Source organism: Astyanax mexicanus, chromosome 1, assembly GCF_023375975.1.
Source record: "Astyanax mexicanus isolate ESR-SI-001 chromosome 1, AstMex3_surface, whole genome shotgun sequence".
Lineage (NCBI taxonomy): Eukaryota > Metazoa > Chordata > Actinopteri > Characiformes > Acestrorhamphidae > Astyanax > Astyanax mexicanus.
In genome coordinates, this window is record NC_064408.1 from 61,543,218 (window position 1) to 61,687,396 (window position 144,179).

Genomic DNA, 144,179 nt, shown 5'->3' on the forward strand with positions numbered 1-144,179 from the left:
AGGTCACTGAACACTAGTATCACCCCTCACAACATTACTATGATTTGAGAGCAGCATAACAGACAATTGGTTTATACTGAAAACATTGAAGTAAAGCAAGCTGACAACATTGCAACATATAGATTAGAGCAGTGAGGTTTAACCTGTGGGAGTAGATAGTTCTGCAAATGTAATTTAAAGCCCTGTCCACACGAAGACGGATGTTTTTTAAAAATGGAGGTTTTTGTCTACGTTTGGGCCTTCCGTTCACACAAAAACTGCTTCCAAGGAGGAGATTTCTGAAAATGCTGATGTCACACAGTGAGTCTGCGCTCGGGAGGGGACTCAACACCGAACTCTGGCCGTATGTTTACAGCATATTTACACCCAGCTGATCCTGCTAATGAACTAACTGCCCTCTCTGACCCAACAGCATGGAATTACCCAGAACCAGCTTTAAACGCTGTAACACGTTTTACCCGTGTAGCTGAGACGAGTTATAGTGGTGTGTTGCCTGTTCTACATGCTACTCTATCGGTATTAGCTTTAATTAATAATTATACTGATCCAACACCACCCTGGATATACTGACAGACCAGCTACACCAGGTGTCAACTTTTTTTAAAGTGTTTAATGTCTGTACTACGTATATTTGCATATCATTTTGCTAAATTCCATTTACACTTTTTACTATAATGTGCCTTTAACATGACCAAATGTAACTTTTTTCAGTATCTTTATTGTTATTATACTTATAATAAGCAACAATACAATTCTTTCAGCATACTCCAACTTAAAAACAACTTGGTTAGGGCTTAGGGTCAACTCTAGAGCAGAGAGGGTTAAAAAAAAGAGGGTTTTTAAGGTCCTACGTGTGGCAGCCTAGTAGACTCAGGTATCGAACCCACAACCTTGTAAAAAAACATAAGCCAGTCACCATGTGCCAACCAGCCAACATCTGATTATATGTTTCCCTTAAAAAACATTCATGACTTGCAGTAAGCTACTCTATAAATGATTTATAGATGTATTATCACGTTTAGAATTATCTATCTTGTTGAATATGATTAAGATCTTTGTCTGTCCTGTTTGATGAATGTGGTTCTAGTGATCTATTTGTAATTCGACTGCTGCAGTTATCTGGTAATTCAACTGTACATGTAAATATCATGCACTTGATTTCAGAGAATAAAGATTGCAGAACTGATTAAGATATTGGATAAAGAGCATGGGATCTTTAGCTTATATTAATGGCTGGATGCAAAGTAGAAAGTGCAAAAGTGTTCTCATTCTCTGATTACAAGATTGCATGTAAACGTGTTGACTGGATTATTGACAACTGCATTTTTTGGATGGCTAACTGCATGCAAACTCACTCAGTGTTTACAGCTGGCTTTTCCTAAGGCCAAAGGAAATCATTTCATATTCATATGACATTTTCTATTTAAATACTACTCAAAGTTTTAGTAAAATAGCTCAGATTGTTTAAACAATACAAATCATGTTAGATTTTATGGCTGTACCTCAAGGTTTTCTTAGGGGACTGAAAAAAATCACTGAATTACTGAAATTCACCACCAGCCAAAGTTCTCAACAGTTTACCGGGTGTGGCTTTTCTTGGCTACAAGGCTAAAGGCACCCACAGAAATCAGTTTGCAAGCTAAAAGATAAACCTTGCATGCAGGACCTTGATTTGAATAAGCTGGAACTGGACCACAGGAAGCTTTTGAGAAAAAGGAAAGCAGGCCTTTTGTTAATGAAACACTTTCGACCGATTTCCATCAAACATCAACATTTCAGCTTCCCATGAGCAGGCCGGCTGTTTACCCGAGGAGAACGGACGCTCAGAAAGTGGATGTTTTTTAGGCAGGCTCAGCTGCTTGGCCTCTCTGCTGTGTTGGAAAGCCAGCTTGAAACACGCTGGTGTCAGGCTTGCATAAGAGCACCAGGGAATTACGCACGCGAGCCCACTTGAGCTGTGTATAATAAAACGTCAGCTCCGACAGCCAGGACTTATCAAGCAGAGCCGTCTTCATTGTGGAAATCCACAAATATTTACACTGGTGTTGTTCTCTTCTCGTTTCAATGACGAAATCTTAAATGCGGAGGGACTAATATTTACATTTTCCTGTGTTTAGCTCTGCGGAATGACCTTATCACGTTTTGAGGACACTCAGATCTCCTCTAGTGAACTGAGGTAGAAACATGAAGACTCTTGGATAATAGCAGAGTAATGAACATTGCAGATGCACACACATGCAGAGTCTGTAGTGCTCTGTATCTATGACAGAGAAAAGTGAGAGTGAGAGAGAGAGATAGAGGGAGTGCAATTACAGAGAGATACTGTTTCTCCATTTAGCACTGGCCTGACCGTGTGTTTTCCAGGCCAGTCGGAGCGGCCGGTTGGCAGGAACTGGGCAGTAAACTTGATCCAGAGAGAGAGAGACTACAGGAGGGACTGAAACAGAGCTACTATTTACCTATAGATGACGATCCCCATACACTGCTAACATCTGGAATTTTAAAAACTCTTCTTCTCTATCTCTCCCAAAACACTGCTAAACACAGACAGATGAATTGCTCAAGGCATCCCAGTTTTTAAAAAAAATATGCTGACTTATAGACAGCATTAAAAAGATACACTCACCTAAGGACTCTCACAACTCAGTGTGGTAGTTCAGCCAAGACATGTTTTGGGCACAAAGTTTGCCTAGTTTTATATTGTAGGTAACCAGCAGGCTAATTAACCAGTACGCTAACTCACCACTGTGCAAACAGTTCAAGTCATCACAGACTGACAGACCTACAAGATGGGTTCAAATACTTTATGAACGACAGTGCAACATAAAACTATAACACTAAATAACAATAAATACAATAAATACAAAAGACGAGACAATTTAAAAAGACATGACAGTGCAGTACCGATAGGGTATAATAAAGTGTATATAGTTTTTATATGACAATTTTCCTTAATAAGGGAAAAAAATCCAAATCAACCTGGCCCTATGTGAGAAAGTATTTGCCCCTAAACCTCATAAATATTTGGGCCACGTTTTTTGTGGCAAACAAGTGTTGATGATAACATGCAATGAGTGTTCCACATCTCTGTGGAGGGATTTTGTTTCATTCTTCTTTACAGAATTGTTTTAATTCAGACACACACACCGGAGGATTTTCCAGCGTGAAGGTCCTGTTTAAGATCATCCACAGCATCTTAATAAGACTTTGACCAGGCCACTCCAAAGCATTCCATGGTGGACTTGCTGGTTTGCTTCAGTTCATTGTCCTGCAGCAGAACCCAAGTATGCCTGAGCTTATGGGCACGAACTGATAGATGGACATTATCCTTCGGGCTTTTCTGGTTGAGAGCAGAATTTAGGGTTACAGCAAAGCCATCAGACTCTTTAACTCCTTCCATCGGGGACGGGATGCTGCTGACGACTGAGTTTAATCCAGTCACACACCACATGGACATTATTCAACCCCTTAACTATTTATATTAACACTTCCCCAACCTCACTTACATTCAAGTACACTTTACTCATGATTGGGTATTCACATTTTCACATTCTCTTTTTAGAACTGTCTTGTAACGTATGCATATTTATATTTATATAATATTTCTATGTCACATCAGTCACTTTCGTAATCGATGTCATTGCACATTGCACTTTACTCTGTTGTGTTTTGATTTGTCTGAGTATGTTTCTTATTGTATTGTGTTGTTGCTGCTGGATGCCTAAATTTCCTTCGGGATAAATAAAGTATCTATCTATCTATCTATCTATCTATCTATCTATCTATCTATCTATCTATCTATCTAACTATCTAACTATCTATCTATCTATCTATCTATCTATCTATCTATCTATCTATCTATCTATCTATCTATCTATCTATCTATCTATCTATCTTCTCCGGATCCTGAAGTAGCAAAACAGCCCTAGACCATCACACTACCACCACCATGTTTTACATTCAGTGTGATATTCTCTTTCTGGAATGATGTACTAATTATACACCAGATGTATTACGACACACACCTTCCAAAAAGTTTGATAATCTGAAAAATGCAAATATGGTAAGCTTTGGCATACAAAATTTTTTCACTCAAAAACCAGATAAAGCTCCATTATACCACAGTTAGTTCTAACCCCGTGTCATGTGATTGGCTGAGATGCATTCTATAAGTGTCGTTATCAGCCGTTAATGCACTGTATTTGAAGCTCTCCATTTATCACTCCGCCACATACAGGTAACCTTGCAACAATGCAGCGCTCACAAACCAAACAGCGCAGCTACAAACAGAGCAGCAATAGAACTATTTTAACTCACAGTTTTTATAACCAAACAGATCATATTTTCTAATCCTCTATAACTCAAAATCTTTCAATAAACAGCAATAATGAAACTGTGGTATAATCACACTAATACAAATTGTGCCTACGACCGCAGCACAGCAGTGCCAATATTACACATTATATTACTCCCTCTCATGTATTCTGCTGTTGTCATTTCCACCACAAAATGTACAGTAGTGGAAATAACAGTTGATATTATATTTTATGATTTGATTGATACATCAATTTAGATTGTCTTCCCCCCAGTTCCCACCCACTAGCTAAAATACAGTGATGTCCTGGGAGGGTGAAGACAGGCATAAGCTTCCTCTTTGTCACATGAAGCTCCACCGGATTTTACTGGACTGCAGCCAATGCAAAAACATTGAAGAGCAGAACATGCTTAAAGAAGAACACTAATTGTCAGTCTGGTTACATAAGCTAACAAACAAAGGAGTTGGCAAGCGTCATGCTGAGGAATGAGTGAGAGAAAGCAGCCTTCCATCTGACCCTCCCAGACTTCTGAGCACAAAAGGAGCTCAAACCAGCCCCAGCACCTAGATGGTTGCATCACTCAGAGTCCACAATGCAATGTTTCCATTTCTAAATGTGGTGACTGTTTTTTTTTTTCATTTCTGAAACAGTTTTGGACACCAGGCCATGTAATCACAGGCACCCATATCAAATATCACACACCGGTATACTCACACTGCTCTTACTATCTATCTGAAGATACATAATTTCATTATTCAGCCTCCTGGACTATAATCCTATACTATAATACTATAATCAACAGCCAGAGTGTAACCATGGAGAGCACAGGCTGAATACACATTAAAGACCATATATACGGCAAAGCGCAACTAAGCATGATGCCCATACCATATGACTGTCTCCAAGTAAACGTTTTTTTGAGGACATGCTCCATTATCAGTGAAAAATGATGCTTGTTCCAGAAGTCTGGCTCATCACAACGTCTGCAAACAGAATCTGTGCAAATGTTTAGCAGAAAGAGCCTCTTCTGTGATGCTGTATGATACTAAAACTAGGGTTGGACACTATCCATTTCTTCCTACTGTCATACAGTCTTATAAAATATTACTGCAATATACGCTACTACCGGGGGGAGGAAACAGCATAAACACATCCATTCATACTGCATTATTTTAAATACAAAGTTCAGTTTGCTCATAGGGCCAGTGACTAAGAGAACACCATGTATTTTTTTAATCAGTAATTTAATACTTGTTAAACCATCAGTCTGGCAATTACACATGTTTAACTACTGCAAATGAGGACAGACCTGCTGGTTAGCTTTAGCTTGGTTAGCATAACATTCTATTCACCACCGAATTCTCCTGAAACCTACTTACAAGCATTTCCACAACAACGACTCAGATCGAGTGAATACTGTTGGATAAATAGGTGATTATGTTTCACTGATGCAGTGAGCAGCTTCTCATTTCTCATTTGAGTAGCTTCTTAACAACCATGTGGAAAGACATCCTATGGTTCTGGAAAACATGTTAATATGTTAGAAAGCGTGAAAATATTATTATGAATCAAGCAGAGAAATCTAATGTTAAGAAATCAGGTTAAGAAAATTAAAAAATGGAAGGACAGTGGAGAACATCATTTTCAAGGAAGGAATGAGGTGATCAATAATCACTTAAACATTTGGTGAAATCCAATAACAGAAAAACAACACTAGAACCAGGCATATATTTAATAGTGAAAGTAGGAGCATTTCCACACTCACAGAATGAAGGAGAATAAACAGCTTTGTAGCCTAAAGAAAAACACTTAGCTAAAGCTAAGTGAAGCTAAAAATTGGACTCTGGAGCAATGGAAGAAGATCATGTAATCTGATTAGTTCAGATTTACCCTGTTCTAGAATAATGGCGCATCAGGGTAAGAAGAGAGGGAGCTGAAGTGATGCTCCTATAATGCCTAGTGCCAGCGCTATGATGTGGGGTTTCTGCAGTTGGTCAGGTCTGGGTTCAGCAACAGTATGTGCTGAAAGAATGAGGTCAGCTGACTACCTGAACATACTGAATATAGACCAGGTTATTCCATCAATTTCATTCCAATGTTTTTTTTCTTCTCTGATGGCACAGGCATATTCCAAGATAACCATGCCAGGATTCATTGGTTTAAAAATATTGAAAGAGTGATTCAGGGAGCATAAGATTATCATTTTCACACATGGATTGTTCACCACAGTGTCCAGACCTGAACCTTACTTGTGGAAATGATACCACAGCAAATGTGTACCATAATCAAAGCTAAAGGTGGTCCAACCAATTATTAAAGTGTGCAACCTTTTTTATGGCCAAGTATTGTTGTAAAAATACAGACTACATTTTTTACAGTTCTGTAAGTTAGTTAGTTTGTGCCTAGCTCACCCCAACCAATGGGTACTCTTGGTTTATATGATATTTTTACTAGATTTGTCCTGGATGAGCCCCAGAATGAACCAGTATCAATTTATGGATAATCAATTATTATTATTAATGTTTTAATTTCTCAAATACCTGAAACATTTTTTACATAACCACATATTTAAATCTTGTTCCAGTAGTTTATTCTGATACATAAGAGTCTTAAAACATGAGTTAATCAACAATGAATAAACAAACATTGAGAAAACACTTTAAAACCCTGAATTAATTTTCTCACTGAAAGCCTGGGAAGACCCAGCATAACCCAATCCATCAAACTGGAGCACCAAAAACTGGGGCAATCCTGCCTTTCACAATTAAAAGGATGTTCTTGGATTTCTTTCTTATTATATATGAAGCCACCAGGAAATGCTGTGATATTATCAGTGGAGCTGCGGGATAATCCTGCGGAAATAAGAACTTTTATTAATTCCAGTAAGAGCCACCTACGCTCACATATTCATAAGAGAGAGGCAGAAATATCCAAGCAGCAGCAGCAGTTATGAATGCAGTTATGAATGGATTAGTGTCTTAAAATGGTGTTGGCATGAAAAATTGATTTTCTCTAAGTAATGCAGTTTAGCATTTAGCATCTCTCTCTCTCTCTCTCTCTGTAGTCTTTACCCAGACACATCCTATTGTGACAATTAATCATCCAGTTATTACATTCTTCTCAGTAAATCTCTGTCTAATTGGATAAAGTGTTCCTTCAATATCTTTCTATTCACCCCACATCCTTTCTTGTTGATTGTTCATCATACCTTGGTCAACCCACCCTCACTCATCACCACCAAGTCCATCTCTCTCCCTCTCTCTTTTTCAGGGCCACTGTCAGGAATGTGCTCCATTTCCCTAAAGGAAGTGAGGAATAGAGCCCGACCCATACCTCCCCTCCTCTCTTTTGGGCCGGGATGAACTCAAAAGCCCCACTCTGAGTCCCAGACCCCCTTCCTGAATGGGTCCCACCCTCGCCCCGCGCCGGTTCTCTTCCACACCACAGCTCCCGCTCCCAGCTGGACAGTTTCACCCCCACCACAGTGCTCCTCTTGTCCGACTAGTGGTATTTTTTCAACATACAGTACAGTATATGCAGTCTTACTGTATGCCAAATCTGTCATTTCCCTTCATACGGTGTTTCCAAACGTGCCCTCCTATGCACAGGTTCACTACAAGTAGATACACAGGCTTTCACTTTGTTCACACCTGAGGTTTGACTGTGTCAAAAGAGATTAGTGATTAGTGAAAAATGTGGAATATATTTCTTTAGGTAATTAATATTTTTTATCATGTTAAAAAATGCTAACCAAGTCACATTGTTTTATTACCATTCCTCAGTATAACCTGGATACACTGGAACAGGATGTTTTTCTTTAGGCCTGTGATTTAACACACAACAACAGCAGCTCTCATACTGTAGGAGTGAAGTGACTGTGTATACAGGAAAAAAATACCGTAAATATAAGGGTTGTTAATATATACAGGACAACTAACACACAGTACTAATTGGGACAATAAGAAGAAGAATAAACGTGTGTTTTAGCAGCATAGAATGAAAAAGTGTTAGCGATGAGCTGTACTGATAATTTGAGTGGAAGTGTCCTATATTAACATTTAAAGAATGAGGTGCAGTGAGGGTCTTTTATGATAGTTTATGATGGATGCTGGACAGGATCATTGGTCCCAGGTAAACATTTGAGTGTTCAATAATTTGGTCACTTTAAGGAAGATGCTATTGCAGAGACTGGCCTTGGTGAAACAGATGCTCCAGTACCTTTTGACAGGATGTCAGATGATGAATGAGTGATGAAGTCCACCTTATTCTGCCACACCCACTTTCAAGAGTTGGATTCTTCCGCATTTGTTTTAGAATATCCAGTCATTTCATATTAAATGTTTTTTGGTAGTGTCGTATTTAAATAAATTAAGTCTAAAGTAGCCACTGCTATGAACACTGATCATAAACCCAGCATTCCAACATGGTATTTGACCTTATTTACAGTTATGAACAGCATAGCCAACCAGCCTTCACACAAAAACATAGGAGTGCTGTGTAGAGATAGCCCACTAGCCAATGGATGTAGGACCCACAGGCTCTCTTGTCCCCTTTTCTGTCAGACTGATGAAAGTTCCTAAAGTCAGCCTTTTCCATCACCGACCACAGATCAGCTGCCCTTCATCCATCCAACATTAAAACTATAATCCCAAACCTACTGTCAAGGCAACACAGGTGTTTTTCAGAGTCAAATAATTGAAAGCTCTTGACAGTCACGTGATTAATATCCTACTTAGCATGTTTTACAGTTTTTCTCCATTGGTTTGGCTCATTTCTTGAAACTGAGATGACATTCTCAAAATAACATGGACAAATTCCCAAACTAACTTGCAGTTTCTCATAACAGAATGGCATTTCTCATTGCTTTCATCACATTTCAAATGCTTTGTACATGTCTCAAGCACTTAGTACATCTTTGCAAATGGTTTTGTACAAGTAGCCTACACTTAACACAATCATCCAACATTTAGTACATTTTCCAAAAGAATGCATCTTTTTGATCTATCTTAATTGGTTAGTTCTCAGTGTAATGGTTGTTCTCTTCAAAACATGTCAGCACAATTTCATCATATAAGTCATCATCTGCAGAATAGTCTGCTCAATTCTCAAAATGAATTAAGAAATTGTAATACAATACAGAACACATATTTTGGAACATTTCATAAATTCATTACAATCAGGTGAGTAGGTAACAGGTGAAAGCAGGTTTTGATGAAAATGAGTGTCCCACATTACAGGTGACCAATCCATCAGTTTGTTGTCTATTATTTTGAATGCTGGCATTGCTCTATATACAGTGGATATAAAAAGTCTACACACCCCTGTTCAAATGCCAGGTTTTTGTGTTGTAAAAAAAAATAAAACAAGACAAATAATTTCATAACTTTTTTCACATTTAATGTGACCTATAACCTGTACAATGCAATTGAAAAACAAACATAAATCTTTACAGCGAAAAAATATAAAAAAAAAAAACTTAAAATCACCTGGTTAAATACATATAACTAATACTTTGTTGCAACATCTTTGGCATTTATTACAGCACTCAGTCTTTTTGGGTAGGAACCTATCAGCGTGACACATCTTGATGTGGCAAAATTTGCCCACTCTTCTTTGCATAACTGCTCAAAATCTGACAAAATGTGAGGGCATCTCCTGTGCCCAGCCCTCTTCAGATTACCCCACAGATGTTCAATGGGATTCAGGTCTGGATTCAGGCTGGGCCATTCCAAAGCCTTAATCTTATACCGCTGAAGCCATTCTTTTGTTGATTTAGATGTGTCCTTTGTGTCATTGTTGTGCTGAAAGATGAAGTTCCTTTTCATCTTCAGTTTTCTACCAGAGGCCGAAGGTTTTTGCCAATACTGACTGGTATTTGGAACTGTTCAAAATTCCGTCCACCCTGAATAAAGCCCCAGTTCCAGCTGAAGAAAAACAGCCCCAAAGTATGATGCTGCCACCACCATGCTTCACTGTAGGTATGCTGTTCTTTTGGTGACGAGCAGTGTTGCTTTTGGAATTATGTCCAAAACGTTTAACCTTGGTTTCATTAAACCATAACACATTTTCCCACATGCGTTTGGTAGATATCAGATGAATTTTTGGAAAATTAAGTAGAGCTTAGATGTTTTCTGGATGTTTGTTTTGCACAGACATATGAAGAAGTCGGCAGATTGTTGTCACATGTACTACACAGCCAGTACTTGCCAGAAATTCTTGCAGCTCCTTCAGTGCTGCTGTCGGCCTCTTGGCAGCCTCCTTGACCAATTTTCTTCTTGTCTTATCATCAATTTTTGTCAAATGTCTTGTTCTTGGTAATGTCTTGTTGTGCCATGTTTTCTCCACTTGATGATGACAGTCTTCAAAGTGTTCCATGGTATATTTAATGACTTTTGTAGCCTTCACTTGACTGATATCTATGAATAATGAGATACCTCTGATGCTCTGGCATCTCTTTGTGGACCATGGCTTGTGCTGAAAGATGTGGCTACAAAAATATCAGGACAAGCCTACTAGAACAGTTAAACTTTATTTGGAGTTGATCAGAGGCACTTTAATTGTTGACAGGTGTGTGCTGACTCCAATTTAAAGTGAGTTCGAAGGTTATTGGTTAAATTTGAACACAGCAACACCCCTAGTTATAAAAGGGTGTGCACACTTATGCAACCTCAATATCTCAGTTGTTTATTTTTACTTCACCTCCCTGAAAGATTTCTGTTTGTTTTTCAATTGCATTGTACAGGTTATAGGTCACATTATAGGTAGAAATTATTTGTCTTATTGTAATTTTTTTACATCACAAAAACCTGGCATTTGAACAGGGGTGTGTAGACTTTTTCTATCCACTGTATACATCTTGGCCTGGTGCTAGTTATTTGATGCTAGTCCTGTGATTATATAACGATGATATAGTCCTGTGGCGATCAGTGTAGAGGATGGCTCAGGCATTCTTCCCACAGTGCATTGCTAAAGAACATATCAGATGCAATGTTGATGAGAATTTATGGCCAAACAGACTGCAGCGGATGGATGGCCAGGAAGGTGATGGAGAGAGGGGAGTGACACAGAGTAGTCAGAATGTTACTGTATTGCATTTGTGATGCTTGACTATTTTTTTACCTACTGTAATGTATTTTGTTTTGTTTTTGCAGGTTTTTGTAATTTGTATACATAGTATATTTGATACATTTTCCTTAGTATTTTCTTTTCTTTCTACCTACAGTAATGTGTAAAAATGTACTTGTAAATAAAAATAGTTACAATTTCCTCAGCAGAAAGAGTGCAGTGTGTGTGGTGTGAACATTGTATTCCTTTAGCTAGACCTCTGCCATAAAGACAAAACATCTAAGCATTTTGACTTGCAGTACTTACACAATGCCAAAGGGACAATGCATTTTGGGGGCACTGATGATTTGTGTGAGAAAGGAAATCAGTTTTGACACGTGGGTAAACTGTTTTTGGAGTGATATGAGCAGTGATGAGGATCCATGTAGTTTTGCTGCACCGTCCAGTTTATTTTGACAGACGGACAAAATTAATGAAAATGTGCCAAAGCAATTGAGAAGGATCTATGCCATTTTTATGGTACTGACTATTTATATGGGAGAAAGACTTCATTTTGAAGCAAGAATGAACGTTTTGGGAGACATATGACATTTTGCTGGTTATCTGAAGTGTTGTGAAGAACTGCAAGTCTGTTTGGCCAATTTACCTTTTAGTTATAGGAATGTCATCTCGGTTTCAAGAAATGAGCCAAACCAATTGAGAAAAACTGTAAAGGCCCCAAAACAAGCAAGAGCTGAAAATGGATGCAATAGAGGCTTGGAAATGCATCACCAGAGAAGATGTGCAGCACCTGGTGATGTCTATAGACAACATTACACATGCAACATACAACAACTGACTAAATATTATGAATTACACTTTATTACACTAATTAATGGAATTAACTACATGTGAAATTGAGAGATAGGGCTTGTGATCTTTCATAGCAGTAAATTATTGTTCAAGTGCTTTCAGTGGGTGGCTATGATACCAGGTGATAGGGTGATGTGATCAGATATTGACTGCTACCTAACATAATGCCATATATTATTATTGTATTATTAATGTTTTAGAAATGTTTTATGTACCTGTGGCTTTATTATACAGAAGTCTGTACAGCATGGTCATGCAATAATCTTTAAAAAATCCATCCAAACCATGCATACAGAACATTTAGCATTTTTATATTTTTAAAAGTTGAAGAAGGTGTAGAGTGCAGCTTACTGTTCTCCTTACTGCACAGCTTACCACACCTCTATTATTTTTCTGTTTAATATATCTTGTCAATGATAAACCACCTGATCTAATTAACACAGATACTATATGTAATATTTTATGTTAAGAATTTTGTATGCTGGCTAGCTGTAGGAGGCATAGGGGCATATTCTGCATGACCCTGTGGAAACTAGAATGGACCAGAGGGGCTGCAGAGGAAGCAGGAATATCTATCAGAAAACTGCACTGAAGTTTTACTGTGGAAGATAACTGAAGATAATTACTCTCTTAAATGTTTCTGGTCAGTTGATTTGCATTTGAATTTACCATTAATAAATTCAAACCAAAATTACACAGAATGTTAGAGCAGGAACACCACCAGTTAAAGCATTAAATCTTAACCTTCACATCTAGAACAGTCCCGGTGCTCTGCTGCACGTGTGAAGCCTCATGTTCATCCAAACATGACTTCACTTTAGGATGCTCTACAGTGTCCTTGTGCAAACTGCTGGACTCAGGAACTGCTCAGCCTGAATGTTCACTAATACAAAGTTTAGCAGAGTAGTCCACGACTCTTCTTCTTAGGAATGATGGGCACCTTCAGTTGAAGTCTCCTCTCTTTTTTTGACCACTGACTATCATTCTTACCCTCTGCTTTCTTTTTACAACAGTACTCTTTATGTAATCTTTATGTCATAATTCTAAACTTAAAACCAGTTTAAAGCTAAAGTTAATGTTTAAGTGCTGGACTAGTATTTGAACCTGATCACGAGTTAAATTTATTTTCAGATCTGAAGTCCAAACATTTTTGAAAACATGGTTTATTTCAGCAGGAAAGGAGCATACTCAGATGCATTAAATGCATTTTTCACTTACTAAACAAACTGGGAATCCAATAAAAAAATCTGCTTTATTCCTATTCCTTTAGAGAGGGTTCTGGTCTTAATAAAGGCAAATTGAGATACTTAGGTCTGCCAGAGTACAGAGTGTTGTGTACACTTGTGTAGACACCATAAACTGAGCACCATTGGCCAAATCAGATAAAAAAAAATAAATAATAAAAAAATGGTCTCATACGTTTGTTTTAAGTTTGACATTTTTCTGTAACAGTAAAGAAATATCTTTCTGTGCATCCCAATCACATGCTTCTGTAACATGTGTTCCATATCTGCCAAACCTTGATAATAAATGATTGTGTAAGATTGCTTATGTGTGTTTTTTGTCACTGTGTATTAAAAAGAATCATTTGCCTGACATTTGTCCATAATAGGTGGATGCTATGCTATAGCTGTTACTTATTTTCATTAACTTATAGGTACTAATGTAATATAGTAGTCAGAAAATACATCTAGTCAGTCTGGGATGTCTAGTGTATTCAGTGATGTTTTAGCTGTGCACATTATCTAAGTATCTCCAATTAAAAACGAAAAAAAAAATGTGTTAGGTCACTCTTCATTTGGAAAAGGAAATAACTGTTAATATAAATGCTTAAAAAATGAAGCACAGCTTCACATATTCCATATGATTTCTTGGATTTTTTCTTCATGTTTTACATTCATATATTCATATTTATATTTACATACATTCACATAACCAATTTTTAACATTTGAGTAAACATTATCAGCATAAATTATAGTTTAAAAAGGTTTAACTTATGAAATTTTATTAAACAGAAACAACTGTAATACATAATTTATTAACATCATATCACGTTTATAGAATCTGTTTATTTTTTTACATTTTATTAAGATCAATTTCTGTATCGCTGTAGATCAACAAGAAAAAACATTAATGAGTGTAGATGTATGAATAATTAGAACACTTGAAAAACTATATGAAAAACTAAATGAAAAAAAAAATACTAAATTAAAATACCAATATTGCATTTTCTTAAATTAATGAAATTGATTTAAACATCCACCTGAATTCCCCTCCAAATGGAAAGTGACCTAACTTTTTTGTCACTTATCACAATATATCTTCCTCCATACAGGTAACACAAATGCTTATACCTTACTTTTACTGACATTTAACCAGATGTTTCTGACAGCTGTGCCGATGCCATCTACAGCTTAAGTCCCCCACCTCACGTTCAGCAGTGAAATCCAAACCCCAGGCTGCCGAGGACAGCGATCGGGACTGGATCTCGCGGGTCAGCGTAACTGACCCTGGCAGGAGTTTATTGTGAGACAGCAAACAGAGTATCGTCTGCACAGCCTCAGCGGCATCTGGACTATTAGGTGTTGTATATTTTCTAGACTTACACACACATACACATGATGGTGAGCGAGAAGGAGACGGAGAATGTGTGTATATGTGTGTGACAAGGAGAATAGATCCAGAGAGGGTGAGGCTCTGTTCGTAACACCCGTGAGATAAAACAGTGCTGATATCTCAAATCAAGGCCAGTCTACTACAGGAGCTGCTGCAGAAGAGCCATGATTGGGAGCTGTAGACTTTGAATGTCCAATGAAAAACGAGTAGCTCCATTTTTGTCGATTTTTAGTTTACTACATAATTTGAACACACTAATTGTCCCTTACACTGTGCCAAAATTTCTCGATGAATGGACCAATAGAAATACTTCTAAATGACCTGAAATAAACTCTTTTTACATTGACTTCCATTAAAAGTTTTAAAGGTTTTTTCTCTCTCCTGTAAAAGTTGCAGTTTTAGATATGCTTGTTTTTCATTGCACAGCGATGGATATACATGTAGGGGGTTGAAATGTTTTCCAAAAAAGCCTCAAACATTTTTTTTACGTCAATATTTCTAATTAAGCTGTGGTATCCCCACCACGCAGCCCAACCAGAGAGCTGGCCTTGGAGGCCATGAAGACTTCTGGCTGAAACTGCCAGCATTTATTTATTCCTTAACCCATCCACAAATCCGTTTACACTCTGCACCCATGTGCTACTCTGCAGTCATCAGGAGACTAAATAAGCTTCTGTTCAGGATTGGGCTCTGCCATGTGGGTGGCGCTCCTCTCTAACACCTTTAAAACAAATAACACCTCACGGTGAGCCAGCTTGGATTTCACTGTGATAATCCAAAATAACTTCCAGGCTTTTATTGCTCTTCTTTATACGCATACGTGCCAGCAGGGCCTGAATGATGTTTTGTTTGCATGTTAGTATTGCAGTATGAGCAGACACAAAATGCTGCAATCTAAATCCAAATTTAGGCACATTTTAATATTACAGTTCTCCAAAGTATAGTCATTGCAACACTGTAACAGGAAAGTAATTGGTTTAAAATTGGATTTCTGCCTAAATTGGACATTTAATGTGTTCTGATCTTCATCTTAGTCACAACAATAGACAAACACAGTTTGCTTAAACTAATACCACACAAAAATTATATGTTTGCATGTTTTTTATTTAACACAACATGTTAACATTCACAGTGCAGGGTGGAAAAAGTATGTGAACCTTTGTATTTAACAACTGGTTGACCCTCCTTTGGCAGCAAAAACCTCAACCAAACGTTTCCTGTAGTTGCTATAGATCAGACCTGCACAACATTCAGGAGGAATTTTGGATCATTCCTCTTCACTAAACTGTTTCAGTTCAGTAATATTCTTGGGATATCTGGTGTGAATCGCTCTCTTGGAGTCAGCTTCTCAGTTGGGTTGAGCTCAGGACTTCCTAGAATGCATATTTTCTTCTGTTGAAGCCATTCGGTTCTATGTTTTGGGTCAGTGTCCTGTTGCATCATCCATCCTCTGTTGAGCTTCAGTTGGTGAACAGATGATCTTACGTTTTCCTGGAAAATGTCTTTGTTTACTTGGGAATTCATTTTTCAGTTGATGACAGCAATCCGTCCAGACACTGAGGCAGCAAAGCAGCCCCAAACCATGATGCTCCCTCCACCATGTTTCACAGTTGGGATGAGGTTTTGATGATGGTGTGCTGTGCCTTTATTCTCCACACATAGCGTTGTGTGTTCCTCCAAAGAACTCAATTTTGTTTTCATCTGTCCACAGTATATTTAGCCAGTAGTGCTGTGGAACATCCAGGTGCTCTTTTGTAAACTTCAAACGTGCAGCAATGTTTTGTTTGGAGAGCAGTGGCTTCCTCCATGGTGTCCTCCCATTAACTCCATTCTTGTTTAATGTTTTCCTTACTGTAGATTTGTCAAAAAAATGTTAGCATGTGCCAGAAATGTTTGTAAATCTTTAGCTCTAGGACACTCTAGGATTCTTCCTCACCTCATTGATCATTCTGTGCTGTGCTCTTGCAGTCATCTTTACAGGACGACCATGCCTAGGGAGAGCAGCAACAGTGCTGATCTTTCTCGATTTGTAGACCGTCTGTCTTACCGTGGACACATGAACATCAAGGCTTTTAGAGATACTTTTGTAACCCTTTTCAGCTTCATGCAAGTCAACAATTCTTGAACAAAGGTCTTCTGAGAGCTCTTTTGTGCGAGGCGTGATTCACATCACATGAAGTTCAGAACACATTTAAGGACCAATTTTTTTGCAGAAATTCAAATTACCCCAAATGGTTCACATACTTTTTCCTGCAACAGTATAATGAATGACCACATGCAATAAGGAACTTTACACAGATTTTAAAGTGACCATGGACTCTTTTGGGTTAAAGCAAACTTTACACCAAAGTCTTGATTTTCCATCATTTTTGTCCAAATTACATGGTGCTGTTTTTATTTAAAAACCGACGCTCTGCCGAGTAACAGCATATACACACAGTACAGTTTTGAATCATCACCTCCAGCGGCACCAGGCAGCAGCATTAGCTTAGCACAGACTAGCTATCTGCCACGACACGCTCAACCCGCAGCGCTGGCTGTTTTTTTTGTGGAAAAAAGGGAAAGAAAATCACCTCGGCCTCTGCCGTCTGAGAGCCAGAACGGTAACTTAACCAGCCAGGCTAGGCTATAAGCTAAGCTAATGCTGAGCTAAAGCAAGCTACGCTAACCTAACCACAGTCCTGCCGGCTAGCTAACCAAACACCACCCAACAAAAGGCAGAAATGCTCAAAAAATGCGCAACGTTCACCTGAAGACGACTCCACAGAGCAGGAGAGGAGAGTATTAGTGTTATTTCATGGTCCTAATTTTGATTTTAAGCTAACGTTTGTGGTGTTACTCTATATGAACCATACACTGTTTTGTAGTTAAGTTACAGTTCTGGTGGAACTCTTGTGTTCTATCGCTTAAATATCTATATATTATCTATATATAGACATCTCTGAAAATGAGGCTATACTGAGGCTAACCTTGGCCTACTGAAAAATCTACTACTCACTCCTCCCTCTGTCTCTTCTGCTCTGAGCAGCCCCTTGTGGAACATAGGTGTCCCTTACCTTCTAAAGGATGAGTCAAAGTAGGTAAGATGATATTACAAATACTCAAATGACAAAAATAAGGCATTAGCATCACAACATAGTTTATTATTAATAGGCATTAATAGTGAACTATAAACATATATTCTGTATTGTGCAGCTCTGCACGCCGGGCTCCAGTAAAGTGTACGAGGTGGAAATTGAAACATCTGCAACACCTTTCTCGAGCCTCGCCATGGTCTCCATAACAAACACTCCTTCTTACTCTTACTAGCACCCATTCATTCCTGGCCTTCGTCCTGAAGGTTGGCCATGCCAGCTTTTTCTCTCTTTCTCTCCTTCCACGGCCAAACATGACCGCAGGACTAGCAGGCTCTCTCAGAACTCCTCCAGATGCCACTGCTGTGATCTATCGCTGTGCTTTTCCTTGCCAAAAAGCTTCAGCTCAGCTCTGACTCACTCGCCGACTTGGCTGCAGTCTTTTAACACACGTTTACTACTTGCCGCGATTCCGTGTCTGCTGTCAGTGAGCTCTTAAGTTTGATCAGTTGGGTCCAGGCTAGGGGATTAGGTTGTGGTGATGTAAATAGAAAGCCAAAGCCCAGCGTTTCAGAGTCCCAGTGGCGGCACCGAGTGATTTTATGGATCTGAACCCAAGTTTACTGCGGAGCTTATGACACACTGGCTCCTAATGCTGGCAGGCATGCTCATGGTACTGTGGCCCACTGCCAAAAAGGTGAAGCCTCCCACTCTTCCACAGTGTCTTATTACAGATTACAGTGAACGGCTCTTCACCGGGCACTTAGCGTCAGGCAGAGGTAAATGATTGACAGTATTTAGATGTTCTCACACTCAAGACTATAGTGTAATGTATTTTGGAATGGGAAACCTTTCATGGATACCATTAGCTGCTGGTTAAAACTCAAGAACAAGAAGATGCCCACTGAGAGGCCTGCTGTCAGGCTGCTGCAATATACAGAGCTCATAACACCAATATTTTTTTGTTTTTAACACCATTAGAAAATACTAGTTTCCAGACAATTTCTCTCCCTACAGAGAATGTTTAATCATTTGTAAGGACTGAAATATACAGTCTGTGGTTTTAAACAAAGTTTCACCCCATGTGTTTTTCATCCTCTTAATTCTGTAAGCAGTGTAACAGTACTCATATTGACGGAAGGCTTTGCACCATTTGAAAAAGGTTTATGAGAAGGAAACATCACTAGACTGTGCACAAGAGTATTAATCTAACCAGAGGGCTTTATTCAGTTGATTGAAACAAAAACAAATCTCTTCCAACAAATCATTATATTGTAAATAAATATATTATCATCATTTAAATTCAAATAAAACATGGACTATCATGTAAAATATAGTTTAGAATGGACATAAAATTTTAATTCAGCACCAAAACTAGCTGGCTTTTGATATACTACTAGAACTTTTATAGGGATGCTACCAAAAATGACCACTATTGTAAGTTTTTTATTTATTTATTTCTAGCACAAGCTAAAGCCCTAGCTCCAATACTTTGTCGCTTTGTCCAATACTTTGTCACTGCAAGCTTATCCCTACTTTCATGATGACAATATTATATATATATATATATATATATATATATATATATATATATATATATATATATATACAGACAATGTTTATCATCCAGTAGTGGCATATTGATGAAATAATGACAACACAACACAGCATAAAAGAAATAAACAGTCATGTATGTTCATAATGAGCTTTTTTATTTAAAAGCACATGTATTAGAGCTAATTACATTTAGCAGAAAAAAAAAACATTTGATATTATTTCTTTTGTACAAAAAATGAGACAATACAAAAATACTAATAGTAAATTTTGATACATTTGTAGATGTTTTTCAATGCTTATTAAAAACTTACTATCACAAATCTACAATATTTTAGTTACCTAAATACAAAAATCTGTCAATCAATGCTTGTCGAAGCAGCAATTTGTAAATAACACAGGTCATGACACAATTTTTTTTTAAGTCATAGTGGATATATCTAAAAATGTTCAGAAATAATATTTTACATAGTTAATTTTAGTGATCTATACATTATTTATATATTTAAAAGGAGAAAATAAAACAGCTTGCTGAAATGATAGGACGGACTATACAATGTGCGGGGATGTGCAACATGTCGGAGGCTGTGTGGCGTGTTGGGTTGTGTAGATGTGGCGTATGCTGTGTATACGGTAAAATAATCTGGCAGAACTGTACAGCTGTTAGTGAGGACAGTAGACGTCATTTAGAGAAGGGAAAAGGCCGAAGAGGCGTATAAAGAGAAAGAGAGAGAGAGAAAAAAAAATCCACAGTTTTCTTTCATGTTTTTTTTTCTTCACATGGTTAATAGTGCTCTGCACGAGGTCAAGGACCACGTGCAGAATCATAGTGACACACACACACACACACACACACACACACACACACACACACAAACATACATACATACGAGCACACATACATGCATACACAACACATGGCACAGAGTAACTGGTGGGGACCCACCTCCCTCCCCCTTTCCCCATACACCAAAACACACACACACCTGGGGCACTTGCTGGGGGATACTTCAATTAGCGCCACCACTGGCCAAAGGTGTGAATGGCACGGCTGCTGCTGAGTGATTATGTGATTGGACGGGAGAAGAGTCAATACTAGCCAGCAGAAGAGGCTCGTTCTCCCCATCCCAAATATAAATGTGCCAAAGCCAGTGCAGTCGATGGGTCTCGACCCCAAACGACCCTGGTGACGGGAAAATATATGTAAAAGTTCCCCCAATCCCACCACCCCTCACCTTTCTCCCCACCCCTCCCGGAAACACAACGCAGAAGCACGGCTCAGCCATGCTCTCACAACACTGCTGCAGATGGGCAACAGCCATCTAGAATTCAAGATTTAGAAACCTTTTTTTGATTTCCATCATTTTCTTTTCTAAAACACCCCAACTCCCCCCTCAGCCCACCCCTTAATAAAAAAAAATCCCAGTGAAATGCAACATCTCTTGGAGCTAGGCCACTGTGCGGGTAACTAAGGGCAGCATTGATGGGTCTAGTGCTCAGGAGTGTCTATGCATCATAATGGTGTGTGTTCAAAGCCCCCCTAATTCTCAGGGAGTGCCATACACCACAGTGTAAGTTAATTTTTCAGTCTACCATGCACTAGAAACCGCACCAAGCTCCTCCAAAGCTACACCCCTCAGACAGCGAGTGGTGACGATTTACAATGGACTCAATGGATATAGTGCTATAAGTTACTGGTCTTTATACTGTTAATATATCTGTGCTAGTAACACTGCAGGTAAAAGAATCGTTCCTATAACTAAGGAATTTGTTTTCCTATACTTAGAAAAGGCCTCAGAGACAAGAGAGAAAGAGAAAAAAGTGAGACACAAAGTGAGACACGTAGACAGACAAAAAAAGAGAGAGAGGGAGGCAGAGAGAGACAGACACTGGTCATATGACCAGCCTCACAGTCACACTCTTCTTCCTTTTGTTTTCATTCATTCAAGCATCCACCCATTCATTCAGTCATTCATTAGTCCAAGTTTCATATTCTTTTCACTCTGTTCTTTTGTTTAGCCCTTATAACTCCATTCAGTGTGCTGCAAACCAAGTTGCATGCCCACTTTAGTCCACACTATTTTGGGAAGTAACAAAATCCCAAGTAACGAGTTCCTTTCTGTACGTTATATATTTAGCTTTGTTTATGTGTGTGCGAACTGGGCTCAAAATGAAGAATAGCGAGAATCGTGAATAAGGTATTAAAAAAAAAACAACAACAATAAAAGAGTCTCAATAGTTAAAGGTCTCTGTCTCCTGCCTCTACATTCTACTGTCAGATGAGAGAAAGAGAGAGAGAAACAGCTTAAGTGCTGCTGCTCCTCAGTCACAGGTGGCTGTTCAGGTTTCTTCAGAGGAGGTGGGTCGGGGAGGGTGTTAAAGATGGTTCCTCCCACCGCCCTCCGCTCACACCATGTTGTGGTGGTTGTTCCTGTCTATGATGTCGGCCGAGGGGAGGAGCTCCTTTTTGATTGGCGAGGGCGGAGGAGTGGCGGTCTTCACTTTGGGCTTGAACAGGTCAGACACATAGAAGACCTGGAGAGGAGAAAAGAGAAGACAAAAAGGACATTAGTGATGAAGTCCCCTAAAGTTTAAAAGATTGCAGTTGAAGAGCATCATGAAGAAAAAGCTGATTTGGCAGTCACAAACAATGCTGCGATACCATTGGGCGATTGGATAGCACTGGATGCAAATGGATACAATGTGACATTGTATTTCTTATTGTAGGATGCACAGAATGTCAAAATCAAACAAAATTAAACAGCTGTCTTGCAAAACGATGAAAAATTTTAAAAAATATCAAAGCACAATACTGCTCAGGAAAAATGAATAAGTCTTTTCACTTTTCACTGGCCGTTCACTGAAAGTACTTGGTTAGCAAATGTCAGATAAGTAATTTTGTTTGCCAAAAATTCAATATATTACTTATCAACTGCCTTCAGCTTGACTTTTCCCAAACTTTTTTCATCTTAACATAAAAGCAGAACCTAACCCTGACCCTGGTCCTAATCCTAACCATATGCCTGCTGATAATCAACGGCGTTTCACCAGATAGTTTGTTAACATTTTGGGTATTTAGGTAAGAGGCCTACAGGAAACTTTCCAAATAAACTGTGACTGAGTTATAAACTGAGCGTGAGTTTGGGTTTGAAAGACAAAAGAGTAGAAAGTGAGACATCAACACTGTACCACCACCCCTCCCTATGCTCACTGACTGCAGTAGGCACAGTGAGTGATATTCATGCCCTCAATCACCCTAATGACCTCAGCAGATCTAGCTCGGCTAGCTGAGTCCTTCTCTGAAGTCATGCACTGATAAGAAGTTTCCCAACACAAGGCTGGAGTCTTTCAAGCACATCGAGTCAGTAGAGAACTCAAATATGTTAAAGAGACTGAGGTCAGTATGCAGGACTCAGCAGCTTGGCGTGGGAGGCACTGAGGGAGGAAAGGGTACTGTCTGGCAACCACGGCTTTACGTCCTGATGACATCACCGACAGAACAGGAAAACAAGGAGGGGTGGGAAGGAAGTGTGTCCGTAGGAAAACGGCCAAGCTCCCACCCTAAAGATTGTCAAGGAGTTCTGGAGGGTCTGACTGGTGATCTAAACCTCCGCCTGGACAGTCTTATGAGGCATGCCAAACAGAGAAATGAACCCTGAAGTTTATTTGCGGGGAGAGTGGACGTTTAGTGGTCCTAGAAGGCCTGATGTAGAGCTGAAGCAGGCTTTTGGCCTGTTCAGTCTTCCACGCCCTGTAAGAGTTGCTGAAGGCTGGACAACAGCTGAGCTGGATGTTCACAGCATGGAGTTGCAGATTCCAGCAGGCCTGCCAACACACACACACACACACATACATGCAGGGGCAGCACTGTGATGAGAAAGGTAGGCAGCAGAGTAGAGTGGCAGCTAAGCCCTGATGTGGTGCTTCCTGTCGGGTTATCTGTAATGCTACACTATAGTCGGGTAATGCCCTTAGGGTGATGCCAGGGGGAAAACGCAGGCATGGCTAAAAAAAGAGATTTCCTCTTTGGGATAAAGACCGACCACCAGCAGCCCTGCTGGTTTTGTATGAAGGAAATGGAACAGGTTTTGTCAATGAGAGCGAGAAGGACAAAGATAGACGTGACCATGGGGAGTTTATCATCACAGTTTACGGGAATACTCAGACTGCCTCACATACAACACAACAGGACCTTCTGTGGGACATAAAACTATCTTCCTGTGTCGTGTTTCATTACCCTATCCGTCCCCACATTTAGAAATGATATTAAATCATTTTGAGGGGAATCCAAAAGGACATCACATATTATTGGTTACATATTGTAAGCACATGTATTATTCTTAGTAACGTATTCATGTAGAGCTCTGATTTTACCAAATTAAAAACCTCTGGAATATAATCAAGAGGAAGATGGATTTATCCAAAAGCAGTGTGTAAGACTGGTGGAGGAGAATTTTTATTATTTTTATTTGGAATTGGGGAGAAACGTTGCCCGTAGTTTATAGAATAAAACAGCAATGTTCATTTTACTCAATTATATACCTATAAATAGTAAAAACCAGAAGAATTTTCTTGTGCAAAAAAATCGGATTTATAAAGTGTTTTTAAAACAATCATGAAGTGAACATGAACATTCCAAATGAGAAAACTATTGGAAAACATCAGAATACTTACTGAATACTAAGTTCTTCTTAAGAACAGTTGGTGAATAACACCCAGTGCTTCTAAACAGAACCATGACAGCCCAAATAACCATATGATATCTTATCTATAGAAAACCCAGTTAAAAACCACTGGAGTGTTCCTTTCTCCTCTAGTGAATGCTGGTTGCTTGTCCAAATGCATGTGGATAATTAGGTCATTTGGCAATTTTAGCATGACCCTTCCACACAACTATCAATGACATCATAAAACAGAAGATAAAGGACCTCACTATTGCTTCATGCCAGTTTGAAATTATGAAAGTGCGTGTGTATGCCATCATTCCTCCTCTAGGCACTAGTCAGTAATGAGCTCATGTGTCTATGAGAGCTTTGAGGCAGATGACCCGGCCTTTTTTTCCACAATGGGCTGCTTAACACTGTGACCTCTATCCTTTGACCTGAGGCGACTAATGGAGTCTTATCGCGGCGGGAGAGCTTCCTGCGGTGGGACTCTGCATGTGAAAGTGTTCTTCCTCCATACGCTTAGTCTATTGTGTTGGAAATGCTTCGTCAGCAACAGGAACCCAGCATGTGTGTCTGTTGTGTGCACGTGAATATGCATGCGCCTCTTTATTACAGTCCCACAGGAAACATTCCAAGAGAGAGCTGAAATGCAATGCATGGCAAATGCCGGGGGCGTATGCCCTTAGAAGTAAGTCTATAAATGGGCTTTAGGGGCTGGTAAAGGTGGACTTGAAGGAAGCAATATATCAAGGTGGACGCTTTAGGGTCTGGCTTGACTTTCTAGTCAAGTCGAACTGCACGGATTGCACAGAAAAAAGTCAGTTCGGAGCTTTATGGACAAGTTCCACAGTTTGGATGAACAGTGAGGCAAGATCACATTACTGCAAAGTTGAGACTTGATTAACATTAGCTTTTTCCAATCTGGCTTGTAAGATGCTTCTGCAACTGAACTCAAAAGTTCAAAAGTTGGATACAGTGATACAGAAATGTATGTGTGCTATCTTGATATCCATGATTTGTCCCATATGTATATAATTGGGCTGATTTATAAATGCAAAAAAGTGGCTAATTCCACATTAGCATTAGCACTATCAAGAAATTTGCATTACCAAGAAACAGACGGTTATAAAAAGGGTTACAAATAGTAGTGTGATAGAGGAGAAAAGACTTGCCAATAACTGACTCACACACATTCAGTCAGACAAGGAAATGAAGTCATTCTGTTACCAATATCACACATCTACTGTTTTTTTTTTTTGTTTGTTTTTTTACAACCTATGTAAAGGATACTGGATTTAAAATGCCTATAGGACATTCTAACTGTTTAAAATTCTGTAATCACAGAGAATTTATACATATATGTCTATTCCCTTAGCTTAGTTTTTCAGACAATTCACACACAATTCTTTAAAAAGAGACTGGAACCAATCTCTTCAGGATTTGGTTTGATTATATTGTAAACAGGTTAATGGTAGAGGTATGTCGGAGTATGTGTGAGCATGGGTGGTCCTCTGTAGTTGAAGTGTTTATGTGTTTGCAAGGGAAATGTGTTATTGTAAGGCATCACTGCATTGAAGCTCTCGTGCATAATGAATAAAGAGACCGCGTCTGCCCAGTTTTGGCCCGGACTGTATCTCTTTTCCGTGTAACATGGGTAGACTAAGAAAAAAAACTGTTAAAAATTCCTTGTTTTGGAAAAAAAAAAAAAAAAAAAAGCTGAGCTACTATTTCTGGCTCCTCACTGCCTCAGTCATTGCCATGGCTCCAAACAGACAGCTGCAGCTGTGAATGAAAAAAAAAAAGACAGCGAGAAGCCAAACGGATGGACATATGGGAGCAAGCGATAGGATATCAGGACGTCTATCTGGTCATGCAGGCCAGAAAAGAAGCACTCAGTCGTGCAGTCTTATCAGAGGAACACTGACCGTGACCCTGAGTGCTCTGGAAGTATGCTGGGACATTCTGATATGATGGAGGTTAGGATATGCAGTGGAGGGAAAGAGGGAGAAGGGTGACGAGGAGAGACAGAAAAAGACAGAGAGGGAGGAAAAGGCAGTTGGAGCGTCCCCACTCCAGCTGTTTCCCCTCTTCATCAACCCCCTTCGTTGTGCAGGAAGCATCTCCGAAACCGAGGCCTGGCTGGGCCATAACATCTCTCACTCTCTCCTCTCTCCATTAACTGCTCCGAAACTAGGCCAGTTTTGATAAGTTGGCTGAAAACACTGGAAGGAAGAGTAGGAGGATATGGTGGCAGTCCTAACTGGCCTAGAAAAACAAGAAAACGAGCAGTTCTTTGGGCTCTCTGTCAGACAAAACACAAAGCAGTGATCCCAACCGAGACTGTCTCCAAGAATTTGGTTGTATTGATACAGCCCAGGCTTACATCTTGGGTCTGCACCATAACACTCCGGGTACAAAGCTCAGATCCTTCCCAACCAAGGCAAGCTGGGAGGCGCCGTTCAGCTAAAGGAGCTCCAGGTCTGAAGTTTCCCTTTCATCATACGCGTGCCAGCAGGTTGACATTTAAGGCTGGTCAGAGAGTCGTTCTCTCTGGGCGGCTCTGTCCTGTGGAGCCGCTCGAGTTGATTCACTCTAATGAGGATCAGACCACGGGCTTGTCAGCAACTCTGCAGCAGAATTCTCCAGGACCTGCCACTGCCAGACGGCTCACTTCAAAGCCTGACACTTTGACATGGACCTTCAGGCAGTGTTCAGTGAGCAGGGACCTATCCTGAGAGAAGTGCCGCGGCCACGTGGGACAAGGAGTTCTCCAGTAGAATGAATCATTTCCACCAGAACAAGACTGGCTTCTTCTAAACCAGTGGTTTTTCAACCCTCATCCAAAAAGTAGTCCTGATCCCAACCATGGAAATCAAGGAAATCTTCTGAATGAGTTGATTAACTGTGGGAGATGTGTTAGAACATCGCAAACACTTAAAAAACATACAGCTCCGAAAAAAAAAGAGACCACTTAAAAATGGTGAGTTTCTTAGATTTTATCAAATTGAAAACCTCTGGAATATAATTAAGAGGAAAATGGATGATCACAAGCCAACTGCTTGGATTTTTGCATTTTTGCACCAGGAGTGGCATAAAAGTATCCAAAAGCAGTGTATAAGACTAGTGGAGGAGAACATGCCAAGATGCATTAAAACTCTGATAAAAAAAACAGTGTTGTTCCACCAAATACTGATTTCTGAACTCCTATTCAGACCTTATTTAAGGTCTGAAAGTGCTGCATCTTTTTTGTTATTATATATAAAAAAGGCCAACATGAAGTGTATCCAATACTGAATTAACTGGACAACAGGTTCATAAACTAGTGTTATAAACCCAATGCACAAATAATAAAATTGCAGTCTATATCAAACATTACGATACGAACAATTAACACCTAGACAACATATATTTGTGTCAAGCAATATTAACAGAAAGGTCTTTACATATTGCAGAACAAAATATAGCTAAAGTGGCACTACCAGGCCTAATGGAGGGTAAAAAAAAAACAGTCTAAGCATGTCCGGATCTGACCTCCTGCATTCCCACACATACCTCAATGTGTTGCATTGCTGCTTTGCATGTGTATGGAAACATAACTTTAGACCCTCGCTGTGTTTTTATTTCTCCAGCAGCCACGTGTGCTGTATGTTCTCCCCATAGGTTCCCTCTGAACTGTGGTTATTAGAGATACTCTAATTGGGCTACTATAAGTGTTCACAGATGTGTGCGTGTGAGCAGGGTGGGAGTTGAGAGTTAGGTGGAGAGGAGAGAGGAGTGGGAGAGCTTCCAATACAAGGGCTGTAAAAGAGGACGGGCGCCTCGATCTGCACAGCTAAGCGTCTTGTTTCTGCTCCCTTTTTTTTCTCTCTCTCTTTCTCATTCTCCCTATTGCCACGTTCAAGTGGTGTCTGAGTTCTCATATGACATTAAGTTGTGCAACACTCTGTGAAAAAAAAACATTGATGATAAAAAAAAAAAAGCTTGTAAATGCATGTAGTACAAAAACATGAATGAACATGATCTAATGACTTTCGCTCTTACGAAACAATGAGGCATTGGGAAAGGGAAAAAGGCCACTGGGATCTAGCTGCAAAAAAAACACATTTCATATCCGAGATGATGTCAGAACTCGCGTATTGCACAATCCACTGGGATAACTTGACAGATCTATGGTCATCATTTGCGTACTATTAGGGGTGGTACCCAACCGAAGCCAATAAGAGCGAGGAAAAACAACACAGTGTCAGATTCCCAGGCCACACTGCGTAGTGTAATGTTCATTAGAGACGCACAGCAGTGTGACAGCTTCTACTCAGCAATCAACCTGGGTGAACTACAGCAGCAGAGACTTTGCCAGCCACTGATTTTGGCAGCCACTGATGAAGCCTCTGTAAAAGCACTTTTCATTTTAGCGTGGCTAACAATTTCCAAGTTTGTCTTTAGGCCCCTGTTTGAAGGCGATGTGATGGTTGCTACAGGGGTGGTTAACCCTTTAAAGAAATGGCTAAGATATTGCTTTTAAACTTTTCTGAAATATGTTCTGGATTTGTGTGCCCAGTTGCACAGAAACTATTACAGTGCATGCAACAATAAAGGCAGCACTGTTCTTTTTTATACAGTAATATATATAATAGGTAAGACAGTGCAAAAAGGTAATTTAGGATTAATAAAGAAGATGAGTAATAGGGGCATTTATGGTCTACTAAAATTACCCAAGAGCAAAACATATTAATATCTTGGAGCCAATAAAAATTAGCCATCCCAATGTGAAAAAAAATCCAAAATAATTAGCAGTGTCATTTCTCTTTTAAATGTAGCCTTCTTCTTCTTCTGCCCTCCCTCCACCCATCCTCCAATCCCTTCCTTTGCCCGGAGTAAATTTTCCCAGGCACCATCCAGCTTAGTGAAGTTCTTTTGGCTACTGTAAACATCTGGCACGAGCCGAGGTGACATGTGTCTCAAGTAGCGTAGAAGCAATGAAGTGCAGAAATTATTATTTTTCCATCTCTCTCCTTCTGAACCTCTTCTTTCTTTCCTCTCTACTTTCTGCCTTTTTGAAAAACAGCCTTCTTGCTACTGCTGCGTTGCCCAGAGGCTCCATGCAGGCAATATGCTCCTCATTAGTGAGATTTGCTGCTTTTGTAACGGCTGGACAACTTAGTGGACAGAGAGGGAGTGAAAGGGAGAGAAAGAACGAAAAAAGAGAGAGAGCGGGTCTAAGGAATGGGCTGGTTTGTTTCCAGTGAATTCTGTGGTTCAATTCCAAACTCAGACTCCAACTGGTCTTCTGTCCTTTTTTGACATGCACGAAAAATAGGCAACAACAGCCCATGATAATTGTCAATTGCCTCTCACTGTGTGACAAGCTTTTTTGGCCAAGCGCTCACCACAAAGTGCTTCCGGCCAATCACAAGAAAAAGAGCATGATAAATTCTTAGTGGGGTGAATGTGCCAGCTCATAAAATCCGGGGCAAAGCAGGTGGTAAGAGACAGGGCAAACTATGACACTTGCATGTTCACTCAGCCCATTTACTGTAGGTGCTGTTGCCATCACAGTTTGAATAAAGTGACTTTTAAACCGCCATAATCTTTTTAAACTTGAAAATATGTTTGTGGGCACAATATGCACAGGCCATACTTACAGAGTAGGGCCACATCTAGGTCCCATAGGGTTTGTATGTATGTTTGTATGAGGGGAAAAAGAAAGATAGAAAGACAGAGAGTGGTGAAGGGAGAGAGATACTCACTATGCAGTAGGCCACAAGTGCTCCTTGTACAAATCCAGCCAGCACGTCAGTCGGGTGGTGCTTGTGGTCAGAGACGCGGGACAGACCAGTGTAGAAGGCCATCATCAACAGAGTGAACTGGAGGAGAGGCCTCAGGAGTCGAGCTCCACGCCATGTGAACCGAGACTGCAGGTAGAACTGCAGACAGAGAGAGAGAGAGAGAGAGAAAAAACAGGGTGAGGTGTAAGCAACAGAAACAGCACAGGACTGTTTGACTCTTTCTATTAAATGTGTTTACAGTCAGCAACCCCCCCCCCCCCACACACACACACACAATGTCACACTGATAAAAGGCACAGTCTTCTTTAAACTTAAAAGAAACTTAAAGCTACAGGACAGCTGAGAAGTAATACTGTAGGTCACCATTAAGGTAACAATATAGGACTACAGAACAGTAACACTACAGGACAGCTGAAGAGTAACACTTAAGGACAGCAGAAAAGTAAAACTACAGGGCAGCTGAAAAGTATCATTACAGGACAGCAGAAAAGTAACATTACAGGACAGCAGAACAGTAACATTACAGTAAAAGCTAAAAAGTAACACTAAAGGACAACTGAAAAGTAACATGTCAGAACAGCAGAAAAGTAACACTTCAGGAGAGCAGAAAAGTAACATTATAGGACTACAGAACAGTAACACTACAGGAGAGCAAAAAAAGTAACACTACAGGACAGTGCCAAAGTACCAGTATTGGACAACAGGGCAAAGTGTTACCCAACACTTCAGGACATTTATCAGTAACGTGATTGGATGTTTTTAAGGAAAAGCCTAATCCTTTCTTACCATCACAACCCAAAAACAAAAAAATACAATAGTTAATATAAAAGTAGCTTTCTGAAAGCAGAAACCCTCGTCAGGGCAAGAAAACAGTGACAGTGTGAGAAAGAGGAAGAGAGAGAGTAAGGGATATGTTGAGGAAGGGGCTGGCTGGTCTGTGGTTATGGGGGTCAGGGGCACAGGGGTAAGTGGGGGGTCAGTGTTGCGATGACGCAGTAAAGCAAAAAGGGCCTCTCGTACAGGTCAATGTAAAAGCCATTCATTTCCTGCATTCCCCATCCTGACCCCGACCATCAATCAGTAACATAAGGACAACTTCCCTTACGTACAACACGGAGGTGCAGCATTAACATACTCAAGTCACACACACAGAAACGAACAAAGGCCAAAGAAACAGAAGACCAAAGTGTTATACCAAACAAACAATAGCCTACAAGACAGGCGTCGCCTCCAGCGTGCAGTTTGCCAGCCGAGGTGTGGACGAGGTCAGCTACGTCTTCCTGGACAGTGCGTTGTTCACATTGCAGCCATTGTGTGTGCCACAGGGCAGGGTCCCTCCCTGAGGATGTTTGGGATTTGGAGTTTCCTCGCTACATCTCATGTGATGTCAAGCTTGGTGCAGCTATCTTCAAATCAGCAGCCAAATAGACAATTCTGGGCTAAAAATAAACACTGCTTGCACTGTTTTGATTGAAATATTTAGTTCCTGAGCTGTGCTTTTTAAACATTGTTATTTTTCGTTTTAATTCTTGATTCGATTTTTTGTTTTGTAAACTGGTATTATGTCTTTGCGTTATGTCATTTTGCCAAATACTGTTGTGTTTATATGCTTTTATTTTACGCCGGCAATGAAGCACTGTGAATTTTTCTAAGATAAGTGCTGTTCTTCTTCTTATGATTAATATTAAATGTACGACAAAGCTGCCAAATAGTTGGTGTCTCGTAGCGGTATAAGCACCTGCATAACCTTATTCATTCAGCTGCTCTTATCTGCTAATCCACCATTTAACCGCATTCATCACAGCAGAAAGATGATGCACCGATAAGTGTGTGAGAATTTCCCGCACAGTGCCTGTCTCAGACAGATTAAACTACGGTGTGCTAGCTCAGTACCCACTCATGACACAACCTGCAGGCCTTACAGGGAAAAAGACCCAAACAATTATTACTGCATCCTGACTCAGCAACCTGAAAAAACATACCTTTACTTTACTTTACTCTCTCTCTCACTCTCTCTTTCTTCTTTTTCTAATGTCTTCAATTTCTTTTATTCCCAAGTCATTGCATTTGACTGAACATCAGTCAAAGGCCAAATCAACAGCACTTTTTGGAAGCAATCTAAGCCTGAGATTTGATGAAAGTTTTATATGAACATTTTTATTAGTTCTGAACACTGCTCTGATGGTTTGGCCACTTACTCCTTAATATCTGACCCACAATCCCTCGTAAACAGCAAATTTCACTAGCATTAAAAAATCCAAAGTCTTGACTGACGCTGGATTGAATGTCATAGCTTTTGATTTGCACATTCCGTTCGGCCTGTGCAGAAACAAGACCCACTACTGGCAGGGCTTTTCTAAGCTAGAACACAGTGTTATTTTCACCACTGACTTTCTCTAAAAACAATCAAACATATGGGAAGAGGAATTAGGAAACAAACATGCAAATAAAGCATCTGAGGGTGGAACTTTTCCCACGGAAAGCAAACGCAGCAAGGGTGCTCTCCGTCCAAAACGTTGTGGTCTGGTGAGAATGTCCTTAACGGAATTAGTCTCAGAACTGCCAGTTGTAAAACTGTGACAACAAAGACAGAAAGAAAATCTCTTTATGGGAAGATCCATAGAGTGATTCATACAGGCTTCACATGTGGTGAATTCAAATTACTCTAAAAATGCCTTTTGTTCGTCACTGGCTTTTAACTGCTGGTTTTCTGTATGCAAATTTAGTATTAGTAGTGGTCACCTTTAAGCAACATAAATAAGGAGACTGTAGTAAACTGTATTAGAGCCAGGTCTCTTTTGAGGCTACATAATCAAAAGATTGATAAGGTGGACAAGTAAGATGGTCATTTTGAGAAGTGGGACTGAAGGGATGGCCTTGTATCCTGTGTATTACATGTCAAAGCAGGCCCTGTTCCCAGAAGGTAGTGTTTATAGTTGTGTTTATTTAGTTTAGTGCTTATTTATTGGGTAGAGCATTCAGACTGGCTCCTACACGTACGCAGTGATGAATACAATTAAATAAACCGCAGATATAAACACAGGGACTCGATCGTAGTGAACTTAATCTCCCGAAAATCTGTCACACTGATACAGTGATATAACCACTGCAGGCCTGCCAGTGAAGTGAAATGAAATGGAAAATTGGGGGACAGTTAATAGCTCTCTCTCTCCCTCTTTTTTTTTCCCCTCTCTCTCTCTCGCCTGCTGGCTAATGTTACACAATGCTGTGCAATCCCAGGAATGCTGTTGCCTTTCACTCTGAACATAAACAACTGTCCACAAAACAAACAAGTCAACCGGAGCCTCGGGACAGTGTACATCAAGCACTCATTAACACACACACACACACACACACACACACACACACACACACACACACACACAGGAGAGGAATGTTGCACTAATCCACCACTAATGCTAAAACCGAACATATAAATCTGCAATGTAGCCCATGGCAATTATCTGCTAAAAGATCAAGAGCCGGCAATTAGCAGTCTGGGGCACGAGCAGAAGGAGAAAATGCAATTGTCTAGACAGGGATGCAGAGCAGTACTGAGGAACAAATACCAGGTCATACAGAGGTGTGACTCACAATAACTACATAACCTATTTGTGCAATTTTGGAACAGTATAAAGAAGCATCTAAGCAGTGTTGAGGGGAAATAGTCATAGAAAATAGCTTTGACTAAGAAAATTAAGGAAATTTAAAGCACATGTGATGTAAACGTTTTAAAATTGTACCTACATTCTTAATACTGATATACAAAGAGTAATAAAAACTATAGTGGAACCCTTTTTGGTACTACATAGAACCAATTTTAAGAAGGTCAACAATTATACATTTTGGGGTTTCATGAATAAAAAGAAACATTTCTCCAGACAAAGAAGAAACATTTAAAAATTAAGTGTTTTTTTTTGGGTTGTCATTGTTCTATACGGAACATTTACCTTTACTAAAGAACTAAAGCTTTAAAAGACCCTTTATTTAAAAAATTAGGTTGCCCATACATATGCATATAATATTAATTGATATTAATCATCAATGTAAAGTAACTACAGATTGGGATTTATTCTAAACTTGTAATGTAACTCCATTTCATTAAAACAGAGACAGTAGTATTAAGCACATTAGCTGTGCACAGACAGTCAGGGAGCTGATAAAGCAGAGGGCCTGAAGACGCTCTGCTAGAATCAGAGATAGTCCTTAGCTATCAGAGTTTAGATAAGCTCAGCGTGGCGTGGACACACAGACTTGCAGCAGCCTGTGTTCAGATGCCTTGATCTTCTTTAAGACCCATTCAGACTTCAGTGCGGATGTCAGACAAAGTGCGTCCCTGATACTCTTATCCCAGCGTGTGGTGTGACGAGTACACTCGCACACTAACTAACACACCCACACACACCATTAACACTCTAAAAAGACACAACACTGCTGCTATACAGCAGATAAGACGCTTTGTCCTGCTGAGATTCTCTCCCATGCCTTCCCTGCAGGCAAGTGGAGCATGCTGCCATCTGATACTCAGGGCAGGATAGTTTGAATGTCCTGGCTGAGACAATGGAAAAGCTCCTGGAGGGGTATTTTTAAACCCCGCTGCTGTTTTTGGTCTACTAACTCCTCAGCCTCCATGCATGGCCATGGGCAAGCACTGAAGCAGCACTCAGTAAATATTTGGAGCGACTGTTAGGATCTACCGTCCAAGTTTGCTGGATACAGACAGACAATACAGAAGAACAAGGTGGGAAACTGGGGGAAAAGAGAAAAAGGATCAAAAACAAAAGACCATGAAACAAGTAAATGTTTCACGACACATTTTCTTCTCTTCTTCTTTTAAAGATTTAACACATTAATACTAAACCTCATGTCCACCAAAGGGTCTTCCTTAGTATAAATAATGTTCTTTGGATAAATACAGATAAATTACAGCTAAAAAATGATGAGTTTCTTTGATTTTACCAATTTGAAAACCTCTGGAATATAATCAAGAGAAAGATGGATGATCACAAGCCATCATACCAGGCTAAATTTGCTTGAATATTGGCACCAGGAGTGGCATAAAGTTATCCAAAAGAAGTGTGTAAGACTGGTGGAGAAGAACATGCCAAGATGCATAAAAACTGTGATTAAACCAGGGTTATTCCACCACAAATATTGATTTCTGAACTCTTAAAACCTTTATGAATATGAACTTGTTTTCTTTGCATTATTTGAGGTCTGAAAGCTCTGCATCTTTTTGTTATTTCAGACATTTCCCATTTTACTGCAAATAAATGCTCTAAATGACAATATTTTTATTTGAAATTTGGAAGAACTGTTGTCCGGAGTTTATAGAATAAAACAACAATGGTTATTTTATTCAAGCATATACCTGTAAATAGCAAAATCAGAGAAACTGATTCAAAAACTTAAATTCTTTATTTTATTCCAGATATTTTTTAAGTATGTTTTTTTTTACTGCAAGTTAAAATATACTTAATAGGTAGCCATTTTTTCTGAGGATAAAAGGCCCAGCATAAAGTGTAAGGTGTGTATGATCACTATGCACCAGGTGTCTAATGTTTATTTATACCCCACCTAATTAGTGCATCCAATCACTTTAATATGCACTCACTGCTGACACAGATGTGCAAAAATGTGCACACACACAGCTTCTCTAATCTCTATAGAAAAGTGCTGCCAATAGAACAGGACCCAAGTATAAGCTGAGTATGTTCTCTGGAATGATTAAGCTCCATCCAGTACTTTTGGGTTGAGTTGGGTAAATAAGGTGTAAGGATAAGGTGGGGTGGTGATCATCCAACATTTTGACTACATAAACAAATTTGTATTAACAAATGTTAATATTTTATTAACATTTTATTAAGTTCTATGTAAAGGATGTTGATTAAAATTATTGTACTATTGTAGGTTCCAGACTGTTTGGGATATAAAAAGATAAAACCTGCTTAAAATAAATACTACAAAAACATCCATTACAAACCCTTGGAAAAGCTAGATGTTCCTAAACTGTATCCAAAATGACCACATCCTCTTCTCCTCAGAAAAAAAACAAAAAGCGGGAAATACAGAGCGAGAACGAAGGGAGGGGGTGTGTGTTTTCTTCACAGTGTTTTGAGCAGACTTGTTTTCATGGTGTTTTCATGCAGTATTGTTGAATTGTTGTGTTGATCATCCGCCACAACTGGGCTTGCCATGCTCTGAGAGTCAGGCCTACAGCTCCATTTCTGCGCTTTTCTCGCCAGTTCTGACTTTTCCACTGGGGCTTTCCACACCCTAACCTCAGGTCAGGTCTGAAGAAGCCAACACAGGGAAGTGGGCTTTCTTTCAGTGCAACCACAACACTGGAATGATGAATGCAGTCCACAACATGTGAGTCCTCCGAGTCAAATCAACCACTGTCACCAACTTCTCTCAGGCTTTTGTTCAGTGCTCCTCTGCGGAGTCGTCTCATTCCCTCTCTAGGGAGGCAGGCAGCTGGCTGTTTGCCATGCTCTCCATGCTCGTGTCGCCGTGTGGTTTAGGCCAAAGAGGACGCCTCCTTCTGCTTCAGGCCAAACCAGAACATATGGGCTGAGAGACTAGAGGTTAGAGGGAGGCTAGAAAATACCCAATCCCAAAGCCACTGAAATCCCCACAGACACGGCCACGCCAGCACACACTCGTCTACTGCCCCGAGTCAGCCATCCATCAGCATGCTATTTAATGTCACTTAGACGGCTGGTTAAAGTTCCCAGAGCTAAGAGCTATGGGATGCGTCCTCAGAGAGCTGTGCTGTACCAATCCCAATCATCCCAATCACTGACCTCTGTGGAAACTGGCGTGTTAAAGAAGTCCTGGATCAGCCAAGATATTTGGTGTCAAAATGTTATTCCTCGGTTTTGTGCTGGAGCTTTAAGGCTCGGATGGCTAACAAGTCATGAAAGTTTACTTATTAAATAGACAAGAAGATGCTGCAGAGCTAAAACAACAGTAACAACCATGTTAAAAGTTGAAATATGTGAATAAACAAGTCAGTTCGTGATTACTAAACAACTTGCAAGTGCAAAATAAGTGCAACTTGAGGAAGTTTAAGATCATTTGCGTTGATTGCATTCAAGTTTGCCTTTGCGAACTTTCCATGCTATCTGGAAGGATCTAATACATGATATATTAGTATATTAACACCTCTCATAATGTGTAATTTATTACATTATGCCATATAACACTTTATTTGTTTAGAGCAGTATATTCTCTGGCATATATTTTAGATTAAACTGCTCATTATCAGTAATTAAACATACAGGTAAGTCCAATTAAAAAGAAATATAAATATATGGGAGCTGAGTCGGATCGAGATCAGATCACATTATGTCATATAACACTTCGACAGACATATTAAATATTAAAAACAGTAGTTTTAAAAGTACCAAAACCTGCTTGTTTTTTTTTTACCTGAAAAAAAGCTAGTATTTAGGTAAAGCAGCAGTATTATGTTAGAATGGGTGTTTCTTGTTCTCCTCCTACATTCAGGAAGTGTATTTTGAGCTTTGAGCCAATAGTAAAGGACATGCTTTACACATGCATTTCTGGGCAAGCAGAGAGGTGCAGAACTGTCACTGAAAGTGAACGCAGCATGTGTTATTAAAGGATTTTACACAAATATTACTTGGATTGTCTTGATTGCTACAACCATTCATACAATAGATTCATTGCAGAACACTATTCCTTAAATACATCACATAGCAAGAGCTATTCATTGTACAGCTCAAATACAAAACAAAATATACCACAACAAGGAGCAGAATCAACATTGATCTCTGACTGATTTTGAGGGGAATCCCTGATGTCTAAACCCAAGCTATGTTTTTTTTTTCTCATCTCTGGTTTCAATACATTCTAATCCTCTCCATTCAACGTATCCTTTTAATCTTCTTCCATTCTACCTCTGATACAAATATAATCATGTAAGACACACAAGACTTTGTCTCATATAGTGAAGTGAGTACATCATCTATAAATGTCCTGAATGGAAATTTCTCCTCTACTGTAAGTGAGAAAACCAGTAAGACGTTAGCTGATGGGGGTCTGCGGGACGTCTGGCCACGCTGTGGTGGAGTTGAGGGTAAAGTAAACAGAAAGGAAAGAGTGACAGCGAGAGCTAGAGTCTACCCTCATCATGACATCACTGTCTGTCCCATGGCAGTGTATGCAGATAATGACAGGCGGAGAGGAGGAAGAAAGAGAGGGAGGGAAAAATATAGAACATTTCGTGTTGAAGTCAGCATGAGAGCCAAGAGCACTTATAACCCTATTACTATTTATGTCTTTTATGTTTTCTCCACATTTCCTTTTATGCCTTTCTTTTTTTTCCCTATTTTTTGTTATTACTTTAGTCCCGTAATTGGGCATGCACTATTGCGATCTCTTTTTGAATGTTAAATTGTTAAACTTTTAAAAATGCATATTGATACATATATGCATTAGTTACACATAACTTTTAGTCACGTAAATTTTTTGATGCTTTACATCATTTGAAGTATTGAAGAGGATAAATTTTGGTTTAAACAATGGTTGTATGGTGAGGCAGAAATGTACTATGCTTCAAGGTGAACTAAGAATCCATATACTGTAAGCAGATTAAATGTATAATATATAATACTAGCTGAAACAACAGTTACTGCTGCTATTGTTGGGAAGCAATATTCTGAAAAAAAATTTGCTTTAAATTGAAAAACAATTACATTTTGAAACAATATCATCACTTTGGAAGCAGTGAAGCATTTTACATGATTTCTAGGACACTAATCCTCGCAGTGACAGCATATGTACAACAGCAATGTGCTTATTTTATGTTTAATCACAATAGATAAAGTGTTCTAGGTGTATGTAGAAAAGCCACTTTAGATCACTTTAGTCACTGAACGCTCGACAGCTCTGGCGTGAGTTCTCCTTCTCCACGCCCGTTTCTTTTCGTCTGTATGAGGTGCAGCCGGAGACCCAGCTGGGGCTTCAAGGCTCGGAAGGCTGTCAAACTCACACATTAATTTAATGGCCGTTCGAGTTGTATTAGGGGGAACACAGGCTGAGTTAAAACAGCTTACCCCTACTAGCCCTCTGCGGCCACATGCACGCACACACACGTGAACCCTGGATCTCGCACTGTTGGCAGTGCTCATATCCCACTCTGCCCTCTCTCACACTCCTACTTAATCTCTCCAAACACGGGGGAACGCACAGCTGGCCACATCAATGAGCAAACTGGACCCTCAAATGGTGTTGGTTTACATGTAGATAAAGGGCTGTGTATCGGCAAGAGGTTACAATTAAATATATTGCAATGCTAATCAAAAATATATATATTGTTATATTAGGAAAATGTCTCCATAAAAAAAAAATCTAAATAGAGATTAAATATTATGCTATCTAGTGATTGGGGTTTAAAAAAAATAATAACTACTGTCTGATGCCAAACTTTGCATGAAAAATATTAATCAATCTAATTAATGAATTATCTACTTAGTTGAGTATACTAATATTTTTGTAAAACCCTAAACAGATATTACTGTATTAGCATAAGCACATTTTTCAAATGTTACAATCTTGCTATGAATTCCATTTATAGTGTTTTAAATACCCCTGCAGTACCTAATTACATTAAGACAATATATATATATATATATATATATATATATATATATATATATATATATATATATATATATATAATGTCGTATATTTAACATATATATGACATTCATATTACAATACAGAATTCTGAACATTTTTGAAGTGGGTGTAACAGGTTTGATCTACAGTCCAGAAACACCAATAGGCACAGGTTAGCAGGATGTGGGCAGGAATACATGTGTGCACACATGTGCGTGTTTGAGTGCGTTTCCTTGTGGTTTTGAAGTGGGTTTTGGACTGGCGGGTCATCTAATGAATTGACGTTTGAAGCAAGAGACCCTTAAGCAAAGAAAACAGCTTGAACATGGCCTCCCAACAGGTGGCAGAGAGAGGGGGCAAATAATCTGAGTGAGGGAGACAGAGAGAAAGAAAGAGAGAGACTGAAATAAAGAGAGAGAGAGAAAGAGTGGGGGAATGAGGACCGAAAAGGAGAGGAAGTTTCCACAGCTGCATAAATAAAAAACAGCTGGTCTGCGTCCACTGCAGGAGATGAACAAGGAAAACGAGAGTGAATCACATTTCACACCAAGTAGCCAGAAGGGTCATGCAGCCGAAAAGGAAATAAAATACAAAAAAAAAAAAACACTCTGAACACACTCACACCATCAGCCAATGAGAAGGAGAGTGCTTGTGTGTATGTGTGCGTGTGTGAATATAAATGTGCATCTGAGAAACAGGTACTTACTGCAAGGTACAGCATGGTGAACATTGAAAATGAGGCATGTCCAGAAAAGAAGGATTTCCTAAAAAGACAGAAAAAGCAACATGTGATCCTGCAATTATTGTGTATGGTGTGCTGATATGTGTATTTTATTATTGTGCATTAATATTAAACTGGGGTATAAATACAATTCAGTTGAATAAGGGAGTGGTTATCTATGGCCATGTAAAAAGTCTGATGTAATGTGATATTACAATATTTATCACTAGTAGCAAATAGGTTGGAATAAACAGAGAAAGTTTACAGAGAAGTTTGATTACGATCTGAATTTTATTAGAAATTTTGACAATAAAAACCCATTTCCAATGCAAATTGTATGAACATCTATAAAATACCTTATCTAATCAATTATATAATGTGCTTATATATATATATATATATATATATATATATATATATATATATATATATATATATATATATATATATATATATATATATATACGTGATTATACCACAGTTAGTTCCGACCCTGCAATGTGATTGGCTGAGAGGCATTTTATGAGTGACATTACCAGCCAATAACGTACTGTAACCGAAGCTCTCGAGGTATTACTCCGCCACATACAGGTAACCTTATTTTTTATATCCAAACAGATCATATTTTCTCGTCCTCTTTATCTTAAACTGTGGAACTGTGGTATAATCGCAATAATACACTTAAGGTTGATGCTATAACATGTAATATTGCCAATATTATACGTTCCCTCTCATGTATTATTGCTTAATTAGATTTGAACACATTTTAAAAAAGAGCAATAACTAAAGACTTCTGATGCTAATACGACTATTAGTTGGTAAGTGTTTGTGTGTGTGACTGAGCTTATGAGTGCATGTGTGAGTGAGCGGTGTGTGACGGTCTTACCTGGCCTCCTGCACTTTGCTGGAATTACCCTGGCAGGTGTACTCGGTGATGTAGCCGAGGGAGCAGTTGATAGTGGTGTAGTCTGGTTTGCACACATCCAGGAAGTGTGGCCTCATGCGGCCCACCGACACCTTGGCTATGTCCGTGAAGGACTGGCTGACCGCGCAGCCGAAGATAAACACGCCCACCTGCCTGTAGAGGGCAGAGACGTAGGGGTTGCCCACAAAAGACTGGGTGCCCTGCTTCAGGTAGTGGATCCTATAGCACTCACCGATCACAATCTGGAGGTGTGGAGCATAGGAGATACATCAGACACCAGACATCATCAGAGGATCAGACGTCAGACACCAGACACCACTGTCTGGAATCTGACATCAGACATTAAAAGTTTGGAATCGATGTTTTTTAGCAATGTAAAGTCAATTTGCTTGGAGAAACATCACTCTTTGGTATTGCATTTAAATCTGCAATACTTTGCAATAAATAACCCACAGTATTTATGCGACACCTGATTCCAAACTTTGAAACAACAGAACTGAGTTAGACTGTCAAATTACACATCAACAACTCATAATGGTCAAATCTCAGACATGCAAAAATGAGTGTTAGATCTACATGCAGATGTAATTAATTGGGGAAAGCACACTTGAAAATGAATATGACAGTGAAAAGGAGATGACAGAGTGACAGAAACAGGGGAAGAGGTTCATGAGTACGAGCATGGACTGCCTCTCCAGTCAATGGAGACATTTACTCATGGCATTTATATGGAATGGAATATAGACCTCTGTAAAGGTGAACAGCTGTGTTTTAATGAGCATGTGACTGAGTGAATGAATGAACAAACAAATGAATGTGTGTAAATGGGGGCCTACAGGGGGGAGTGTAAGGTATTCCCTAGTAAAGCAAAAGCAAAACGACTGTAATGGGGTTGGCTTGATCTGTAAATGATCACACTCATCACAGGTTCCAAAGTGTGACCAAAGTGAAGCCTTGTATAGCCACAGTGTTCAAAAGAATACCCCAGTTGATACAGTGTAAAACCAGAGATGCCTTTTTACCAATAAGATTGTGTGGTCAGTAATATTGGATATAACACTACTAGAGGAATAATATTTGACACAAAATCATCATACTCTTAACAGACTATGCTGTTTAGTAAACGAGTAGGTTATTGGTTTTATTAACAATTATCAGTTTAATTAATTCATTAAATATTAGATTTTTTTTCATACTTGTTTTTTTGTTCAACCTTTTTACAGTAACTCTACTACAGTTAAGTATACAAAAATAAAAACATCTAAAAACAGCTATTTCAGCACAGTTTAAAGCTACATTTAAATTATAACCATCACATTGAGGTTAAATGTCTTATTTCTCTCATTCTGTCTCTCCCTCCCTCCCTCCCTCCCTCCCTCTCTCCCTCTCTCTCTCTGTTATTGAGTCTTTTTCACACTCTAGTGGAAAGCTGTTGTGGTGGCAGTGAAGACATGCTCTCCCAGAGGCCTTAACCAAACTGGGACTGGAGACACTACTAATTATGTACAGCTGTGTGTATAGTGCAAACACACACACATTAATCCCTGCGATTGAGACCCTTTCTGGTTTAAACACTATGTAGGCATGTCTCTGTATGGTTAGGTGCAAAGCCAAGTAATGTTCCTGGCACATATTTGACAATTTTTCTGATTTTCCACTATATACCACAGCAGCTTTAACATCAGAGACATGCTATTCATTTCAACATTTTGCTATTCTTGCTACTTTACTCCCTTGTTTACACAGATAACTTGCTCACATGCTGGACACAAAGTGTCCCTGAAAGTGTGCTGCTGTCCGATTTTACTTTGTTTCCTCGCTGTGTGCCAGAACAGTGCTGGCGTGGGTTTTGCTGTATTTCAGGAAGCTGTCGCTGTTCGCCGGCTGTTGCTGATGCTATTAAAGTTCTGTGCTCTAATAAAGATCAGTCAGCGGCCAACAGCTGCAGCGCTATGTATATCTGCAGAATCTGACCTGGTTCGATCTGCCATTCTTTCTTTATCTGCAACATGTTCTCTATTGGTATGCTTTACATTTTGATGTTTGAAATGACAAACAACAAACAGATGGTAGCTTGATTCTGATTGAGCCACCATTCTTGCTCATGATGATTAATTATAGGGACCAAGATTATTGCTGGGAATATATATTGATCTGAAGTAGTCACTTTGGCGCTAGAAATGTGAAATATAGTGCTTAGTGATATAAAATGAAGTCACTGATGAAAAGCACCACTGTTATAAACACCTAAAGCTACTAAAGCTCTAACAGCATCTCCTATAAAACACTACAAACTAGATAGAGAGGTCTGTAAGGTGTTTTGTATTATGAAAATAAGTCCTAAAATATATATGTAGAAAGCTGAATGTGTCAAAGACTGGTAGTATGAAGATGTTATTAGCTGTAAGCTACATTAGCTATATAGCTCCAGTGCAAATCTAAAGGAACAAACCTAAAACAAAAAATCTGAACTAAATTGTAATAATTTTCAAATCTAAACTAAACTGAAGTTCTGCTGGCTTCATGGCAGCAATCTACTCATCATCTCTGTTAAATTATTTCACTTAAATTTAATTTTAAGCACTCAAGCACTGTGACTACTGCAACACAAATCAAACACAGATCAAACACAAATCAAAACAACATTTAAAAGAAAGAGAGCGATGGAAGGAAGACTGCATGCAGACAGAACAAGAAGCCCAAAAGCACCACTGAATACTGATCATGATGAACATACAGTATTTTTCATATTTTAAATCATTTACTTTTTGGAAGACGGATATGATGGATATGATGGATGTATGGATAGGTTTCTACATTATCTTGCAGGTGTTCCTGCCATTCTTATGAGAAACTCTTCTTCGATTACTATGATTAATATTCAACAAACACTACATTATCTGTGGTTTATTAAGGTGATGATATTGTGTGTATGGAGGGGGGTTAAGGATGATGTATTTCATATAAGAGAAGGACTTACAGATAAGATGGCAATAAGAATGCCAGCGAGACAGAGCACGGCATCGCTTATGGTGTCTTCATTTTTATACGGGTAGCGGATGGACTGGTCACTGCAGTAAAACCCACGGCGGTATGGCTCGATCATGCTAGTTTCAATTAACAGGAAAGGCAGGCCAGCTATAGCGAGACAAAGAGAGAGAGAGAGACATAGAGAGAGAGAGACAGAGAGAGGCTTCATGTCAGTCACAGAGACAAACAGAGAGACACACGCGCAGGGGCGGGGGGGCACAGCACAGCACACAGCAGCCAAGGTTCATGGGATTTGCCACAGAGCTTGGGGTCACCTGGCATGGGAGACTGTCGGCCACTGTATACAACACACTAAAGCAGCTATGCACCTATGATTTTCTTTTTTAGCTTCACTAGGAAAACAGTTATTTATATACTAATAATGCTAACAAATGTTATTTGACATGATCTTCACTGCAGGTCAATAAGTTTATACACTATATCAAACTTAAACTGTTTTTAAGCACTTAAAATGAATAGTTTAGTAATAAAAAAAATCAAATGAATATCATTTATCACTTGAGCTGGATGCAGTCAAAGCAAACTTCATATATCAAACACATGATATTGTCTGATCAACTGCATCTGGAGTCAGTGAGAGCTCATTTGGATATGATTTTCCACAGAATTATATTAGTCAATCATGTTTGTTATTATTGCTTTTAAACCTTTGACCTGTAGTGTACACTCATTCATTCTAAATGTCTTTTTCTTTTTTCTCTCAAGAGTATGAGGCCTCCCATGCCACCGCCCAGCTATGCTGGCCCCATGCCCCCAGTCGGATGCCCCACGCTGGGGCACTTACACTGGTGAGGGGCAGGAGCAGGCCCACGGCCATCAGCACGGACGAGGGCACAGTGCTGTTCTTATAGATGTAGCGAATGCTGTCGTCAGAGCAGTAGAAGCCGCGCTGGTACGGCTGTACTGTAGATTTGTGCAGCACCATGGAGGGCAGCATGACTGTGTGGGACACACACACAAAAACACACCGCGCCTGGCGTGTCATCACACACACATCCACTTACCTGATGGAATGTGGTATTCATAGCTGTGCACAAGTGATGCATTCAAATACAAAGAATGTCTACAGTACACTTTCCTTCAATGCATCAAACACTCACTCAGACCGACATTGTGCATCAGAAGAGAGAAGTGAACCACATCATTTTTTTTTTACTTTTTAACAATAAACTTAAACATGCAGTGTCTGCCTACTTCTCCTAAAGTGTGTCAGCCTAATTTTCCTCCATTAACTAAACACACACACACACTGTCTGTCTGTCTGTCTGTCTGAAAGAGACTACAGAATCTCGGTGTTAGCTGTAAAGTGCGCATAAAAAGCCTGACTCAGAGCAGCACAATAGAAGCAGTGGATTCTCTTTCAAAAAGGGCTCAGACTGCTAAAGCCTATTGTCAGAGTTAAAGCAGCCTGAAGCTTAAGACAATGCAGCTAATGGCATTAGATAAAAGCCTTTCGGTAAACTGAACTTAAGAGTGAGATTCAGAACCTTCAATCAACACTTACCTGCTTTAGTCCATTTGAGTCGAGTTTAGTAAGCTTTGTTTCTAATTTAAAACTTCACAGTGGTCTAGTGTGAAGCACCACTACTACGTTTAAGCTCCTAATCTAATGTTTTCATCACCTAAGGTTAAGGTTGGCACAGATGGCATCATTTAATTTTTTTTTTAATTATCCCAATGATTTTATGAACGAGATGCATTTTATTACAGTTTTTTTCTGTACTCAATACTCCAACTGAGGGCAAAGTAGAACCTGTGTCTTAAATTCTTATCACAGTTTATACTGTCATATCTGTTCAGTCAAAAGAAAGAAGAATAAAGAAACTGCTGCTGCAAACTATAGGATAAGCTCAACACCATAGGATTGCCAAAGATTCATGATGCAGTACAGAAATAGTGAGATGGTGAAAGCCATCACTGTTTCTGTTGGCATTTCAATGCATGCGCCATAAGAGTCCCTACTGGTGATTCTGATATTTATAAAATGACACAATTACAAAATACCTGTTTAAAATACTGTAAAATACTATGCTTTGGTCTGATACTGCATTTTTAACAGCTAGCTGCAGATACTGAAACTACTCCAGTATCATTTTTCCCAGTTCTCAGGCCCACTGACTCAGCTGGAGCCAGCAACTCTGGCTCCCGTGAAGACGGGGACGAGACTTAGTCTGTTCAGTATGGGGGAAAAGAGAAACGCAGGCCAAGACATACTTATACAGAAAAACACAAAGCTAGCCAACAATACCGCAAAGACACACAAACAGTGTACAGGTTTACCATAGCAGCATAATGAATAACCTAGATCTTAGACTGAGGCTTCTCGGACATGGAGCAGCATGCTGGGTTCTCCGCACCACTCGAAGGAAGCAGCGAGATGCCAGTCTGGGAGCGCAGCCCAAAATGGCCGACTCATTAAAATGTCACACCTACTGCAAAACACACGTCAGCTGTCACCGGCCAGCTGCCGGAGGGGAAAATAAATCCATATTTCCAAATCAAAGCAAAGCTAACGTGTAACGACTCAAAAACCGCGGTGGAGAGCTTTTTGAAAAAGCTGCCTTGAAGGCTTGTAAAACGTGTGAATAGCAAGAAAAACAAAGCTAAGCTTACGCTGGCCACCCAAATTTCTGGAACGCTTTTAGGAGGGCAAGGAAGGCACGACTGCGGGAGTGTTCTGGCTTTGTGAGGTTAGAAAGAGGGGCGACTCACATGCCCACAAATATACACATCAAGGAACACAAACCAAAGTTTCATTTGGAAGCGACATGCTTGCGAAATTTGGCTACTTTGAACTCTGATGGGGTTTTGCTTTTCTAATGGCAGAGAAATTATGCACTTTTGCGTCCATGAAAAAGACATGCAACACCATTCCCAGACCAAGAACAAAACACTCAAGCTTTCCCAAAGCCACATCTTGGAATACTTGATACAGGGGAGATGGTACTGAACATAGAATTTAGTGTGAATTCCATCATAACTGTCCCTGACTTGCTTCTCTTTTAATGAATTATTTTTCCTTTCAGGCAGATAAAGCACCACAGTAAAATATATTTAGCAATATCATGTCAAAGTTAAATCATTTTAAGCTGGTAGTGTACTGCACCTACCAAGTTTGAATTAACTGACAATAGTATACTCAACCATTTAACCTACCAAGAAACTATTAACGCTGTAAATAATAAAGTAAAATATAAGTAATATATTACTTAAATTGCACATTGTTTTAAAGGTTATTCAACTACTAGTTTTAAGCACTACTCAATGCACACACCAGACAAGGTGGTGATAAACAAACACACTGTGGGGGTGGGTGATTACAAGTTCTGTTTAGCTATTAGTTTAGACTAAAATTACACCGCCAGTCTAACATTACTTTTAAGTGTAGTTTCTGGTTAAGGTTTACAGATGAAAAAAGAAAGATACAAAACAGTTTAATCCAACACGGGGCTGCATGACAGAAAATAATTCTATGATATAATATTGCTATATAAAAACATTGATTTCAGCAAAAATTAGATCAATGATCCAGCATGTCAAGAGATATGTAGAAAACATATCAAATACCCATTAGTTCCTTATCATTATCAGTGCAAACTGAAATACCATCTGAAAGTGTGATACATAAGGAATATACTGGAATGCACTACAATAATGAAAGTTTGAACTTTTGCTCCACCTGCGCAAACAAAGCCTGCTGGACTTGTGGCTTTTTCTCTTTGAATGGGGTTTTGAGCAACTGGTGGGCACCCAAAACCAGCTGGAGTGATGAAGCACATTCACAGGCAAGGTGAAGCACGGTTGAGGGTTATCCAGTTCAGATTGGACGAGCAGATTCGGAAAGATTCCATGGAAATCAATTGTGGGCTGTGGAAATGCACGCACACATACTGCATGTGTTATGTACGTGTGCACTCACAAACATACAGAAGCCTGTTTGCTTTCTTCCTCCAGCCATGTCAAATACACTTACTGAAGCCATGAAGAAAGCAGCTGGAGACATCATGGAGAATCATATGTTATACATACACACACACAGTGTGCAAGTTTTGAGTGGTGTGCATATGTCCTGCAAAAACCTTAACTGCAGACTTGGCAGCCTTCTTGGTGGGCGATCCCAGCATGAATCAAACCATCAGAAATTTCCATCACACTGCTATGGTCCAACACAATGGTGAATTATGATGCAAATGAACAGAGAGGAGAATCAGAGTGGGCGAGCGAGCAAGCGGACGGACAGAGGGAGAGAGAAAGAGAGAGAGAGGCGAGCAAGAAGAGAGAAAAATTGGCGGGATGGAAAGAGCAAGACATTTTGTGAATGAGTGAGGCACAGAGATGAAGAGAAAAAGATTAAAATAGACAGAGAAAATAATGGGAAAGAGAGAGAAATAGAGAAAGAGATGGGGTTTTACTGAATGTGGGAACTCAAGTGAAGTCAACTTTAGTGGAAGAGCACCGAACCCTCACAAAGTCTTACAAACACAATCACAAGAGCAGCAGGAGAGAGCACAGAGCACTGACCAGCCACACACACAAAAAAAACATGCAGTCCTGAAACGGGTGTGCAGCAGTGTGTTTGTGTATCATCAGCAAGTGCTGATGAAAGACCCTCTGTGTGTGCCCGCGCTGTCGGCCTCGCTATGCCAGCCTGCATTGTTCTGCTGGTCATGCCATCACCATGAGAGCAGCCTGGTATGTGGAGATACTCGCCATATCCCCCCCCCCCATGTTCCAAGTCTCATTTGCGTCACAGAACACAAGCTAAAAAACAACTTTACCCAAAACAGCTCAGCCCCTCTTAAAGCCCCTCATACTGGCACTATTGACTCAAGTTCACCATCAGACTTAGTCTCTCTCTCTCTCTCTCTGCCAGGCACACAGTGTAAGCATGGGCTGTGCATGGTAAATTAAATGCGAATATATTTGGACGGCTACAGAATGAAGCATTCACGGGGGAGATGCTAAATGCAAACTCACACACACACACACTGCACCCATACGATCTAACAGTCAAAAGACCGAAATTTAGAGTTTTTTCTAGCCAATTGGAAGCTGCTGGATAAGTAAATGCATTTTAAACAGTGCATACAGTTATTATCTGCAGTAATAATAAAATTCGATTAATTACTGCGATTACCAGAAAAAAACAGCTGGTTTAGTTGGTTCTCCTCCAAGCGTGTTGAGCTGAATCAAACGAGGATGATGTTGCAATAGCAGCAGTTAGAAGATGTTAAAAGGTGTCTGGCTTAATTGAGTCTAACAAATCGAGGGACAAATGTTACAAACAATACATTACTATTAAATGAACTGATTAACTAACTGCATATATTCATATTACAATGTAAAAGGAATGTATAGCTAAACTAGACATACTAGTTTTGCTCTGTCCAAAGGGCTGGCAGTGTAGAAGAGCCTAATGAAAAGCAACTGAAGGCAAAAAACCGTGCATGGCCTCACATACACATACCACACACACATATATATACAACAACAATCAGCAGTGGGTGGCAGAGTGCAGCCCAGTGGTGAGGGCAGCGTTTTTGGTGTTTATCAGATGTTGGCGTAAAGCTCCGGTTGGTGTAAAAGGGGTGAGAGGCGGCCAGTTGTTGGGGGGGGGGAGGGGGTGGGGGGGTGCGCTCAGATAGCGCGACACAGATGCCAGGAAGGCAGAATGGAAATTCAAGTCAGTGTGAAAAGCACTGTTTACCCGAGAAATTAAGAGGATTGGCGTGGTGTTCTGGAGCTGCCTTATCAGAGATGCCGCTCTGATGGAACCGGGGAAGTTTCACAAACGTCCAGCCTAAACATGCAATATGAGGGCCAGTGAGTGTGTGTGTGTGTGTGTGAGAGCATGTGTTTGCATGGTGCTGATCCTCTGACAGCCATCAGAGGGAGGAAGAGGGTTCTGTGGTTTGGCACTAGCACAGAGCAGCACCTTTGGCATGGTGTACTGTGTATGTGTGCGAGTGTGTGATGTGCAGAATTATTTTGATTGGCTTTGGGGTTAATTTTAGCAATGCTAATGTGGGCAGGATTAGGACAGCAGTAATGATTCAGAGAGACAAGAACTACAGGCTGAGAGGCTATAGGCACAATCAGCTTCAGTTCTTTAAATGTCCCAGGAAACACAGTGTAAAATTATTACTCATACTTGCTTCCATGAACAGGAAATAAATACACTTAAAAATTATGAGTTTCTTTAAAAACTCATATTGAAAATTGAAAACCTCTGGAATATAATCAAGAGGAAGAATGATGATCACAAGCCATCAAACCAAACTGAACTGCTGGAATTTTTGCACCAGGAGTGGTATAAAGTTATCAAAAGCAGTGTGTAAGACTGGTGGAGGAGAACATGCCAAGATGCATGAAAACTGTGATTAAAAACCAGGGTTATTCCACAAAATATTGATTTCTGAACTCTTAAAACTTCATGAATATGAAGTAGATTATATTTTTCCAGAGTTGTATATCAGTCATTTGTGGGAAATTCATGTACTACTTTTGTGCCAACAAGAGTAAGATTAACCTAACTAAAATAAAATGTAAAAGAATTAAGTTCCTTGAGGCTGTAAATCAACATGAAGAGTGCACTGTTGAAAAATAAAAAGCATACACTCTCTTAGAACCTCATAAATATGGCAGGACACCTACCAGCTAAGGAACCTTTATTCTTTGGAAAAATGTCAAAGGTATCCTTTAAAAGCCAGTTAGCTAATTACTGCTATAGGGCACTGTCTAAGTGCCTGTTCAATTTAGGTCACTGTCCATCAAACTTCTGCTCATGAGAAATGTTGCGCTCCAAACTGCTTTGACAAGATTTATAGAACCGTCTTTCTTGTATTTCAGGATTTCTGTTTCAGACCCTGTTTGAGACTGACTACCACAAATGAGCGTGAATTTGAATAGTAGAATTAGCATTAAACGTAGATCAGTCATTATTAGGTGAGGGGTGAATATTGGGAATGGGAGTGGAGTCGGAAGTGAGTATTGTGAGAAGACGAGCTGAGGAAATCATTTATATGTGCTGTGACACGCTCTTTCTACTAAGACTCCCTAGAAAGACAGACACACACACAAGCATATACACACATCACGCTGCCTTTGCACACTCGCACACATATGGGTCAGAGGTTCTGCTAAACCCACAAAGCCATCACTGACACCATTAAGACTGATCAGGCCAGGGGCAGAGGTCAGCACTCGTGAGAGAAGGCCAGCATTTGCGTGTGCCAGACACGAAGCACGATGACACTAAGTGAGAAATAATAACCTGGGGACGTTAGAAACACTGAGGAGATAAATAAACTCATTCCCAAATGCACAGATATGTAAAAACACACACATGCTCCTGACTCTTAAACACGTAAGCAGTGAGGAATCCAGGAAAAGTGCCTGACTATTACTTAAGGTAATAATAAATAACTGACACTACTTATGTGATAGTGGTAGTGTTAAGTGGCATAGTGTTAGTTCCAGTGTTTGAGTATTGCTGTAAAACTCATAGAAATAAAAGGCAGCTGTGCCGTTAATACAGACTTTCTCTATAATGACATCGTAAAACATTAAAAACTGACTAAATAAAAGTTTCAGACAGTACTGTAAACTTTAATCAGACAGAATCCACATTTCCAGACAGGAAACATATTATTTATTTAGCTTTTGCAGAACGTTATTACAGATATAATAGCGATGTTGACAGATGACAAGAACTATTATATAACTATTATTTTTTATAACAACATTGTGTAAAACATAAATAAATAGTAGGTTTCCTTCAGGAAATGTAGTTTCTGTCTGATTAATGTTTACACTAGTGTCTAACTGCTTACTTTGTTTCTCTTTAGAACCGTTATTTTTTTTAGCAATTTTTTTACAGTTGCCCATTCGTATCCTGAGCCAGTCAACATGCTGACCTGTCTGTGATCCAACATCTAGAATGTAAAAGTTTTTTTTTTTATTCAATAGATATCTCTCAAAAACGGTGAGAACACTGACTAATTCATTGTAAGGTCTAATTTTTAGATAAATACCAGAAGAATACGTCATTAGGTATTTAGTCAATAACTGCCAACATTTTATTCACTACCAATTCACACGTAAGAGGCTGTGTGTAAGGATGTTGAATCACCTGTACAAGACCGTTTGCTAAGGTATGCTTGTGACGCATTAATAAAGAATTTGACACTCAACCAACAGATCTAGTTTGATCTTGTTGAATGAACAGATGTGAGCTACCTGGCACTTCTCACCACAGTCTCACACACCTCTTCTGCCTTTGCCTGAGGGGAAATTTTACTCATGTACAACGGATGCATGGAAATTTGTGCCAGCAACTTCCTGTGACGACTACAACTTCTATAACTAATGCCCAAGTAACGCCCCATCAAAAGTCTGATACTGTCTGAAGGAAGGAATTGTGGAATTCCTGGAAAACCCTGGAAGAGCCCAGGTTTGGGCCTACACTTAAGTTCTTCATGTTACGTAGCTACATTTTTGAATGATTAAGATACGGATTAGGACTGATTAGTTTTAAAATAAACCTCTGCATATCAAACCTACAGCTAAAAGTTTAATAAATTAATAAGTATTACTGTTCTGTTCAATAAAAAAAGATACTTTATTACATATTTGCACATTTATCAATAAGTTTGAAATGATGTTTCAGACTTTTTTCACACTTGTTTTAATGCATAAGGATAAGGGTAAACATGTGGCTATTTTTTTCTTAAAACAAGACAAGGAATTTTCCACCGTTTTTATTATCAACAAGTGAGAAATAATTGCTATAAAACCAGAACTATAAGGTTTAAAGGCTATGGACTGCTGGCATTTCAGCCTGTTGGTGGCTTCAATAAGCCACACTGTGAAGAGGTTTGTGTCCAATTTGGTTTTCAGCTCTACTGATTGCTTTATCAGTCATCGTTTTATGTCCAGTAGAGCAGAGGGACAGGGGCCGACTCCCAGCCTGATGGTCCAGCTAGGGAAGGAGTAAGGAAGGCAAAGGGCGAGTGGGAGGGGGCACAAACAAGGGCACACAGCGCCTGTGGGAATGGCCCTGTGGAGAATGAGTGGAGCCCTGCCAGACCTAATCAGGCTGTGCCAGAGAGGCAGGGCTAAACACAAAGCGAGGCGGACACTGCTGCTGGGAACAAGGGAAACTCTAGAGGAAGAGTTCATTAATTACTGAGGGAGGGGGCACAGAGAGGGAGAGAGGGCTATAGTGAGTAGGAGCAAAAGACTGAAAGTGAGGGAACACAGCACAACACATTGTTTGTTGTGGTAGATTGATAAAATTCCAGTGGAAATTTGTAGTTATGCATGTAGAGCACAAGAGTATGAGTGCTGCTATTCTACATGCTGAAGAAAAAACTTTTAAACATGTATCGATTTGACTTTACACCACTTTTCTAGTTAGGGAACAGCTTTTTTTTTATCTATTTAGGTTTACTGACAATATATCGGCCACAACTAACTCTATCTAATATTTAGAGCAGTGTGTGTGTGTGTGTGTGTGAGAGAGAGAGAGAGAGAGAGAGAGAGAGAGAGAGAGAGAGAGAGAGAGAGACTTTATGGCCGGGTGTACTGTATAAATATGGTGCTGCACTTGTTCACTGGTAATAGGCTGTGCACCACAGGAGTCAAGAAGAGCATTTCAAACTTGCATGGCATTTCAGAAACACACACACGCACGGTGTGTGGCGCACCATCGCTTTAAACTCAAATTAATGCCCCGGCTGACCTCTGCCCTGTGAACTCTGAAATGTGTGGCCTTCATGGAACGCTGCATGCATCACCTCATTCCTGCCTTCCTGGTGGCACAGGGTGCACTGACCCTTACATTAGCACACACAACACGAACCCAAGCATGAACCCTAAAAGAACCAACATTTGGCAGGACGCCAGTGGTGCAAACACATGGGAATGCACAGATTTGACAGTTTGTTAGATGTATTTGGGCTTTAACTTGTACTTAAAGACTTGCTGTTCATTTCAACATGTGCACAACAAGGGTTTCATAAATATTTTCAGTTTCAGTCTGATTTTCAATTCTACAATAAAAATATATTACACTGGCTACTGGAAAGAACTTGGTACAGTAGCAGCGTATAATCATAATCAAAGTGTTAAGACGGGTTGGATGGTGTTGGATGGTGTTTAAGTTGCTATCATTCATGAGAAGCACTATCAATTTTAATAAATTAAGTCTTAATACTTGTATCTTGATATAATTTACCCTTACCATTATCATTACTAGGTTATTTTGATGTTTTATATTAACCCTTTCAATAGAAAAAGACCACTGCTGACCAGATATTACACTGAAAATGACTAAGTTGGGCCATTTTAAAGATGTGTTGAACTGGCATCAGGTGCAGCAGCAGATGTGGTACTGGTTGGAGAACCAAAAACATCCTGCCAGCTCTGGTCCTGTGGTCAGAAACTGGCCACTTCTAAAGGTCTAGAGGATGAGTAAGAGGGTTTGTGGTTGGAAAAAGCACTCTACACCATCAGGGTGTTTAAACAAGGCAGGTGTGACTAATAGGATCAGGTTAAAACTACTAATGCTCAGGTACAGTAAGTGTATTCCACTAATTATTAACACTAATTGACCTACAAGTTAAAGCTAATGCGGTCAGAGAGATCAGTGTTTAGTCAATAACAGTACCGGCGAAAAAGGGGTCACTGCAATGGAACCACATCATACAGGACTTTCAATCTAATCAATATCAATTCGATGCCACCGACACAAGCTTAATTGTGGAGAGAGGACCTTGCTATGCACTTGTTTTTGTTTTTTTTGTGGTCTGTTAATGCTGGTCACTCAATGATGATTGATTTGTTCCTGCACGTGCATGACTACTGTAAGTGAGCGAGCCCCACTGCTGCCATTTCTCTCTCTCTATCTCTCCCTCACATTCACACATACCGTGAGCTGCTCAGCATTGTCTATGCAAGCTGCTGATGTCAGCGTAACCACCAACGGTGCCAATCCTTCCTTTCTCAGTCCCTCAATGCGCTGGATGGGCCGTGGGGCCGCGGGCCGGCTGAAAACATGTGCTTATGCACAGCAATTTCCACTCACAGAAATCAGAGCCAGGACGCTGCCTTTTCACACTCGTGCAGGCATCTGAACGGGCAGCACCGTCAAACACGGGGGCCACCGCAGCTGCGCAACACGCACCAGGAATATGTGGATGTGCAATGCTGTGCAATGAAACTGAGCCAGCCAAGAAAACTGTTAAACCCTTTAGAAGTTACTACAGTTGCTTTGCTCAGTGAACGTAATTAAATCATGCACTTACATGATTGTTATACATAGAAATGACATTTGACATTTTAAATCTGCATATCTGACCTTTTCCTGTTGATTCAATTTTGGAAAATGCCACTTATATAAGAAAATGTATATATGGAAACCATTATTTTGTTTAAGCTGGCTATAACTGACTTCTAAGGATTAAACAGATCAAACGTGTTTACTGGGTCAGGAAGTGTGGTTATGCCTGAGAAAACACTGTGAACATTACAGTCTAATAGAAATAAACATTAATACAGTCGAAATTAAAGTTCTTCATATCTTGTAAGACCCGTGGAAGAACACACTCTTTCATGTACTGCAAATGTTTTCAAATTCCTCAATCAGCACATTTCATTTTACTTAATGAAGGACTGATTGGCTCAACCCAGTACTGAATGCTATAACTATAAATACAGGCTATTTCAAGCAGAACTTGTTGTTATACCAACAGTATTGGTGTTCATTATTATTTATTCTAACGAAACATTAGTAAACATAAATAAGTCATTAATATCTGGGCCAATGGAAGATATGAGATATTCCCAAAAGCTTCTTCAATGTAATGCTTTTTAATTTTCAGTCTGACCTTTTAATTATTATCTTAGTTTGAAGCCCATTCCAGACACACGATTCCAACAGACCTTTAACATTGCCTGATCAATCTGCACATATTTGCTAGACAACCCCCTGTGGGTGGCAGAAATTGCCCACTTGAGGGAAAATCATAGTGGAGCGTCTTCCTGAGACGCAGTGACGCTGCTCTGTTATTTTACCTTTTTGATCCCTTTTCCGCCCACTACATACAGTGCTTATGGCAGGCCAGTGAAGGATGTGTTTACCTAAGAGGGGACGTGGGTGTGCATAAATATCATTCACTGTGGTTTCCTTAAAGAAAATAAAAAGGCTTGCAGTTTACTTAAGTCTCGGGGCATAGGGCTCTAACACGTCAAAGTAAAAGTCATGAAGTTCTTAAATCATGCTGCTAAAAGCCTTAATATGTCCCATCATGTCCCATATGTCTACTGTACATTTGGGTGTTCTGTTTCCACTGTGCTGGTAATATACTGCAGAGTCGTTGGCTGTTTTCTCAAGTTGTTACTGAGTACAGTGGAAAATAGGTGAAAGGGAGCAGGGAGCACTAGCTTTCCATTCTGCCTTCTCATCTTGGTTGTGGGGATTTTTTTATATATATATATTGTTCTTCATTTTTCTTCATACTCTCTCTTACTCTATATATTGCTTTAACCGTTTGATGTAGGATTATTACTTATGCTTTGTTACACTATTAAAAAAATTACACAATTTATTCTAGCTAGCAGCTTGCTGGGGGGAATTACACAAATAAAAGACAAATAAATTACAAACGATTCAAACCGATTAGCTTGAGCTCTAGAGTGGGGTAACTGTCTAAGTGCTGAACTAAGTTTGATATCAGGCAATATGTCTGCTATCAGAGGTGCTGGAGACAGCATAATTAATAAGCCTCACACTCTCTAAGTGGATAAGATGGTCCTTCCTTTATATGACACCCTTGTCTTCACCATACCAGTTTGATTAATTACTAGTGGGACAAGCTGGGCATGATTACATTGATGTAAAATAAGAAAATATGTGAGAAACTATTGATATACCAAAACAAATGCTATTAATATCACAAGCAGTTATTGCAAAAGATAAATCTGCGGACAGCCCTTCTGTCTGGACTACACACTAGAGTTTAAAACTATATGATGGTTACATACACCTGTACACCTCTACTGTCAGGGTACGATCACTGAGTCATTTACAGACTGACTGATATTTCTGAGTTTAAAGAGTTTAATCTGGGTTTGTGCATCCACCCTCCAGCCTATTCACTGAGCTACATCTCCACATCTACCACCCAGCCCTGCAGCTACAGAGAAACTGTCTGCTGTGGAGATGATTCTGTAAGCATGCCTATACATAGCAGTATACGCTCATGTTAACCAGAAAGCTACAGCTACATTTAGAGCTGTTTTGGTGTGGTGTGAGTAGAGATGTATGTAAGAAGTCTGAGCTAGAGTGTATAACTGTGTGTGAGAGATTTTTAGATTACGAGAGTGTTTATTTTTGTAAAGTTTGCTCAATATTAAAACACATGTTGTGCCTACTTGAGAAATTGTGCCCTTTGCTGGGTTAGAACTACATATTTTGTATTGTGAAACCCGTCTGCAGTACGGTCACTGTCTCCTCACACAGCTGAGAGCTGAATGGTAGATATTTAGCCACAACCTCATTCAGTGGAGCTCTCTGTCTGCCTAATGGTTTAACAAAATCAGACTCACATTTGGTAGCTAGAGGCCAATAAAGTTGCTAACAGGATTAGCGGGACGGTTTTAACAGCTGTCTCTCTTATGCTCTGGTTGATTCTGAACAGACGTCTTCTGTGCAGAGGAAACGTAACTGTATTATATTCAGAACTGCACATTTCTGCAGGGGCAACCACCAGATTGAACACATTACACATCCAATTGGGAGTTCATGACAAGGTTGTAACTCATTTCTTACAACTTTGTGAAAGTTATTATTTTACAAAATATATATATATATATATATATTATTCAGATTGCGAATTTCTGACTTAATCAAATGATGTGCCTTAAAAATACTTATTCTTATTTATATACTTACTTGGTGTACATAACATACTGTGTTTGAGAAAAAGAAAATAATATCCTATAATGAGACCTGTATGTTATGGTAGATTTAATGTATTATATTATTTTTCCACACTATGTTTAATCCTATAAGTACATAAAAGAACATACATATCCTGTAGAGTACTTGTTAACTTAAAAACTTAAAAGTTATTTGGAAAGCAAATAATTTGTCATTAAACACAAACTGTAACAAAAGCCACATTTAACACAGCAATAGAGCTGTACAATATTGGAGAAGAACTGACATAGCGATATCTCACTGCTCTGCGATATTAAAAAGACATTAAAAAGAAGGTCAATGATTTTACATGATATTAGCACTCAGAACATCAAAGGTAAAATAAAACACAATCCTTATTAATATATCTGAGTTTAAGGGGTTAATGTGTGGTTGATATGTCATGAAAAATGAAAATGGTGGGAATATATATATGGTTTAATTTGCGTTATGTGCCAGCACTGGGTTTTGTTCTCAAAATCATTAAAGATTCATTTTTTTCTGATTTATTCAGATTTTTTATTTTATTGGGGGATTTTTGTCTTTATTTTAAGCCTCCAAATTCAACTCTTATTCAAACCTCATACACAAAACATGAAAAACCTTTTGTCAGACAGATTTTGTGTAAACTGTATTTGTAAAAATGTTTGGATGTGAGCATTGACGGTGGGGGAAGGCAGCATCAGTTTGATTCAGTGTTGTGAAAAATAAAGACCATTAGCACCCGCTAATGAGACATCAACCCACACGTTTAACGAGGCCACTGTTCCATGATAATTACCCCCCCTCCACTTCTGCCTCACTTATTCACTCCTTATCGGCCTCTCTCCCTCCCTTCTCAACATATTTGCATACTGAAGAAACAGTGCCTTTCTTTACAGTAAATAAACCAAGCATTATTAGCATGCTACTCACTAAACGTAACTAAATGTATTCTAGCTAACAGCTAGCAAAACCTTATCAAAGTTTAAGAAATATGAAAAGAGCAACTGCCCTTAACAGTGACAGCCCATTTCAGAATAAACAAGACAACATAAGTTTCATGTTCACTGAATCAAAAAATGCTAAAATCATCTCCTCTAATAAAGATCTCTTGCCTCTTTCTTGGAGGCCGCGAGTGACCCAGGGGTGAACGGCCTTTAGGGAGAGCAGCTAGGCACAATCAGTGGAATGCAGAACACCCAGGCCTTAATCCATATGACCCAGAGAAAGAGAGAGAGAGAGAGAGAGGGGAGGGGAGAGAGAGAGGTAGAGAAAGCAAGTAAGAAACACGTGGGGAGAGAAATAGAGTAGAGAAAGAGAAAGAAAGGGGCAGCTGAGGTTGTCCTTGGCCTTTTGGACATAGATGTGGTTTGTTTAACAGATGCCCACACAAGATTCCAGAAATCTCATTCCAGAGCACGCACACGCACTCACACCAACACACACCGGATTCCACAAAATCACATTCCTGAAAACACCCTGGAATTATAACTCAGGTCAGTAAACTGAGAGAGACTGTTCCGTCCAGGCTTAAGCAGGTTAAGCTGGGCTGAGACGCTACTACAGCTACTATTACTGACCAACACTTCATCCCTACATAAATACACACACACACAATGCCTCATTTTCTGAAACAATGGTTTAAAGGATGCAATAGGGGCCTTCTGGGGGAAATAAACTACAATTAACATCAGTGTAAATAAATACATGAATTGTGTCTCCATGGAAAAGAAGCCCACAGAGGCAGCAGGAGGGGGCGTTGTGTGGTGGTGGTGGTGAGGTGTGTATGTGTGTGTGTGTGTGTGTGTGTGTGTGTGTGTGTGTAGTGTGTCCTGCATGCTCTAACTGATTAAGCAAATTTCCTATTGTTCTAGAAAACAGCTCAGTGGTAATAAAAAAGAACCCTGTGCATGGATGAGTTTGCGGGCTGATAACGAAGTCTCATTGGAGAAGGGACACTTTGAGGCATTTAACAAAAGACAGAGGCATGTTATCAGCGCATTGCTCCACTCAAGTCTCCTGTAGTGTTTGATAACACTGCCCCACACACACAGCTGGAAGACACTCACGTGCATCCGTCTAATTGCTAGCTTAGGCAGGTCGCTCCGTCCCATAAATCCTGAGGCCGTGTAATTAAACCACATGGCCAGCAGCCTCGGAAACCAGCCACAAACACACACACACAAACACACATTCTCTCGTAAGATAGAGAATCTTAAAACAGAGACACACGCGCACACACACGTGTTTTTCCATGCAAAAACTGAAACATGCGCTCAGAAACATGGATAGAAACTGTAACATACCGGCTGGCTAGACCGGGGGTGTTTTTACAGGCCAGTTAGTGGGCTGTGGGGTAATGCCAGGCAGACAGTGTGGTTTGTGGAGGAGTATCATTCTTAGAGTGTGTGTGTGTGTGTGTGTGTGTGTGTGTGTGTGTGTGTCTGCAGGGTTTGGAGGGGTAACTGACTCTATACTACACCCAGCATACATACAAAAGGTACTTACACTCTGCAGCTTGTGGTCCTACTGATGCCATTTAAACAGTTTGCACAATTTCAAACTAATAAGTCATAATCACTATTAGATGCTTTGTAAACAATTTGTTGCTAAGTAACCTGTTACTTACTTAAGTTTAACATGTAATGAGACAAATTTTGAAATGAAAAAAGAATGTGGTGTGAAAATATGATAAGTGTGTTTTATACAACAAATACAGAGATTGACATCTGCTTTGCATTTGCACTAGCTAGAAAATAGTGCACATATTTTCACATTGTTTGATAGGATAGTTTAAGAGCAAGATTAAGTTAGACTTGTTTGTATTTTGTATTAAAAATAAAACATAAGAGCAAAAAGAAACCTAAAACAACCAAAAAAATGTACACTGTTTGAGTATAGGTGTGTGCTTAGTGTAAGCCCCTTCCCCCTCCCTCTCCCACTTTACTCTAACAGGCCGATTCCAGATGTTTACTGACAAAGTGATAAATGAGAGATGCACTGAAGAGTCTGAGGGGCGTTTCAGCCACATATTAGGAAAGGAGAAGGAATGATCAACTCCCAGTCTTTCTTCAGCTACTTCATGTTATCTAATTATAAATTTACTGCATACAAAAATTGTATAAATCTAAAGAGAAATCAGAACAAGCACACCTGACGGGCACATGAAAACCACATCCACGCACACCTTTCCCTCAAACCCACCACTCCCAGAGATGGAAGCCTCATGTCTGAGACAAAAAACAGATAACAAATGATTCTGCCTTTTGTCAAACCAGTGACAGTCAGCTTGTATTTCACATCATTATACAACACGAGATTTCATCCCTTGCCAGCAGGAGTTCTGCTGCGTTTCACTTACACTCTTGCTCTGAAGGAAACTCCCCTGCACCACTCCTGGTGGGTTCTCTAAACACCACCGCTCTCTCCCACTCTGAAATTATGGCCCTTTCAGTTCCAGGGCGCGCTCCGCTGACCACAATCACAGCCTCCTGTCCCATCCAGGTGGAAAGTTAAGTGGCTTTGAGTTAACGCGCTGGCACATACAAAACACAGACTCCCAGGGTTCAGTGCTGGTCACCCTCCTGGCGCCTGCCTGATGCCATCTCTGTATACGTTAAGCTGGACTTGTTTACAAACATACAGCTCAGCCCAAACATCCTGGCAACAGCGGTGAAAATATATTGGGCCGATATACTAGGGCCATACAGTATTGGGCAGAGCAGTTCCCCTCTATGGGAGCCAAAATAAATGTGGATTTATAGTAGAACACATTATCACTGGCATAAGAAAAAACCCAAAACTCTAACTTTATAGAGGAAAAAAAAAAAAACATCAATTCAACATCTGTTAAGTTCACTCAATTTAAAGTGCAGCTGGTATATTGGGACAATACTCAAGAAGTGCAAGGCACAGACATTAGTGTGGCATTATCAAAAAGAGGACTTTATCACACTGCCTGCATGAAAACCTGGACCAGGAGGGTTTTCCTAAACACCACACTTCAGAGGGTATCCTGCAATTACAAGCAGGTCAAAAAAAGAAGAGAGAAAAAGAAAAGGGAGAGAGATGTAGAGAGAGAAGAAGAATGCCAGAGAAAGAGACAGGTTTTGCGCTGGAGGAAATGGTCCAGAAAAAGAGGGGGATTACGTTTCACAGCACAGCTGGCCACACCTAGGGCATCGAGTGAAAGAAAAGGAGGGAGAGTGTAAGAGAGAGAGAGAGAGAGAGAGAGAGAGAGAGAGAGAAAGAGAGAGAGCACAAGACTACCTTTTCCTCTTCCCACCCTTTCCTGAGTCTGGCCTTGCATACACCCTGGCTCGAAAATTATACCAGATGTCACATCAAGAGCTGACCTGGGACGAAGAATTTGAGAAATTCTGGAAAATATTTATAGACGTGGCCCAGTCTGAAACTAGAGGTTAATACAGCCAGCCCTAAATGAGGCAGTCTCCCACGGGTTCCCCAACACACTATAACTCTGCCCGCCTACCCCTTGTGGAATGCCACAGATGAGAGAGAAGTTATAAATGGGCAGAATCAAGCCAGCCAAACCCTTTTCCTTGGCTTTGATCATGCTCTAGCCCAGGTAGGCCCTCAAAGGAAAAAAAAAGTGCAGAGTGGTTCTCTTGTTGTTTTAACTCAGGGCACTCTTGAAGCCACCAGTGACCGCCAAGAGACACTTATCGCTTCCATTTCCACACATAAACAAGCAAACAGTTTTTTTCAGTTGGTGTTTCTGTACTTCTTTGCAGCCAACTGGGCTGAAAGTCGTTAGGGTGAAGGCGCAACGTGTTTTGTTCCGACAGACTGTGTTAAAATGCACAGAGCGCGCTCATGCTCTGCCCAGCCTTGAATGGTAGCCCAGCACCATTGTGTGCTTAAAGAAAGACATGGAGCACAATGGAGCTTAGGTGAGGGCCTGTATTTAGAACACCATTTCCTCCCATCAAGCATGACTCTCCATAATAAACATCCCAGAGGAAGACATGGCGGCACGAAGGGGGCACAGAGCTTGAACTTGGCCTGAAATTTTGAATCAAACTCAGAAATAACATGAAATGGTGATTATAACAGTAGCCTGATCAAATTCAATCAAAGCCTTGACTGTCGCCCAACCAAATCCATTGCATTCAAGACTACATTCTGACCACTCTTTCTTTACTGGTGTCAGATAAAATAGTAGATCCAACTCCAATCAACTTCCAATCAAATGCAATATATGACCAAACTTATCCAACCTTTACCCAATGAGACATTCAAACCTGAGCCAGGTCCAACAAACACTTGATGATAATAATGATGTGCAAACTTATAGAAATCTATTCTTTGGATATGAATATCCAGATTCCATCTGTATTTGCAAGCTTTATCAAATCACTCTTGCTGGAGAAGTTCTGTGGGCTGATGATAGCATGGATTGCATTCTAATACTTCATAAAAAATTGGACTGCCAACAAGTTGACCACGTAGCTCTTCTGAGTAAAATATTAGTAACCAGCTTCACCACCAAAAAAGAGGGATTTGGGGTAGGAAGGGGTGTAAAACACTGTCTAGTGGCTTACGCAGTGGTATGGGCAGGAATGTATGTCATCACTGACACCCCCCTCCCTTCATTGCCCCCCTGGGAAAGGGGTGGGTAGAGTGAACGGCCAGGGAAGGCCCTCCACTGCTTTACTGCACTACTGTATGCTAATAGATCAGGCTGTTCTTCACTCCCTCTGGAGGATCTCAACGGGAGGCAAGGCCCTTCAGACAGCTTCAGACTGTCTGACGATTCACATTCGCACTGCTGATAGAAGACAGCATCACTCTGCCATCAGCTGCAGTGATAAGAGTGAATGTGTTTTCCTGTGTGATGCTGTGAGGAAAGTAAAGAGGACCTGGGGCATTTAAGTACCAGTGGAGACTGGTACTTAAATTATCTAGAAGTCTCTTTACTTCAAATGCAGTCAATCAGCTTGGACAATCACGATGTCTGAGTATTTCTCTACACCACAAAACGTCATGTAAATGTAGTATTTGTTTTATTTGTTTCATGTGTCATAAACCACATAGGCAGGCCTTTTTGAGATTACATAACATCTTGAACTGAGTATAATCAGTTCAATAAAGCTTGAAGCTTGAAGAACATTAACTGAGGACCTGTAGGCTTCCCAACTACTTTTGGGATGAGGATAATCTTGTAAAACTTAATATTTTTTCTTCACAAACCCTTATTTTCTCTTTAAAACATTAAAATGAGATATCAAATCAATCTAAACGACAAAATAAAAGCTCCCCTGGCCAACTTAAACCACACTAAAAATAAGATAAAAAGCAGGACACCCATACAACAGATGGAACCCTCTCTGAGTATCCAGCCCTTGCATGAACTATTCCCATAGCATCCATGTGAACAAAGCCCATTCAATCAGACATTCTTCAAGTGGCCCACAACCTTACAGGCCCCCTCCCCAAATCCCCATCTAAAAGAGTCTCCTCTCTTTCACAGCACCCCCACTACATAAAGCAGGGCAACCGCCCTTTCTTTAACATCACAAAGAACATGTCTTGTTTGTGCCCCGCTTTTAATGCGCGCAGTCGTCGCCAGTCCCATCTCTTAAATTGGGAAGGAAGTCGGTTTAAAGCAGGAGATTCGCTCCATATGCAGTTTTACGCAATTCCATGTGTATTTGGACCACATGTGAGAGCAGGACTTGTTTTGGTGTGTTTGAAACCCCCTTGTAAAGCAACACTGTAAAACTGGATGTCTACATTGTCACCCTTTTTTTCCATATTGCAAAATAAACTGACTGGTTGAAAGGTTTGAGACTGGGAAAGTTTTGCAACCTTCTGCGAATATTTTATTAAACTTTACATTAACCCAAAAAAACACAGCCCAAACTGTTCAAATATATCATGCACTACTGCAGAAATTCTTCTGTCTACCACCTGCTGTCCAGCCTTTCTGCTTGAGTTGAAGTTTGATTCCTATGGCAGTTGCCTGTTGAAAGCTTAGCAGCACTTTTATGGGTGAGTCTCCTTAGTTCTCCCAAAGAACTTCACCCTGCTTCTCTACAACCACACGTTTTAGCAATTCTTCTCCACATTCCCTCAAACAAAAGGACAGAGGGGCACTCAACCTGCCTCTCGGCTCAGAGAGAAAGTTGATATGATGCTGTGGTATGCTCTGAAAGGAGATGAGCCATCTGGTGAAAGGGGGATTTGAGGAGAGGGGCTCTTGGAAGAATGCAAAACGTTGGGCTGATGCTCTGCTAATCCCTCAGGCACTGAGCACTCACTGGCTATAGGAAAGCTCACTGTGATGGTTTCCAGACACTCAAAACTCAAAAAGATTTTAACAAAGTCGAGCCATCAACAGCTAACAACTTCACGCACATTTCACCTGTACTATACATTCCTGAGCATCCCTGAGTCTACCAACACAAGTGACATTTTACATTCAGGCAAGGCTTAGAAGATTTTTGGACTTTACTCTAAAGCTTAAGGTCCAACCACTCTAATCCATTCACTTCTATGTAGCACATGCAAGTTGTGTAAGATGCAATATTCACAAAATTGATATCACAATATATAATAGGTAGAATATTTAATTGTGGATAATTTGTTATAGTCATTTAATTAAAACGACCTATATAAAAGACACAGAAAAACTGACAAAGACTCACATAATAGATTTATGTAGGCTTGCAATGAAACTTAGATAAAAAATAATTAATGGTTTATAAATCATTCTACTATCAATCCATCGTGACCTATACTGACTGAATTTTTGTCCAGTCCTAGGTCATACCAAAGATGTCAACACAACAAGAGAAGCAGCCACTAAATGTGATCCAATTCTGATTGAGGTTCACTCATTTAGATCCTTTAAAAACAGTTTGAGAACACTAACACGTTTCCTCCACTAATAACATATTAGCTGTAGTTTCTTTACTTTATTTTGTTTTATTAAAGTTTGGCATTGACCAGCAAAGCACCCTGTCTAATACAGCCCCTCACACTCTGGGAAGCTGCTCATGTAAAAGTTGTAAACAAAGACTGAACAGTGTGACAGTTCAACGGTCGCGGCGCATGTAAATGAGAGATGGTATTATGAAGGCTGGATATATGCGCACATGCCCTTTCACACCCACTTTAATAAGTCAATGGGACAATACTGTTTAAATAGTGGTGCCATCTGTGCCCATCCCTATTCCTGTGAGATAAGAGGGTTTAACGGTACTTTACTTCTGTTTAAAAAGATAAGGATGTAAAACAGGCTGAATTAAACAAGGGTAATAAATGGGAGAGCTTGGAGGATTTGCATTTTGGGGGAAATTAAGCTTGAGTGAGAGATTAAAATATCCTTATTGCTTTGTTTGCAGTCGGTTCACGGAGGACACTGTCAGAAAAAGGGTACTGTACTGATAAAAACTGATTAAAACTGTTTAAATGTGCTGTCAAAAGTACAGAAAGATATTTTAGGTCCATATACGTCCCTTAAAAATAGGGAAAAACAAGTGCAACTCAATAACTTAACCTAGCTATGTTTCTTAACCCTTTATGGCATGAGGCAACAAACCATCATTATTTATTTGTTATTACACCATTCTATACCATAGCATAAATTATTGTTTATGTATGTATTTACTTATTTATTTAATTATTTTATTTTAAATATAATTTTACAAGGCATATCTACGTCCAATACAATGAGACATAAATAAATAAAAAATGTTTATACGTTTTTACATTCTTCTTGTTGGAAGCTTACGAAAACATGTTTCTTTTTTTCTTTTTCATTTCAATAAATAAAAGGGTCTGAAAAAAGTTTTTTTCTCTCTCAAAATATTATTAATGTCATAGAGGGTTAGTTAACTGTCTAGTTAACATTACATGCACTGTATACATGAGTAACTAGCAAACAGTTTAGCAGTTTTGTACCATTTTTCTGAGAGTGTAAGGCTAACACCATGTCACAAAACAGTAGAATTAGAGTAAGACTTGTTGATGAATGGCTAAAGCTGTTTTTGTTCTCTTTTTTTTATATTTTAAATGTTTTGTTGATAGTAAATCTATCTAGGTTAGCTAGATTAACAGTGATGAAAAAAGGGGAAATGAGGCAGGTTTAAAGACTCACCTAGGAGCAGGCAGAAGATGTCTAGAGCTATTAAAATTTTCCTCTTGCTCTTGTTCATGCCAGTGCTGCTATTTAACGTCGCAGTTCCACCGTTTCTTGTTTCGGGTGCCATCGCCTTCTCATACATGTATTTTGGCATGTGAGAGCTCCGTCCTCCTGCTGTACAGAAACCTCAGTCCACACGAGCACAAACTCAGCTTGCTCACTCAGTCAGTCACTCAGATAAAAAGATAGATAAATGTAGAAGGTAAGATGGGAGGCGAGGTCCGGCTCGTTTGAGGAGAAAAAGTCCTTAAAAGTTGATATTCAGAGGAGGAGTGAAGTCCTGCTGAATGTTGAACCGTTGAACCGGTGTGTAGAGTGAATAATAACCCGCCTCACGGTCACCGTCTCTCGGTCTGTGGGATGAAGACAGCAGCCCCCCGGTCAGTGTGTGTTTTCAGTCAGTAAGTCAGTGAGTGGAGGAGAACTTGAGTCCACTTCTCTAGTGTTGGAGGGCTTTCTGAGGGGAGAAGAGCGAGAGCGGCGTTTTAAAAAGCGCAGGAGCTTCAACTCCAGTTTTAAGACTCCCTTCCCTCGTCTCCTCCTCCTCCTCCTCCTCCTCCTTCTCCCTCTCTCTCTCTCCGTGTGCAGCAGAGAGAGCTTCAGCAGGCTCAGCCCCCTTCCTCCAGACCCACCTGCATGCTTATTATTATGCTCAGCCCTTACGCTCCGAGCCTGCAGCACGCGCTCCTCCTGCCACCCGTATTCAGGCAGGCCCCGCCCTCTCGCTCTGAGACTGAGTGGAGTGGAAGCGTGTCCTTCTGACTGTCCGCGCTGCGATTGGCTGGTAGCTCCTGCAATGCTGCAATCAGGAGCAGAGTCTCGAATCGCCTAGCCAATCATTGCGCAGAAGGGCGGGGCTACACGGAATACAGGCGGTCATAAAGCACTGAGAAGGTTAGAGACAGAAAGAAAGAAAGACGCCAAACGAAGAGCTGAACTCTTCTATTCTGAACAATATATTCTTTATACCCGAGTTTAACGACGTCTAACAAAGCTCCACACACACTTTTCTTCATATTCTGATGATGAAATTTTAATACATGTTTTAATTCCTTGATCTTATAAACTGTTTTGCTATAAATTGTTGTGAACCCTTTCCATTGTGTGTATGTTTTATTACGGAGCCCCTAAAGTGACATCATGTAAAAAAAAAAAAAAAATAATAATAATGCGTGGCCATGCCTTATTAAGGCATGAAAACGAGATCCTAAGGCGTGGGAACCAGATAATTAAGGCGAGGGAACGAGTTAATTAAATCATAGCCAATAAGGCGTGGCCAAAAGGTCCTTTTGTTTCATAGTTAACAAAGCGAGCAGCTCTCAAGAGTTGACTGAGCCCGTCAGCTTTTAGTGTGAGAATTAAGAGTCCCTCGCTACCTTTAAGAAACTCCTGAAGACTGAGCTCTTCAAAGAGCACTTACTACTTCTAACCTCATTTTCTGCTCCCTCTTTTTCCCTCCTCTATCCCACTATTTCCCTTTGGCCTCCTTTGGGCCCTGTCTTAAATGGGTTTTTTTTTTGTTTGTTTTTTTTGCCTTGAACTTCTATGTCTTCTATTACTAAATGTACATCACTATTGTAAGTCGCTTTGGACAAAAGCGTCTGCCAAATGTAATGTAATGTAAAAAATCTCTTCATACTTTGTAAGTGGTAGTTATGCAGCATGTATTTTTATTAGAGGTGTAAGGAAATATCAATATCAAAATATAGCAATAGTTTGTTTTGCAAATCGGTATTTATAAACAATAAATGACCAAAAAACAACACATTTCTGAATGTTCGTACTGTTTTACTGTTGCAGTATTATTGTGAACCCTTTCTCTGCATTGTGTGTATGTTTTATAAATCACACAATCATATTTTAAAATATATTCAAACTTTGTTGTAAGTGATAGTTATGCAGCATGTATTTTTGTATTGTACAGCATGTATTTTTAATGTATTGTAAGAAAATATCAATATGAACGTATAGCAATATATTGTTTGCAAATTCATATTCAAAAACTCAGTATTGACATTTATTTATTAGTTCAAATGTAAAGATTGAAGTCAGACAGTGGTTCATTTTGCCTACTTTTTAAGCCTCAACCACTAGATAGCAGTGTTGTACTTCATTGCATTGTGTCATTCTTTTTCTTATCTATACTAACGCACTAGTATTTTTAATTGTGCTGCATAATAAGAATGATATAGTAGTTTTTAAAATATTTTAAAATACATTGTGAATAAAATAATTAAACCCAACATGCTGTTGCATTCACCGATATAGAAATGAGGGAGGAGAAGAGAAAGGCAAGAGCAGATAGTACTGTTGTGGTTTCTCTATACAGAACTAGTCAGTGGTATTTTGCCTGAAATGTTCGCCTCTGGTTTTCTCAGTAGTAATCCTACTCCTCCATCTAGTGGTCATAATGGTTCACAACTGGAATATTACTGACACTGCTTTTTATGAAATTATATCAAATTAACTCACTCATTTTTTGGTTACATTACTAAATATAATACACATCAGTACATTTTATCTTCTATACACGCTTATTCTGCATGGTACAACAGATATTATACAAACTCTTTTACACAATCACACAGTTTTCGTAGAAGTTAAAAGTCTTCCAGCTGTAGTTGGAAATCATTTCCACTCTTCTCCACAGATGTCCACTAATATACACAACACAAGGCTGTTTGTTGTTGATCATTTAAAATGTTTTGTATGTTCAGGAAGTCCACCAAAAAGGTTTGAAGTATATTTTGTATCTTGTAGAAGCGTCTTGTTTAGTTTCAGCCTTTTAATGGATAGTCTGATGTTTTTTGTTCCAAGTCCAGGTTCGGTTCACTGTGACCCGCTATAACATTAATACAACAAGCCTGATACTGATTATGTACTCTTTGCGCCGCCACAACATTTCTGATCATGAGAGGCATGGGCTCAACAAGACCTCAAAAGGTCTCCTAAAAAAATCTCAGCATGGAAAAATGAAGAAGCTGATAAAGCTAAGCTAGCACAGGCTTTCCTAAAATACATACATTTTTTTAAATGCAGCATCAAGGAAGGTGTGAAATGTTTAGATATATCACAAATGTTAACACAACCTTAACTAAAAATTCATCATTAGAGCAAATAAGCTATTCACAGGATGTTTAGGCTACTAACAGTGCTGTCTCTACCACAATATGAGTACAGTGATTATAAACCCAGTTTTATTCTGCTGTATACTATAACAACCCTCAGAAGAAGCAATTAGTGTTCACAAATACTGATAAAAATCATTGGTTGTAGGCAGTAGCTAAAATTAGCCACATTGTCACACACTCAGATGGCATTTGGCTCTACAAACACTTGTTTAAAGCAGACAAACATATAGCTCTGTCAGTATGGTTCCAGACCACAGGTAATCATTACATTACATTAGTAATAGATGTTCAAGGTTAAAAAACAGGGCCTAAAGGAGGCCCCAGAAAAATAGTGGGAATCACTATATCAATCACATGGTGTGTGAAGGAGAGCTGGTCATCAACCAGAACACTCAGGTTCTTAGCAACCTTTTTAGGGAGAGAGAGAGTGAGTCAATGGTTATGGTAAAGTTGTGTTGAATAGATGGTTTTGCTGGTATAACCAGATGTTCAGTCTTGGTCCTGATCAGTTTATCATGGAAGAGAGAGGGGGTTCTCCAGCTGTAACACTACATTAGAGGCAGACGAAGATATTTTCAGAATGTGAAAATTCAGAGTCTGACACTGAGTTTAATGTTCAAATAATGGGTATTTATGACAAAAAAAAATATTACTTATTACTGTTACTGGAAATCACTCCTGTTACTGATACTTATTTATGTAACAGGGATTAGTTTTTAGCATACAATTAGCAAAAACATGAAAAATAGCTAAATGGTGGCTATGCTAATATCATGAAGACACTGAGCACATTATAATGATTTTCCTCAAAGTTCTGCCCTGGGGACAGAAATGGCATCCATTCGGTCGAATGGCCCTTATATTTCTTGGCCAATTGGGATGAATTAAACTTCTACTCAGTATTTTACAAAAAAATGGTTTGATTATTTGAATTAAAAGCCCTTAAATGCAATGGGTTCACCAGCAGGGAGGAGGGAGGACTCCCTGTGTAACAAAAAAACGAAGACCCTGTATAGTTTAAAGTAAAAAATGTAAGGTGAACGTGGAGAATTATACATATTTTGGCTTCACCTGCATAAGAGAGCACGCTCATGTTGTAAATAACAGTTTTACAGTTTTTATCTGAAGGGACTATAGTGAGAAGGTGTCTGTGTAGCGTGCTTGTTATGTTGTTGACACCATGGCTCCTCCCCTATTTTCCACGCTCTCTCTCTCTCTCTCTCTCTCTCTCTCTCTCTCTCGGGTCTGACCTATGATCTGTGGGCTTTGGTCGGGGGTCTTAAATTTGAGGCACATTTCTCCGGTCATGCTGATCTGAGGTCGGGTGAACCTGAAGCCGCTCGCGCGCCGGGCGGAGCCCCGCCCCCCTCCTCTCGCCGGCCGAAGCGAGCAGCGAGCTGCTGCCCCGCAGAGTAAAATGGCCGAGAAGCAGAAGCACGAAGGCCGGGTGAAGATAGGACACTACATCCTGGGGGACACGCTCGGAGTGGGCACCTTCGGCAAAGTGAAGAGTTAAGTGTCTGGGCTGTGCTCTGGCTGCTCTGTGAGGCGGCGGGGCTTCGGGTTGTGGAATAGCGGCTGTGTGTGTTTTTACCGTAACCGTTAATAACGTTGAACTTGCCGGCGGAGAGTTTACGTAGTTTACGCAGCGAGTTTTCACGCAGTTCGCTACGGATTGAACGGCTCTGGAGCAGAGAAGTGGCGTAGCGCTGTTGGGGAATAAGCCTTTTTACGAGTGTTAATGCTGCGTTACTCTGGGGCTAAGTTTAGGGGGTTGCAAAAAATGCACTGCACTAAATAACAAAGCCTGCGGGCGCTGTTACTGTACATGCATGGGCTCGTTTATCACAGGATTATCTGCCTAATAAATGCATACCTTGTAATTTGCAGCAGTTGTGAAAATTAGGCAAATTGTGTGTTTATGTCGTAGCATGTTTTATAGCTTTATGTCTGCAATACCAGTGTAGACAAAATAGTAGTAATAGCTAGTTGCAGTAATATTAGTATTAAAATATTACTATTATTAATAATAAACGCTTCTTTCTTGATCTGTCAGTAATATTTTGTCTACGTTGTTTTTTATTTTTATTTTTTCCCCATAAACCTAACTTACATTACAAACAATACTGTTATACTGTCCTAATCTTATAAATAAAGGCATGTTGACAAAACAATAGGTCCAATATGTCCACTGTAGATTTGGTGCTATCTGTGTGTGCTGGACAATGGTGTGTTGATTTCATGCTAAAGGGTTAGTTAATTAGCACGTGAGCTAACAGCTCTTAATGCTGATGCTATTCTCATAGGGTGTGAGCAGCCCCTCAGTGCTGGTAATAAGACAGTAATAAAGGAGATGAGATCAGAGTAAGATAAGAGCAGGAGGACTGGCATGGTGACCAAGCAGCCCTTTATTACCCCCAGCTGGACATCCCATTAAATGACCTTGAGAAGCAGTGAAGGAATTTGGGGTCAGTTTGAGCCACAGTGTGAGTGGCTCCATGAGCTAAATCAGCTCCACACATCCACTCCCCTGCTCTTTAACAATGCATCACAACAACGACACCACACAGTACTGTGCCCCACAGGATCCTGTACTGTATCCATTGTTTGTTAATTAAATGTACTCTTAACTGCCCTTATACCTGAAGCTGTTGTTAAACTCTGTAATTTCATTGTGCTAGTATCTCACCTTGTTTCATTAAAAAGCTCCTTCTGTAGAAACAGACCCGCAAAATAAGACGATAGCAACTCTGCTCTGAGGCAGAAATATGGTGTAATGAAAAAGTGACATGCATTCAAGTGCAGGAAAACCAAAGATTTAAACTGTAAAGTTATCCCCTCAAAGTAGGTCTGTACAAGATATCATTTTAGCATAATCACAATGTTCACATGCACAACAGTCCCATCGCAGGATGCATAATGTCACATTAGGCAAATTTAATTAAGTGCTAACACCCCCTAACTTTCCCAATATACATCTTACAGAGGCAGATTATGTCTGCCTAAAGAAATTATTTTATTCCAATCTTTGTCACAAAGTATATTATTAACATTGTGATACATTGGATCATTGACTTCTTGTGACTTCTGATGAAAATTCCTGTATTTTTTAAGATCACAATATATATCATAGAACAAAAAAATATTGACAGTTTCAGCCAAACTTGTGTATCCCTACCTCGAAGGGTAAAAATATGACATCAAAAGCCTTTAAGCTTTTTTTTTGTGCAACCCATTTAAAAGGGGTTAAATTGTTGCCTTGCAGGAAAACATAATTAAATTACATTAAACATTAATTTAAATAACTACAAAAAGTTAAACTAGATGTTTTCTTATCAATATGTTATTGGTTCTTTTTTGCATCACAGCCAATATTTATTACAACAAAGCTTTAAAATGATCTGTTTTTAATTTAATCAATTCATGTAAGATAAGTATCTCAAAGTAATGATATTACTAATATTATTACTATTATTACTAACTAATATTACTAATATTACACTTTTTGATACTCTTTGAAGCTCTTTTTGTTTGTTATATCTGATACAGCATTTTCTGCTGATATTGGCCTGATACAAATACACAATTCTAATGCTGTGTACCTATTAAACACTTTAAGCTTGTATTCCTGCATCTTGTTGCTGTTGTTTTGTTAATATTTTCTATATATACTGATGATTTTTAGGCATACCGTAAAACCAGAAATTGGACTGCCTGTCAGACAGTGTCAGAGTAACAGAGGCAGTGAGGTAGACTCAGTCAATTCTGCATGCCTGGGGTGTCACTGGAGTTAAATGTCCAACCAGGGACACATTTGTTCACAAGTTGAGGGGCGTGTGTTGCGAAGGACGGCTTACAGGAAAGCACACCACTTTGCCTGAACATACTTTCACTGCATAAAGGCAGGGGTAGTAAATCCTTTTAGCATTTATGTGGTGAACTATAACTATTACAGTTTTTTCCCTGAGCATAGTATTTTTCTTTTACAAAGCTTCTGTCATTATATGAGATATAAATACTGTGTGAGGTCATTATTACTGTTTTGCTGTTAGTTTATACTACATACCAATACCTGTAATTACATAATTACTTACATACACAATTTTATGTTGTGTTTCACACCTGCACATCTGACTTTTTCCATCTTGTTTTGATATTAAATGACAAAATTACTGCACATTTAACAGTAGTTTATCAAATTATATTGTACTGATCTTTTCTCTGCTTAGAAGCACAATATAATTGGGTACTGAATGTGTGGAACTTTTAACTAAATGTCCCACTGAATTCAAAGAGTGTTAAGAGTGTGACAAATAGCATATTTATATTCATTATTTCACAAATAAATATCAATATGCTTTTTGTTATCACTAGTGAATATTGCAGCCTCTAATGGTTAACAGTATAGAGAATCTGTTACTGTAACTGGTGTTATAAAACAAACTGCTGCTGGGGTGTCATGGCACTTGGTTTGTTTTTTTTTGGCTTCACACTGATCTTTCATCAGCTGTGTTATAGGAAACGGTTGGTGGTCTTGTTGCAGCTGAGGTTTCATTGGTTTGGGTATGTTTGTTTTCATTTTGCTTAACAGTTGGAGAGCACCAGCTTACAGGACACAAAGTTGCTGTTAAGATTCTGAACAGGCAGAAGATCCGCAGTCTCGATGTGGTCGGCAAAATCAAACGAGAGATCCAGAACCTCAAGCTGTTCCGACATCCACACATCATCAAGCTGTGAGTGGAAAAAAGTCTGCATGCTCTCAAGCACTTAATATATAGTGAAAGCCTGTAGAGTGCAGAAAGTCCCTCTATGGGCATCTCTAGCCATTTTCCATAATAGAACATTATTAAATAGACACATATTTCATTTGCAACCACAGCCATATTCACTTATTCCACTGTATTATTGCTCACTGAGAAACTTCAGCTCCCTTGTTGGAAGCTCTTTAGGTAAGCGAGCTAGTCAATAGTTTGGAACTTTGAACACAGTAAAGTAAAAGTAAACATTTCATAAAATATATTTACTTAAACAGAAATGAGAAAAAACATACTAACTGGACCTTTCTATGGCAAAATACATTAACTCTGCATTTGTGTTTGCCCCAAGTTTAAATCCTTAAGATAAATTAGTTTATACATAAAGAAGGATTCTCTAATAATTTAAAATATTTTGACATGTTGACAATAAAATAATTATATTTTATAGATACACAATATATAAAATATTGTACACCACATCAGTCAATTTAAAATGAACAAAACTTTCAAGATATGATTTTGTTATCATATCTTGTAAACATTCACCTTTAAATCAAGAGCTTTGCCAGAAAGATGGTTTTAACTATTTATTAATCACTGCTATTTTTAACAGTACCTCAGACTTAAAAGTAACTGGAAATTGTATTTGTTAGATGCTCAAGTGGACGTAACAAGTGGTCAAAATCTTTTGTGAGATTCAGATACATTAGAGGCCAAATCAACTATTTTGTACATTCTTAAAAAGCTTAGCAACTCCACAAGACCACAGAACACTGCTAAACAAGACAATAACAGAATTCTTTCTTTGGTGAGGAGAAAACCCTTCACAACATCAAGTCAGGTGGTGTTCTCGTGGATATGTAGGCATATCTTTGTCAAAGTCAAGCATTTTTCTTCATGAATCATGAATGAACCACTGGTAACAAACAGGAAAAGCCAGATCAGCTGTAGATGAACCCAAGATTAGGAAATGGAGTAGAAAAGAGAGGGTTCATAATCCAAAGCATATGACATGGGTTGTTATGGTTCGATTTTATAATCCTTTTAATTATTATTATTATTATGTTAATAAAACACTGTGTACCTGGATTATTTTAGCTAAATGTAATGTACACATACTGTAGAGTTCAGAAGGTTCTATGATTACAGTATGTCATGGCTACTTTTTTAGAATAGGTAGAAGGCTGCTGTTGCATGCTTTCATTTTAAATAATACAAAGCTAAATATTGTTTAACTAATATAAAAAATATTATGACCTTATTTATATAGTTTGAAAATGTCTCTGCTGGTGGGGCAGAAAGTGAAAATAACACAGCGCAGGCCAGTCCAGGCTACAGGCCAAAGAGATAAAATAGCTACGTAATCTCTTTAGACTACCTTTCATGTCTGCTGCCTGCTCTTTCTCTCTCTCGCTCTCTCTCTGTAGTCAGAGCAAATGAGAGGACTGGGCTTTAGGATGCCCTTTATCCCTCTGCTTTAACCCAGCAGCTTCCACACTTCCTCCCCTATTTGTCTCAGCAGCTCTTCAGTCACTCTCTCGTTTTTCTCCGCTCTCTCAAACATGCTGAGCTGGGAAGATCAGAGCGAGGCTTTGCTACACATCCCCCTCCCTCTGTGAAGAGCTGCCTCCTACCATCAGAACAGCACAAAGCTGGTGATGGATAAGATGTGGCATAACCGGAGTTTGCTGAGGAGAGGGGTTTTTACCCCACTGGGAAAATAGGGGTGCACCCGCCAAGCTTCGCAGTGATTGGGCATGTTCTCAGCTGTAGCAGGAACCCTCCTGACGCATGCCCCGTCTCAGAGGGAAATGACATCAAACGCGCCACAGCTGGAGGAAAGATCATGCCACACAGTCAGCCCTGCGCCTAAATAAACGTGGGGGCGCTACATGGACTAAAGGACAGGCCATGTTGTAAAAAAAAGGCTCCTGTCAGATCATTGACAGTGATGTTCATTATATACAAGATTTGACCTTTTACTCTACATGACCTCTCAGTGCGTTTATGGCAAGCAGCCACAAATGCCATTTACTCTAGCTGTGCCAAAAGATGACAGCTGCTCTCGAGGCAATCTGAAATTAACCATTAGATGTCTAGAGTTAGTACTGTTATTTTACTGTATGCTACATTTTTCTATTATAATGGGGTTCAAATTTAATTGCATAATAGCTATTTTAACGCTGCTTCCATTGTACTGTTATTGTACAGAGACACTACTGTATTACTCTATTAATAAAATAATAGGTTATGCACTCTCTCTTTCAAAGGTGTCAAAAGTATTCACATTCATTACTCAAATAGAAGTAAAGATACTAGGGTTTAAAATACTTCTGTAGAAGTTAAAGTATCAACTCATGCTTAAAAGTGTAAAAGTACTGGTTTCAAAACTACTTAAAGTATAAAAGTAAAAGTAATTTAAGTAAAAAAAAACATTAAGGACAAAAGCTTAGACTGCCCCACAGGGTCCTATAGTACACTGTTTTTTAAATGTAAGAAGTAGAAAGAGTAGATATTTGTGAAAATGTAAGGAGTAGAAATAAAAAGTCGTCTGAAAAATAATTATTCTTGTAAACTCATGATCTCTTGTAAAGATCATCAACTTTCTACTTAAGTAAAGTAATTAAGTATTTTTGCTTCCTTACTTGACACTTTTGCTCTCTTTCTCATGCCATGTGAACCGTTTCTTGTGAAAAAAGTGCTCAGATGTTTTTATTTAGCCCTGCTTCAGATCACTGAATTAGAGTTCTCCTGAGCTGAGGTGGGCCATGATGTCACTGGTTGATGTAGACTTCTGATCCTTTCCTGATCAACTCATATTTTTAAGGATTTTCTTTTACTAGCTACTGAACTATTTCTCACTTTTTTCATTTGTGAATGAAGAAAATACAGCAATATTTTTACAGCAATATACAATACATACTTAAATTTACAATTCAAGACTGGTAGCTATATTACATCTATGCTGTAAATTTATAGCCACCCTTAGAAATATAATAAACATTTATTGCTTTGAGACACATCACACAATACTACAATATTCAGTCAGAGAGAGTTTAATACTATGATTCACTCACTTTTCATCCAGAATTCTCTACCAACAATTACTGTAATCACTGTCATAAATTTCTCCTATTTTGCTGGAGGATTAATTGTATCTCATATGCATCACTATTCTAAAGCAGTGTTTCTGCTGTAAATGTACAGGTACCAGGTGATCAGCACTCCCACAGACTTCTTCATGGTGATGGAATACGTGTCTGGAGGAGAGCTCTTTGATTATATCTGTAAGCATGGAAGGGTAAGAATGACTTTTCTGTTTTATTCACTAAAGTTTAAAGGCTGAGAGTACATGTTGTCCTAATGCCCACTTGTTCTGTATGTGTTCTGTATCTAGTTTAAAACATACAGCACACATAATTGCTAGTGTAAGAAGTACGAAGACATCTTAAGTACTGAGAATGAATAGTAATTTTGTATGCACCACTTCATATGATAATTCAGAATGGTTTATGGTAATGGCTAGGTACTTGCTTTGTACACCTAATGCTGGAGTCCAGATTATCTTTTGACCTCAGTTACCCATGGTAGCTCCAGGGTCATGCCTGTTTAGTGAACTATGGATGAGTAAGTGAGCTACTTACAGACCTGGGTCAGTGGGTTCAGGGTTAGTCCTCAGACTGTGTGTATTTTTCTACTCACACAGATGTCCGGTATGTAGGTGGATGTTTTGTAGTATGGGTAATATGGGCTGTATAGAGGGCAATGAGGGCAATGTGTACACGGTGAAGCAAATTGTACAGAGACTGGATGATGATAATTATTCAGTGTGCCTATTGCCTTCACTTCAGTTGTGATGCATGTTGCAGTGTCGCCGAGCGACTTATAAATATAGACAAATATTAATGAATAGCTAGTAAATATAATGATAAAAATTGAAATGATAATGTTCCCTATGCTGATGTTTTACCCTTTTTTTTGGTGCAGGTGGAGGACAGTGAGGCAAGACGATTGTTCCAGCAGATCATCTCAGCAGTGGACTACTGTCACAGACACATGGTGGTGCACAGAGACCTGAAGCCAGAGAACGTGCTACTGGATGGAAGCATGAATGCAAAGATTGCTGACTTTGGTACAAACACACACATTTTCATACAGATAACATCTGTTCCACATCTGTTCCACAAAAAAGTGATCTTTGAGCTGAAAGTGAAGCGCAGTTGGGTCATGCAACAAGATGATGATCCAAAGCATATTAGCCAAATATACATAAAGATGTTTACTACTAAACAAAGTGTATGGTTGTAGTTATTTCTGCTATATTTTTATGTATTGTGTATTGAGCTATTGAAAATAAATTGTTTTTCTTTCGTCTTTTTTAATTTTTTATCCCTTTTACGTACTGTTTTTAGGTGTGATATGATGTCCTTCTATATTAAAAATATGGATTTTTTTTTATATAAAAATATTAAATGAAAGATAACTGTTAATTAATAATTGTTGAATTCTTTTAAACTTTTATTTTTACAAAGGTGTTTTTATTTCTGCTGTTAGACAAAACATTTATTTATTTAGTAGTCTATTTTTATAGTGTCTGTTGCCCAGTGTCTAATTTAAAGTTTTATGCCTATTTGTAGGTTACGTAAGAATTGTATTTAACTTGCTATAGATTAAAAAGTAAGCTGCTTTTTGTTGTATTAAGTTCACACCCCAATTACTGTCTTTTGTTTAAATTACTGTTAAAACCCTGGTCTGTTTGATGTTAATTATGTCTGTCTCTCTTTTTTTAGGCTTGTCAAACATGATGTCTGATGGGGAGTTCTTGAGAACAAGCTGTGGATCACCTAACTATGCAGCTCCAGAGGTCATCTCTGGAAGGTGAGAGTCCATGACCTGCTGAACCTGTCACATTCTTAATCTGGGAGTCAGACTGATAGAATATGCAGGGTTGCCAGTTTACTTTACTGTGGCTACTCTATGGTTTGTGCTGCAAACAGAACAGATAGGCAGTACAATAAGTCCATGTTAGGTCTGTTCTTAAGTACACTATAGAGTATTTTAGTTTTGGACTTTTTTACTTTATTGCACAAATGGTTATTAGTTGCTAACAATATTTTAAAACGTTTGTAACGTTAACTAATTTTTTAGGAAAGCTGGGTATCTCACGTATAACAACGTCTTCAAATTAATTGAATCCATAACTAATTGTAATGAATGTGGTCATGTTTATTTTTGCAAATGGCTAATAATAGTACTGACTAAACAAGAAGAATGACAAAACCTGTACGGCCACTTACTGTCAGGAAGTAAAATGCCACATAATGGAATACATTCTGCTGGACTTTCTGAAAACATGTTTCTAAATCATGTTAAAGTACTTCCTGTTTTATTTAAACAGTTACTGTGTAGAACTAAAGAATTTATACAAAATTCTTTTTGTATTGTGAGCCAAGAGTAAGGTTTCCTACATTCATCTTTGCCATGAAGGTAGTGCTGGGCGATATAACGATATCGATTTGTTTCGCGATAATTTTTCCCTCGATCACGATGATAAGCCTGTGCAATAGAATTCGATAAACATTCATTTCCATTTCCCGTCTAAGTAGCGCCGCAAACGGGCGCAGCACGTGATCACGCTGAACTGCATGCTCAGCCAAGTACCACTGGGGCTGGATCTGATCCAAGTCAGCTGACCAACGAAAACACAAAACGTGTAACCAATCCAGAGGACGCTGGAGCAAATTAATAAATAGTTAAGAAAATTGTAATATCACGCAGTTATTCTCATGCATGCAACAAAAAACCCTAAAGAAAAGTGGAGTATTGACCAACACACGCAAACAACGATAGTGTTTGGACTGTGGGAATAAACGGCCGGACTGTTCAGCGCGTTTTAAATACATTTTAAGTAAATTTTAAGCACTAAATGTAATTAATTCAATTTATATTAGGACCGCGGGGCAGGTGCGGCAAAAATGTGTATGTGGCGGGCGCAGGATTAAAAGAAGAGTTTTTTTGCGGAGCGGTAACAGGACAAAAACACCTTAAGAATGATGTCTAAATGACTTTCCTCTAATCTAATATAATTTAACATGGTTTAAGAATATAAAATAATTTCTAAACAAACGAACTTTTTAATATTGAGCTTATGGCCCAAGTGCAAAAACACAAAATCATTTATCATTTAGATTATCTGCCTGAACGCGAACCCGAACCCGAGCTTGAACGCCAGCCTGACTCAGGCGCTGCATGAACTCGGGCTGGTCCAGAACACCGCTTTCCTTGGGCCCTGTCAGGTTATAGGCGAAAGAAAATTGTCTGTTTTTTAATGTAACAAATCACACTGTGATTTTTGTGACATTTCCCCAATTACAGCTCAGCTGCGCGTTTAAAGCTCAACGCATGAATTAATCGGTGCGCTGCGCGCCGCGCGTGCTCTCGGGGGATTTGACGCGTCTGTCAAGCAAGTTAATGCACCGTTTTGGGGGCAGAGATTAAGAAGTACAGCAGCTACATCTCAGATTTGTAGTTTAATGCTCTACTAAATTAGTGGCTTTAAAACTGGCTCATGATATGGTCGGTTCTGGCTGGATTTTCTCCTGCCTACAGGCTGCATTTGACGGAAAGCAGCTCCTCAGTCAGACAACAGTGTCAGCATATAAATCGCGTGTATTTCCTACAGGACAAACCATTTAAAAGTGCAGATGAACTCAATAAAAATCACACAGTGTCTGTCTGGCTTAAAATACTTAGGTACAGCTTTTAAATTAATAAATCAACATTCATTAAAAATCAGTGAGAAGTTCTGTATGCTAAATGATGACACCCAGCTATACCTGTCGTTCTCACCTGAAGATCACTCAATCTCTGCACGGATTTCGCAGTGTCTCTCTGACATATCCTCATGGATGAGGGAGCATCACCTTCAATTAAATCTCTCAAAGACTGAACTTCTGGTTATACCAGCAAAACCATCTTTTCAACACAACTTCTCTATAAGTATCGACTCTCTCTCTCTCTCACCGACAAAGGTTGCTAGGAACCTGGGTGTTCTGGTTGATGACCAACTCTCTTTCACGCACCATGTGGCCTCAGTTGCTCGGTCCTGCCGCTTTGCGCTCTATAACATCCGAAAAATTAGACCGTTCCTGACGCAACAGGCCACCCAACTCCTGGTGCAAGCGGTCGTCATCTCACGCCTCGACTACTGCAATGCCCTGCTAACTGGCCTCCCGGCCTGCGTAGTAAAACCACTCCAGATGATCCAGAATGCAGCAGCACGTCTGGTCTTCAACCAGCCAAAACGGGCACATGTCACCCCACTCCTCATTGAGCTCCATTGGCTACCAGTTGATGCTCGCATCAAATTCAAAACTCTTACAATCGCCTACAAGGTGATGACAGAACAGCTCCTTCCTACCTGCACTCGCTCCTGAAGGCTTACGCTACCTCCCGGCCGCTGCGCTCCTCCAATGAACGTCGCCTCGCTTTACCAAACACTCACACAAAGCAATCCAGACTGTTCTCATACAGAGTTCCCCAATGGTGGAACAAACTACCTTCCACTACCAGATCAGGAGAATCTCTCACTATCTTTAAGAAACTCCTGAAGACAGAGCTCTTCAAAGAGCACTTACTCTCCTAACACCTCTAACACACTAACTACTTCTAACCCCATTTCCTTCTTCCCCTCCTTCACTCCTCTATCCTATTATTTCCCTTTGACCTCCTTTTATCCCTATCCAATGATGTTTTACCTTTAAACTTATTTTACATTGTACTTGACTATTGTAAGTCGCTTTGGACAAAAGCGTCTGCCAAATGTAATGTAATGTAAAAAATGACAAGCTAAGCTAATAAACTAATAACATTTAATAATAACAGAAAAATAGATATGAATTCGGAAAATAACCAACTAAAGTGAGCTCAAAATGCAATAAGAAATATAATCTAACGAATTTCATAATATAAATTCGAAATATTGAACAGCAGGCAGTAAAAAAAATAAAATAATACTACAAAAAAACCCAAAGTAAATAACCGATAGAACATAACGAACAGAAAAAATAAATGTGAAATTGGAAAACAAACAAACAAATTATCTAAGTTCAAAATGCTAAAAGAAATAAAATCTAACGAATTTCAAAATATTAAATCGAAATATTGCACTGCAGCAGTACAAAAGCCTAAGTGCTTAAACAAACAAACAAAAAAAAAAACAGCCCATCACATATCATTTTCTTGAGCCCGACCCAGCTGAGGAAAAGGTGGGAAATATATTTTTTTCAGGCCGGGTCCTGGAAAAGTTTTTGGTGAATTAAAGGGGCCGTGAGTTGCATTTTTTGTTTTACTTTAATCAGTTTTTAATCCGTCTTTTTAAAAACGAATATTCGCTGCCAATCAGTGCCGAATATTCTGAGCTCAAAAAACGCTATTCGGGCCTGCCCTAATAATCTAATATAATTTAACATGGTTTAAGAATATAAAATAATTTCTAAACAAACGAAATATTTAATATTGAGCTAATAGCCCAAGTTTTTTTTTTCTGCCGTGGAAAATTTTTGCTGTGGATTAATTTGTTTTTAATCCGTCTTTTAAAAAAAACGAATATTGGAATATTCGCTGACAATTACTGCCGAATATCCGGAGCTCAAAAAACCCTATTCGGGCCAGCCCTAATAATTATGGAGATGCAGAAAAAACTTTTGTCCATAACTCCATTATTCTCTCACTAATAAAAACAAACCTTTAAGTGTGACAAAAAGTGATTTGATTTATATCGTGATACATATCGATATCGACTGATATGGAAAACTATATCGTGATAAGATTTTTTTCCATATCGCCCAGCTCTACATGAAGGTCACGCCATTATTGTGCTTTTGTTTATGTCTTAGATTTTTTTTTATGTTGTATTTTTCTTCTTCCATTAGGCTTTTTTTTCCATGTGATTAGCTGCCAACTTTTGTGAGCCTTAGCATATATATATTTGATAGCTGGGTTGGATTAAGACCAGATCACATTCTCACCACAAGCAAACGTTTCTTAACGCTTTAACGTTGACAGCCCTAAAATATATAAATGTGACAATGACTGGGCAGAGCTAGGGCAGCGACAAGAAAGAAACAAAATAGAGGAAAACAAATCAGACTGATGAAAAGAGATAAAAGCAGAAATGCAGGACAGGAACAACAAAGAAAGGAAAACACAAGAAATGGGCTAAGGTGTGACATTAAGACTAAAAAAACAGGATTTTTGACATTACAATGCTGTACCATCAGTTATGTTTTATTTTTAACAGAATGTTGTGTTAATATATAAATATATACAAAAATAGGTAATTTTTATTGAGTAGTTATTGTAACACTGTAACATTTATGTTGTATATATCAGCTGTATTATTTTGTATATATTGTATATTTTCACCTGTGCACTGTGTGGTCTTTTGCAGACTCTATGCAGGTCCAGAGGTGGATATCTGGAGCTGTGGCGTGATCTTGTATGCACTGCTTTGTGGAACTCTGCCCTTCGATGATGAGCACGTTCCCACACTCTTTAAGAAGATCCGTGGAGGAGTTTTCTACATCCCGGAATACCTCAACCGCTCTGTGGCCAGCCTGCTGATGCTCATGCTTCAAGTGGACCCTCTGAAGAGAGCCACAATCAAAGACATAAGGTCAGGGGCTCACTGCAGCCCACCACTATTTTACATCAGATCTCCAAGCAGAAATCTTGAAGCAGTCTATTACAGAAACAATTTTAATGCAGCAAAAGTTATTTTTCTATTAAGGCTTTAAAGACTGTAATTTGTAACTATTCTTCAGAGAAGGTTTCACACTAAAATAGGATTTGATTGCATTGTGTCATTATTAAGGTCAGGTACTGATGTTGGATGATTCTTTTCAGAGAGCACGAGTGGTTTAAGCAGGATCTGCCTGGCTACCTGTTTCCTGAAGACCCCTCCTATGACAGCACAGTGGTGGACGAGGAGGCTGTGCGGGAGGTGTGTGAGAAGTTTGAGAGTACGGAGGCAGAGGTTCTTAGCAGCCTGTACAGCGGAGACCCTCAGGACCAGCTGGCTGTGGCCTACCATCTCATTATTGACAACCGTCGCATCATGAATCAGGCTAGCGAGTTCTACCTGGCCTCCAGCCCCCCGACAGGCTCCTTCATGGAGGAAGGTATGCCCCTGCCCCCAGGAGTGAAGCCTCACCCTGAAAGGATGCCGCCCCTTCTGGCTGACAGTCCAAAGGCCAGGTGCCCCCTGGATGCCCTGAACACCACAAGACCCAAACCACTGGCTGTGAAGAAAGCCAAGTGGCACCTCGGGATCCGCAGCCAGAGCAAGCCATATGACATCATGGCTGAGGTATACCGTGCCATGAAGCAGCTCGAGTATGACTGGAAGGTGAGATTCACTGCAGAGATGTGTGGTTTGCAGACACGTATGTAAAACCCAAACTTGAGTAAAAGTGACTTGAGTAGAAGTTAAAGTGTTGTTTAAGCCCCATACTTCAGTAAAATATACTTAAAATAACTAAAAAATAATTTTTTATTTTCTGGTTTCTTCAGAATAGCCACCCTTTGCTCTGATTACTGCTTTGCACACTCTTGGCATCATTCTCTCAATGAGCTTCAAGAGGTGATCACCTGAAATGGTTTTCCAATGGTCTTGAAGGAGTTCCCAGAGGTGTTTAATTCAATTTAATTCAATTAAATTTTATTTATATAGGTTGTCACAAAGCAGCTTTACAAAGAAAAACAGGTCCACCCAGCACCACAGCAGCACCACAGAGATGCCAATTTTTTTATGGTGAAGAAACCTTGGAAGGAACCAAGACTCAGTCTTGGAACCCATCCTACTCGGGTTGACCCGCTCAGTACAAACAAATAACAAACAACAAACAAGGCACTTGTTGCCTCTTTGCCTTCACTCTGTGGTCCAGCTCACCCCAAACCATCTGGATTGGGTTCAGGTCCGGTGACTGTGGAGGCCAGGTCATTGTTTGTTAAGTACAAAACTCCACATGTGTTCATTCATAGTTTTGATGCCTTCAGTGAGAATCTACAATGTAAATAGTCATAAAAATAAAGAAAACACATTAAATGAGAAGGTGTGTCCAAACTTTCGGCCTGTACTGTACCTCAAATAAGTAATGTTGTTTCTGACTCTTGTTATCTATAAAAATGGATGGACACGCAATATTCAGCCTTTATGATTATGAGTAATAACATGGCAACATAGTGTTTTTGACAACTTAGTTAATTGATATTTGCTTAGATTTTAGAGTAGGTGGGTCTATCTGATTATCTAAATTATGGAGAAAAGGTGGGATAAATAAAAAAAATAAAAAAAATAATTCTAGAGCAAAAATGATCCGTAAAATACATATAATACATAGTTCACCCCTTGAATATGAAGATGTTGCATTTTGAAAGAATTTTACACATTAAAGCTGTGGGTCTGTGTTGTTTTTTCCACACTAGGTTGTGAACCCGTATCACCTGAGAGTGCGCAGAAAGAAACCAGTCACTGGTAATTTTGTGAAGATGAGCCTGCAGCTTTACCAGGTGGACAACCGTAGCTATCTACTGGACTTCAAGAGCATTGATGGTAACTGCTTATTTAACATAAGATGCAAACATTAAGATAAACAATAAAAGTGTTAGAACAGTAAAAAAAAACTGGCTATTTTCACTTCACCATGATTGTGATATCTACTATGGCCACCCACTGTTGAAGGTTATTTAATTTATTTAATTTCTGAATCCTGTGATGTTGATGTGATAAAGTAAAGGGCTTTTGTAACTGTGGATTGCTGTCTTTTTAGATTTTCTGCAAAAAATTTGAACTGTGATCTTAACAGAGCTTAATCTAACTCCTACAATTAGCTAAAGGAAATTCAAGATATTTAAATTATTTATTGGACAGATTAATAAAATAGCAAAACTCTTTGTTGTAAAATATATGTAAACTTCAAGGAGTATGAAATAATTTAAAATAGTAATTGAAGTCGAGAGATGGCCGTATAAGTTTAGCAGGCCCTCTCGTGATTCAGGAACATAAACTTGGTTATTCACTAGCAAAGTCCGTCTTCACCCCATGGGTTATTAAAGTGTGCCATGCCTCGAAGGAAAAAGAGGTTTGAAATATTTTTTGTTAAATTTACATTTCAGGTCAGGTTTAGAAATGTATAAAAGAGACAGCAAGTACAGAGTCACAAACCTTTAGGCAGTACTGTACATTTTAACATGAAATGAGAGAAAGATGCATACGAATTGCAACTTAATACTTTGTATGATGTGGGTTATCTCTTTACTTAGGGTGTATATTTTGGGTTACAGATGGTGCTTTTGTAGTGCATTATTATGATTGTCAATATTATGACAGTAACACAAGTTCTGGAAAAAAAAAAACAAGAGACCGCTGACAAATGAGGAGTTTCTTTGATTTTTACACTGCAAAAAATCCATTGGCAAAAACTAGACAAAATATATGCGAATTAAGACAAATATATGTATATTAAGCAAAAAAATCTGGCAATGGGGTTAGCAAAATTTTCTTCGTAAGATTTCTTACAAAAAGTCTCAAAATGAGTGAAGTAACACCTAAATCAACAAAAAAAGTCAATGTTTTTTGGACAAAAGAATCAGAATAACTTGATTGCTGCTTGATTGTGCTTATTTGGAGTTCAAATGACTTAAAATAAGGTACAAATTCTAAGTAAGAATGATTAAGATAATTATCCCTAAAATAAGCAAAATAATCGAACACTTACAATGCTTTGTAAGACAAAACGTCTTATCAGAGAAGAAAATTAGATTTATTGCCTTAAATTTAGAAGATTTCACTTGCTAAGATTTATTTTTTTGCAGTGTACCAAATTAAACTGCTTGAATTTTTGCACCAGGAGTGGCATAAAGTTATCCAAAAGCAGTGTGTAAGACTGGTGGAGGAGAACATGCCAAGATGCATGAAAACTGTGATTAAAAAACAGGGTTATTCCACCAAATATTGATTTTTGTACTCTTAAAGCTTTATGAATATGAACTTGTTTTCTTTGCATTATTTGAGGTCTGAAAGCTCTGCATCTTTTTTGTTATTTCAGACATTTCTCATTTTCTGCAAATAAATGCTCTAAATGACAATATTTTTATTTGGAATTTAGGAGTGTTGTCTGTAGTTTATAGAATAAAACAACAATTCATAGTTCATTTTACTCAAACATATACCTATAAATAGTAAAAAAGTGGTCTCTTCATTTTTTTCAGAGCTGTAGTATCTGACTAGTTAAAACATACTTATTCACGGCGACTGACAGCACATATCAGACTGCTGTTTTTAAGTTGTTGCTTTCTGTGGGAAAGCTCCTCTGGTGTTATGTCTCTGGGCAGCAGTGTTTTCTGCAGTGCGTTAATAATTGTAAATGATTAATATAATTGTCAGAGTTCTGAAGTGTCATAATATTGATCTTATTGTCAGGAAAGTTTAATGAGTGTTCATCGAGTCCTCTCAATTTTGTGTCCTCCAGATGACATCATTGAGCAGAAATCCGGTTCGTCCACTCCTCAGCGCTCCGGCTCGGCCGCCGGCCTCCACCGGCCCCGCCTCAGCATCGACTCTGCGACCGTTGCTGTGGAGATGCCGCAGCTGAGCAGCTCGCTGCCGGGCTCTCTCCCGGGTTCTCTGCCTGGTTCTCTGCCGGGCAGCATGCCAATGTTGGCACCACGCCAGGGCAGCCACACCATGGACTTTTTCGAGATGTGCGCCAGCCTCATCACTACATTGGCTCGCTGAGCTACACACACACACACACACACACACACACACACATACATTTACACACACACATTTACACACAGTGATGGGAACCCCTGAGGAAGCTAGGGGTCAAAAGTTATGGATCATGGCCTCTTGAGCAGGGGTCACATGTAAGTCGGACCCTCTGCAGAGCCTGCAGCCACAATTACGTTTCACTCACATTACTCTCAGCCATAATAGCAAAATTCTCCAGCAGGCCACAGAGCCCTTCATCTGTTTTATTGTTTTTATATATACATCTATATATATATATATAATGTTTTGATAACACTGATTATGTTATACATGTATTATACAGTCTATTTATAAGACTCGCATATAGATCACTTTAGTCAAACTGCTGTTGATTGCGATGACATACCAAAAATTAAGTTTATATGCATACAAAGAGAGGTGATTATAATTTAGTTAGATATCAGATTATTTATTATTCAGAGATTATTTATGCTATTTAGTTGCATTATTTAATCTAACCTGTGGAGCGAGTTTGGAATTAAGAGCAAGTGTTCTGAGCAGCGGATGTTAGCGTTGAGGCAATACGTGCATGTAAAGCACTTTGAGCACAAAACTCAGTATCATCATTGCTTTACTTGCATTGGCAGGGGTTTATATGCAGTTATTCAAGTGATTTTACATTTACTTATCACTAAGTGTGACGTGGCATTTTCACTGTTTAGTGCTTTGCCCCTCTCTGTTCCTTTCCTACTGACTATTAGTCATGTCATAGACTCATAGAGTGGGATAGGTTTGTGTGATGATGCCTTAAATCCGTGGAAGTGCACCGCTATGAAAAGACGAAGGTGTTGGGCGGGAAGCGGAGGGGATAGCCAAAGCCTAAACATGGTGCCTTGTTTTGGCTAAAAGAGGCAGAGCACAGAGTGGGAGATAGTGGGTGGGAGAGTTTGACTGGGTGCTGTGTTCAGCTAAGCCTGAGACTCCAGACTGCACCACACATTGGCCTTGGCCTCAAAGGGGAAATGCAGTATAAGAGAGAGAGAGAGATTTACAGCCTGATATATATGAGAGAGAGTTAGAGACAGTATATAGTGAAAGGAATATTTAGGCGGTAAAAGTGGCCCAAATCTGATTTTCTCAGCAATTTTGACATTTATTTTAAACTCGTTACACAATTTTTTTTTTATCCCACTTTTCTTCCCAATTTAGCTATGCCGATAATCCCACCCACATTTTCTTTTAGCTGTACTTCCCCTATCACTAGTTTCACATGTTTCCTCTGATGCAGCATTGCTGAGTTTTCAGAGGAAAGTGCAGCGACTCGGTTCTGATACATCAGCTCACAGACGCCTTGTGCTGATCAACATCACCTTAGGAGTAATGTGGGGAGAGAGCACCATTTACCCACCCAGAGAGAGAGCAAGGCCAATAATGCTCTCTCAGAGCTTCAGCAGCCGATGGCAAGCTGCATGACCGGGATTGGACACACTACCTTTTTAATATAACCTATAACTGACATTCATCTGAATTCATCAGATTTTGATCAAAGACATTATATCAAATGATTATGCAGACCGTTACCACTGAATCCCTCACTCACTGCTTTTGTCCATTTCGCCTTCCCCTCCTTACATTCATGTTTAAAAAGACTTGGATTTGGGCCACCTTACCTACTGGGAAAACATAGCCAAAGAGCAGTGTTCTTCAATCCTGGTCCTGGTGCTCCCGCCGTCCTATTACATTATAGATGAATATCCATATAGAGGAATGTCTGCTTTAACACACCACCTGCAACTCTAAATGGCTTGTAAATGAGCTGATTAGTTGAATCAGGTGTGCTTAGAGACAAGAAAGCCATACATTTACAGGGCAGGGGGTGCCAGGACCAGGATTGAAGATCCCTGTTTTAGAATCTGAGAGAGACGAAAGTGAAAAGATTTACAAAGAAAGGTAAAATTGCTCATGTGCAGTAGTTACATTTTTTATTTCCCCTTTGAAATATGATTTTACTCTGAACCTGAGATGGAGTGCATTCGGTGACACTGGTCAAAGAAACAAAAGCCACAAGCATTTAAGAATTAAAACCATGCACACCTCCCTTAGGTGCCTTAAATGGAACACGTACCCTTTAGTTTGTGATGGATTCTGCTTTAAGATTTAAGATGTTTTATTTGTGTGTTTGTTAAATGTGTATATGTGCGTGTGTATAACTGAAGTACTGTAGATGTATTTATTAGTCGTATATTTATTTAACCTCACTTCTGGAATGTTACCGTCAGGGCCTTTAATGGTTTGCTAACCAGGGCTCTGGCTACTGTTAAACAAATGAGATCACGGAGAGGGACACCGGGAGTTCAGGAAGGTGACGCCTTGTAGGTTCTTTGTGCCAACGTCTCATGTGATTAGACTACAACTTAGCCAGGAGGGACAAAGGACACGGCGTGGACTTAAGAGTCACATTTCCTAAATAGCAGTACCTCATGACTCATTTTTTCCTAATGCGCAGCAAATTTATCCCCAGGAAAATTTGGTTATAAAGCAGTGAACATGCAGATACTCCATTTCAGTCATTAGTTCCTTGTTGGAAAGCACAAGCCATCATATTAAAAGATAAGACTGTTTAAAGGTATTTTAACTCCATTACTACATTACTTCTCAACATGGTTTTCAGCAAGATGAAAACAAGTACTTGTAACTGTAGCCTTCTTAACGCTCGTGTCTTTGTGGATGAGGTGGTCTTCCTGAATCTCCCAGGCCCCTCTGTCTATGTACTGTAAGTAAGTAGGGAATGGCTTGTGGTGAATGCATGCCGTTAATGTGTTTTGTTCTATGTTAAGTGTGCTCTTACTGTTACTCAATAAGGCTGCAGTAAATCAATGCACCATTCATAAGTGAATGTAATAAGCAAATCACAAACAATGAAGTGCAGACACTCTAAACAAGAGAGGAATTGTTTGGTCGAGCCGAGCGGCGGTGACAAGTATTCCTGATGTCCGCAGAAAGATCAGCAGATACGTTTGTTTATGGAAGAAGTAGAGACTTGGTTTCTTTTTGAACTCTGCGTGTATATGGAGGGGTCAGAGTTAGCTCGGGGCTGTTGCCTTTTCTTTGCCGTGCCACTAGAAATGCCTCTGTGAGCCTCGCTAGGCCACGGTAAAGCCAAGAACCCGGTAGAGCACATTCTTCACATTTCCTCTCTAATCACCCCGCGAACAGGGGGTGGGTTGGCTGCCTGAATTATTACCAGAGGGATCTGTGCTGCACCTTCTGAGAAAACTGCTGAGGCTAAATAATGATGTTTATAGCTTGAGGGGAGTTGCTGCCCTCTGCTGTTAGATTCATAGCATTACACTGAATAACGAAGCTAAACTAAAGGTATGACAGCCTTGAGACAAAACATGTTATTTCTCTTTTAACCAGATAACTTAATCTAATAATGTGGATGTTAAAGTCTGCTTTTTTAAATACAACCAGATAATATTAATTTTGCAGAAGTATGCTCTAAGCTATTTTTTTATTTTTATTTTTTTTATTTATAACAGTAGTGGAATTGTGCTATGTAGAACAGAGCTATGTGTAGGCCTGTCTGTTTTTTATCTATATATATATTCCCAAAAATAATTGTGATGAACAATATTATCCACGAATGCAATGACATAAAATTACAATAGAATAATAATACAATAACATGATTTAAAAAACTAAGTTTTAATAGTAATAATAATCGTTTTGAGGTCATGTTCTTTTATTCTATGGCAAGTCAGTAACAATTATATTATAGTGATATGCCTATGTGTTAGGAAGGAAAGGCTTTTTTTTTTCTTGATTCTTTAAAGTTTTTGTCCATAAAGAACAATTTAACCAGACAAAGAACCATTTTAGTAATTAAAATATAGAATAAAAAAACGAAGAGCCCTTTTTAAAGGTTCTGTTTGCAGTATTTTCTGGTAAATATTATTACTGCGATTTAATTTGTTTTCTAAGATTTAATAATTGGCTAAGAAGATTGCTTCTGATTACAATTTAAAAAAAAAAGTTCTTCATAGGTTCTTTAGTAAAGCCAATTGTCCTGTGCTCTAGTTTCAGAACCATTTGAAACTTTAAACTAACACCAAAAAGGGTTGTATATGTGTGTCACTACTGTTATGTCGCCCCTATTTTTATACCATATATAATCAATTTACATTCTTTTCAAAAACTTACATATTATAATTTCCACTTTCCCCTTTTAAAGCTTTTAACACAGTGTTGTTGATGTGAGTATGGCTATAAGTGAAACCCTGATATACTGGTTTAAATACAAAAACATTAACTGTTCAGCCCTAGGTGAAGTTATCCAAGTTATTTGAGAAATGTTGCTTTAAATATCCTCCAGTGCTGTCGTCATGAACAGCACTATTTGTAGCGAGCTGTTTTATCTGTCATAAGTCTTGATAAAATTAGCCTTTTCGAAGAATAGCCATATACGAACCCTTTACTTTTGACAGCTTAATTTAATGATTTATAATTTAGATGATTTAGATGCTTAATTTAGATTCATATTTCTTCATTCATGAAGTCACGCAAATTAAAATGAATTACAATAGTAAATAAAATACCTGATTTCTTGCAAAAGAGAGAAATGATTAATATGCGGTTATTTGTTTGAAGGTCTCATATTTTTGAAGATGCACAACTGTTTTGTCGTTACAAGCGCATTTTATTTTCTACAGTGTGGGCATTTTTGTCATGTCGTTGCTGTTTCTTCCATAATCTGCAATCAACACTCCAAGACAATAATACTCCTAGCATGGCAACCAAGTTCCAGTTCAGTACAACTCCAGTGCCTGCAGATGTCACTTTAGTTCAGTATGCTCTCTGTCTAAAGAGGGATCCTTTTTGCTGCCTATACTATGCTGTGTAAGTGTGTGTAACATACCTGGTGTGAGACTGTGTTCTGTGTAACTGTGTCTATATGTCTCTACATGTGAGTGTATCTCTTTCAGTCTGAACGCGTGGTTTGTTTTTACACAAATTATGCACTGCATGGTGTTCCTGTTCTGATTTGCACTTTATTATTTATTGTACAAAAAGAGAAGTAAATAGAAAACCTATATGCATATTGTGTGTTGTGGTTATTGCCATCGGAGCATGAATAGAGTTGCTTTTTTATGATAAATCAGTTAAAATCTATGTTTTAATGTTTAAAAATACTGAACTGAGAAACAAAGTCATCACAAAGAAGAAGTACTAAAGTCTAAAGTCCTTGTAAATGCATTATTCACATGGTTGTCATAGCCTCAGTTTGGTGCTGATCAGTATCAAGGTATAAAGACACAGATACATGTTTAATTGTTCTATATAAAATAAGTCATACTAGAAATTGCAATGGAAAACGTTGAGTTTAATAGCAGATGTGATACAATTTATTGTGTAGAACTGATTTTTCGCACCACAATATGATAATGTCAGTATAGAAAAAAAACTGAAAAATAATAAATATCAACATAAATTTCTTACTTCATGATCAAAGTTTAGATGCCTCAAAATAGTCCTGTATTACTATTTAGAAGTGATTTTTTTCTAATATGATGCACATTATTGTAATAGAACACAGAACTTTATTTGATTCACAATGGAAAAATATGCATATTGTAACCACTAATGATTATTGTGTATCTCTAAATCACTTTTTAGTGTTTTATCACTGTTCACAATCACATACCAGACTGAAGTCTTCAGCTGCAGACTAAATCCATTAATAGCTTCATTAAACTGTACAATGGAGGGTCACTGTGGGCCTAGCACTGGAAAATAGTACCATAGGCATCTCAATCAAAAAAACCCACTCAAACAAGAGGTTTACAAGCACTTCACATGTTTAAAATAACACCAAATGGATATCTCAAGATTGTAAAATGGACGTAATACTATAAAAGCACAACAGAATTGAATCCCGGCTTTTTTCCACAGTGCTGTGTAGCTTCTGTAAGAACTGTGAGATGGGACACAAAAAATGAGGCTTTCTTTATATGAAAGTAACACAAAATGGTTTATGCTAAATACACAAAAACAGAATATGCACTTTAGCTGGCATAATCTCAGTAAAAATGCTGTATGTTTATTTTACTTAAGCTTTATCTGTTCCAAACCCTTTCTTTACACAAGATCATATCTACAGCCAAAGTCATCTAGAGTGAATTAAGGTCACGCAGGAGAGCGTGACGGAAGTAAAAAAAAAAAAAAAAACACCCAGCTGAAGGAAGGGAAGTCATATTTTCCTCCTAAAGGTAATTTATACTTCAAGAAGCAAAGCAATTTTTACGTCAAATAGAAATTAAAGGAAGTCCTGCCTTTACGCAGCTGTACACCGTGCGCATACCAGCACACCCTGACAGCATTCTTTCATACCAGTCAGGAAAGAGAAAGAGTTCCAACAGCGCAGCTCCAGACACAATAAACCAAGTCAGTAATCGCCCGTCCTGATGGCACTTCCGGTCTCTCTGAACTTTAGGTGTGAATCAACTGTGAACAAAGTGTAAAATACACATTAAACATCAAGCAGAACATTTTTTTCCTGTCTATAATATGTATTCAGGGTTATTGCTTGTAATTATTTAGGAAAAATCAGAAAATCTGTCTTACACTATAAAGTTAAAGGACCTTTCTTTTACAATTTCAGCTAACAATTTTACTTGAATCCAAAATGTATTCATTTGACCAGTTGTGCTTTTTTTACTGATAAAGTGAAAAATCTCAAGATAATTATTAAGTTTCTAATGCAGCCTTTGGTTTGCCTCACTTCTGTCTGATTGGAATGCTTTTATTTAACGCTTGTATCTTATTATTTAGTTCTGACATAATCCTAATAACCCTTTCCTTTGCATCTTTCCTCCTCATGTTTTTGAGAAGTGTAATATAGACTTAGCTTTCTGAACACCTCAGACTTATCTCTCTGTACAGTGAAAAAAAAAGTTCAAAAGAAATCACTGAAGGACAACATTGCCATGAATTTCATATCCATAATTAATGTATTTATAGATCTGACCACTACTGTACATGACCATATTATTGTATTTTTTTTCCGATAATGTACAGAATTATACAGGAGTTTCAGTTTAGTATCTCCAGTACCGAGGCTGGATCAGTATTAGCAGTAGCCGCTAACCACAATGCTAGCCCTTTGGCCATTCAGAGCTGAGTATATCAGACTGTAGTCTGTGTGTTTACCGTGTCAAAACAAGCTAAGTGGGACAAACTGTTAGCTAATATCACCCTGGCTAATCGGAACACTCAGGGTTTCTCCGTGTAGCACCATTGGGCAGCATTTACTAGCGCTAACCTTTGCTAACTGTGGCTAGCAGTGCTCCTAACCATAGCTAGTACTGCTGTTAACTGCACTGTTGAAAATATTTAATCCATTACTGAGAAGCCCACAAGAGCTGAACTGTTAAGTCAGAGCGAACCTGGCTCTTAAGGGGAATGGCAAGTGACACACCAATTGGTTTATTGCATATTACGCCCAAAATACACCCATGATTAATTAAGACAATTAGTAAATGCCTTTTGCGCTTTTTGTATACGTTTCCTGTCGTTACAATAGCAAACACACACTGAAACACCCTAAAGCAAGCTGGGCAGTGCGCCTTCAGGTTACTAAAATTTCTTTTATCTGTTGTTCAACTTGTTATATGTTACTTTTTAAAGTAAATCTTTCATGATGTATTGCACTTTAATACAGTATTTGTTTTATTTAAGAAGCACCAGACTAGCGCAATAGTAAAAGCCCTAGTAATATCATGGTCTAGTTAAAAGTGTTAAACACCATGTTAAACTTAGGTTTCAATATATGTTCTCTATATCAGTAAACAACTGGTCCACTTTTTGGTAATATCTCTGCTCAAACACGTCATATCACAAATCAGATTAATATTAAACACTAGTCAAGTTTAGTTCAGTGGGTGTGTTAGTTCAATAAAACACTAAAATGTGCAGTGCAGAGCCACTCATGGATATCAATCCTGTACAAAACTGAGAGAAGAGCCCTCCACTGAAGGGTGAGGGTCTGGTTAAACAGCTGTCTTATCCTCGTACTTGCAGTAGATGCCCTCCGAGTCTCCGTCAATGAGGTCTGCGTAGAGGTCTGGAGGAGGCAGTATCTGCAGATCTACATTCTGTGTGGCTCTTTAAAAGGATTAAAGGAAAGAAGAGAGCAACATGGATGCAGAGTCAGTTCATTGACACAACCAGCGGGAGAATTTGACACATTCTACATGCAGAACCAGTCCAACAGCATGCCACAACTCAGCAATTACACAGTGCGTGGATGGAGTGTTTGTACATGTAAGTATGTGTGTGTGAAAGTCATCATTCCGAGAAAACTTACATGCTTTCCAATTCGTCTACATGCGCATGAGAAAGGGTAAAAAAAACAAGAGAGACAATGTCATGTTAGTTGAACTGTTAGATATGAGTACTTTCTCAGAACACTTTCCATGATTTTTGTCACAAAAAGGCTTCCTTACCTGGCTCTGGTTCTTCAATTCTTCATACACAAACATGCAGCAGAAAAAAAGAGAAAACACAAACACAAACTTTCAGGTTTCTTTATGTATTTAATAGTTATCTGACTCATTAAATACTCTACAGAACTAAAATGCCCTTCTGAGGCAGAAGATAGGATAGTCTTACATGGTGTTCCTGTTCGTAGTAGCATGTCCAGGCATTTTAGGCTGCGCAAAGAAGGTTGCCAGTTTCTGAAGTGCTTCATGTCTTGCTCTGCAATATGCACAAAGGCGTGATAATTTAGATAAAACAAGCACAAGATACACAACAGATTGAAGTAGGGCTGAACGATTTTGGAAAATAATCTAATTGCAATTTTTTATCTATAAATTGCGATTGCGATTTAAAATGCGATTTTTTAATGTCTTCAAGTATTTTTCAACAAACAGAAGCAATAAATCAATTTGTTTAATAATAAACAATGTCAGATTTATTTAAAGCACAGATAACAATAAAGCAAACAAATCTATGCTTTTCCTTTTCACCATTTGTTTCTCTGGTCCGAATCAGTTAATGAGTTCATTTACTTGGAGCGTTTTCTCGCTCTGTTCGGTCATAATGTAATAAATGTAAACGCACCAAAATGCGCATCAATAAACCACGCGAGCAGCCTGTGTCCTCTGATTGGTCAGAGCTGTCTGACACGGGAGTACGTTAAATATAAATATACGAAAAAAGTAAATACAGCGAGAAGATTTTGTGTTTCTACGTGCAGCGCAGATTTATACATAATAAACAGAGTCACGCGGCTGTGAGCGGTGAATACAGCGCAGACGGCGCGAGCATGGAGACAGTGTTTGTTCACAGCTGTGGTAATTAACGTTATCCACCTCCTCTAGCTGGTCTCGGTTAGCCAGCAAATGATAAGATGAACTTAAAAATACCCCTAAAATAAAATACTCTATTTAGAAGTATGAAGTAAATGTCTCTACTGTCCAGACAGGGCTTTCTACCAGATTTTGGAGCATTGCCGTGGGGTTGAATTACATATAAGTAAAAGAGTGTTAGTGAGGTCAGGATGTTGAATGTTCACCACCTCACCCCACCTCCTAACTTATTCCAAATATATTGGATGGAGCACCATCATTCCAGAGAACTCTGTTCTTCCACTGCACCACAGCTCAGTGCTGGGGGGCTTTATAACCCTCTAGCCCATGCCTGGCATTAGACACGATGCCAAAAGGTCAGAAAGTCCTGTTCTACTGGAAACACTTCTCTAAAGGAGAACTCTGGTGTAAAACTGACTTTAGTTGTAGTAAAACATTATAAAAAGAGTACTAACTTTGTTGAACAGCCCACCTCCATTCTCCCACAGCCACTGTTTATTAAATACAATTGTTTACAACCCATAGAGTACCCTTATCTCTGGGCGCCATCACCTTTTACCTTTATCTTAAGATGGCGGCGATCAGAGTTTACCTACGCTATGGGATGTAAACTGTGTTGTTTAAATAAGCTTTTTGTGCACTTTTCACTTTTAAACTTATTAATGCCTCGTTTTAAATGTCAGGGGTCTCCAGATTCTACCAATGAGGTGTGGAGCCACTTTGAGCCTGGATAACGGTGTAAAAAGCAATTTATCTTCAAGGGCAAAATATGCCCCATATCATCCATTCTAAAGCATGTTTGGACAAACTGTAAAAATGACTGGATCTTGGAAAGCTGTGGGAGATCGGAAATGGGCTATTCAACAAAGGTTAGTACTCTTTATAATGTTTTACTACATCAAACGTCAATTATACACCAGAGTTCTCCTTTAAGTAGATGAATACATTCATTAGAAAGGATGTCCACTTACTTTTGAACAAAAAGTGTCATGAAATATATTGTATTAATACTACAACTAAAACTAACAAAATTGAATGTAAATAATAGTATATTTATTAGTATATTAGAGTCATTGTAAGATATTTATTGTGAGATATACAATTTGGCCATTTTTTTTGTTTACATAGGATTGTACTTTTTTTGTTTTGAAGGCACAGCAAGTTTCCAATGAAAAGTATGATAAAATATTTACAAAAATGTAAGTGGTGTAGAGATACTGTATTTAACATATTATATTTTGTGTTTCATGGCTTGCTGTTTACGACTTACCTATTTTACAGTGAAATTTGCTATTGTAGCAGATAGATTTCCCAGGAAGGATAAGAAAAGACTTTCTTATCTTATCTTTTCTTAAGCACTAAGCCAAACAGGGCTTTACACAGTGCTGGTCACATGATAATTAGGAAGTTGCGTCTTTGTTCATTTGAATGGAAGTTCTCAGTAATTAACATGATAAAATGGCCACTCCTGCTGTTGCAGTGTTGGCAGGGTGTCAGTAATTAGCGCCATTAAGCTCTTTATCTGCCCCTCAGTCTTGTGAATGAAACAAAAGTAAACATATAGACGTTTAGATGTTTATTCACACAATTACATTAAACATTAACACAGAGTAACTTCAGAGTAAATAGATTAAATACTATTAAAGAGTGTAAAGCATTTAGAGTGTAGCATATCAGTCAGCCTGGTACTTACTGAACATTATCATTTCCATCAGTCTGAGCTTGCTGAGCTGGATCTGTCTCTGGACTCACTAAAGCATGCAAGACAACAGTTTACAAAAAGCTTTTAAAAACAGCATCAAACAGATCAAGATCTACAGCAGGGTGTCAAACCTGTCTGCAAAGGGGCAGTGTAGCTGCAGCTTTTCATTCTAGCCAAGCAGAAGCACATTTACATTTAAGGCTAAAGTTAGCAGTTTGTTCAAACATGCCTTTATCCAGAGCGATCACTGTTTACTTTAAAATATCATTAGCTCGCCTGTAGAGACTACAATGAAGCAGATACATTAATATTAGATGCTTCTAAATAAAACATATAGGTGCTAATTTAGGAACTCTATGAATAAATGGGTCTGTAGTTAGCATTTGAAGACATTAAGCAACTGGTCAGACTGCCAGTAAAAGTTGATTCCACCATCTTGGTACAGGACAGAGAAAACTCTAGATAGTGAAGGATGGTGGGTTGAGACCAGTGATACTTAATAGACAATAATACACGAGAGGGAGTGCTATCACATGTAATAGCAGTACAGCAGTGCCAATATTACATGTTATAGCACATACCTTGAGTGTATTATTGTGATTACAACACAGTTCCATTATTACTGTTTATTAAGAGATTTTTAGTTAAAGAGGACAAGAAAATATGATCTGTTTTTTTTTTTTTATATAAAAACTCTGTGAGTTAAAATAGTTCCATTGCTGCTCTGTTTGTAGCTGCGCTGTTTGGTTTGTAAGCGCTGCATTGTTGCTAGGTTATGTGGCGGAGTAATACATGGAGAGCTTCGGTTACAGTGCATTACTAGCTGATAATGGCACTCACAGAATGCTTCTCAGCCAATCACAGTGCAGGGTCTGAACTAACTGTGGTATAATTAGTAACGCATTACTCTAATCTGATCATTTTTTTCAATAACGAGTAATAACGCGTTACTATTTCCAATACAGTAATCAGATTAAAGTTACCTATTTAAGTCACTGCACATTACTTTTTTGTAATTTTTCTTAGTGCTACATAGCTTCAAAACATAACATTTAATGCAAAGAAGTGTTTGGAGTCGCAGCAGCAAACTTGTCCTAGAGGTGGAGCGAAGCTTCCAGTAAAGTGTTGAGGCAGCAGTAATTTAAAAGTAACTTAAGAGTAATGTAGTTACTTTTAAAATTAAGTAATTCATAAAGTAACTATTATTTTGTTTTATTGTTTTATTTTTAAAAGGGTAATCAGTAATCGAATAACTTTTAAAAATAACTATGCCATCACTACTTTTAATCATTGCCATAAAGTATCTTCCAATGAAAAACAAGCATTTCCAGGATATACAGGAGAGAGATAAAACCTTAATCACTTTCGATGGAAGCAAAAAAAACCCCAGCAAATTTCAGTTCATTTTTGAGAATTTCTGTTGGTTGATTCCTCATTAAATTTTAACAAAGAATGAGGGACAGTTTGTGTCTTCAAATTTTGTAGTAAACTAAAAATTGGCAAAAAAGATACCTGTTCTTCATTGGACAGCAACAGAATAAAGGGGCTGCTTAATTCTTTTTAAATCTGATCTAGGCAGTTACAGTAAGCCAGAGGAGGAAATGCAGCTGTTTGAAGACTAACCAACCGATTAAACAGGTGAAATCAGTGTGCTGCTGGTTATTAAGAATGTACACGTTTGATACCCCTGATCTGCAGCATTCAAGAAAAAGCTCAAATGTTCCTGTTTTGACATTTTCATAGAGGTTCTGTTTAAACTCCCAAAACCCAAAACCAAACCTGTTATTGAGCATGCACATTAGAATCTGCATGTCTAAGAAGACGGATTAATAAGGCATTAGACCACATTCTTAGCTGTGTCTTGGAAATGGATATATTATCACCTTTCTGATCATTTCTTACAGGAGAACAGGCTGATGTCTTACTTATCTTACTTACTATATGAAATAGCTTTCTAATTGACTCACCTCTTTCCATAGGAGATTCTGTCAGATTTAGGTCTCTGAAAGATTGAAAGAACATTTTTTTTTTTATCAAAGCAATATTTAAACACAGGACAATAAACTTCTGTGTTACTCTAGTATATATTAGACAGATATTTTTATTGACAAATAAAGAGAAGAAAACACACAGAGTCAGTACTTACAGATCAGTGCTGTCAGTGGGAGTAAATGGTGCATCATCCTCATCACACCATTCCTCGCTGTCATCTGTGACTAAAATCACAAACATTTATATTTTAATTAGGACACAAATCTTTGAGTCTTTAATGCAGAAATAGATCTATACGATTCAAATTTAATTGAGTACAAATTATTTTTTACATCCATATACAGACAAGAACATCATCATCATCAGCAGCAGCAGCAGCAGCAGCAGCAGCAGCACACATCTCAATATACATTAGTTTTGCTAAATTCACTTACAACTCTCTTGGTGTAGGTCTTGGTTCAAGATGTAAGGGGTTGAGGATCTGAAATAAAAAGAGAACAAATCTGATATAGACACAACTGGTACATACTAGTAGTACCAATTTGATATATTTTGATATTTTCATTAAATTAAATGTAATGATATAATAATAATATATATTAATAATATTAATAATATATTACGTTAAACCAGACATCATTGAATAGGCTGGATAAAGTATATATATATATATATATATATTAGCATAACACACTTTAAAACTGCAACAATGGGTGCAGACGCTCTGCATGAGATCGTCTACTAATTGAACCACAGTATATATGAATGCTGTGCTGCTGGATTGTTTGTAATTTCTATTTTTGTTTTTCAGCATAAATGTGATCCAATACGTTATCAGATTCTTATCTAATCCCTAAAACTAGATAAAGGTAATACAATTTAACAAATGAAGGTGTTTTGCATTTATTGATTAATAATAATTACCCAGCATTACATACAATTCCTTAAAAAGTCATGGTTATTTAGTCATATTGATCAAATGATTAAATAATGATTAGCATGGTGTAAATTCATATTACTCAATCAATGTTAAGTAGACAATATCTTTTTTATTTTGTTGTCTCAGGTGTTAACGTAAGGAAATATATACTAATATTGAACTCTACTTTAATACAATGAGTTAAAGTTGTAACTTCAGTTACTTCAGTTTAAAGTTGTTGTTTCAGTGTTGAATAAACTGTTAATTTGTAACTGAGTGGCTCAAAGTGCTGGGGATAGAAATGCAATTTGGTTCAAATCCTGATCATGTAGCTTGCCATCGGCTACCGGAGCCCTGAGAGAGCACAATTAAAGGAAATGCAGTGGGGGAGGGCTGCTAACAGACACAACAGAATACATATATTCTCTCTAAATATCAGAACATTTCACACTGAAATCCCATGTTTTGCACTTAATGCCATTTTGAAACGATAGAGAAAGCTAGAAACAGGAGCCATACACACAGCAAGCAGAAATGACTAATTGACTAAACAGAAAAATTATTCATTGATTAGTCGACTACCAAAATAATCATTGGTTGCAGCCCTATTATAAAGGTTATGTTTTCAGTGTAACAGGAAACAGCGTAGATTTCACCTAAAATTACCTAATGCAGTTGATTACTCTATGATTGTTATGCATGTAAATGTAACAAAATTATTTTAAAGTGGCAGCTGAAAGTCTGGTGTTCACCACGCAGGCTTATGGAAATGTGCCGTGCCTCTAGCAAATTCCTGAGAAACTCGATCAAAGCTCACCCAGCTGGAAAACGTTACGAAACTCTGAGGCAGATAATATACAAATACTGATACTCAGAACCACTGTTACTCTTTCAAAGAGTGGCACATATCACTTCTGGCTTTTAGCAAATGATGTTACAAAAGTCATAAAGAAGTCCAGGGTATTATCTTACACTGAGGAATGTAATGAGTAATGAGTCCTCCACCAGACAAACAATGAACAATAAGGTGTGTATGGCAGGACAGTGAGGAAGAAGCCACTTTTTTTTTCCTGAAAAAAGGACACTGCTGACGGTTTAAAATTTCCTTAAATAAGCCAGAAGCCTTTTAATAGAATGCTCTGTGGACAGGTCAATCCAAAAGTGAACTTTTTGGTTTAAATGAAAATGATGTTAGGAGAAAAACAAACACTGTATTCAAAAATATGATCCTCATCATAATTGTTAATTAGCTCTAAACCATAAGACTGTGTGTCAGCCCCAGTTGTTTGGGGTTGCATTTTTTATGACAAAGTTTGCTCAATAAATAAATGTAAAAACTGTATTGTACCGTATTTAGGTCAAATAAACACACAAAAACAGATCTGTAATGGGCTCACACGTTTTATGCTGTGGTTATGGTAATAGTTACCTGCTGCCTGTGCTTGTAACCTCAGGGTCGGTGAATGCAGAGCTGTTGGGTCTGCTGGTTGCTTTAGCTTTCTTCCCAAGCTCCATCATCTCCTGTACATCCAGCTCCACACTCTCCACTGAGATATACCCATCTGAAAGCAGTTATTAGAATAGAGCTACTTTAATGTAAACCCAGTACTGATACATGCATTTGGAGATTGAGGTCCAATTGGCTTTAATGCTCTAAATATGAAATAAATAAATACTAATATCTAATATAATTATATCGACTAATGGCTGCAGCCCTAGATACCATTACAGACCATTACAAACCTACAAATTCATGCCAAGACATCTGGCATGTTGCGTTACACATGGGTTAAACGGTACGTGAAGATCAATAAATATTGTTCATATCAGCCCTGGTAACCTTTATCTTCATTCTGGATAGCTTTGAAATCCAGCAATTCCTTCCAGCTCCAACAGTTTTAGAAACTATTTTGAGATGAGTGTAATTCTTCAGATCAATGGACCTCATTCACCAATCGTTCTTAAGGAGACATTTCTTCCTAAAACCCACGTATGTAACTTGCACAAAGATTGTTACATTCATCAATGTTTTCTTATTTGCGATTTGTTCAGTTTATTATAAGGATAACGAAGCTGTAAACTATACTGCAGTTTAAAAACATTGCTTTTTAGCTTGAATCTGAAGTAGACTTTTTTTATTAGGACATCTCTCTCTCTCTCTCTCTCAAAAAAAAAAGAAAACTAAAGAAAGAAGGTTCTTAGGAAGACCCAATGTTCTCATTCGGCTGACTCACATCTGTTGTTGCTGTCCCTGGCCAGCCATTTTCCTTTAGGGCAGTCAGTGGTGCGGATAATGCTGACTGTCTCTCCAGCCTTTACTGCCAGGTCATTCTTACGGCCTTTGCAGGTCTCCCTTGCCTTGATCTCATACATCGCCTCCTCCTCTCCTGTAATCTACAAAAAGAAAGAGAGAGAAAGAGAGAAGGGGGGGAATAAAAAAAGAAAATCTCAAAATAATGGTGTAAAACATAATGCACGTGAGGGTGAAGCCATGTAAGCGTTGCTGCTATCATTAAGATATCGTCCATCCAATTCAAAGTGTTAGAACTGCCATCCATGACCGGGAATTCCAGAAAGCATAACTGGTGTGAGTTGTTAACTGATGTAACAAAGCTGAACAGTTAGTGTTCTCCTTCAATCATATATATATATATATATATAACTGTTGAATGATGTAACACTAACAGCAGTTTGCTGTTGAGTAACTTCATGTTACACCGAGTTCACACAGGCCAGACAGGGAAGCACTGGAATTTACTAAATTAAGGAAAGACATGCTGTGGTTATGTGGACTAAAACAACGCATGCACAACAACGCTATTATTTCCTTATTAACACATCGTTTTGTGTGAGAATTTGCTACTTACCTTGAATTTTTTCTTTAGTTCAGCTTCCTTCTTCTCTTTCTCTTTTTGTTCCTTCTTCTCTCTTTCCCTCTCTCTCTGTTCCTTCTTTTCTTTTTCTTTGTCTTTGTGCTCTTTTTCTTTCTGCTCACTCTTGTCCTTGTCCTTCTCTTTATGCTCCTTCTTTTCTTTTTCCTTCTCTTTTAGCTCCTTCTTCTCTTTTTGCTTCTCTTCCAGCTCCTTTTCTTTTTGCTCCTTTTCTTTTTCTTTTCCCTTATCTTTCTGCTCCTTCTTTTCTTTTTGCTCCTTCTTCTCTTTTCCTTTTTCCTTCTTTTCTTTCTCCTTCTTTTCTTTTTCCTTCTTCTCTCGTTCTTTCTCTTTTTGCTCCTTCTTTTCTTTTTCCTTCTCTTTCTCTTTCTGTTTCTCCTTCTTCTTCAGTTCTTTCACATCCGGGCTTGCATTCTTTCTATAAAAGCAGGAACAGATATTATATACTGTGACATAAGCGTACAGATCCAGCACACAAATAGAAAACACAATCAGTAAATAAAGAGAAACGAGAGTTAGGTAAACTATTAAAACAGACCTGGCAAACAAGGTTTTTCTTGAGGAGTCTTCATTCTGTAAACAGATATTTGATGAAATCAATAAAAGCAAAAAACAATTCACATCTACGTGACCAGTAAAACTCTATTTGTGAAGTTACAGTATAAGATATTAGAATAAGAATCAGAAGTATTGCCTAATAATAAGATTTAGTTAAAATAAGCATAATATAACACACAGTTTTTGGAAAAACATGTTAATTAAAAACACACTTACCACATTAACAGAATCAGCATATGGATCTAAAAATCAAGAAAACACTGATGAAAAACAGGTCCATGATCTGTGGCATGTTTTAGCTCAATACTGTAATAAGCAATATAGAAACTCTGTTCTTATATTATCTTATATAACTGACAGAACAAGGGCAGATACAAATCTAAAATCTGCAGTTTCAGTGGGTCAGCAGACCAGAGACCTCTTAAAGGTAAATCACATTACAGACTGATAAAGGTACATTACACCAAACTAATTTCTGTACTAACATGAAACAAAATGCAACAAATAAATGTCTTCATACTCATGGGAACTATTTTGCGTGGTTTCTTAGTGGATTTTTGTCTCTTGTTGGCTGCTAGGTCTTCATAGATGTTATTGTCACCGTTGTCATTCATCTCCAGGGTCCTATGGAAACGTAAAAATACTGATTAAATATTTTTTAATCGTTAAAAAAAAAACTAATAATGTTGGTTAGTTTTGAAATCTAAAAATGGTAAAAATGAAATCGTTAATTATCCTCGTGATTTACCCTGATGGAGATGGACTGACAGGAGAGTCTGGGACTGAATCTGGAGTTCCTGTTGCTTTTGGAGCAGAATCGGTTTCTGTGGTCTCCACACTTGGAACAAACTCCTCTGAATTTGTCTGATATTCTGGATATAACTGTTCCAAAAAGGCTTGTTCATGAACTGAAAATGCAAAACTTTCATGTTCTGGAAGTTCAGCTTGTTGTGGATCCTCGAGAGCAACTGGTTCAGATGAATCATCAAATTCTGAATCGTCCAATGACGAATTTTCTGAGGTGAAATCCACTGGAGCCGGAATAATGATCCCTGTAACAATTATAGATTACATTCAAGTGTTTTAGAAAAAGGATTCTTAAGAGAATAAATAATATCAGGCATTTCTGAATTCTAAGTTCTGCTAAGTTGTACCGTTTTCCTCCACTGGCTGATCCGCCAGAGTGGAGGTCTGTAGATCTGTGCTCAGGACACACGCTGGCTTCTCTGGCGTGATGCTTCCATTGGGTACAGTCACGGGGGTCTTTCTAGGTGGAGGTGGCGGAGGCTTACCCTTCGCTGCAGCAGGTTTGTGCACAGTCAGCACTTTAGGAGCGGGTGAAGCACGGTCTAAAGAGAACAGAGGCGGGAACGTTATTGCAATGAACTCTCAGGCAAACCTTTAGAGACTATTTCAAGGCAAGACAAATTTACTTAGCTTGGTGTGGATTAAAATTCATTCACAAGTATACAGCATCATCAATAGCTCAGGGTTTTGTAGTCAAAATGGTGCACAGGGGCTAAGGAAGTTAACTGTTTGTATCAGTGAATGATACTTGTGATGAATGGAAAATGCAGGAAAGAAACGGTTTGACAACTTACAAATAAAATGTAAGTCTATATGACGTCCTTGTCCTGTCTCTTGTCAGCCTCTATATTTTTTTTTACCATATTTTATTTGTTTATCTAACCATGTGCTCAATAATACATGTCTGTCTGTGTCTCTACTTTCCTCTGCCTTGGTCCTTAATGCTCCAACCTGTGCTCAGGGTTGCCAGGTCTAACATAAATATCCAGCCCAAACTCAGTCTAAAACCCGCCATTCAGAAGCGTAAACTAACCCAAAATGTTGTTTGCGTTTGAAGCCAATGGCAAAACAACTATGATTGTACGACTTAGTATTGTGTTTATAGGGAATTTATTATCACTATTGCTATTTATCTTAAAGTCATTAATAGTATTATAACAGTAGTGCCCCTTCTGAACTCTATTTTCTCCTCTTGAACTTTTTTTTCAGGTTACAAGAAAGATTGAGTTTAGTGTCGAATTGTAAGTCTTCCTGCTGTGTTACATAATATTCAAGGCAACGCCCACTTTTTTGTTTTTGGTGGCCGCGGTAATTTTTAAATTATTTAAAAGTCCAAAAAAATTCACTCCGCTACCCCTGAATTTTCACCTGCGACTGAAATTTCAAACCAGCCAAATTTGGCAGGAAAAATGTGAATCTGGCAACTCTGCCAGTGTTAATCTGTAACCACACCCCCTCTTCAGAGACCCCAGGTGTTTTCTATTCCCCATGTGTATATTTAAAGCCCCTGTGTTTCAGCGTGTGGTTGACTGGTCTTGTGTATGTTTTACATGAGTCAGGTTGCTGTTTCTTTGTTTTCTGTCTGTGGTTAATTCTGTGTTTATTCTACTAGTCCTGTCTGTTCATTAGGGGTGTCACAATTCTCTAAATACTTGATTCGATTTTATTTCAGATTTTAGGGTTACGATTCGATTCGATTCTCGATTTTTTTATGTTTTTTTTACTTTTACTTTTTACGATTTTCTTTATTTTATTATTGTTATATATATATATATATATAATATCAAAGTATATAAAAAACAGAGTATATTAAACTTTTGCTACCATAACTTTACCCTGAAAATGTGAATTAGGCTTTACAAATATAGTACATAACCTTCATACTGGAAACATGCTCTAATATTGGGCTTCCTTTGTATTTTTACCTTTAAATATACACATAAGAGTATCACGGTTTGACAGAGTAGCACAACTCGACAGAACACCTGTTGACTTGGCTCGCCGTGTGGGCGTATCCGTGACGTTTTTTTAATTCAAATGAAGCCACAGGTGTAGTCAATCATAAGTTTAAGATTTTTTATCAACAACTGTGATTTATAGTTCGTCTATAGAGCTATAGATCGTTGATCCTCTTTTTGACTTCGAGGCTCGAGACCATGCCATCATTTCGATCGATTTCGATAAAATGTATCTTGTTTTAAATTTAGATGTGGTTTATTGTTTATGTTCTTGTTAATAATTTATCTACATTTACATGCGCTTTGCATCCTCCCTGCTGCAATCCCTGACAGTCTAATAAATATATGCTGTCAGAATTATCCCCCGTTTTGAAAAAAGAAAAACAAAACCCCACAACTCTTAATGTGTAATTAATTATTTTATAATACAAAACAAGACCACAGAAAAATATATTCATAAGGTTTTCATACTTGACCTACAAACTGGACCTGTAAAAAGATCAATGTAAGATTCTTTTACTATCTGTCATAGATACCCAGGCATTGTGCTTAATGTTTTGTTGTCAAAAATACTATTGACAAAAGCAGCTCTTGCAGATGACTCATACATTTCCTTGAGACACAACATTGCTCAACCTCCCTGTCATCCTGACTATGAGAGACATGCTGCACTGCACAACCACAATAGGGTTTGATGGATGCCTCACATACCGACTCTGCCCAAAGAATGAAGGCTTTTCTCTGTTACACAAAAGTGGGGAGTGTTACTATCACCTACAGTCTGTTTATGAACCATTTCTGGAAACCCCCATTCCTAAATGGCTGTAGACTTCTAAATAAACTAAGTTTTCTCAGCATAATACAATAAACACTTTATTAACATTTTATATCATACACATATACAGAAACTAAGATCTTACAAGAAATCAATGTACTTGATTTCCACACTGTCTACACTGTTTTAATCAGCTCCACTGATCATACAGGAGCACTTTGTAGTATTATCATTTCAGACTGTAGCCCTGTATCTGTTTCTCTGCATACTTTATTATCCACCATTATTTTGTTATTCAATGATCGGGACCACCACAGTGCAGCTATTAATTGGGAGATTCGTCATTCTCAGCACAGCATTGACACTGACATAAAAGTGGTGTATTAGTGTGTGTTGTGCTGGTATAAGTGGTTGAGGTGCAGCGGTGCTGCTGGAGTTTTTAAACGCCTCAGTGTCACTGTTGGACTGGAGTAGTCCACCAACTATAAAACCATAAATCCAACCAACAGCACCCTGTAAAAACTGATGCAAGAGCTGACGCTACATTTACATTGCTCCGTCACTTCAACGCACATGTTTCCCATTCATTTTTTTTAATGAGATGCGCCGGCTCCGTCAGACGCAGTTGCGCAGTGCATTATGGGCCCGGTGTATCGAGTCCGGGGAATGCAATACGATGAAAAGTTGAGCCGAGGTAAACTTCATGCAAATGAATCTGTCCAATGCGATGCGTCTATCCAATCAGAGATCAGGTGTTTGCTTGATACGTGTCCTCATGAAAATTTTTTACAAATATTTTAGTTCCGCTTTTAAGCGTTCCAGAGAAGCCTGGAAATTCCCCTTCCTTTATGATTAGTCCCTGCTGATTTACAGGGACTCTGATCAACGTAATACAGCGTGGAAAAAGGTTGCTGAGATTGCTGGGGTCTCTGGTGGGTTTTGAAAATATTATTATATAATTGTTAGCCTATATGCTGCTCACTAGACAGTGTTATGAAGCTCAATTGAACACCTAGATTTATATATAAGTTAATAGGAAATAAAGCTTGTATAAAACCATTTCCCATTTAAACGATTTAATTGGATGACACAGGGAATGCCCTTGTAATGTCCGTATGCGACCAATTGGATAGGGACAGTGCGTTTATGTGCATTGACGCGACAGAGCAGTGTAAATGCAGTGTAAGAATGACCAAAACAAACTGTGCTAATGACTCAGTCTTCACATCTACAGGGTGGAGCAGAAACTGTAAGTAGGAGTGCTTAATAGAGGGGACAGTGAGTGAACACAGCACTGTTGTGTCTGATCCAATTGTACCAGCACAACACACACTAACACACCACCATACCAGTCTTACCACACTGCTGAGAATGACCCAAAACTATGAATGAACCATGTATTGTACACTTACTGTGATCTAGGCCGTTAGTCAGGGCTGTTTCAGAGCTAGGGGTATTAGACCTGACTGAAGCTCTATCCCCCGACTGATCCTCATAGTCAACTGGAGGGATATCAGGAAGATCCACAACAAGAGATTGTCGGACCTGTGCAGCTTCCACTGCTGGGGCTGGTTCAGCTTGGGTGGCTTCAGGATGTAAATTCTTCGGTGTTGAAGACTCAACTGGAGCCAATGCTGGAGAGGTTGTGTCAGGTAAGACCATTCCTGGAGATTCAGGTGTAGTAGGTGTGGGTGTCTGGTGGCTCACATTATGCTTTCTCTTAGCCTTTTCTAGAAGATTCAGCACTCTCTGATCACAAATGGTGTGTTTGACGGGGGCCATCTCCTCAGCTCTTGCTAAAACAGACAAGGCTGAAATGGGTGTGGATGAAGTGGATGACAGAAGCTCTGGTGTCTTCTCTGTCTGGTCCATCCCTTCATGAGATTCAGCAGTGCCGTTTTCTGTCACCGGCTTTACGTCTGTAGCTGCAGATGACAATATTGGAGAAGTTCTTGGGCTAGAAGCTGCATCTGGATTTGGGGTTAGCGTTGGCAGAACCAGGTTAGCTGGCTCAGGTGTGACTGATGCAGATCTGACTGGGGCAGGGGAGGCTGTGCGGGAGAGATTGGGACTGCTGGAAGGTGGAGTAGATGAAGTAGAAAGTGCAGTGATAAAAAGATCAGGAGTAACTGGGACAGGTATATCTAGGGAATAAATATCTGCATCTAGAATGTCTTCAGGAATAATTGGAGGAGGAATATCCATATCAAGAATATCTGGCATCTCTGTAGAATCTGGCATTTCTGTCGTCATGTTCTCAGGCAAAGATACATCTGGCACTGCAACTGGAATAGGACTTTTTGGCTTTAAGATGTCTGGTTCAGAACAAACCTGGGACACAATGTCCATTTCTGGAACTGTCCGCACTTCAGGAACCTCTGGCTCAGGAATGGCAGGATTAGAAATAACTGGAGCAGGAATAACAGGGATGATTGGACTACTGGATGCTGGAACAACTTCTGCTTGACTTGGGGGAACGAGAGCCTTGTAAGACACAGGCTTATTAACTATAGGAGTTGAGTTGACTGGAGTGGAGCTGCTGGGAGCAAGATGATCAAGTGCAGGGTTCACTGGAACTGTACTTTCTGCAATGTCTCTCTTTTCTTTCTCAGCTTTGGGCGATTTTGAAAAGTTGAAAAAATTCTTCTTTTTAGGTGTGGAAACTTTGCTTGGAGATGCCACAGCTGAAGAGGCTGAGATAGGATCAGGTTTGGGGGTCTCTTCAATGACTGGAATAACAGGATTTACAGGCAAAACCAGGGGAAGATTCTTATCTTTCAATGCTTGTTTGATAAGATCCCCTTCCTTTTTTTGCTTCTTGTCCACCAATTCAGGATTCATGTTTAATGGTAAAGGTTCGGGCATTGATACCGGCCGCTTGCCGGGGCTCTTTTTGTCATCTTTGAAGACCACTCGAGGAGTAAAGGACATGCGGTTCTCCATGATGCTGGTAACCAGAGGATTGCTTATTTTGGTGGTGGGCGAGGTGGGAAAGGTTGGAGAGGTGAGAGCTTTGGGTTTTTCTGGGATGGCAGGTTTGACTCGGATCTTCAAAGTTTCATCATTCTGGAACCTAGCCTTCAGGGACTGGAAGTCCACCCCTTTATCCTGTGGGAAAATAAAATGTGAACAAATCAGGAAAACTATCTAAGGAATGACTGTATAATTCACATATTAGGTTTCAGTAACCAATAGACACAAGCACTCTTATGATCAACAGGTTACATAACACTGAAATTCAGAAGAATTAAAGGGCAAGTTTATCACCACTGATCATAAATAGTTTCGTGGAAAAATAAAAAATACAAGGGGATAAAGGGTACAGTGCATATTAAAATATATATTGGCTTGAACAATGCAATATATAACTTGTTTTCAACAATGCTAAGTAACATTTTGGAATTCTAGATGGATTTACTAAAAAGTGCAACAACTAGGTATGCATCAAACATTTAGAAATGGAAATTGCTTAGCAGAAAATGTCATAAAAGCTAAATAAGTTAAAGCCTGAATAATTTATAGCTTACAGTGACATTTTTGGTGATGTGATCAAATTGCAATTAGCTGAAATGTTAAAATGTCAGTGTTCAAGAGATCTAATTAATGCAGTGGTGAAAAAAAGGCAAAATTATGGAAAAGGTTTGACATTCAATAAACAATAAGCTCTGGAAAAAAAATAAAAGAAACCACTTCAGTTTCTGAATCAGTTACTTAGTTTTAGCTATTTAAAGGTATATTTTGGAGTAAAATGAACATTGTTTGTTATTCTATAAACTACGGACAATATTTTTCCCAGATTCCAAATGAAATGATAGAGCATTTATTTGCAGAAAATAAGAAAACTCAAATAGGGTTATATTCATTACGTTTTAAGAGTTCAGAAATTAATATTTGGGGGAATAACCCTGTTCTTTAATTACATTTTTCATGCATTTGGCATGCTCTCCTCCACCAGTCTTACACACTGCTTTTGGACAACTTTATGCCACTCCTGGTGCAAAAATCTAAGCAGTTCAGCTTGGTCTCATCTTCTTCTTAATTACATTCCAGAGGGTTTCAATTTGGTAAAATCAGAGAAATTTTAAGTGTTCTCTAATTTTTTTTTTTCCAGAGCTGTATTTCAGTGCATCCCAATTTTTTTATTATTTCAACCTAAACGTTAACTTTAAACCTATAACTCATCCTTGTACTAATATTACACTACTGGAATTAAACGTTTCATCAGATACTTTCACAATTTACAGATCATCTATCAATCTCCCACAGATCTACAGATAATCTACAGTCATCTATAGTGTGCTATATTGTACTTTATACTCTAAACATTAGACCCTGAAATGTTAAACAGCTAAAACACAGAATCAAATCTTAACACATAAAAACCAAACTAACTAATTAACTATCTAACTAACACACATTACAGCCAACATTTTCATGTGGAGCTCACATGGATGGAACATGAGCTAGGTGAGTTTCAGGTGGGCATGGGATTTGAGTGTGTTTATTTATCTGTTGTTACCTAGAACCCAGTTTACTTCCCAAATAGATCCCATCAATTCAGCTCACACTAATGTCACAGGGGTCCCATCTTGGCCCCATGTGCTGTGTACACCCCGATGGGGCCCATGTTTAAAACCCCTCTTGGGCTGATAGAGCATATCACTGACACCCAAGATATAAAGTTCTTTATTTTGGTATATTGATCAGAATTTTCTAAAAGCAGTAATGACTTATTATTATTAAACTGAGACAAAACACCCAGAACTCACCTCATCCATTTTGATGACGAATCCTTCCAGCTCTTCTTCACATAAACAGTCTTCACCTTCAGCCCCGCATTGTCCTCAATCAGACAGAAACTCTCACCATAAAATAATAATCCTCTCCCACGCTGGGATTAATCCAGACTGAGCGTATCTATACGTGGGTTTGAGTGAGTGCCAGGCTGAAGTATGAACACCGGCTAGCGCCGCGAGCACGCGCTCCTCAGCCCTCTGGCCTGTGAGAGGAGCTGCCTGTGGTTTCGGAGGAGGAATGAAGACTGAGAGGAACATTCAGGAACAAATCAGCACCTCGGCGTGGCCCGTCAGACGAGTCCGGCCTGAGGAATGACAGAGAGAGTTCAGCAGCACACTCCTGATGTTTTCACTCTGCAGGAATGCGGTCTGTCAGGCCTGGCCTGAGTCCTGAGGAGTGACACGGTCTTCTGTTTTTAGTCAGCAGCTCTAATCTCTATCACTCCTCAAAACCCGGGACTATCACCCCCCATCAGCCGGGGAACTATCACTTCAGATACCAGATTCATTTCACTCTGCTATAAAAGTTTCAGCTTCTCTAGCAGTGTCAAAACACTCACTACATTTCAGCCCCCCTACAGAGACATACACAAGTCTATACATATAATTTTCTTTGAATTTACCAAATTGAAAACCTCCAAGAGGAAGATGGATGATCACAAGCCACCAAACCAAGCTAAACTGCTTAAATTTTTGCATCAGTAGTGGCATAAAGTTATCCAAAAGCAGTGTGTAAGACTGGTGGAGAAGAACATGCCAAGATGCATGAAAACTGTAATAAAAAAACAGGGTTATTCCACCAAATATTGATTTCTGAACTCTATAAACTTTATGAATATGATCTTGTTTTTTGAAAGCCTGCGTTTTTTTTTTTTTGTTATTTCAGCCATTTCTCATTTTCTGCAAATAAATGCTCTAAATGACAATATTTTTATTCTGAATTTGGGAAAATGTTCGTAAAATGTCTCTAAATGTCCGTAGTTTCGAGACGTTAATTTTACTCAAACATTTAAGTATAAACAGCAAAATAAAAAAAAAACTGATTCAAAAACTGAAGTGGTCTCTTGATTTTTTTTTTCCCAGAGCTGTATAATATTTAATTAGCACAGTGTAGCTTGCCTTTGTAGCCTATTTAAACCATTTCTTACAACATGTTCTCATAAACAGTTCTCTTAACCCCCTGGAAGAGTTATGAGTCCTAGTCTCATAATATAATTTCCTTTCAGTGGGAAATCTTCCAGTGTTGAGTACGTATAACTCTAATGCAAGAGTTTGGGGACATCAGTCAAATTTTGTTTAGTTGAGTTTGTTTAGTAGTATGAAGTTGTTACACACTTTCATACAATATAAACTATGATTACAGTTTTTCCCCCACATGAAACATGTTATTACATTTTACCTGAATTTATGATAAATTCATAGAATATATAGAAAATTATATGAAAATATGAATATGAAAATATTCGTGTAGTACTTCACTATAATATCTTCCTAATGCCCTGAAAATGAGCTGGTTTGTGTAAATTAATACTAAATGCTTTTTAGGACAAGCTCATAGAACACATACACCATAGTAAAGGTAAAATTCAACATACAGGTACTTAATGGGATTAATATGTGAAAAAATAACCATCTCTATATATCTCTATATATCTCTATATACCATGTCCTAAATTTCCTTCGGGATAAAAAAAGTATCTATCTATCTATCTATCTATCTATCTATCTATCTATCTATCTATCTATCTATCTATCTATGTTAACCTATTAAATTAATCTAATGTTATATTCTGTAGTATTTGAATACATTTTAAATGATAAGTAGTAATGTTATGAGCTGAATGAACTATTAATATGTGCTGCTATTTGTGTGTGGTGTAATATTTAGTAAGCTGCAGTAAAAGTGTACTGTACTGTAGGTAGAGGAGGAGATGATGGTATGAAAATGTCAGGTTACTTTTATTGGTGTGCCACTCAGGTATGAAAAGAAACAGAAGAAATACCATCATCTGTACAGAGAGAGTGAGTGGTAGATTTATTGTTGCCTGGGGGAGATGTTTCTCTAAAACAGGCCAAAAATGGTCAACAGCCATGTCTTGTATCTTATATTATTATACAGGTTCCCAACAAAATAAATACATTATTAGGATTTATTTGTTTTTATACATATATTAAATACTACCAGAATGCATATTTTGTCAATGAAATACTGTTTTATTTACAGACTCCACAAGTCTCCCGGACGTCAGAGAATTCTACCGCATTTCAACAATGGCTGATGCCCACAAGTCAGATAAAATCTCCCGAAATCTAGAACGAGCCACAAACACGCATACAGGCAACACAGACTTTTTCCCCAATTGGTTGTGGATCAGCCAATCAGTTTTTAGTGTGGGCGGGCAGTGTTTTATTCCCTTTTGTTTGGGATGCATTCAGGAGCATCATGGCTCCCATCAACTTATTTTACCTCTGATTACTCTAAAGTATATCCATGTTTGGTAAAAGTAAAAAAAAAACTGCAATGCAGCATTGCTAATCTTTATGGAGGGGGGTGGGTGGTGGTGGTACTGGCTGTCCAAGTCCAGGTCCAGGGGGAACCTCCTTAAAATACATTTTTGCATCTTAGGATGTCTGATTTTAGGTCGTCATAGGATAAACCAACTGCCATTACTCAAACAAGCTAATGTAACAACAGCGCATGTGTTACTGTAGGCCAAATCCTAATCCTAAATTGTTTCTCTATTAGTGAGCTGCAGGGATAAATGGGAGGATTTTGAATGCAATTAAGTCTGACAAAACCTGTTTGTTTAGCTTGGCCAGATTCTAGAGTTTCCTTTTACTTCACTTCTATGGATTTTGTTAAAATGGCTTTGTTTAAATACTTGCCTAAAAAAGCAGCTTTTATAATAAACTTTCGGTATCTCACTTATTTCTGTGAAAAACAACCTGATGCAATAAATTTGCTAACCTACATTTTTTTAGATTCACATGCTAAATAAAACAAGGAAAATATGAGAATACAGGAAGCATTAATTTACTGGAGTCTTTTTTTTTGCAGCACCTACATTACCCAAATGAAAAGGGTACTGGCCTCTCTAATCTAAACTTGTGGACTGAATCAACAAATACAACCAAATAATTGTATCAGCTTTTACTCACTGTGGAGTTGTCATCTTTAAAACTAAACTTTAAAAAAAGAAAGAAAAAGAAAAAAGATTTATTCAGGATCCCAGTGATCCAGCAGATTAAGACACTGTATCTACACTCGCTGTTTCTGAGCAGTGTTGCCAATTTAGCGACTTTTTCACTATATTTAGCGACTTTTCAGACTCCTAGCGACTTTTTTTGTAAAAATGCGTTTGATGAGTTTTTGTGGTGTTTTTGGAGACTTTTGGCGACTCTGTGATGAACACACGCGCTCCTCAGTTGCTGCGGGTGCTGCAGTGAGCCCCGCCCACAACACTCACAGTCAGAGCAGAACCTCACCGCTCCACGAACACACTGTAAATGAACTGCGCATGCCCAAAGCCGCCGCTGACTGACCCCGACCCCTTGTTACAGAGCATGATGTAAATATAACTGTCTTCAGTGTGACACGAAAATAAATCACTGGATTTAACTCACACAGTCACTCACCTCATTCACCACGTAGCCTGTCACTCACCTCGTCCAGTGTCTGCCTTTCTGTGAAAAGGTAAACATCTATGATAGGTATAAAAATAAAGGAAACTTAAGAAAACAAAAAAAATAAAATAAAATAAAACAAAAAACTAAATAAAAAACCTTGAAAGAAAAGGTAGAATAACAGTTCCGTCTAACTGCTGCTCATTTAACAACAGGCAAAACACTGATTTATGTCATTCACGTAAAAATAAAGTTATTTTGAGAAGTGACTGCCTATTTAAAAGGTAACAGAAGTTGTTCATTTGTTAAGAGTTCATTTGTAACATTTCTAACATATTTAGGGTGTTTTTTACTCACTTTTTTCTCCCCCACAACCTTAATCCTTTACAGCTTCAAAAACATATATTATGCAAATTAGGCAACTTTTAGGACAGCCAATAATAGCTACTTTCCTTACTGAGGAGTTGGCAACACTATGTCTGAGGAGCGCTGGTTTAAATCTGGATCATGCTGCTTGCCATCAGCAGCTGGAGTCTAAAAGAGCCAGTAGACCATACTCTATCTGGGTGGGTATATGGTGCTCATTCCCCACATCACTCCCAGTGTGAAGGTGGTCAGCACAGGCCTCTGTTAGCTGAAGTATCAGAGTTGGAAAGCGCTAGCTACCCAGTAATGCTACATCAGTGGCAGTTGGAAAAGTGTTGGCAGCTGGTTTCCACTTTCATAATCATTTTATTTAATTGACTTTAAAGAATAAGCTGTCTGATTAAGGTTCTACTAGTCTCTGTGAATTTCAAGGATTTTTTTTCCTTGATCCTTCACAAAATGTAAATTTCCTTCTTTTTTATACATTCCCCTTCACTGCATTCTCAGTAAAAGCAGAATTCATGGTTCTGTCGCACTACCACCACCACCACCTCCACCAACGGGTGGTATGAAGTTCTTATTTGAAAAATTTATTTTGTTAGCAGATACAATGAGCCAAAGGTCTTAATTTAGTTAAAGTAGACTTAATGTAGACTTGGGTGTTGTCAAGGTGTTTGACAAATGTAAAACAAGCCCTTATGTAATCTTGAACCTTGCAGCTCGTGGTTCCCAATGTCTTTCTAAAGGTGGAATCAGGAATGCTGAATTGAGAAAGGTCTGTGGCTCTGGAGAAAACAAATAATGACCTTTATTATAATCATTATTAATATTATTATTATTATTATTATTATTATTCCAATTGCAGGAAAATATATGTGCTGAAATGGTTTCGTAATGGTCACTAAATTGGTCAATAATAACCGCATCCCACAGGTTTATTACAGCTATCCACACACTTCCTGTAGCAGATGGGTTTTCTCTTCCACATGTTTCCAAAAAAATATAGTCCCACAAGTACATAATGATGTTTAAATCTGCTGATTTTGTTGTGCATTATTTCACCTGAACCTTATTTCTCATTTTGTGTTGGCTGTGCTCTATATACTGTTCACTGTTTAACTAATTTATGTGAATGAATGATTTTGAACAAAGACTACTAATGTAAGAGTTAGAGTCTATGTTAGTTCAACTTCACTTTGATGTCATTGTTTATTATGATTTTTTTTTTAGTGGTGCCCCTTTAATTAAAAAAGTTTGGCTATAAAATCAACTACAATATACATATGTTGAGTGAAAACAACTTCATTGAACAACTAATCACTGAAATCAACTTAATCAAGTTAGATAGACCGGCTGTGCTGTAGTTACTTTAATTTAAACAGTTACATTTCAGGTACACTACATTTTAAGTGTCAAGTACTTGTGGTTTGTCTGATGAACTTAGATAAAGATGAACGTTTGTGCAAATCTATACAGTATTATAAATTATTTAAAAAACTGAGTTTTGAAACTTAACACATCTGAGGCAATGAATTACCTCAAATGATTTGCGTAGACTTAACTTATTGGAGTTTACAGTGTAGTAATGGTAGATAATAGAACATGCACAATCATTTTGTACTAAAAAACAAAAAAAAAGCTTTAGCACCAACATTGCCAGTATAATGGAACCAGAATTATGTGAAAGGAATTTGACCCTGCAGATATGATTTAGATTAGGATACGTCTTGGTGATTCTCCTGGTATGCAGTGTTAATATGCAGTGCTAGATAAATCAGACTACACTATTATGTTGTATTTCTGTATCTCAACATTTTTTAACTCCATTCTTGTGATCTATCTTCACTGCACATTTTTGTGATTTCCTGCCCCAGAAGGATGGATAATTAGCTAATGATGTGCCTCAGGTGCAGCGAAATTGAGAAATGAGACTGCAGATGGACCACAGGCCTGGAAACACTGACCTAGTTATTACATTCTACTCTAATCAGTCATTTCTGTTATAACTAATTGAATGAATATTACCGTTATATTATTTTAAAAATGTACAAAGAACTTATTGTACAAATAAATACATGTTAATGACACTTACGCTGAAGAAAAACAGAGTCTGTTTTGCGATGTGTTTATTGGTAACAGTATTACATGGTGGGATACGCAAAATCAAGAAAAAAAAAAGAAAACAACAAAGAAAAATCCTCTAAAAATCACTGTAGAATGTCATCTTCATTGAGATAAAAAATAATGTGTCCTTTTACATTAACAAACCATTAGCTGAGGTAAAGTTAAAATAGGTCTAGAAACATACTCAGAACTGTTATGATTTCCCATCCTCTTCCGGCTTCACAATCTCGTTTTTTTAATCTGGAATTTAGTGTATGATCTTTAAAGGGCCAACATGGCTCTCAAATTAAAATGGGACTCTGGCCATAAAATAGCAAGTATTAAATCATTGCACCATCATTGCAGGTGATGGAATGACTGCTGACGTCACCGAAACAAATGCCGTTCACAGCGAGACTCTCCGATTTGATTTTGGATACCGGGATAACGAATGGTGGATTTTTCGTGTGGTGTTCGTTTTAAGTGAATTAACACTAAATTGTACATGGATCAACGCTGGCGGCTCTGGAGAGGAGGAACACATCAGGATTAAGAGTGTCCTAAAGTCTCGCCATTGATTTTGAAGAGTGTGTAAACATCTTTGTGTGAGTGAGTGAATAAATGTATATGTATATGTATAGGGGGTGAATGTTTTAGCGTTTGCTGTAGTACGTATGTATGTATTTTGGTGACACATAAGTCGAATCTAAGGCTATTAAAAAAAAAAATCATGTTTCCTCTAAACAGTAATCTTTAGGGCAGGAGAGCCTGAGAATGAGAATCACTAAATTCTCACTCAGTTCAATCAATAATCAGGTGATCTACTGGAGGTGATCATAGAACAGGGAAATCTAAGTGTGCTTGGGAGATGCATGTCGATATGTACGCTGTGATTTCTTTTCCACCGTTTTGCTACCTTAAATTTGTTTCCCGAACTTGTCAGTTATCGACTCTGACACTCGCTTCTTCAGCATGCTTCTTCTGGTGACTTCTGGGATCCCCATTGGAGGCACTGCCTCCATCAGTATTTGAGGGACTCTGCTGAGAAGAGACATACTCTGACTTGGACAGCAACATAAAACTATTATGAGATAGAGGGATAGTGGGTGTGTGGGTAGTTGGTGGGGTGTGTGGGTAGTTGGGTGGGTTGGGTGGGTTGGGGTTTGGACACATGTTGATATTGCTTGGGTTCCATTTCGAGCTTGCATCACTGAAGCCTGCCTATTTTATGGCACAGACGTCCGGCGGACAGAATGAACACTTATCGTCGTTATCATTATTGTTATTGTTATTATTATTATTATTATTATTATTATTATTTACAAAATGAGTTTGGCAAACCAATGATCTGATGCCTTAAAGCCATGTTCACCCCTAAACCGCATCTCAGGTCGACCTCAAGGGCTCCACTGACTTATAAAATAAAAATCCCATTTTTCAATGTCATGGTTTGTTTGTTTGTTCGTTTTTTTGTTTTCTTCTCATTAGTATTGTACAAAAGCTATAGATAAGGAACAGTTCAGTCACAGATTCAGCTTGTTTTTGCAACGTCCATGCCCTTGCAAAGTCCTCTCCGTCTGAATGAGCTGCTCAGAAGTCTTTCCCACAAAAGAGAGATTTTGGCAAAGTCACTCCTTGAGTCTGGTCTCTGTCTGAAGGGTCCAGAGAGAGAGAGAGAGAGAGAGAGAGAGATAGAGAGAGAGAGAGAGATAGAGACAGAGAGAGAGAGAGAGATAGAGAGATAGAGACAGAGAGAGAGAGAGAGAGACAAAGTCTCTTGTTTTTTTTTTTTTTTTTAGTTCTGCATAGCTCTCTAGCAGCAGAATCTCAAATAGATGGCGGAGGGAAACCAAACAAACCCAAATGGATGAATCACTTAATCCCATCGATGGATCCAAATGGATTATTCTGTAATCGATTGCTCTGGCTTGGACTACACGAGTGGGGGATGACAGTGCGGAGCTGGGATTCTGCTGGATCATGAAGCAGTGATTTGTTGAACTCTTGGGTGTGCGTGCGTGTGTGTACACTGGAATGAGGCATCTCTCCGAAATTCCACTCATACTACACACGGCCTCATTACAGAGTCTTGTAGAGACTGCATGAAAGGGAGAGTGAGAAAGAAGGGCCGACAGTAAGAGAAAGAGAGAGAGAGAGCGAAAGAGAGACACAGAGAGCCAGAAAAAAAAAAACAACAAAAAAAAACAAAAAGAGAGGCTGCAGAACAGGGCTAGTAAGGCTGTGAGGGGTGAAGAAGAGTTGATTCCTCCTCCTCATCATCTTCATCATCATCATCATCATCATCGTCATTACGTTAGCTGTGTCTAATGATCCCACTGCCAGTCCATGAGTGCAGGAAACACAGTGTGGCTGAAACAGAGAGGAGTCATTTCCTCCGCAAGAGGAGGAGAGAGAGAGAAACGGTGCGAGAGAAAGCAATAAAAGCGTCCAGTCAGTCGGTGGTTCCTCCAGAGAGAGAGAGAGAGAGAGAGAGAGAGAGAGAAAAAGAGAGAGAGAGAGAGAAAAAGAGAGAGAGAGAGAAACAGAAAGAAAGAGAGAGAGCGGTGCAGAAGGGGGCGGAGCTTACTGAAGGCTGGGTTAGGCTTCTCCAGGCTAAGCCGGAAAAGATGGCTGCATGGAGAGAAGGACCATGGAGGCTGGGGGTGACCTTCACAGCTGAGCTCCGAAGACCATCCACACTCACAGACACACAAACACACACACACGCGCGCGCGCGCACACACACACACAAAGTTCTCTCTCTCTCTTACACACATCCACACACACACATACAAACAAACATACACACTCTCAATCATTAACTTTCAATTCGTTTTCTCACCCATTTACTTAGTTTTTCATACACACACACAGTCACACACATACACACACAGTGGAGGGCGCTGAACCCTAGTGTTTGGTCTCCTGATCCCCCCAGCACTGTTCAGTTGTGTGCAGAACTCCCATAATCCTTCACTTCTTCCCTTTGTTGATCTGGGCGTAGAGAGGGTCCTTCCCCTGGACAGAAAAATAAAAACATGTCACTTCAGTCTTCATTGAAGACACGACAACACAATGTTTAGAATGCTTGAGAGATGCCAGTTTATTAGGTACAGCTGCCTTGTATCCTTCACTTATTGGCTAATGTCAAAAAATGTCAATCAATCAGTGTAGGTATGATCTGTAGGTACGATATGGTACACATATCAGTTACACTGAAAAAAATACATGCTAGGCTCCACAATGTGTTTAACATAGGTTCTTCATATTCATGTCGTCTTTTCAATTAAGGTGCACATTGTAAAAGTAGAATTTCTTGCTGTAGCTCATCTGCAGCAAGACCAAGGGTCTACATTCTCCAGTTGTGCCTGAAATAATATCTAGACAATGGTGGTCCTACTAGACTTTCCTCTCTTTATGTACAGGGTAGATATAGATTGTGTTTTTTGGTGGTTTCTCTATGCTGATGGTCATTTCCATTGATGGACAGGCTAGAGATTGGCTGATAAATGTTATATATGCAAAATGCACAGATGTGTTAAATAATACATTGACCAGTGAGTATAGGTACAATTTCATAAACTGTTATTGCAAAATATTATCCATGCACATGTAAAGTACAGTACAGTAAAAGTTTGGACCAACCTTTTTGTTCAATATTTTTTTACTACATTAAGTAAATTAACACTGAAGTCATCCAGCACATAAGGAATCATGCAGTAAACTTAAAATTAAACACTCCGTAAAGCATTTAGGTGGCTCTCATCTGGGGTGCTGTTAACTTGTGGTTTCTGGGGCTGGAAACTCTGATGAACTTAACCTGTGCAACAGAGGTAACTCTTGGTCTTCCTTTCCTTGGGTGGCCCTGATGAGAGCTAGTTTAATCATAACATTTTTTATGGTTTTTGGACTGCACTTGAGGATACTTTCAAAACATTTCAGTTTCTTGAAATTTATCGGATGAACTGACCTTCATTTTATAAATTGTTTTGTTCTTTAATTAGTTGAGTAGTTCTTGCCATAATATGGATTAGAACATTACTCAAACAGGGCTATTCACTGTAAACCAGCTCAATATCTACACAACTTTACAACTGATGCTCTCCAACACCTAATCTAAGCGTTACGAACTTCAATTCATTAAATGCTGATACGTTCAGCACAGCTGTTAACTGAAATCCATTCCAGGTGACTCTACCTCATAAAGCTGACTGAGAAAATCCAGCCACAATGTGCAAAACTGTCATCAAAGCAAGAGGTGTTACTTTTTTTTAAGAATCTAAAATCTAAAACATATTCTGGTTTCTTTATTACTTTTTTTTTTACAAAACAATTCCATTTGTTTTTCTTCACAGTTTGCATTTCTTAAGAATTAATCTATACAATGCAGAAAATAATGAAGAGAAAAAAAAAACCCTGAATTTAAGGTGTGTCCAAACTTTTGACTTGTACTGTAGTTCCTTTGGACCAACAGCAGATGTCACTAAAGCTTTTCCAACTGACTGGCAGCATCACACTGAAGATGATGAGGCAGCTCCACATGCCTCACCTTTTCTCAACAGCTCAAGTAAGAGCAAAGCCATGGCTGGAGAAAAAAAACCCTGCTACATGTGTAACTGCTCCAGGCGGTAAAGCTGCTCTAGATCTCATGGGAATAGGCTATTGCCCTGTCTCCTGATTCCCACCAATCCAGTCATTATAGAATCGAGAGCAAGACAGAAGAAGAATGCCTGAGAGGAAGCTGTGTGAAAAAAGAATCTCAGCAGACAGGAATAAAGACAGAGAGATAGAAACAGACCTGGCAAAGTAGCAGAACTCTTTGAGTCTTGCCTGTAGCCTGTCCAAGCCTATGGCCAAATATCCGTTCAACATCCCTGAATCTTCCAGCACACTATAATTATGACACACTCTTAGGTTTGCACTTCTCTTCTCCAGGAGAGAAATGAAAAAAGTGAAAGGAAGACAGAAGAGACGATAAAAAAGACGGAGCTGACAGATCAGTCCGAAAAACGCCAGCTCAGAGAGTAATAAATAGAAAAGAGTAAGACAGGGACAAGAAGAGAAAGGAATAGGGAGGAGAGGCAGCAAATCCTGTCTGAGATAGAGAAAAGTGTGAAGGGAATGTACGGGCCTTCACACTGAACAGAGAAGCCTCCAGGAGGGGCATCTTGAACCCAGACAGCTAAGTGAGACAGCTCAAAAAGCCTCGGCAGCCTCAGCCTCAGTCATTCCACTTTATCCTACAAAACTGCTACAGACTGTAGTCACTGCCTCCAAGCCAGAACATCAGTTTCAGTCATCTGGCACTGCTCCTCCTTATTGACTAGGAGGAACACAGTCATCATCAGTAAAGCTACAGATGTCTCGCAGGGACACTGTCATCCACAACAGATAGTCTAGGACAAATGCATTAAATACTCTGGATCACGCCTTCAGACATACACTGTCCATCATGAGTTTGGAGACACCAAACATTTTTTTAAATGTCTAACAACATGAGCATGCTTCAATTTGATGTTTTAGGGCTGTATGTGTATGAAAAGGAATGTAATTTGTATGTCAGTGCATAAGCTTAACATTTTCAGCCATAATTTACTCACAATTTGCTTATGTTTTATAAAGAGTTTTGAGCAATGGCCTTACATATATTCTGTAAAAAATAATCACAAACCTTTGATTCATCAGTTTAGTGGAATACGTCTCACCGAAATAGCTTCTAATATTATAAACAGTGGCTTGCAAAAGTATTTGTATCTGATCCATGAACGTTTTCAAAATTTGTCATCTTATATCCACAAACTTAAATGCATTTTATAGAGATTTTAAGTGATAAACCAACACAAAGTAGCACTTTGCAAAAGACGTGAGACTGGGAAGGAGATTCACCTTCCAGCAAGACAATGACCCTAAACATACAGCCAGAACTACAGTGGAACAGTTTAGATCAAAGAATATTATTCATGTATTAGAATGGTCCAGTCAAGCTCCTGACCTAAATACCACTGAGCTTCTGTGGCAAGACATGAAAATTGCTGTTCACAGAAGCTCTCCATTCAACCTGGCTGAGCTTGAGCTATTTTATAAAGAACAATGAGCAAAAATACCCCAAAACACTGACAGTTGTAACTGCAGAGAATGGTGGCTCTATGAAGTATCGATATAGGGGGGCTAAATACTTTTACAGCACATTTTTTTTTTTACGTTTTTTTTTAATTATATATTTTTTAAATCTATGTAACATTTTCGTTCCACTTCACAATTATGTGCTAATTTGTGTTGGTTTATCACTTAAATTTGAAAGTTTGTGGTTGTTAGGTGACAAAATGTGAAAAAAGTTCAAGGGGTATGAATACTTTTGCAAGCCACCGTATATTAAAATGGGAATGACCTTCAGTATAGTCCCTAAAGAATTTAAGTTAGGGAGTTAAAGGCACACTATGCAACTTTTTTTTAGCTAATCAATGCATTTCATATGGTTTTAGGTAAATAAATGATTCATTATATAGCAAATCGTCGCTGTCCTATGAAAAACACTTATCTCCATTTTTGTCAATTTTTAGTTTACTACATAATTTGAATTTGATGAATGGACCAATAGAAACTCTTCAAAATTACCTGAAATAAACTCGTTTTACATTGACTTCCATTGAAAGTTTACTAGGTTTTTTCTCTCTCCTGTAAAGTTGCTGTTTTGGAGATAAGTGTTTTTCATTGGAAAGCAACAATTTGCTATATAATATAATGTATATATTTATATATATAATATAATATAATATATTTAATGGTCTGTAAGGGAAAAAAAACATGCTCGCAAATTCAGGAGCCCTTGGCCCTCACCCATGGGTTCACAAGTCTTGGGCATCGTTAGAGGCAGTCTTGCTTTACGGCAAATACTATGGAGAGGCAGGCTAGTTGCTAGTGGTTCTAAATCAAGATGGCGAGAGGATAGTTGTAGACATTTTTAGTTGTAGATTTATCATGATGACGTCAGAGAGAAAACAGTAAAAATCCATGTCAGAGCAGCAAGGAACAGGAAAAGAGCTCTGAACAGAGAGAGGAGTCACATATGGGTGTGCAAGTTTGAGATTTCACTATAGTAGTCATTGTTTGTAAATGTCTTTGTTCGACATTTTTTATGGATGTGGTCAGTTGCTGGATAGTTAAGTGGTTAGTGGCACTGTTCTTTTAGATAATTAGGGCGTTTTCACACCTGTAGTTGGTTTCTCTGGTACGAATCAGTTGATTATGTTCGTTTACTTGGAACGTTTTCTCCCTCTGTTTGGTTTGGTTTCACACAGGCATAAATCTAAATGCAACAAATATGCACCAATAACCCACACGAGCACGATGGGTCCTCTGATTGGTCAGAGCTGTCTGGTGCGTGACCAAAAAAAGTAAATATGGGGAGAAGATTCTGTGTTCCAGCACGTATATATCTCTGCAGTTTAAAGCTGCTTTGACACAGAATGCTGAAATGCTGTACTTTCACAGTGTTTTCAACAGGACGTGCAGCGCAGATGTACAGATAATAAATGAATTTGAGCGGCTGCGAGTAGTGAACAGAATGAAGCAAAGACAGCGTTTGTTCATAGCTGTGGTAATTAGCGTTATCTGGCTAATATATCAAATTAAACTGTGCCTTATAAGCAGTTTAGCTCAAATAAAAGGAGTGTATTTGTGGGCTCCGGGCCAGCGGACTAAGGCGTTGCGACTATGATCAGGAGATCGCTGGTTTGAAACCTGTTTATGTAGCTTGGCACCAGCTGCCAGAGCCCTGAGAGAGCACAATTGGCCTTGCTCTTTTTGGGTGGGTAGATGGTGCTCTCTCCCCTCATCACTTTAAAGGGTGATGGTGATCAGCACAAGGCGTCTGTGAGCTGATGTATCAGAACCGAGTTGATGTGCTTTCCTCTGAGTGCGCTGTGGGATGCTACGCAGTAATGCTGCATCAGTAGCAGTTTGAAGAGAGGCGGTGGCTGGTTTCACATGTATCGTAGGAGGCATGTGCTAGTTTTTACCCTCCTGGTGTTGGGGCATCACTAGTGATAGAGGGAGTCCTAATGAGTGGGTTGGGTAGTTGGCCGTGGAAATTGGGAGAAAATGGGATAGCTGGGTTGGATTGAGACCGGATCAGGAATTAGTTTCGGACTGGATTGAGACCACTTCCACTAGCAGGTATCGGTCCGCTCTCGAGTGTGATTAATGTTTTCACACTTGTTCAATTAAAACGCACAAAGGGTCCAAACAAACCAGAATCTGTTTTAACAAGATCAAATAGTGATCTGCACAAATCAGAAAATGGTACAAGAATTAGTCATGTTTGCTAGCCCTAATACTAATAAAACTAGTGTTTTATGTCTAGGCTAGCATTTACTGATGACTCTAGAATAGTTAATTTTTTTTCTGATTGTATTTTACTTTTAACCTTGCAATGCACAAATTATTTTCTGTTTTCATGTTCCATGGCTAGGCGAAGGAACTGAAAGAACACGACACGACAACGAACATTTACTTTTGGCCTGTAGGGGAAGCCTCATAAGAAAACCAACCAAGTGTTTCCTAGTGTTCCTTCAACTGAAAAGGACAGATGAACAAATGAACATTACAAAAGACGTCGAGAAGATGTCCTCAAACTTTTAATATGCTAGATACACAAACATAAAAGCTCTGCTGTGATACTCCTAATAAAAAAGCCCATCACTAACAGCAGAAACACTGCAGTTCCTTAGAGACATCATTCCCACAGGGGCTAGTCCCCTTTTCTGCCCTCTATAGCATTTAAACAGGTTTTATATGCATAAACCCTGCTCTTCCCTGAGGTGCTGTCTCTGTGCATGTCTCAGTGGCCGTCCAGCTTTATTAAGCCTCAGACTGCACTAATGAGGCCAGCAGATCAGTCTGCATGCAGACACCGCCACACAGCTCTGCTTCTGCTTCACTTTATTAACATTTTATGCAGCAAATCAGGGAGCAGCCCCTCAGCTCATCTTCTCTCTGGTGGACCAGGAGACCACGTGGATCTGCAGCTCTAAAAGTGCAGTAGTGGTTCATGAAGCCACACTTCAGTAGAGAACATAAAATTGCACTGGCACCAGGACTGAGTCATTGAACAGCATAATGATGCCAGGACTGGACTGGACTGATTTTACTAATGGATCAAACAAAAAGCAACAATGCAGTAGATAAAGACTTGAAGGAGAACTCCAGTGTAAAATGGACTTTTGGTGTAGTAAAACATAATTAAAAGTACTTACCTTTGATAAATAGCACACATCCGCTCTCCCGCAGCATTCTGAGACCCAGAAATTTCAACATTTGTCCAAACTCTCTTTAGATTTGGTGACACAGGGCATAATTTGCCCCTATAAATCTGTTATCTATATCTATCATATATATATATATATATATGATAATGACAGACATATATACATACACTTCGCATAGCCTGCCTCCTGGCACCAGCTGCTACGCTATGCCTTGTCTATGTGTATATGTCTGTCATTATCAGTACACAGTGATGGTGGCAACCGGAGCTGAAACAAGTGTTATAGGATGTAAACAGTGTTTTTAATAAGCTTCTTGTGCACTTTTTTTAAGTTATTATGCCTCGTTTTAAATGTCAGGGCTCTCCAGATTCTAGCAAGGAGGTGTGGAGCTATTTGAGCCTGGATAGCGGTGGAAAAAGTGATTTATATGGGCAAATTATGCCCCATATCACTCAGTCTAAAGGGTGTCTGGACAAACTATTAAAATTTCTGGATCTCGCAACACTGTGGGAGAACGTAGGTGATTATTCATCAAAGGTAAGTACTTTTTATCATGTTTTACTACACCAAAAGACCATTTTTACACCAGAGTTCTCCTTCAACTCATGTTAACACAAATCAAATATTCAATCCAGTACTGAATAAAACTGAAGAGCCAAACCTATTCACACAGAGTTCAGTTTAAGCACAACTCTCGAACAGAGTGACAAACTACAGCTTCATATTGAGCTCCTGTGCAGTGACAGGAACGATGCACATGTTCACAGCTTCATTTGAAATACTGATAAAGGCACAGCACAAGACAGATGCTTAGATGTGTGATGTTCATGGATATGCCATGCCACAATGCTGCTCTATAACAATGCCAGTCAACAGCTCTGATACTCACACACCTGAGGCAGCTTTAAGGGGATAAAAGGAACACTCTCTCTCTTACACACACACATACACACACACACAAACATACAAAACAGCAAAACAAATCCACAAGAAATATAAACAGAATTTACACATCCCATCTTAAGTAGCAGCAGACAAGGGTGGAGGGATGAGGAAGTGAGAGTTGGAGAAAGAGAGAGATAAAGAAAAAAGTGGGAAAGGAAGGGAGAGAGAAAGAAAAAGAAAGAAAGAAAGTTACTATATATTAAAGAAATATACAGTTGCAAGAAAAATCTATGTAAACCATTTGGGGTTTCTTGGATTTCTGCATAAATTGGTCATTAAATGTGTTCTGATCTTCACCTAAGTCACAGTTTATTGAACACAACATGTTAACATTCACAGTGAGGGTGGAAAAAGTATGTGAACCTAATGACTTTTCTAAGAGCTAATTGGAGCCAGGATGGGATGAGATTGGATGTATTTTGGTTAAAGCTGCCCTGCCCTATAAAAACCACACACCAGTTTTGAGTTTGCTGTTCTTAAGAAGAATTGCTTGATGTGAATCATGCCTCACACAAAAGAGCTCTCAGAAGATCTACATTCAAGAATTGTTGACTTGCATGAAGCTGGAAAGGGTTACAAAAGTATCTCTAAAAGCCTTGATGTTCATGTGTCCATGGTAAGACAGACGGTCTACAAATGGAGAAAGTTCACCACTGTTGCTGCTCTCCCTAGGCGTGGTCGTCCTGTAAAGATGACTGCAAGAGCACAGCACAGAATGATCAATGAAGTGAAGAAAAATACTAGAGTGTCAGCTGAGGACTTACAGAAATTTCTGGCACAAGCTAACATTTGTATTGACAAATCTACAATAAGGAAAACATTAAACAAGAATGTAGTTCATGGGAGGACACCATGGAGGAAGCCACTGCAGTACTGGCTAAATATACTGTGGACAGATGAAACCAAAATTTGTTGTGTAACTCCAAAGGTTTCACATACTTTTTCCTGCAACTGTAGATAGAATGACAATATCGAGATATAGAGAGATAAAGAGAAAGAGAAAGAGAGAGAGAGAAAGAGCACCAGAACACACGGCCACGATGTTGCGATTGTGTATACGATGGTGGGCGGAGGTGGAGACAGGTGAAGGCGTGCTGATGGACATCACGGTTGGAGCAGGCCACCGACACGCAGAAGAGCAGGAGAAGGGAGAAGAGGACAGATACCTACCCCTGACCTGCTGCTATCTAGCTACCGACCTGAGGACTGTCCGGCTCTGAGCCTTCACACTCTGCCTGAGGCTCACTCACACACGGAGACTGAGCATCTCCAGCCTGCGGAGAGACAGAGAGAGAGAGCGAGAGAACGATGGGGAGAAAGAGATGAGAGAGAGGGTGATAGGGGTATGAAAGAATCAAGGGTTGATAGCATAAAGTGAATGAAACAGTGAGACAAAGGACAGAGGGGAAAGAGGCAAAGAGGATGGGGACAGGAGAGAGAGAGAGAGAGAGAGAGAGAGAGAGAGAGAGAGAGAGAGAGAGAGAGAGACAGAATGGACAGAGACAAGACAAAGACAAAGATTGGAAGAGTAAGGAATGATAGATAGATATACAGGAATGACAGAAAGAGATGGTAGAGGAGAAGAAGTGAAAAGGAGAGACAGGACAAATGGTTACAAGGATACATGGCAGAGTGCCAAAAGGTTGGAGGACAGAAAAGAGTGATGGAAGGGATTGGAACGAATGAAAGAGAGTGATGGAGAAGAAGTGGTGGGTTATAAAGGGGTGAAAAGGAGAGAAAAAGAAGGAGAAGTTAAGCATAGAGGAAATAAACAGCACAGAAAAAAGCAGCATACTGCAGAATCGCAGTGGTTAGAAATCAGCAGGCCGTCCATCATCCAACATTTCCCTTATTGATTCACTCATTCATTTGTCTGTTCATCCATCCATCCATCCATCTATCCACCCACACCTCAGTCTATTCACTCACCCCTCTGTCTGTTCCGTTGATGTGAAATGCCCCTCTTTTTCATCCAGCACATTATTATGTTCTAGTATGAAAGGTTCAGTGCTGCGTTATATAAGCACTTTAGGCCATGCTGAATTGATGCCCTCCTGGTGCTTTGCTCTTAACACCTCGGCTGAGTGTGTGTGTGGGTGTATTTTTTTGTGTGTGGTGTATGTGTGTGTGTGAGTGTGTCTGTGGTGGCTAATGACATTTCAGTGAGTAAGGGGAGGGCACACTCTTTTACTTACAGAATAATTTGAACAGAATAATTTGTGTTCGGCTAAGATGAAAGAAAAGAGAAAGAGAGAGCAAGTAGGGGTTCTCTGATGACTCAGAGAGAGAGAGAGAGAGAGAGAGAGAGAGGGGTGTACACTCCTTCAGTTTAGAGCTAACAGTAATATTAGTCAGGCTTTATGGAGCAGTGGCGGCTCAGTGCTCAGAGCTCTGGGTTATTGATGTCAGGGTTGTGGGTTTGATACCCGGGTTCATTAAGCTGCCACTGTTGGGCCTCTGAGCAAGCCCTTAACCCTCACTGCTCCCCCGGCTGCTGCGCTCCTGGGCACGTGTGCTCACTGTATGTCACTCTGTGTGTGTCAAATTCCATCTGTCCCCAATATACAGTTTTTTGCAAATGTTTTAGGCACCTGTGGGAATTTCAGTAAAGTAAAAGCTTCTTATCTGTGCAGTAAGTGTTTATTAGTTCAGTAAAACACTATTACTAATGCATTACAATAAATACAAACAGCAGATTTACAGCCCTGTTCTCCTAATCTCTCCTCATCTGAGTTTAATAGAGTTATTTCTAGCTCTCTTCATATCAACACCTGGTTTGGTAAATTAGTAAATTTGGTAAATCAGGTGAGCTGCTGATGGAATTGAACATATACACATGCTGGCTGAGGAGCATCCAGGAGAAATCTGAAACTACACTTTGTTCTTCAGTTTGGCTAAAAGGGTAAACATTTGAGGAGAACCACTTTTGGCTCAATAAAGAACCCTGTTTCTAAAAGTTATATGTGTGTGAAGAACCTTACAGTACTAATGTATCTAAAAAAAAAATAGAATATCATTGAAAAGTTACTTCATTTCAGTAATTCAGTTAAAAATCTATCTATTATAAAGATGTATTACACACAGAGTTTATTTATTTTATTGTTGATGATTATGGCTTACAGCCAATTAAAAAAAAACAAAAATCAATCTCTCAGAAAACTAGAATATTATATAAGGCCAATGGGTTAATTTGACGAAGGCAGTGTGCCAAGTCCTGCTGGAAAATGAAATCCACCAGCAGATGATATAGCTCTCCAAAGTTTCCACAATCAGTGATGGTTTGGAGAGACATGTCATCTGATGGTGTTGATCCACTCTATTTTATCAAGTTCAAAGTCAGTGCAGTGTTTTCACACAAAATCTTACAGCACTTCATGCTTCCCTCTGCTGACAACTTTTATAGAGATGTGGATTTCATTTTCCAGCAGGACTTGGCACACTACCCACACTGCCAAAAGTACCAGTTGGTCTTATATAATATTCTAATTTTCAGAGATACTGACTTTTCTGGGTTTTCATTTGCTGTAAACCATAAAAAAAAGAAATAACCGCATAAAATAGATCAGACTGTGTGTAATTCATCTATATAATATATAAGCTTCACATTATGAACTGAATTACTGAAATAAAGTAACTTTTCAATGATTTTCAATGATTTTTTTTTGAGCTGCACTAGTAGAATAACGTCTGTCAATGGACATTACTTAATATTTGATAATTGTAATATTTGTGTTTACATACATATATAACAGTAAACTTCAATAACAGTGACTCCATACACACAGTGTGGACTACAGTAGGTGAAATCTATAAAAATCTATTGTTTTTAAAGGGGTATAAATGCTTATCTGTGCTTTTCTATTATCATTATGGCATTGGCATATAATGATCTTACAATTATAATAGTTTTATTTATTACAATAATTTCTGTGACGAAATATCCTACACAAAATATTGTTATAGTGACAGGTCTAAGTACCTCTGCATTTAACCTATTCATAACAATGAACAGACACACACAAACTAGTGAATGAGGGATGGGAAGACACACCCAGAGCAGTAGGTGGGTAGCCACCTTAGTGCCCGGTGAGCATTAGGGGGCACCTCAGCAATGGATGTTACAGGAGGAAAAAAAGCTTTTTTTTTTTTTTTTAATGTATTTAAGCTTTAAGTGTTGAGTTTTTTTTTTTTAGTAAAGAATTTTTACAAACTTTTATCATGTACAGATTCCTTGAAGCTTTAAAAGGTTATTCTCTCACACATCCCTACTACAAACACTCTTCCTTATGGATCCAAAAGTGGTTCCCCTAAAGCATCATTTGTGTAAGAATTAAAGACCTAGTTTCATCAGGCTTTGTAACACACACTCATATATGAAGATTGATACGTGATATATGAAAGGTATCTGAGTGTGATTAATAATGCTCTAATGGTCTTTCTGACACCTCCAAGGACTAATTTTACACATTATTGGACCCAAATGTTGATCATCCATGGAAGAGGATTCATAAAAAGGATGAGCCAATCAGGAGAGAGTGATTGCCTGGCCCTGTATGGCTCATTTCCATAACAATCTATCAAAGTATCTCGACAAAGCAGAGGACACGTTTATTACAAGGCTTATTTTTCCTCGTGGAACTTCTATGCAGAATTGGAGGGAGGCTGTGGAGAGGTCAAGGGCATCCTATACATGCTATACATTAGCAATAAAGTTGCTTCTTCGTTATGCTGAAGACTGGCCTTCGGGTATATAGTGTGACTCAGAGCAATGCATGCAAATGAATATCAGCGATGTCACAGAAAGACCTTGCAACTCCGTTTTGGCACTTTTTTCCCTTAACTAATGACATATTTACATTTTCCTATAATTTTGTACTGAGCACTTTAAGATAAAATGCTCCAAAATTACTTGTTTTACATTAACATACATACATTATTTTCCTTCCTCTGTAAAGTGATATAGTTTTGCATGACAGCCTTATTATATTTAGTGATGTAGATCCTTTTTAACCCCTTAACTTCCAAGAACTTTTAGTTTCCAAGACATTTTACTTTGTGATTACATGGAAAACAATGTTATTTTTATAGACAAAACTTCACTGGCCAGTGCATTAATGATATATTTTCCCATTATTTAGTAGGTTTTTCAGTTCTGTATATATTATTTTTAAGCATACATATTTTTAGAGATTTTCCAGACGGTTTAGTTGTTACCAGTAATGACAAAACATACTCTCATTTTATTTGAATGATTTTTCACTTGCAGTTCACAGAAACAAGAAATTACAGTAAAAAAAAATGCATAGATTCTAAAGTGGCTAATTATTATTTGGGTTTTATTAAGCACTTTGAATTTAAGTAAAGATAAAGTGCACACTTAAAATTGTGTTTTCAAATTGTAAATGTAATTAATTACCCACCAGTATGTATATAAGTATATATACAGTTGTGGTCAAAAGTTTACATACACTTGTAAAAAAACATAATGTTATGGCTGTCTTGAGTTTTCAATAAGTTCTACAACTCTTATTTTTCTGTGATAGAGTGATCGGAACACATACATGTTTGTCACAAAAAACAGTCATAAAATTTGGTTCTTTCATAAATTTATTATGGGTCTGCTGAAAATGTCACCAAATCTGCTGGGTCAAAAATATACATACAGCCACATTAGTATTTGGTTACATGTCCCTTGGCCATTTTCACGGCAACTAGGCGCTTTTGGTAGCCATCCACAAGCTCCTGGCAAGCTTCAGGTCGAATGTTTGACCACTCTTCTTGACAGAATTGGTGCAGTTCAGCTAAATGTGATGGTTTTCTTGCATGAACCCGTTTCTTTAGCACTGTCCACATGTTCTCAATGGGGTTTAAGTCAAGACTTTGGGAAGGCCATTCTAAAACCTTAATTCTAGCCTGGTTTAGCCATTCCTTTACCACTTTTGATGTGTGTTTTGGGTCATTGTCTTGTTGGAACACCCAACTGCGCCCAAGACCCAACCTTCGGGCTGATGGTTTTAAGTTTTCCTGCAGAATTTGGAGCTAATCCTCCTTCTTCATTATCCCATTTACTTTCTGCAAAGAACCAGTTCCACTGGCAGCAAAACATCCCCAGAGCATAATACTACCACCACCATGCTTGACAGTAGGCATGGTGTTCCTGGGATTAAAGGCCTCACCTTTTCTCCTCCAAACATATTGCTGGGTGTTGTGGCCAAACAGCTCAATTTTTGTTTCGTCTGACCAGAGAACTTTCCTCCAGAAGGTTTTATCTTTGTCCATGTGATCAGCAGCAAACTTCAGCCGAGTCTTAAGGTGCCTTTTCTGGAGCAAGGGCTTCTTTCTTGCACGGCAGCCTCTCAGTCCATGGCGATGTAAAACACGCTTGACTGTGGAGACTGACACCTGTGTTCCATCAGCTTCCAAATCCTTGCAGACCTGCTTCTTGGTGATTCTTGGTTGACTCTTGACCATCCTGACCAATCTCCTCTCGGCAGCATGTGATAGCTTGCGTTTTCTTCCTGATCGTGGCAGTGACACAACTGTTCCATGCACTTTATACTTGCGTATAATTGTCTGCACAGTTGCTCTTGGGACCTGTAGCTGCTTTGAAATGGCTCCAAGTGACTTCCCTGACTTGTTCAAGTCAATAATTCGCTTTTTCAGATCCACACTGAGTTCCTTTGACTTTCCCATTGTAGCTTTTGTAGCTGAGTCTAATCACTGGGTCAAATGAGCCCTATTTAAATGGGCTCATGAGAAGTCAACAGCTGTAGTCAATCAGAATCACTTACAAGAAGTGAAGAGGCCATGAAATGAAGCTAATTTGATTGACACAACTCGCTACATCACCAAAATTGACAAATTTTGTTGCTGTATGTATATTTTTGACCCAGCAGATTTGGTGACATTTTCAGCAGACCCATAATAAATTTATGAAAGAACCAAATTTTATGACTGTTTTTTGTGACAAACATGTATGTGTTCCGATCACTCTATCACAGAAAAATAAGAGTTGTAGAACTTATTGAAAATTCAAGACAGCCATAACATTATGTTTTTTTACAAGTGTATGTAAACTTTTGACCACAACTGTATATATATATATATATATATATATATATATATATATATATATATATATATATATATATATATATATATATATATTTTTTATTTTTTTTTTTAATATATTTCAGTTCTGGAGAGTCAGTGTTCAGAAAGTTTGATGATTTTCCTCCTCACACACACCAGCGCAAACTTGGAAATAAACAGAAGTGTGTTTCAGCAGGGAAATTACCAAACTGTGTTGGACACCAGCAATCTAAAACTGAAAACTAAATAAACGTGTTAACATACAACATGCAGAGGCTTCAGTTACTCTCCACACACACACTTGTAATCCTCGTAACACTACTCACAGCATCCTCCTCCCCGCTCCGGCTAGGACTGCCCTCCGCCTCCCCAAACGAGTCGTCGGTCGGGGGGTCGCTGGCCTGGGACGAGGACTTTGAGGGGGAGCTCTGCCGAGGAGCCGGGGTGGGCGCTGCAGAAAACACACAGGACAAAATGCTGTTAATTGAACCAAACACACAACAGCATTTAAAAGCAATTACTGACTGTAAGCTTCTAAATGCACACAGAGGGGCCGGTTCAAGACCGCCACGGTAATTGCTGGTCAGAGCCTGACTGATGGACAGTAATGGTTTAAGTGGATGCGGATCGCAACTCTTTAATTACATTAGCAGATTTACACTGTCTGAGCTGCTGTTCATTCTCTCTAAAAGGCTACAAACACATTTGCAGCTAATGTGAGCTGCGCTGGCCTGTTTTATTTAGAAGAGGCATTTAGATTTTAAGCACTTATAAACAGACAAGATGTGGCTCGCTTGCAATCAGTTAATTAATCCATCAACTGAAACAAACAGCATTTTGGGAAGCAGACAACCAGCCACAGTTCCAGAAATATCTCACATATCCATTTTTTTTGTTTTTATCATAAATTAAATTAAAGTTTGGTGTTTAAAATGTGTACCTGTACATGATTTTTCTTGTTCTCCCACTTAACTAGGTCTTAACTAGAACTGTGTCTGTGGTCTTTCATTTCCTCACTCTGTTCCTCACAGTGGAAACTGACAGCTGAAATCTCTGAGATATGAGCTTTTTGTATCCTTCCTCTAAACCATGATGATGAACAATCTTTGTTTTCAGCTCATTTGAGAGTTGTGTTTTGAGGCTCCCATGTTTAGAGGCTCCCACTCTTTAGAGAAGGAGGAGCAAAGAGGAGAAAAACTTGCAGTTGGCCACTTTAACCCTTTCTCATAATTGGATTCACCTGTGTATGTAGGTCAAGGGTCAATGAGCTTCCTAAACAAATTTTGTGTTGCAATAATTAGTGCTAGAATTATTTAAATCAGTAAAAAAACAAGGGTGCCCACATTTATGCACTTGCCTAATTTTGTTTAAATTATTATTGCACACATTCTGTAAATCCTATAAACTTAATTTCACTTCTTCTCAAATATCACTGTGTTCGTCTGTTTCTTGATATATTTAACTAAAATTGCTGATCTGAACCACCAATGATATTTATAAAACGTTTTCATACTACTGTAATATATTTGAATGCTACTGCTACAGGGGTTGGACAATGAAACTGAAACACCTGGTTTTAGACCACAATAATTTATTGTGGTGACGGACAGTTCTGGTAAAACAGGAGAGTTGAGGTGCACATTGAATTCTGCTGTGATTTGAGCAGCCGCGGTTTTATGTTTTTTGGATACAATCCGGGTTAAGACCCGAACATCCCTTTCAGACAGCTTCCTCTTGTGTCCACAGTTAATCCTGTTGGATGTGGTTGGTCCTTCTTGGTGGTATGCTGACATTACCCTGGATACCGTGGCTCTTGATACATCAAAAAGACTTGCTGTCTTGGTCACAGATGCTCCAGCAAGACGTGCACCAACAATTTGTCCTCTTTTGAACTCTGGTATGTCTCCCATAATGTTGGGTGCATTGCAATATTTTGAGCAGAACTGTGCTCTTACCCTGCTGGTTGAACCTTCACACTCTGCTCTTACTGGTGCAATGTGCAATTAATGAAGATTAGCCACCAGGCTGCTCCAATTTAGCCATGAAACCTCCCACACTAAAATGACAGGTGTTTTAGATTCATACCCTGTAGCTGTTTGCGAAATTAGCCTCATGGCTCCATTGCAAACAAGAGGGCAAGGAAGAAAAAAATAATAATAATAACGGTTGCCTGACTCAATTTGGCATAAGGAACATTTGAGGAAAACAAAACAAAACAAAACAAAAAAAAAAACATTTTTGGCTATACCATTGCTTAATCCATAATATCCATAAATAAATCAGGTTGTTCCAAGTAGATATTGTGTTTCGGCTCAACTAAACAAAAAACTGGAACTGCCTGAGCCATTTAACCCCCAAAACACCCACATGTTCTTTTCATCCTTTTCACATACCAAAGTCTCTCTCTGCAATACTGGGTCAGCACCACTATTAACCTGCATGCACCCCAAAAGGCCTGGTGGTCCGTGCTCATTCATTGTTGCTTCATAAATGAGTCTGACCTGAGAATGTGTGTGTATTTATGTGCGTGTGTGTCGCTGGTGCAGTCTAGCACTCCTCCACAACAGTAATTAGCACAACAGGACTGTGAGGATCCAAACAGGCTGAACACACAATGCATGGCTCCCTAGAGACCGGTGATAATTACCCTACTCTGCAGCAGCGTGCAGCTGGGAACGGCTCACACGCTCGCTCCCCTCATTCTCTCTGCCTGTCTCTCGCCCCTCTTCACTGCATTATTAATTGTCATTTTCATGCTGACTAAAGACAATTCCCCGTGAGCGTAGCATCAAAGGCCACCTTTCAACCTTTCACTGGGAGGTAAAAAAAAAAAAAAAAAAAGAGAGTTTTACAGAGTGCACAGCTCAGGGAAAATCAAAGTGCAAATGGAAGTTACAAGCTAATTCTGGATGTCAGGAAGGAATAAGGTTTGTCAGGGCGTCCAAGATTATGTCAGCACTCCTTAAGAGTCGGAGAAGAGGACGGGGAGAGTGGATAATCTGTCTGTCTGTGTGGGGGAGCGTGTAAATGTAGGAAAGAGAGAGTATTTTTCTTTAGCAGATATGAAAGATACCTCTAAAATATTCCAAAGGTAAAGCTACATACATATACAGTATTAATCACAGTGCACTGCTTGGACAATTTGTTTAGTATCATTGATGTAAATGTAATTTGCTTCATCATCACTGGTTTGTTGTCATTCAGTAGCTGGCATCATGCCTATATTAGGAAATGGAAATGAAAATGGAAGAAACAAGTGTTCTAAACCTGATGCAGTCAAAATTCTGAGGTTGTTACCGAGTCTAACCCAAAAGAACCCATGATGACGCATGTCTAAAACTCCTTATAGAACTTAAAGAATACTGAACACCCTGGGAATGTGTGTTCTTTAACCTGACCTAATTTATAGAATGTAGAATGTAGAATATAGAATATAGAGTGCTGGGTTAGTTCTGGAGATTGACTAGCTCCTTTTAAAAATGTATTTTCTGCTTCTACAGCTCTGTTCCAACCATTTAACCAAATAAATGCTTTACTTAAATGTTTTATGTTCCACGGAACAGAACTAGTTCTGACCTGATAACTAACTATAACATATTTACAGTCATGTAACAAACATTAATAAGCTGCTTACTAAATTTATCTGGTATCAATATTCAGAAATGTGTCTAGACTCTTACGGGCTAAATAAAAATTTAGTTACATTTAAGCTAACTAAATGAACTGGCATCATAACATGGGTCACCACAACACAACAATCTGACCAATCAAACTGTGGTAAATTATATTAGTTACGTTTTTTTTGGAAGTTGTAAAGTACATTTTAACCCTTTGAACCTCAGCCTATTTTAGTGTGTTTTTTCATTGTTTTGTCAGTTCCCTTTTCGCTTGTTATAACACGTTTATATTATAAGATGGCCACACGCTATTATGTTGCTTTATACCAGAAGACATTAAGTTGCTCAATGATGAACCGTTTAAGATGTAAATGCTTCCTTACTTATTGTTGAATGGACTGATTTCAAATCAATTCACACAAGAGTTTTCTTTACAGTATTAGTTAGATTCGAGTGTACATTAGTTGAAAGTATAAGGATTCTGATGATAGTTCATTACATGGCTTATTACTGTTTCAGAATACATGAGCAGAACCAGGTGAATTTATTTTTTTTAATATACCCACCTTCAGATTTCTCTAAAACACTTCAGTTAAGCGCAAGGTAAGTGCTATTGTTAGACACAATAGGGTTTTCTGTTGGTCACAATGTATGAAACATGTTGGTGCGTAGACGCAGTGCTGAGTAATTAAGCTGTATTAACAATGCGCGACTTTGATGCAATTTGCACCAATTGGAGTTATAAAGTTTAAAATGCAACTGTTTTTGTACCATATAATGTTCTTTAAATTTGATAAAAATTTTTATGACAGAGAAAATCAAGCTTAGATCCCTACTTCCATTTCTTATATGTGTGCTTCAGAGGTCTATAAGGTCTATTTCAGAGGTCACAGATTCAATAAAGACCTGATGATTCATGTGACTCACGTGAGTTGGTGGAGGGCGTTGTGGAGGTGACGGGTGTCAGGTTCATCTGGGAAATGTCGAAGTCATCGCAGTCGTCGTTGTCCTGCGCCATGCCCACGCGGCTGAAGTAGCTAGTGAAGGCGTCTGTGGTGCAGGCCAGGCTGGGCTGCTCGCTCTTGCGCGTGGGCACGGCCGGCGGCTTGGCCATCTGGAAGTCCTTGAACATCTCCTTACTCATCTTAGCCTGCCGGGGTAGCGAGCGCTCGCCATGCTGTGGGCTGGAGGCCGTGGAGGACGATGTCCCTGGCACCGGCCCCGCCCCTGCACCTGCCCCGGCTACGCCCACCACCGGCGTCTCGCAGGAGGCTGCAGCAGCTGCTGCCACCGGCATGGGGGCCAGCGTCTGGAACATGGCGGCGGGTAACGGCCCCACCGCCTGGGCGGACATGAAGGCGGCGGGTGAGAAGTGGGCCCCGGCCATAGCTGCCCACTGCTGCTGCGTGGCCGGGAACAGGTTGGCCTGACCCCAGATCAAAGGCTGGCCTCCTGGCAGGACCTGAGCCATGGGCACCGGCGACTGCACCCCGAACGCTAGAGGAGTCTGAGCTGCAAACTGCTGCTGCGCCCAGGCTGGGGGCACTGCTCCCATCGTCACATAACCTGGAGAATGGAGGAATGAAGAGAGAGAAATGAATAGAGAGACAGAGGCCATACATATAACACTGTTATATAATCTATCAACAGCCATATTTTACATTGCTCTTAGGTCAGAATTATATCCCTGTAACTGTATATACTGTAGATGAAAAGGTATTTAATCATGAATTTACTTTAGTTTAAAAAGTAACTTTTCCAATTTTTTGCAACTTTACTTTTTATATTCCAAGATTTTATTTTTGATGTTAAAACAAATAAAAAAAAAAGTGAACCTTTCAATATAATAAGAAGCTCAGGTATTTAAATGTATAATTTTGTTATCACCTACTGTATGAATAGTTATGTAATGTTAAATGAATGTACAGAAGAACAGGCTTAAAACACTCCAGTACACAAAGACTAATACAAAGCCCAAAGCAATCAAACCTTTATGGATCTCAACTTCAAGGCCAAGCACAAAGACATAGGCCATTACCGCGTGGCATTACCCTATCAGCTTTAAGCACCGCCATTCGGTTAAAGAGGTTCGGAGAGAGGCCGCGGACCTCTTGATATGTAGAGGAAGATGACCCAGTTCCCCGCAGTGAAAAGGTCTTTATGGCTCAGATGAACTGCAGTAATTACCGCTCACAATAGGTCCAGCCTTAATGAACAGGATCTCTTTTTAGAGGAGGCCATTATAAAAACCTGACTCATATCAGGAAGACCCTTATTTCATTACGTCTTCCTCTGTCTTCACAATGGAAAATGCAGCTTTCACT

At 38.9% G+C, this 144,179-nt stretch overlaps 4 protein-coding genes across 17 annotated transcripts in view; 1 reads left to right on the plus strand and 3 right to left on the minus strand.

The window, feature by feature from the left end:
* Positions 1 to 19,980: 19,980 nt before the first annotated feature.
* plpp3 (phospholipid phosphatase 3) lies at positions 19,981 to 68,019 on the minus strand. Of its 2 annotated transcripts, none has more exons than XM_007260661.4 (6): positions 67,364 to 68,019; positions 45,061 to 45,215; positions 41,187 to 41,467; positions 40,286 to 40,343; positions 29,893 to 30,069; positions 19,981 to 22,013 (listed from the first exon to the last, which is right to left on the minus strand). In XM_007260661.4, the coding sequence occupies exons 1-6, from the start codon at positions 67,500 to 67,502 to the stop codon at positions 21,885 to 21,887; spliced, it is 939 nt and encodes a 312-aa protein (XP_007260723.3). In that variant the 5' UTR covers positions 67,503 to 68,019; the 3' UTR covers positions 19,981 to 21,884. The 2 variants fall into 2 exon arrangements, with proteins under 2 accessions (XP_007260723.3, XP_007260722.3); XM_007260660.4 differs by lacking the exon at positions 45,061 to 45,215 and adding an exon at positions 44,206 to 44,363 and having other exon boundaries at positions 67,364 to 68,001.
* A 3,774-nt stretch (positions 68,020 to 71,793) lies between these two features.
* Positions 71,794 to 94,172, plus strand: prkaa2 (protein kinase, AMP-activated, alpha 2 catalytic subunit). The gene is made up of 9 exons (XM_007260659.4): positions 71,794 to 72,050; positions 75,131 to 75,272; positions 78,504 to 78,597; positions 79,284 to 79,428; positions 80,087 to 80,174; positions 84,748 to 84,972; positions 85,203 to 85,704; positions 86,784 to 86,910; positions 88,829 to 94,172. Exons 1-9 carry the CDS (start codon positions 71,957 to 71,959, stop codon positions 89,092 to 89,094), a joined length of 1,683 nt encoding a protein of 560 aa, XP_007260721.2. The 5' UTR covers positions 71,794 to 71,956; the 3' UTR covers positions 89,095 to 94,172.
* Positions 94,173 to 94,435: 263 nt separating this feature from the next.
* On the minus strand, positions 94,436 to 115,179 carry LOC107197929 (calphotin). Of its 3 annotated transcripts, none has more exons than XR_007439993.1 (18): positions 114,816 to 115,178; positions 111,459 to 113,154; positions 107,661 to 107,855; positions 107,255 to 107,558; positions 107,027 to 107,130; positions 106,723 to 106,748; positions 106,487 to 106,521; positions 105,925 to 106,366; positions 105,292 to 105,451; positions 104,487 to 104,619; positions 102,573 to 102,619; positions 102,293 to 102,362; positions 102,114 to 102,148; positions 100,138 to 100,195; positions 97,744 to 97,830; positions 97,578 to 97,597; positions 97,147 to 97,236; positions 94,436 to 95,577 (listed from the first exon to the last, which is right to left on the minus strand). XR_007439993.1 is itself a non-coding variant. In XM_049481403.1 (18 exons), the coding sequence occupies exons 1-18, from the start codon at positions 114,822 to 114,824 to the stop codon at positions 95,519 to 95,521; spliced, it is 3,441 nt and encodes a 1,146-aa protein (XP_049337360.1). In that variant the 5' UTR covers positions 114,825 to 115,179; the 3' UTR covers positions 94,436 to 95,518. The 3 variants fall into 3 exon arrangements, 2 of the variants coding, with proteins under 2 accessions (XP_049337360.1, XP_049337355.1); XM_049481403.1 differs by lacking the exon at positions 97,147 to 97,236 and having other exon boundaries at positions 105,925 to 106,261; positions 106,301 to 106,366; positions 114,816 to 115,179; XM_049481398.1 differs by lacking the exon at positions 97,147 to 97,236.
* A 5,762-nt stretch (positions 115,180 to 120,941) lies between these two features.
* dab1a (DAB adaptor protein 1a) overlaps positions 120,942 to 144,179 on the minus strand; it is a 519,346-nt gene continuing 496,108 nt past the window's right edge. For 8 of the 11 annotated variants that reach the window (XM_022665931.2, XM_049481451.1, XM_049481442.1 and 5 more), the window contains 4 exons: positions 142,783 to 143,421; positions 138,565 to 138,689; positions 132,346 to 132,420; positions 120,942 to 123,953 (listed from right to left, as the gene is read on the minus strand). In XM_022665931.2, the coding sequence (XP_022521652.1) occupies positions 123,909 to 123,953; positions 132,346 to 132,420; positions 138,565 to 138,689; positions 142,783 to 143,421 (884 nt within the window). In that variant the 3' untranslated portion in view covers positions 120,942 to 123,908. Of the gene's footprint in view, positions 123,954 to 132,316; positions 132,421 to 138,564; positions 138,690 to 142,782; positions 143,422 to 144,179 lie in introns of those variants that run through there. The other 3 variants (XM_049481418.1, XM_049481429.1, XM_049481432.1) reach the window with 3 other exon arrangements.

Excerpts from the sequence above, each read along its gene's own strand:
- plpp3 (XM_007260660.4), bottom strand. The coding sequence starts at position 67,502 with ATGCCAAAATACATGTATGAGAAGGCGATGGCACCCGAAACAAGAAAC. Across the intron at positions 44,364-67,363 it reads CATCTTCTGCCTGCTCCTAG|CTGGCCTGCCTTTCCTGTTA; the intron begins GTGAGTCTTTAA and ends GTCTCGCTATAG. Across the intron at positions 40,344-41,186 it reads AGCAAAGTGCAGGAGGCCAG|GAAATCCTTCTTTTCTGGAC; the intron begins GTAAGACCGTCA and ends CTGTCTTTTTAG.
- prkaa2 (XM_007260659.4), top strand. The coding sequence starts at position 71,957 with ATGGCCGAGAAGCAGAAGCACGAAGGCCGGGTGAAGATAGGACACTAC. Across the intron at positions 75,273-78,503 it reads CATCCACACATCATCAAGCT|GTACCAGGTGATCAGCACTC; the intron begins GTGAGTGGAAAA and ends GTAAATGTACAG. Across the intron at positions 79,429-80,086 it reads TGCAAAGATTGCTGACTTTG|GCTTGTCAAACATGATGTCT; the intron begins GTACAAACACAC and ends CTCTTTTTTTAG.
- LOC107197929 (XM_049481398.1), bottom strand. Across the intron at positions 107,856-111,458 it reads GACTAACGGCCTAGATCACA|ACCGTGCTTCACCCGCTCCT; the intron begins GTAAGTGTACAA and ends TGTTCTCTTTAG. Across the intron at positions 102,620-104,486 it reads GTTACAAGCACAGGCAGCAG|ATCCTCAACCCCTTACATCT; the intron begins GTAACTATTACC and ends TTTTTATTTCAG.